The sequence below is a fragment of the Manis pentadactyla genome, chromosome 4 (genome assembly GCF_030020395.1).
Source record: "Manis pentadactyla isolate mManPen7 chromosome 4, mManPen7.hap1, whole genome shotgun sequence".
Taxonomy (NCBI): Eukaryota; Metazoa; Chordata; class Mammalia; order Pholidota; family Manidae; genus Manis; species Manis pentadactyla.
In genome coordinates, this window is record NC_080022.1 from 185,558,659 (window position 1) to 185,678,627 (window position 119,969).

At 54.7% G+C, this 119,969-nt stretch overlaps 1 protein-coding gene across 2 annotated transcripts; it reads left to right on the forward strand.

The window, feature by feature from the left end:
- Positions 1-5,789: 5,789 nt before the first annotated feature.
- Positions 5,790-72,906, forward strand: MGAT5B (alpha-1,6-mannosylglycoprotein 6-beta-N-acetylglucosaminyltransferase B). 2 transcript variants are annotated; one of them, XM_036900164.2, is made up of 17 exons: positions 5,790-5,983; positions 9,620-9,732; positions 18,391-18,538; positions 35,323-35,438; positions 35,946-36,019; positions 36,953-37,123; positions 37,885-38,049; positions 38,736-38,905; positions 53,253-53,384; positions 54,586-54,719; positions 58,734-58,864; positions 62,568-62,723; positions 63,788-63,934; positions 64,119-64,235; positions 68,700-68,774; positions 70,049-70,305; positions 70,833-72,906. In XM_036900164.2, the coding sequence occupies exons 1-17, from the start codon at positions 5,916-5,918 to the stop codon at positions 71,029-71,031; spliced, it is 2,373 nt and encodes a 790-aa protein (XP_036756059.2). In that variant the 5' UTR covers positions 5,790-5,915; the 3' UTR covers positions 71,032-72,906. The 2 variants fall into 2 exon arrangements, with proteins under 2 accessions (XP_036756059.2, XP_057357716.1); XM_057501733.1 differs by lacking the exon at positions 9,620-9,732 and having other exon boundaries at positions 5,913-5,983.
- Positions 72,907-119,969: the final 47,063 nt, after the last annotated feature.

Consider the following 119,969-nt stretch of genomic DNA (forward strand, 5'->3'; position numbering starts at 1 on the left):
GCACCCCAGGCCCCTTCTGTGAGTTCCAGAAGCCACCTTGAAGCCTTGAGCAGGTGGGGGTATCAGTCAAGTCTCTGGTGCCCAGGGAGGCTTCAGGGGGGCCGACAAGGGGGCAAAGAGGACCCTAGGGAGCCCCCAGAGTGTCCCTAGGAGTATTAACCTTCCTCCGGGCCAGTGGGGGGCCTGCAGGGGGTGATGGTCTCAAGGAAGCTGGACTTGCTGGGTGCTTGCGGCTCTGCCCTTTGATGACACCCACAGGGGACCCAGACCTCCAGTGGATTTTATTGGTCTTGCACAATGTTCTAAACATTCTGAGTCCACATTTTTAAATTATGTGACTTCACACGAGAAGCCCAGATTTCTGACTCCTTTGAAATCACCGAGCAGTGGTGGCATGTCCCCATCAGGGACCTCCAGACCTTACAGCTCTAACCACTTCAGCCCCGGGGGACAAACACTGGGGGCTCATAAGCTTTTGTCCCAGAATAACCATGTGCCCACACGGCCCCCTCCTTTGGGCAGTATGCTAAGTATACAGCACGTGGGTGGCCTGGGGCTGGCCACATCTTTATCTATGGAAAGATCTGGTTAGGAGGCAAACCCCTCTGACTGAAGTTTTGTCCCTTGGAGCAGTGGTCACACAAGAAAAATCCCCTGTCTGTGTCCCCTCACCCCAGAGACACTCCCTCCGTGCCCCGGTAGTGGTGCTCAGCCTCCGCCAGCAACCGCTCCAGGTCTCGCTGTACTAAGTCCCAGTAAAGCCCTCACATCTCATATGGCAACTTGGGCTTTCCTTCTGTCTCTCAGATGTTTTCCATGGCCACTCACCCCCTTGGGCACACAGGCCCCTTCCTACCAGGTCCCCCTAGTAGTCTGAACAGTGTCCCCCCGGCACCCTGCAAATTCATGTCCATCTGGAACCTCAAAATGCAACCTTATTTGGAAACAGTGTCTGCGTAGATGTAATGAGTTAAGATGAGGTCATTCTGGATTGGTGTGGGCCCTAATCCAGCGACTGGTGTCCTTATAAGAAGAGAGGACACAGAGAGACACGCAGAGAAGGCCACGTGAAGACAGGGGCAGAGCCTGGGCTGAGGCGGCTACAGGCCGAGGACGCCCGCAGGCCAAGGATTTCTGGCCTTTCCAGACCAGCAGGGGGTGGATTCTCCCTCGGGGCCTCTAGAAGGAACCCACTCTGTGGACACCTCAATCTAGGTCTTCTAGCTTCCAAAACTGTAAGAAAACATATTTCTGTTGTTTTAAGCTTCCCAGCCTACGGGGATTTGTGACAGCAGCCTTAGGAGACCACTAGGGCCCCGTCCCTGCTTTGGCTCACCCTCTAGGTATTTTGAGTATGACACTCCTGAATAGTCACACAGAACCCGCTTCCCCTGAGTCCCTTCCCCAGAGCCCTGCTTCCCTCTGGGCAGAGGCCCTCCAGTGCTCTGGGCTCCTCCCGAGCCCTCTGGCCAGGCCATCGGGTCCATGCGGAGGGCCGCGGGAGAGAGCAGGAAGTGCCTGATTTAGTGCGCCTCCCGTGGGGCTCGCCTGCAGTTCTGTTTATAGCCTCAAAAGAGAAAGACAGTGGAAAGGGGAGGGCTGGGAATCAGGAATGACCTGACACCCTGGTGCTGGGGGCCTGGGGCGCGCTCTTCGGCAGCAGTGCCCCCGGTTCCCGCTCCCCTGCCCTCTAGCTTGCTTAGCGTGACTCTGCTTCCTCATTAGGAGGTCATGGACATTTGTCTAGAGCAGCGGCTCTCCACCCCAGCCAGTTATGTTGACATAAAAGTGAGTGTGCCCAGTAGTTTGTTAAAACCTATACTTGCTTATGTTACTCTACAAGAAGTTATGTCAAAGAAATAATCAATCTTCCCATGTTTTCTTCCGTCTGCTACTTCTAAAGCTTTTCTTCTTCCTTCCTAATTACAACCCTTTAGTAGAATTTGTGCCTCATATAGAAAATTACCGAGTATCATAATCGTTCCAAGTGGTAAAGATACCTCAAGACAAATGCTGGGCATAGAAGCCACAGGGCATAAATCTGCAAAGAAGTAAAAACCTAACCTTTTCAAACAATATGGCTTCTCTCTCACTTACCAACTTTACATTTCCCTGTATGGCCCCCGAAGATGACTGGTTAGCCAGAGACGGGTAAGATTCCTCAAGGGAGGAACAACCTAAGACAGGCACAGTCGCAGGGGGGCCATCAGGTGAGAAATTGGGGATCAACAGAGGTGAGGCTTAGAACCTCACCCCCCCTGTTTTGAGAGAAATCTTCTGCATCCGTGGATGTTTTGTTGCCCTTGTCTAGCTTGGATTAATACTTAGTCTATAGGCACACACCTGATCATCTACACTTGCCCTCTTACAGCACTAAACTATGTTTTCTACCTTTATCTTGCATCTACCTACCACTTCAGCATTTTATTAAAAAAAAATAAGGGAGAAATGTGGGATTCACATATAAATCAAGTATAAAAATCAAATGAATAATCATATCTGACTTGATTGTTTATAGTTCATGATGTGTGATCAAAACCGAAAGTTTCTGTGATATGACTGCCCTTGCACTGTTCACCATGTCAGAACTTATTCACCATGTAAGAACTTGTTCGTTATGCTTCAGAAGATTGGAGACTGTTGAGAATTAGGCTTGGGGTTGATTAATGAATGTGCATTGAGTCCCCTATACAGAATTTTATTGTTGTTAACAACCATTTGATCAATAAATATGAGAGATGCCCTCTCAAAAAAAAAGAAAAAAAAAAGCGAGTATGCCCAGGCCTTATACCTTAGGAACCAAATCAAGACAAGAGCTCTGGTACATTCTGCAGGTGAAGCTGCCGAGTCAGGGCTGAGAACCACTGGCCTACAGGGCAAGGTCTTGCTTGGGTTCCCCAGAGATGGATTCTGAGACAAAGATTCAAATGCCAGTAGTTTGTTTGAGGGGTGACCCCAGGAACATGACCGAGGTGTGGGGAATGCAGCAGGGAAGGGAAGGAAGCCAACACCGGGAGCATTACAGACCCGGCTGCCACCACTGTGGGCAGCTGGAGGTCATTCTCTCTGGGGGGCTCTGGGAGCCAGTGCGGAACATGCGGGGCTTCCACCTGGGGGAGAGGGAAATGGGTATCTGTTCATTCCTTGAGGGCTGCTTCCAGGGCACTAATTCACTGGCACTCCTGTCTTGCTCCTGCATGTTCAAGCCAGAAAAAAGCCTGAGGTGGTGTCACATGTATTCTCAGTAATGCCTTTTGGCATGTGGAGGTGAGTGCCCAGGGACTGGGTGGGGTACCAATAGCATCTGCGACAGGTGGACAGTAAGTAAGATCATGAACACCGTGCTGTGAGGGCTCATAGGTGCCAGGCATGGGCTGTTCCATTGCGGGTACAGGGGCAATTCTCACACCGGCTCTATGGGACAGGCTATAAAGAGCCTGATTTACAGACATGGAAACTGAGGCATGGACTTAGGACTGGGGAGTCACAAGTTTCCCCCTAATGTTTGCTCAACAACAGGAGTAAGCAGGACCTTTCACAGTGATTTTACTGCAGACAGCGGCTGACAAAAGGGAAACAGACTGAGAGGCAGAGGCGGCTGGGTGGTCTGGCTCAGAGAGTACCTTTCTCTGTCCCATGCCTCCCTGTCTGGCTCTAGCCTGCTGCCACATGGCAGGGGGTACTCTCTTGCCCACCTGAAAGCCACACTGAAGGGCCCAAGGCCCAGAGGGAGTGGGGAGTACCTCTCCCTTCTGAATTCTGATTTCTGCCTGAGGGGAGGTCCTACCAGATGCGCAAGCGCCTTGGGGAGATCCCGTCTTCTCCCGTCCCCTTTGGCCTAAAATACCAACCAGGTATAGATGTGAGCCCCTGAGCTTACATGAGACACACACAATCGGAAGGGCCATTTCACTCCTGGGCATACATATGACTTTGCCTTGACATCCAGGGCTTAAATTATTGCCTGAGAGTGGTAGCTGGAGGCACCCGGGCACAAGGTGTGATTTAGAGGCCCAGCAGAGACCCCTGCCCCCAGATACCTCCTTGGCCAGCCTGTGGTGATGCCCAAATTTCCTGCCACAATTCATCCCTCTTCTGCAGGAAGGCACAGTCAGCATGTCCTTGTTCAACGCAAGTTTGTTACCTTGCTGGAGTAACACAGTAATCCACCGACACCAATTCATCGTTGGTTTTCACATTAGCGAGGAGCAAGGTGATGACATGATGGGACACGGGACAGGTGGATTCTGATGAAGAAGGATCAGGAAAAGCAGGAGCATCACTGCGGGTGAGAAATGGCTCAGAAAGGGGGCCGGGAGGTGGTCTATGCAGGCAGGCGGCCGAGGGGTTGGAGTGGGGGAACTAGCTGGTCGGGACCCTGGCAGGGGATACAGACTTCCTCCTTTTCTAAGCTGGGCTGCAGAATCCCTGGGATGGATAGACCTTCAGGGTCATCCATGCCCTTTGACACATGGCCTGAGGCCGTGGGCCCTTTGCACTGAGCGCCTCCCTTGTCTGTGCCTGGCCGAGGTCTGGTCTGGCGCGTGCTCCTCCTGCCTAGGCGCTGCCTCAAATCCAGGCCCGACTCGGGGGCTGGGCTGGCCGCTGGGCTCGCAGGGGCCGCTGAGCCATCTCTGTCCGCCAAGGCGAACACATATCCAGAGTCAGGAAGTGGAGGGAGGGCGGTGTGGGGGGCGGGCGCGGAAATGTGTGTGGAGCCTTAGCGAACTCTGGTCTCTGTCATGGTGGAGAAACCGAGGCCGGGGGGCTCTCCTAACTTGCACGCAGCACCTGCTGGTCAGTGGAGGACCTGAGCTCCCGGGCCCACACAGCGCCCCTGCTGCTGGGCTCAGTGGAAGATCCTGAGCGCCACAGGCCGAGTTCGGACTCAGAAAAGGGAGCAAAGGGGACCCGCGGCAGTTTCTGACCAGAGAGAGCGAGAGGATGGGTGAGGGTTGCAAAGCAGTATCAGAGCGGGTGTGACGGGGAGGGTGCAGAGACCGCGGCGGTGACAGAGGCTGCGGCCGGATGCAGGGCCTAGCCCCGGGCAGAAGGCACCGATCTCTGCTTTACAGGAGCCGAAGCCGCCCTCGGGACCTCCCTCAGGACCTCCCTCGGGGCTGATGGCGCCAGGGATGCTGTCCCAGCCGGATGGGAAGGTTGCAGGGCTGGAGTGAGGCGTGGGTGGAGGCGGAGAGGAGTGAGCCCCGCTCCGGCCGAGTGGGCGCGCTGCCGGGCCGCGGCCACCGGGTGGCGCCAGCGCGCCGAGGAAGCGCGGCGGCCGCTAGTGGGCCTCCCAGCCGGGCGGGACTCGGCCGCCGCCTCCGAGAAAACAATGCGGCGCCTCCACGCGTAGCGCGCCGCGGGATCGAACGGCCGACACCCGAGCGCGGGCAGCCGGGCGAGCGCGCAGGCGGGCGGCAAGGCGGGCGCGCTCGCCGAGAGCCATGGGCGCGGCGCGGCGCGGGGCCGGGGAGCGGCGCGGCCCGGAGGCGCGGGCGGTGGGGACGCGGGCCCGGGGCCGCCTCTAGCCCGCACCGAGGGCGCGGGCCCGGGGATGAGGGCGCCCGCGGCGGGGAGCTAGCCCGAGCAGGCAGACGCGCGGCCGGCGGTCGGGGGGCGCGCCGCCTCCCGGCCCCCAAAATGTGAAGCGGGGAAGCGGAGACGCAGGACCGCCCAGCCGGGCGCCCTCGCAGCCCTCCGGCAGCCGCGCCGCGCCCCTTCCCCTGCTCGCCGAGGCCGCGCCGACCCCGCTGGCCGCGGCCCCGCAGCCGAGCCGCCGAGCCTCCGCGGCCCCGCCTCGCTCGGACGCGGCTACGGCCCGCAGCGGTTCGCCGCCGGGACGCGGGGGGCGCAGGGCCCCGGACGGTGCGTCCGGCCTCGCCCGCGACTCCTCGCCCGGACAAGTTTGAACAATGATCACAGTCAACCCTGATGGGAAGATAATGGTCAGAAGATGCCTGGTCACCCTGAGACCCTTTCGGTAAAGTTCTCTCCGGGTTGGCGCGGGGAGGTCTTTTTCCCAAGGGGGGTGGCCAAGGTCGGACCCCGCGACGGGGGCGTCCCAGGGGCAGAGGGGGCTGTCCTGTTTCAACCCTTGGTGATGGCTCGTGGGGCTGGGAAAAGGATGGAGCTGGGGTTCGGGGTATGGGGAGGGGTGTGTGATTCTGGGACGTGCCCCGAGTTGGTGTAGGCTGGAGAGAACTCGGTGTGCAAAGGCGGCCGTGGAGACAGACAGCACCCAGGTTGTGGTCCTGGTCCGGGAAGTTGCCCCAGCCAAGGTGCCCTGCCCCTCGGGTCCTTCCCCACCTCGCCAGCTGCCCCACCCCGGCTGGGAAGTTAGAGCGCTGTGCGTGGCGGGACCCCCACCCGGTGGGCCCGTCCAGCCCTGGGTTGGCTCGCCCACCCCCTGCACCTGTGCCAGCCCCTTAACGCCCACCGTCTGCGTGCACTCCCCATGTCGCGGCGGGGTGCGGGTCTGTCCAGTGGGAGGGTCCCGGAGATTAGAGCAAGGACCCCCTCTGCCGGGAATTCGACCCCAGTCCTGAGCCTTGGACAGGAGTGGGCAGGGCCGCAGGAGCTGGGACCTCCCGGAGCGTGGAGGCAGGATGGAGACCAAGACCCGTCCCTGACACTCCGATCTCAGGCAGCCATAACCAGCAGGGCTGGGGCCGTGTGGGGCCGTCCCGGCTCTGTTGAAACTACCCCGTGGGCCTCCAGAGCCGGACGGTGCCGGGGCAGCTCCCTCCCCTCCCTAGAGCCCGAGGAACCCAGCCTGCAGCCCTGTTTGGGAGGGGGCGCCCAGCTGGGTGGGAGTGCCATCTCACCCAGGGACTGGGTGGCAGAGGGCGCCAAGGGAAGGTTGGGGGGTGGAATTCCTGCCGCAGCCACAGGTGGAGCTTGGGCTGAGGGAGGGGCTGGGTTTGTGACCCTCCCCTCCAGGCCCAGGGCCAGAGCTCCCACCTTTCCCAGGCGCCCCTGCCTGCTGGTCTCCCTCCGGGTTTAGGGGGCTCCAGCCTCTCCAGCACGTCCAGCACGTCCAGCCAGGGGCATGGGCCAGGCCTGTTGAGTGGGGTTGAGGAGACAGCCTCTGGTTCCACTGTCTGGAGGATGCGGGAAAACCGTAGAGCTGGGGGTCCCCAGGATTCGGCCTTGGGCGGGTGACTGGGAGGTGGCAGGGGCCCCACCTAAGGCTCCCATGGGAAGCAGGGTGGCAAGCAGGCATATCTGGAAAGGGCTTTGCCCCTCCAGGGAAATCCTTGACTCCCTGGCTGACTGTCACCATTCAGAAGGTCCTCGCCCCGTCTCTCCCCACCCGCGCCAGCCCTGCCCTCCAGGTCACGGGAAGTCCAGCCACTGACCCGACTTTGGCTGTACATTTATGGGCACATGTGAGGCAGCGGCTGGGAGCCAGCACCACGGACAGCGCCGTTCCCATTCCCTCCGGGGTCTTAGCCCAGTTCTCTCAGGCTGGTATCTGAAGGCAGAATCGGGGGTTGCAGAGGTTCGCCGCCCCTCAAGCCGTATAACCTCACCTTGCATCTCCCCAGGCTGCCTGGAGGCTGAGCGCCACCCGGGAGTGTTTGTGTCCACCTTCAGATGGGGGTGGGCTGGCCCCCTGTCACATCACTCCTTGTTAATCCTTAAGGGTGGGCTAGGGGCCCTGTTCCCTGTGGTTTTCCCAGATCCTCTGGCAGGGCTGTTATTCTGCAGTTGCTCCCAGAATGTTGCTCGAATGGATACATGGGTGGACAAAACCATTTTAACATGCATCTACTATAAATGGCCTCAGGATTGGGGTCTGGCAGAGAGAGATGCAGATACAGAGTGTTAGGGGCTTCAAGTTCTGTGCTGAGTTTAAAGATGCCTTTCTCATAGCAGGTTTTTAGACCTGGGCCCAGCTCTAAATACGATCCCATAGCTGAGGGATGGGGGTAGGGGAGTGAGGAACGAGATACTTGAGGGGCCTGTCCTTTCCTCAGGCTGGGAGGACAAGCAGTGACTCCCCCAGGATTTCCTGGGTGTGTGACCCCCCTCTCCTCCACTGTCCCTCTGGCTTCTGCCCTGAGACCAACTTAACTTATCTTGGGGATACCCTGGCCTTGCCCCCTCCCCAGGCCACGAGGAGCCCCTCACAGGTGAGGGGGCAGTGTCCCCTGTGCTGTCCCATCTGTCCTCCCTGTCATCTCCTGGAGGAAGCTCCCAGCGCGGTTCCGTCTCCTCTCTGATTTAATCTCTAACAGCTTCCTTTAAATATGTGTTGGGAATTTTGTTGTGCTTTTATTTTCTTTTGCAATTATGTGTTTCTTTAATGGACCAAATTTTAATTAAATACTGCTCTGCCAGTTTCAAATAATGAAGATTAAAATGCATAAAGCAAGTCTTGCATAGAGACACAAATGTGGGGTTTGAAGCTAGGGGGTGGAGGGCTGGAGGTCTCTGGCATGTCTTGGGGGGCTCCCTGTGGTGAGCCTGGCCCCATATGCTGTGGGCTTCCTCCCCTGGCTGGTGGGGGTGGGGCTCGCCTTTAGCTTGGCCAGCTCATCGAGTCATCTGATAGATTCAAGGTCCCAGAACAGCTGACACCTCTGGCCACTCCAGCGCTGGGCTGGTGAGCTCAGTTCTCCTGTTTGGGGCCTGGGATCTACAACGGAAACAGCAGGGGCCTGGGGTTCCCTGCTGTACCTCTGGGGTTACCCTAATGCTTGGAACCTGGTAGATAATCAGTAACTCCGTGTTGATGGAATGAACAAGGGTCATGTTTTGGCCAGCTCTCCTGACCGGTGCAAAAACACACACACTGTATGAAACCCCATGCATGTGCCCGCTCACTCGGACCGGTCCATGGTGCAGGCTGCTGACCTCTAGTGTGCCTGCCTGGTGAAGATATGGGTTAGGGAGAGTCTGGACACAGGAGACAGCCTCATATCCTGCCCTTCCAAATCTTACCATCTGGTAGGGACAGGGGGCACATGCCACCCCCTTGAACCTGATAAGGAAGTATTCAAGCAGGCTCCCGACTGATTACTGCAGCAAGGTTTGCATACACAGCGCTGAGCAGGGCCCAGGTGCTCAATGGGGTCCAGGTGGCTTTCATCTGTGCCAGTTACTTGCCCTCTGGCTGGCATCAATCAGGCCCTGCTGTTTCCATGTATGCCAACAGTTCTCAGGTTCTCGAACATCAGCGTGTATCAGGGTTACCTGGAGAGCCTGTTAATAACACACACTGTACCACCCCCAAGTGTCTGATTCGGTAAGCTTGGGACTGGGGCCCAGGAATTTGCATTTTTAATAATTCCAACGTGGTGTTAATACTGCTGGCTGGGGACAATGCTTTGGAGACCTCTACTAGTGAGCCAGGCTCTGTCTGGAGGCTAGAAATTGCCCGACCTTGTACCTACATGGGTATCATCGTCCCTCATGGTTTTGCGTGAGGCTCATGGCCAGCTCCTTGTGGCTGAGCTCTTTATCCTGTGGCGATGGGAGACCCCCAGCCCTAGAGCTCAGCCCCTGATTTTTCATGCTTTTGTCTCTCCATCCATTCATCCACATGGAGCTGTTGCCGGACAGGGATGCGTGCCACTGAGCTGCCCCTGACCTGCTGTGTTGCTCTCTGCAGGCTTTTCATCCTGGGCATCGGCTTCTTCTCACTCTGCTTCCTGATGACGTCTCTGGGAGGCCAGTTCTCTGCCCGGCGCCCCGGGGACTCCCCCTTCACCATCCGCACAGAAGGTATCTTGGTGGGGAGTGGGGTCAGAAAGGGGTGCAGGTGTTTGTGGGTTGAGGACAGAGAGGCCTTTGGGCCTAGCACCCCACCGGGTGCTTTCCCAGACTCTGTCCGAAGGAAACTGGCTGTGTCATTGGTGGATGTGTGAGTACAGAGGGGCTTTGGCTTGGACTTGGCGACCTTGCCCACTGTTTTAGCTTTGGTCCTGGCTGTGGTCAGCAGGCTCCTTCTGGCCTGGCCTCAGCCAGGGAAGAGCCTTTGGGTCCGGGTCTGCCAGGCAGCAGGAGAGGCTGCCTGATTTGCTCCTTTGACGTGTGTGGGCAGGTCTCTGACACCTGTCTCTTTAAGACACATGTTCTTTGTCTTTTCACGGCGGGGAGCAGAGTGCAGGCCTGGCCGCGGGCTGTCGGGTCCTGCCTGTGAACTCTCGGGACACAGTCTGGACCTTCGTGGCTCCTCGCCCGCGTGAAACTTGTGAGGCAGTGGAATGGAGGTTCAGCACCTGGGCCTTGGAGACCAGATGGCCTGGTCTGTACCCTGGTTCATCATCCACCAGCTGTGCGCCATTGGCCAAGTCACTTAAGTCACCTGCAGAGAAGGAAAGCAGTGGCTCTATTCAGGGACTGGACTGATGAGCTCCCATGCATGGGGTCTGATGATGGTGACCCGGGGGGCCTCCTCCTGAAGGTGGGCCCTGCTTCCCTCGAATCCTGCTCAAGGAGGGCTGTGCAGTGTGTCAGTGGGAAGGGGGAACATAGTGGGGAAATTGAGGCAAATGGAATTTCTGGAACTGTTCAGGGGCTGGCTCTGTGGGCTTCCCCTTGCCCCCTGGGGAAGTCCCTATTTGAAGTCCACCTTCTCAAACCTCAGGCCAGCTGCCTGGCTCCACTGTTGCCAAGGACAAATCGATCCTCAAGCAGGTTGTTACCTAGGTGGGTGCTCTGAGGGGTACTTGTTATACCATCTGGAGTCTGATCATTAGATTCATGCCTTCGGTTTCACATGCACGTCTTTAAACTTGCAACAGCTCCCGGCAGGCATTTCACATTTATTAGTCATTCAAGCCTGAATGTAAATTAATTTATCCCATCTCTGACTTGCAGAGAGTCCTCCATCTCTCTGAGCCTCTGTTCTCTCCTCTGACAAACGGCGACAATAACACCTACTTTCCTGACTGGTCATGAGGTGGTAGTAAGGTGACATGTATGAAGGGTCTTGAGCAGCCATCTGCGAACGGTGCAAGCTCCATGTATACTCGAGGGCTGTGCTGAGTTCTGAGTTGGGGGCATGGCGGTACAGGATCTTTAGGGAAAGGGACCAGGAGGTGCCAGGAGAGGCCTCAGGGTTGAGGTTGGGAGAGGGCCGGGACCTGGGGGGAGGCCTGGGAGGGGTCCTGCAGGTCATGGGCTGGGATGGAGGGGGGGAGGGGGACTTGGGGCGATGGGGTGTTCGGAGCGATGCTCAAGCTACCCGGGCGCCCCTCCTGGAAAGGGAGCATGTGTGTCAGGGTGAGCTGCTGCAAGGGATTGGAGGAAGCTGGGCCTCCAGGAAGATCAGGGATCCGAGAGATGGGAGTCGGGCGGGGGGAGGAGGGTGAGCTTGGGCTCGGGTCTTCTACTCATTTCCTGGGAGGGTTGGGGCCGCATCCTGGCAGGGGGTGGGCCCAGTGGCCCAGGGTGCAAGGGGCTTGGGGGAGCCCCACCAGGCCCTGCACTGTGCAGTCTTGCCAGGTAGAGAGGGTTGGAGTCCATCTCCAACCAGGTCTTGTGTCTTAGGGGTGGGCAGAGCCGTAGAGGGGAGAGGACTCGCCCAAGTCATGCAGTTGCATGTGTGCGTGCACTGAAACTTTCCGCTGGCGTATAATATCCACAGACAACCCACCCAAGCCACCTGGCAGCTCAGATCAGAAACAGTGTGATTAGCCCCCAGAGGTGCCTTCATGCTCCCCCATTCACTTCTCCAAGCGTGCCAGGACCCTGACTTCTCAGAGCACAGAGGAGTTTTGCCAGGGCTTTGGACTTTATGAGAGTGGAACCACGAAACAGGTTTTTCTTGTGTGCTTTGTCCATAGTATGTCTGAGAGACTTGTCCATCTCTCGTGCGGCCGTAGACATTTGTTTGCACTGCCACTTAGCGTCCCGTGGTGTGCAGATGCTGTGTTACATTTATCCACTCTGCTGTTGGTAGGCACTCGGTTGTTTCCAGTTTGGGGCTTTTGTAAATAGTGCTGCCTTGAACGTCCTAGTGTGTGTCTTCTGGGACAAGGCAGGCGTTGCTGTGGGCCCCCCCTGGGAGCGGAGGTGCTGGGTCTCCTGCTTGTTCTTACATTAGTTCTCAGACCAGGTTTAGCCAGGTCAAAGCCTTTGTCCACTTCCCGGTCCCTGGGCTGGAAGCTAAGCGCTAGAATATGGAACTGAAGGCCGGGAGGAGGATGAGGGAGGCCTCTGAGGACCCCAGAGAACTGACCCTGCTTCAGTTCTTAGCTGGATTCTATTGTTGTCCCTCAATTTCTTTCATGCCCTTGGATTAAACTGATTTGTTTGGAAAGACGCAAAGCAGGGACTCGGAAGAGCCCCAAAGTCGTGTTGTGGGTTTAAAATCCTGACCCTGCAAGAGACACCCCTCAAATGACACCCCTACACTGTGCCTGGGGCAGCCCTGAAGGAGGGGCAAGCATTTCTTCCGGGAGTGCCCAGGGGAGGGTTTGGGATTTCCAGGGGGCAGCTGCCGAGGGGTCTGGGGAGGGATACTGGAGGTCATGGGCAGGGCTGGGTTGTTGGATAGCGTCTACTGGGGTCCTGCCATTTAGAAATAAAATTCTTGCGTTGGTCAGCACACCTGTGTGAGCCCCCGCTGATTACGACCTCTCCTCTCCTCTTCTGTTGAGCCTGTGGGGGCGGTGGGCTCCCGCAGGAGACGTGGCTAGAGGGGCGGGAGGGGCAGGGCTCCCTCTGCAAGGAGAGCTGCCACTGCCTCTTAGGGACTGTGGTCTCCCTGGGAGGCTCTGGGTCCCCCTCTGGGCCAGTTTACGTTTTGTGACAACGTTCTCTAGGGATACAACTGTGGCAGACATCTCATTCTTTGCTCACTCGTCTTAAGATTCAGGGGAGAAGGAGGCTGAGTGGAGAAGCCCAATTCGGAGGAGGTTGAACTAACTCCCTCTGCTGCGGTGGGTCTGGACTGGCCTTGGGGAGGAATCTTTGGCCTGCTCCCTTGCCAGCAGCTCGCCCTCCCCTCCCACCCGAGTCCCTCCTCTCCTCCCTGCCTCCGCGGACCTCCTCCTGCTCTAGGGAGAACTGGCTTCCCTCCTAGCAATGGGGACGTGCAGTTGCATCTGAGGCTTCCTTCCCAGTGTTGCCTAGATTCCCCAGAGCACGAGTGGCAGCTCCTTCTATTTAAGAAGTGCAGGGCAGAGGCTCTCTGGAGGAGGTCTGCAGGCTGGAAGTCCTCGGCTCAGCTGCCTCTGCCTGCCCGGAGGTCCCCCTGTGGTCTGGCCCTGCCAGGCCTCCTGTCTCCCACCCCCACCCCCACTTGAACCTGGGGAATATCGGAATAGTTCCTTGCTCTGGGGCTGCTCTGGCCCTGGACCGCAGTGCTGAGGAGCTCTGGGCTCTTCCTCGCCGAGGCTGGCGATGGGCGGGTGGGCCAGCGTCCAGGGCCTGCCTTGTCCCACTGCTGTCCAGACCTCTGACAGCCTCAGCTGGTTCCTGCGGTGGCCGTGGGCAGAGGGATGAAAGCGCTCATTTCTCCAGCTGCCCAAACGCCAAGTCACAGCCCCCATCTCAGGGCACAGCCAGGGAGGTCCCTTCTCACTGGCCAGGTGGCGGCTCCTTCAGTTTCCAGGAACTGGTGGAAAGTGTGGGAGTGGGGACAAGGAAGGGGCGAAGGGGGACAAAGGAGGAGAGGAGAGACAGAGAGAAACAGGAGCGCATCTGAAGGGGGGGTGGGCCTTGGGTGATCAAGCACCCCTGTCTGTAAAGGTGAGGACCCATGTGTATCTCTCAGCATCCCAGCTTTCCTTATTTATGTGGAAATATGGAGGGAACATGTGTGAGTTCTGAGATATGTTGCTGGGGCTTCACATTAAATACGTTTCCACTTAGCTGGTGCCAAGTGCAGCGAGGTGACCCAGGTCGAGCCACGTCAGGAGCTTGGCTCTTTGACAGCTCAGGGTTGTTGACATCCAGGGAGCTTGTTGCGTGGGGAGGGCCAGCCGGACCGGCTGTGCAGGGCCTGCTCCCTCCTGGAGACCCATCTCCTGCCTCATCCGGGGCAGAACCTGTGCTTGGCGCCCCAGGAGCTCCTCGGGAATGGTGGGGGGTGCCCCTGAGGTCTCAGGAGCCCCCACAGTCCTGCGGTGCGTGTGGACTATGGGAGCCGCCCCTGAGCCCAGGTGCTGGAGCGGGACTTGTGGTCTTGGTCCTTCCCGATGGAGGCAGCCACGCAGACCCATCCTGGAGGGGGGATCTGTCTCCTTATCCACATCCGTAAGCCCTGCAGTCTTTTGGGGTCACTCTCGATGTTGAAGAATTGGCTTAATCCTTCCTGTGGAAGGCAATCCAGAACCCCTGAACGTCTCCAGGACTCTTGGCACCTCTTGCTCTGATCTCTCGGTTCTGTCAGATTATCCTACCTGGCGTCTCCCCTTCTGCTTCCTCTGTGTCCTCCATGTCTCCCCATTGGGGAGAGCACCCCTTCCCCCTGAGCCCCCTGCACAGACATGGGGGTAATGGGGTCAGGGCAAGCCGATGACAGTGTCCTCTTGCATCCCTGCCTTTCAGAGCCCCGGGCCATCCCTGCAGCGGGACCTTCCCCCATCCTGCTCAGAGCCACTTGCACCCCTGCCCCCCCACCCCATGTCCCTGTGCCCAGGTCTCTCCTTGTCTCCAGGCTGATCTGGGACCATCTCCAGTCTTTCTACTTGAATATGCAGAGTCATTTAGTTCTCTTTGTCTCACTGCCCATCCCGACTCTGCTCTGGGCCTGCCCAGGGGTTTAGCAAAACCAAACAGAGCTTTCTCCCTAAGTGGGTTCTGCCAGCTTTTATGGGAACAGTTCTCTCCTGCCGCGTTACCCTAGTCTCTAGAGGCAATTAGGGGAAGAGCCGAAACAGGGGTCCCAGCCTATAGAGCCTCAGAGCTCAGTAACTCCAACCCCTTCGTTTTACAGGATGGGAAACTGAGGCCCAGAGAAGGAAAGGGGCAGGCCGCCCACCCAGTCGTTTCCCTCTGGGGAAGGGGCCACCCCAGCCTCAGCTGTGAGCAGGGGCTCATCAGGGCTCCCCATGAGGCCAGGCAGGCCGTGCACACCACACTCCAGGACGCCCATCAGGTGGCAGCACAAGTTGTATAAGGCCCACCCCCCCATCATCTGATGTCCTGCTGTTTTCTAGCTGAAGTGACCGTGTTGCTGGGCAGCTGCGTCTCAGCTGCATCTCAGGCTCTCCCTGTGCACCAGGTGAAACTGTTAGGGAGGTGGAGTTTATTTTCCTCGGTTCTTGTCCAGCTGCAACAGAGAATTGAAGGGCAGAAACGCAGAAGTGAAGCAGAGCAAAAGTTTTATTTAAAGTTACGCACTTAAAGAGAGAAAAAGTGCAGGCGTCCTTGGAGGGTGCTTGTCTCCGGTGCCTGCCCTCCATCAGCGGGAAGCCCCCTCGTTTGATGCCCTCCGCCTGCTGGTTGAAAGTTAGGTGTTGCATTTGGATGATGGGGGGTCTCAGGCAGGAGAGCAGTTTGAAAGAGACTGTTGTCTGCAGCTCTGTGGAGCGGAAGGAGACAGGGAGTATTTAAATCATGTTTGATTGATGGCTGACTGAGCAGTGAATGGGGCGCGGGGGCGGGAGGAACCTGTTTGCTCCCTTCAACCCTCGGGGCACCGGCCTGATCCCAGCTGATTTCTTAAAGCCCCACCCGTTTCCCCAGAGGGGAGGTGGGAAGACCTCTAGTGGGATGGGGAGGGGCGCAGACAGCGGTGCTCTCCATCTTTCCTTGGGAACAGCCCGGAGGGGCCTGGGCAACTCTGCGCTTGGGCGTGCGCGCGTCCTCCCCCCTCCTCCCCCGTGGCCCCTCTCTTCCCTGCCCATTCATGCCCATTCTTCTCTTTGGAGCCAGGGAGCCTGGCTTTTTAAGAAAACTGCGGCTCCTCCCTGCTCCGAAGTTGATGCCCAGCTGGCACTTGCAAGGCGTGTGAGTGAACCTTCCCCTGCTCCCGGTGGCCTCCCTTCTGACTTCAGGCAGGCTTAGCTGGCACGGGAACCCAGCCAGGAGGTGACTTAGAGTGAGAAAGCGGTGGCAGCCACCGGTCAGGCCTGGAGCCGGGGAGATGGGGACAAGCGAAGTAGAACCGTCACAAGCAGCCCGTCTGGCCAATGGGTTTCAGCCCAGGCAAGTTCACTATGACCAAAGAAAATGACAGCAAAACGTTCTCGGGGTGAAAGGGTTATACCCAACTTTATTTCCAGGTGGCAGGTCGGTCACTAGAATCCCATTCACTCAGAGCGAGTCTGCAGGCAGCAACCGGTCTCTGCCTCTGGGCCCCTCTGTTCGCACAGCCGTCCTCGGGGCCTCTCTGCACAGTCGTCCTGCACAGCTGTCCTCTGGGCCCCTCTGTCCGCACAGCCGTCCTCTGGGCGTCTGTCCTCGGTGCTGCCACCGCTTCAGCCTCTGCTCTGCTCTCCTGCAGCCATGCAGCCCTGCCACCGTGTGGTGCCCAGAGCACTGGGCAGAGCTCTTTATATAGAGTCAACAGCCATGTAGTGCCCACAGGTGTGCAGTGAGCTAGTCAGCCAGGGCCAGGTGAGAAGCCTGGCCGCAGGAACCCTCATCTTATCCACAGGGCCCCAGAACATGGAGCTTCTCTGGGCACCCCCTCCTCAGCTCAGTCCCAGGCCCGGAGCAGAGACCAGCCCCTCCTGCCTGCCGCTCTCTCCCGGCCTCTGCCTCTCATTCCCAGTGGCCTGCATGCTCTCCTGCCCCCTTCCTGGCGCAGATGCTGGGCTGCAGACAGGGCCTGAGGGTGTTGGCCTGAGTTGGGGACGCTGAGGCTGAGAGTATCGCCATGGCTCTCTGTCGCCCACGTGGCGGTTGGTGGCAGAGGCGGGCAAGAGCCCAAGGGGTCCCTCTCCCGTCCCTTCTGACCTGCTGGGCCCGCCTTCCTTTCCTGGGAAGCAGACCGTTGGGCTCACAGCCCTGGCCCTCCCGGTCCCACGTGCAGGGCAGCCTTGCGGCTGCTGGTGCCTGCAGGCCTTTGCCAGGCCTTCCTGGAGCCGCTGGAGCTGGCTGGCCCTGCCACCCCCTGGCTGGCGGAAGTACCAGAACATGGCCGTCCCTGGGAGCAGCCCTCCCGCAGCGGCTGGTGGGAGACGGTGTGCACAGGCCCTGGGTCCCTCACCCCTGGGGTTCAGCACTGCTGGCTTCTGCAGTGTGGTGGTGTGCCTCTCTGGGCTGCCTCTCCTTCTCTGTGTCACCTCCCACTGCCCAACTGGGGACCTCCCAAGTGAATGAGCTGCCCTTAACCCTTGTCTTGGGGTCTGCTTCAGGGGAGCCCAGTCTAAGGTGTCCCCCACCACTGGCAGATTGGGAACCCCCAGAAGCATTTGGGACTCCGTGTCTCAGCTCATTTGTTATGAGAGATTTGGAGTGTGGCTCTGGGGTTACAGTGCTTGGAACTGAGTACCTGTGGACTGTTGGGGGGTGGGTGCTGTTTAAACCTTCCTAAGATTTACTTGGAAAGGAAGGCAAGGGTGCTCTCCCACGCTGGCTCGCACGGGCTAATGACTGGGAATGATTAGAAAGGAAATCCTGGAGAATCTCGGGCTGGTTAATGGGATCTGGGCTGAAGTACCTTGTTTCCATTTAACTTTATTCCTCACAAGGTCTCCCCTGCCCCTCAGCCCTGGGGTTGATCTTTGGGCACCAGAAAAACAAATTCATGATGGTCTTGAGGGTCAGGACAAACTCATAATGATTTTCTACAGTGGGATCTGGGGGAGTGAAGAGGAGAGGGGATGTGGTCAGTGCCCAAAGGCTGGCAGAGAACAGCAGGGCCCCGAGCCCCTCAAACACGGGCCTGTAGCCTCCCCCGTGCGCCTGCACCACTTGGGGAGCCCGCAAAGTGCAGGTTCGTGGGGCCCAGCCTGGAGATCTGAATCAGCAGGTCCAGACTCCGGCCCAGGATCCTGGATTTTGACAGCCTGGTGAGGAGATTCAGGTGCAGGGTGGGTGGCTGACCCCACTTACAGAAATGCTCATCAGAAGTTCTGCCTGGACCTCAGTGCTGGGGTTTTGGGTTACTGTCCTGCCGGGTCTTCCCTGCCATCTCCCAGACCTGAGATTAATGTCTAAAGCCAGTGACAAAGCTGAGGCCCAAAGAGGTTAGAAGATTGTCTGAGTGTCACACAGAAAGTAGGGAGCATGGTTGGCCCAGGGCTCTGTACCCCACCATTATGAAGCAGGGGATTCCTATCCTGTGTGTGTGTGTGTGTGTGTGTGTGTGTGTGTGTGTGTGTGTGTGTGTGTGAAGGGGGTGCTCACACTCTTGGCCCCTTTTCTGGGAAAATGGGAGTGGGGCGGGGGTCTGGGCCACCCCTGCCGAAGACCAGGTAGCCTCAGGTGACTGCCTGACTGGCAGGTGCCTGGCCGCACTGACGCCCTGCTTTGCCGCAGTGACAGGTGGCCTGGAGTCCCGCGGCATCCTCCGTAAGATGAGTGACCTGCTGGAGCTGATGGTGAAGCGCATGGACACACTGGCCAGACTGGAGAACAGCAGCGAGCCACACCGGGCTGCTGGCGACCGGCACTTTGCTGTGGACAGGTGAGGGACACCCAGAATGGCGGAGGAGTGCTGGGGGCTGGGGTGCCGCAGTGGCTCAGTGACTGTGAGGGGTGCTGTTGGTCATCTCTCTTTTGTTAATCTGGAGAAAACTTCTAAGAACAGAAAGCCACACAGCATGGCAACCCAGAGGGCAGTTCCCGTGCAGCCACTGTTAACCTTGTGTCACAGTGCTGGCCTGTCTGCCTTTTTCCCTTTTTAATAAAACATCACAGATGAAGGCTGAAGGGCCTTTAACTGCTTCTCCAGAGACGAGTGCCTTCCTGGATGTGGTCTGAGTTCTTTCCATCCATTTAAATACTTCCTCACAAACACTTTGTACACACACACACACACACACACACACACACACACACGCACGGTGTGTAGTGGTTACAAAGCTCACGTAAGTGGCAGCCCACAGGACACGTTGTCCTCTTGCTCTTTTCACCCCACATGACGATTTTGAGCTCCGTCCATGTTGGCAGATGTGTGTGGATGTGCACGTGTTCAGGCCACAGTGGTCATATGCCTTTTACTGCTGGGCCTGGGCCATCCTTGCCAAGAAGAATTTCCTGGTTTTATTCTAACTATTCTCCTGAGGCCAGAACGTCCAAAGTCCCCAGGAGTTTGTGCTGCAGACCCCGTGCCTCTTCAGCATCCCTGGGAGCCCGTGGTGTGAAACCAAACCCTCTGTCTTAGGATGTAAGGATCTCCGGGACCCCAGAGAGGGAGGGCCGTCCTGATGGGGAGTGGTGGCCCTCAGACTCGGCTGTGGAGGGGGTCTTGGACCCCACCCACTGGGGAGACCAGCTCTACCTGGCCTCTGTTAGGAATTGGGGTTCTTCATGAGATGGATTTGCTCAATGTGCTGTAACTGCTAAAAAGTAAGTTTGAAACCCACACTTTTTCACAATTTGGGAAAAGCAATACCTCAGCCAGTGTGATGTGCTAAAAGTGTTCTGCTAAAAAATATGTTTGAAATCCAGGCTTCTCGACAAATTTCAGGAAAGCCATACCTCAGCCAGTGTGTGTGTCATAAAAGCCAAGATTCCAGGCATTTCTGAAGTTTGGAGTCAGGCAGAATCAAAGAAAGTGATGGTCCCGGTCATTGTGCGGCCCGGGCTGGCCTGAGGAGGTGGGGGGGGTGTTTGAGGGCCCCCCACTGGGCGGGGCTTAAAGCATGGCCTGCCCCTTGGGGCCGGTGTGGGATCCCTGTAGGCTGCCTGGGCTGGCCTACCAGCTGCAAGGCCCAGCTCAAACTGGCCTTGCTGACTGAACGTCCTGGACACCCCGTCGGGTCATCCAGTGTTGACGTCGTCATCCTTGTGGTAAGTGATTACCGGAAACTTGCCGAGTGCCTGGCACCATCCGTACTGCACTACCTCAGTGATGTCATCGATCCTACAGCCACTCTGTGGGGGGCTCTAAGCTCTGCTGCACAGAGGGGACACTGAATCACAGAGTGTAGTTCACTCAGAGTTGCACAGCTGGAAGGGGCCGGCCCAGCCCAGGCCAACTGGTGGAAGCCCACCTGTCTACCTATTGTGCTCTTGACGGCTGTTCATTAGACACGTGGCTGCATGTGGGTTAGTCTTCATCCCTTTGCAAGACTTTTCATATCAGTTAATTTATAATTTAGGGAAAAACATCCTTTGTTAGACCTTTGCTCTGATGTTTTGGTTTGGGAAACATAGGCACTAAAGTTGCAGTTCTGGGACCTGGAATTAAATGTGATGCACTTGGCTCGTGGGGGGAGCTCTTCACCCCTGGGAAGTTGGGCCCCCGGGGGCGGCTGTGTGGCCGTGTGCTGGGAGCCTGGCTGCAGGTTATCGCGCCCTTCAGGGACTGAGGGTCTGATAGAATAAATTAAAGAGACCCACTCGTGGATACGTATTGGGCCTCCTGAGTGCCAGGCATTGCTGCAGGTGCTACCCTGGTCCTCGTTCCTGAGGGGGAGACAGGCAGCATTGGAGAAAAATAAATAAATGAGATACTGTCAGAGATGATATGTGCTCTGAAGGATTAGGGAGTGGGTGGCTGGGAAGGGGCGGTTCGAACAGGGTGGTCTGGGAAGGCCTTCTGAGTTGGTGACAGCGAAGCCCAATTCTGAATAACGGGAAGGAGCGGGCCAGCTGAAGAGCGGAGAGTAGAGAATTTGGGGTAGAGCGGCAAGCGCAAAGGCCCCGGGGTAGGAACAGGCTTGGTGCTTGGGAGAAGAAGCACCAAGGTGAAGCCAGCATGGGGTAGCACGGTGAGGGAAGGCGGTGAGCAGGGCACGTGGCACGGGGCTTTTCAGCTGTGGTGAGCATGTGGGACACTCTTCTAAGAGCTGTGTGAGGTTGATAGGATCTGAGTGCTATTTTTAAAAGATCATTCTGACTGCTGTGTGAAGAATGGGTGAGCAGGGGGCTAGAAGGCAGCAGAGGGAGAGGAGCAGAGGTGTTGGGCTCCCCTGGGGTTCCCTCGGGGGCATGAGGCCATGTCTGCTCCCTGGGCACAGGCGGATCCACTGCAAGGCTGCCTGGTCCCCTTTTATCCAGCCCCGCATCCCTGTGCCCATCCTTCCTGCTCTCCTGTCTGCCTCAGCTGCGCTGCTGCCTGACCCAGCCCCTGGGCACAGGTCTGCTCACCAGGCGGGCAGAGGCCCTGGCCGGCTCTGCACCAAGCTCCTGCTGCCGTCAGAGCTGAGGGTCAGGTGCATGTGGGCTCCCGGCCTGCCTTCTTGGCCTGGGGATGCTGTTGCAGCACACCCAGTGTCTCCCGTTCCTTCCGGTCCTGATCCCTCCCTCCCTCCCCTGCCCTTCATCTCTGGGGAGTGGGGAGCTTGCACCGCCTCCCAGCTCCGTCAGGGAAATAGCGACAATCCATCATGACCAGCAGAGCCCATCAAAACCCACAGGCGGAGCCATAAATTTCAGGGACATGGTTGCTTCTGGGAGAGAAATAGTGGATGTGCCAGGGTCTGCAGGAGGCTGCTTGCTCGCGCCTCTCCTGTGCACGAGCGCTCCAGCCCCTCCCCACCCTGAACTCCACCGGGCCGACCAACCTGGGGCTAGACAGGCAGGAATCTTGCAGGTGCACCGGCTGCTGTTGCCAGCGAGGTCTCAGTTAACCTGCACTTAGACTCCTCACTTGGGAATGATCTGCGGCCTAGAAAGATCGACCTCACGGCATCCTCTTCGTGCCCTTCTGAAAGCTTCTGGGCTGTCACCTCCTACCCATGGCTGGTATGTCCTCTGGGAAAACAAATTGGCTTTTTTAGCCTAGGAAAACATAATTAGGGATTATTTGCAGGTTTGCGGCAAATGACATCATATTACACATCCTAAAGCCAAATAGTAGCGATCTCGGACTTTTCCATACGGCTTCTCTGCAGTAGCAAAGATGACTAAAATTTGAGGCTGCCTGCCTTAAGTCAGTCCCTGTCTGTTGAGTGCCTACTGTGTGCAGAGTCTGGGCTGGAGTTTCAGGAAGGGTTAGAGAGAATACAGAGGCAGAGGTCGGAGCCCTGTCCTTGAAGAGTGCTTGACCTTCTTGGGGAGAGGGAGCCGGCACCCCATCGCTGTGCATAGATGGCTAGGGAGTCATCAGGACAGGCCGTGTGAGAAGCCTGTGGGTGACAGGCAGGCCTGCTCTGAATCCTGGCTGCTGACCGGCTGGGTGACCGAGAGCATGTTGCCTCACGTGAGCTGCAGTTTCCTCCTCCTGTCAGAGATACTGCTGAGGGGAGGGGCCACCCAGCCCCGCCTGGTGCTAGGAAGGGCTCTTCATCTCCCCAACTCCTTGAGCAGAGAGAGAAGGGGCCAGCTGGGCTGGCTGGGCCAGAGGAGGGGAGTTTGGGGTGAGCCCGGAAGGAAGGGATGTTTGGACAAGGTAGACAGAGCCTGGCTTCCGGGCGGCAGTGGGTGGGGTGGGGGGTGATGAGCAGAACTGCCTGCAGCCCCCAGCTGTGGGCTGAGGGAGGGTGTCTGGGGGCCCAGACCAGTCCTGCTCTGTGGCTGGAGGACCTGTTGGTGGCGGGGAGCAAACCCCGAGCTTGATGACCCTAAAACCCACCTGCAGACCCTAGACTTCTCCATCTGTGTCTCCTGCTGGGGCCACAGTCCTGAACTCATCTCGAACTGGAGGTCCTGGAAATGACTCAAAGGCAGCATCTCCTGGGCAGACCCAAGACCCCCTTCTCCCCAGCCCTCCTCACCCTAGGCCATGTCTGGGCCAGCATTTCTACTGCTCGGATCCCCAACCTCAGAGTCGACCTGGATTTCTCTCTCTCACCTGCATCCGGGCCATCAACAAATTCTCTAGCTTCAGAATTCACCCAGATCCTCACCCCTTCTCACACCTGCTGCCACCCCTGCCCGCTCCTGTCAATTCCCAACTCAGCAGCTAGAGGGACTGTTTAAAATATCAGTTAGGTGCCTCCTGTGCCCCGCACCCCCCATGGCTCCCCATCTCACTTGGGTAAGAGTCCTTCCGGGGGCCTGTGGCCCTACCGTCTCTGGCTCCTCCCCTGCTGTCTTCCCAATTGCTCCAGCTGGTTTCAGCCCATAGGCCTCCTCACTGTTCTTGCAGCACAGGGGTCTCCTGCTGGCCACAGGGCCTTTGCACTGGCTGGACCCTCATCTGGAATGCTCTTTCCTCAGATCTGGCTGGGCGGAAGAGCCAGTTTCACGATCCCTCCTTCTAGGTTTTCCCCCTCCCCTCCTTCACTTAAAAGTCACCAGTCAGGCCCTCCCTGATGACCTATTTCAAACTGCACCCCACTCTCCCATCCTTCTTTATCACCCGCTCACACCCTGTGCATTTTCATTATGTGATTGCTCATTGTCTGTCTGCTGTGCTGGGCTGTGTGCTGTGTGAGGACAGCAGTTTTGCTGTTTCAGGTCTGGGCAAGTTTAATAAGTTCTTATGGAAGGAAGACAGGAAGGAAGGGGGGAGGCGGGAAGGAAAGAAGGTTAGTTGGGGGCCCCAGGTGCTCTGTTAAATGTGAATCTGAGGACTTGTTAATGGGCCATGGTGCAGGGTGAGGCAGGGAGATAGATGCCACGTGTGGATCTGGCCAGCCCCACCCCTGTGAAGCTGGGCCTCAGGTCCCGTTCTGTATGCTGGGAAAGTTGAACCTGTGGGGATCTCGAGTTCTCAGCTGCTGCCTCTGGGGGTGTAAGTGGGCTGAACCCCACCGACCGGCCGTTAGGAGGGCGGGGAATCATAAACATGGTCATACCTTTGGACTTGATATTTCATTCTGGGATCCATCTTAAGAAAAAAACCTTAACTTAGAAACAGTTTTCTGAATATTTTGGTCATTGTGGCCTTTTTATAGTTTCAAAAAGTTTGAGCAACGATTTAAATGCCAGCTGGTAAGGAACCAGTAGGCCATGAAGGCCCCTTGCTTGGTGGGGCCTATGCAGATGTTGGAGATACGTTCATAGGGAAATGCTGGGATATTAATGCTAAGTGAAAAAATGAAAAAGCAGGGTATGCAATTATAAATAGAGTCAGATTCTAACTGTGTAGAATTCAACAAAAATAAAACAGTGCAGAAGAGATGGCAGAAAAGAGAAACATCAAAATTCTTGTCTGTGGGTACTAAGATGAGGTTTTCATTCCATTTTTTTTAAAGCTTCATTTAAAAACTAAAAAATGCTTCTAGACCTTCCTGGCTGTCTCTATGCTATCAGGGCTGTGTGGCCAGGGAGAGGTACCTTCCTGGGGGTCTGTGTCTGAGTGTAGGGGGTGGGCAGGGTCAACTTTGGGTTCAGTTTTAAAAGACATGCCTCATTTCTCCTAGACCTTGTGCTGGGCTCAGCTCTTGGGCTTGTCCCTTCCTACCAGGATAGCCTCACAGTGGACAGTGTGCGAGTTTGTCTGCCTCCAGGGCTGAAGAGGCCAGACTAGTGGGGAGGGATTGGTGGCTGGGTGAGGTCAGTCAGCCCTCCAGGGTGGAATCTCATCAAATACTACAATAAATGTGAATGGGTTAAACATCCCTAACAAGACAAAAGATTCTCATCATCCAAGTATATGCCATTTGTAAGACAGGCCTAAAACCAAATGTCTCAGAAATTAAAAAATAAAAGAAAGGGCAAAATGTGTCTAGAAAACACTAATGACAAGAAGGTTTGGATGTGCAGTTAAATCTTTTGGCCCAACACCAAAAGTAATGGTGTATTTTTTCACTACGTATATGTACAACAATAACATTATACGCAGCAGTAATAGAACTTTTAACTCCATTTGGGTACCCGGACCTGATTCCAGTGTATGTAAGTATGTGGGAGAGGGTCTTCTGACACATATTTACACCCAGTGATTCTCAAACACCAGCAGGGTATCTGAGAACTCAACTCAGTTCTGATGCTATCTGCCCAGGGACAGCACCAGATTCCCAGGTTAAGGGCTCCGTCCTACGAGACTGCCCTCCAGGCCCACTAGCGAACACTGGCCACAAGCCCCAGACAGTTCCCTGTGCTTCTGACCTACTGGTTACAGATTGAAGGTCCCCACGCCTCACCCTTAGGTTCCATTAATTTGCTAGAGTGGCTCACAGAACTCAGGAAAACACTTAGGGTTACCAGTTTAATAAAGGGATGCCATAAAGGATACAAGTTAAGAGCCAGATGAGGAGAGACGGAGGGCAAGGTCCTGAATAAAGGAGCTCCTATCCTCGTGGAGCTTGGGGCCCTGCTTGGTGGCCCCTGGAGGCGTCTGGTTCCCCAAGCTTAGACGCTCTCTCCGACCAAGAAGCAGGATCCAACCAAGCCCAGCAGGGAGGGAGAGTAAGCTCCTCTCAGGGGTTTTGTGGGGGCTTCATTGCATAGTCATGATTGACTAAACTATTGGCCCCTGGCTGATGCAGCCCCCAGCCCCTGCCCTCAGGTGGGGGTCCAAAAGTCTCTCAGTAACATGGCAAAACACCCGTTGCACCTTTAAACTGAAGTGTTTGCAGGAACTGTGGGTGGAGACCAGTATACTTGAGAAATACATATTTGGTCATCTGAATGACCAAATATGTATTTCTTTTAACTCATTATATCACAGGATGGCAATATTTACATCCAATAAAGCAGAATCTGAGGAGAATATATTCTACAGGAAAAAGGCTATGTGCAAAATTTCAACCTTCATACTAATAAAAATTCTACTTTAAAGAAATAGTTTAACTTACTAAACTGGCAAATATGTTTAATTATAAGACTTTCATCATTGAGAGTACAGCCACATGGACACATTTGTACACTACTCTTAAGAAGACAATAGGAAAATGGTCCATACAGTATGCATACATATCTTAGGATAAAATACAACTAAAAATCATATTTTACAAAATATTTGAGTGACAATGCATTCATGCAATCTAAGTAAAAGAGGCAAGACACGAGGCATATACAGTATGATCTCAATGTGTCTTAAATCAAATATACATATGAGATATTAAGAAAAGATTTTCCAGGAGAAGCCCAGACCCTGGGGTGGCACGGGGGCTAGTCTCACTCTCGCTGTATCCCCCCAGCACAGATTCAACGCCCCAGCTTTGCTCCATTCGTGGGGCATGAATCCCTTCCAGAGGGATGGAACCACATACAGCCTCACTCCAGCTCTGCTCCCGTCAATAGTGGGGAGGTTAGCTATGTGTCTATCTACATCATCATCATCATTTATCTATCTGATATAAATATGCATGTATATGTATGTATGCATGTATGTATGTATGTATGTATATCTTGATGCAGGATAGGAGTCCTCTGTCCCTGCTTGGCAGATCCTTGGTCCTGTCTGGAGCCCCACCCACCCACTCAACCAGCATCAGGGGCTCTGGGTGGAGGTGTGGGGGTGCTGAAGCTTGGGAGGAAAGCAGTAAAAATGCAGGGAAGGTTGGACACTGGGGTGGTTTCTTATGTCCTGTGATCTGTGTGTGGGAGGGAGACAGACAGACACAGAGAGCACATCTCCCCGTCCATGACCCTCGAGAAGTCCCGGTTTGTACCTGGTAACGTAGGTCTCCCTGTATGCGTTTGTGTCTGCAGGCACCTGCGTACCAGTCTCCTGTTTTAAAAGGAGAGCAATCAGTTTCATAATAAAATAACAACTCCCAGCAAGCACGCTGGCCAGCTGCTTGGAAATCGATACCCATTAATTGAATGCAACCCTCATAAATCATTGGAGGGGCCTGAAATTAAACCTTCCAGAGACATCCTGGAGAGCTCTTTTAAAGAGGCCAGGGGAGTGAGGGCTGGAAGGGTGATTGCCTTCAGGGACTGCAGGAGGAGTCGGAGCCTCAGGGGGCCTCTTGGCCACCTGGCCTGCAGCGAGCTGAGCACCGGAGCCGGTGTCCTAAGAGAAGTAGTCACTGGCTGCCACCGGTGGGAGCCAGCGTTCCAGGCTCAGCCCTGGCCGGTGGCCCCTGGCCCTGGGTGGTGGAGGGAGCAGAGTGCCCTGTGGCTGGTGGGTGGCCTGTGGAGTTGGCAGTGTCTTTGGGGGGCCCCGTAGCAGTGCACAGAGACTGGCTACACCAGGGACAGGCTTGGGGACCAGTCAGCTCCAGAGGCCACTTGTGCCCTAGCAGGAGGGGCCAGCGGTCCTCTGGGTGGGTACAGGTGAGGGATGTTGGAGCAGAAGCATCCTTAAATACCATGGGATACCGTGGGTGCTTGGGACACTCTCAGGTGGCCCCCTGGAGGTGGGTGGGGGCAACCAGAGGCCTGACCCACCTCCCTTTACCTTCTAAGTAAGAACTGGTTGTTTTGGTGGAATGCCTGGTGCTTGGTGGGTGTGCAGAGAATTCTGGTTTGTACCTGGCTATCTGGGTCTCATGCCCGGAGTGCATTTAACTATTTTACAAATGCAGCGGGAGCAAGGATCGGGCTGGCACAGAGGTGCCCGCAGGTCCCAGGGCATTGCTTTCCCCCTGCCAACCCCTGCCCAGGGCTCTTTGCCGACTTTGTCTCAGGCTCGCCTGGGCCTCTGTGGGCACCTTTACTTGGGGAGAGAGAGCAGGGGCCTCTTCCAGCCAGTGCCACGTCTGGGGTAGCCCTCAGCCCCCAGGGGTGTGTTCTGGATGCCAATGGACTTTGTTGCAGAGCTTGCTAGGTACTAATTAATGAGACAGTGAATAATATTGCAGCCACCCTCGACTGGGTACTTAGGACTTTTGATCTTGACCATTGGCTCAATGAGGAAGAGCTTACCTAAGCAGGTGATTCGCAGATAAAAGAACTGGGCTCTGCAGGCAAAGGCCTGGCCCAGGTTGCAGAGCCCCAGGGGGCATGCCTGCCACGTTGGTGGGGGGTGGGAGGGATAATGGGACCCTGTGGGCTGGTGTGTCAGCCCTGCTGGCCCTCAGAGTTTCCTGATAATGCAGAAAGTCCATCTCTTCTGCCCCACTTGGCACCCCCAGCCTACAGGTTGGGGCCCAAGAACCTCACTGTCCTCTTGTTGGCTGTGCCCACGGCCTGGCTCAGAAATGACCTCCACCCACAGGATTAAGTGGGGAGGCCTTGGTCAGAGCCACCTCAGCCAGAAGCCGAGGCCCATAGGGCACCCCAGGCCTGGAGGGGGCAGCGCAAGGCTGATCTCCCCATCAGCCTCCCATGGGGCAGATTGCTCTCAGCCTCCCAGACCCACCTGAAGCTTTGGGTAAGGGAGACTCCCCAGTTTCAGATGTCCATTCTGCCCCTCCTGCTGGGGGCTGCAGCCTGCCCAAAGGGGTGGCACCTAACCAACTTTAAGGGCCCACCACACTAATAATAGGTGCCGTACCAGTGATGATTAAAACCCAGTAGTGGGCGCTGCTGGCGAGGCCAAGGGCCTCGTACCGTTTACGCCTCAGAGCAGTGGCGGGAGAGCTGCCTCCCGCGCGGGGCCTGCCTCTGAATCTCCCGTGTACCCTCCGTGCCCAGAGTAGAGCCTGGCGCTGAGCAGGCCGCGGTGAGGAGTCCCGGAAGGCACCCAGTCAGGGGGCCCTCCTCCCTCTGAGCTCCCCAGCCCCCTCTCCTGCGGCCCTGGGTCTTCACTTTCATGTTCACATGCACATCCCCCCGCCAGAATGCCACAGGCTCATGGGGTTAACCACCCGCTGCTTTTTAGATGCATGCACCAAAGATTAAAAAGGAAAGAAATTAAATATGCTACAAGTGGGAGTGTTAGAGCCTCTGTCACTGTGCTGGGGGGAGGAAGGGGTGTGTGTGCAATGGGCAGGGCTCCTGTCCGGGCACAGAATCCCCGTTTGTACCTGGTAACAGGCCCTATAGGGTAAGGATGGATGTTGCCAGGGAAAGTCCTTCTGCCGGGACTCTAGGGGGGTGTTGGCAGTTATCCTGGTAGAAACAGTATTGACGGTCTCAGCCCCATGATGTCACTCCTTAGACCAGAGAGGGCCTGGCCTTTAGCTCAGGCACGGCCTCGGTCCTGCCCCCATGCCCACCCCCTTGCCCAGACCCCTTCCAGGTGAACGGGTGCATTCCTGCCAGCCTCACAGCCCACTTATTGGCACCGCCTGCCCAGCATGTAGGAGAAATGCAACCCAGTTGTGTCTCAGGGCAGCCTTTTCTCATTTATTGAGTCCATGTTCCATCTGTGGTCCAGGCTGCTTCCCATACTGAGGACAAGGGACCACGGCCTTTGTACTGGCCTGTAAATACTCGTCCAAACTAGGAGCCCCTTCCCCACAGCTGACCATTCCGGCCTGAGCCAGGCTGCCTGGCTGGAACGTGATTTTCCCACATAACAGCTGTGTGGCCCTGAGCGAGTAACTCAGCTTTGCTCTGTCTAGGTTTCCTATCTGTACAATGGGGCCATTAAAAAGAAACATGATGTTTTCAAGCGAATTAAATAAGACAGTGTACCTAATGAGCTTGGCAAGTGAGCGTTCACCCTTTGGCTGTTTTATTATCATTATAATCCACAGAATGTTTTTCTCTTGTCCTCCTAACATCTAGGAAAAGCCCTGACTCCCTGGGCTACCTCCTAACTTCACCCGCCCTGCCTCTAGTAAAAATACTAAAAATTGTGTTCGTTCCCTAGGGCTGTTGTAACAAAGCACCACAACCTTCATAGCTTAAACAGAAGAAACTTAGTGTCTCACAGTTCTAGAGGTTAAGGTCTGAGATCGGGCCTCAGCAGGCTGTCAGCAGGGCGGGGTTCCCTTTGGAGGCTCTCAGGGAGGTTCTGTTCTCAGGAAGACCCTCCTCCTGGCTTCTCGTAGTTTCTTGGCATGTGACAACTTAACTCCAATCTTCTCACAGCATTCTGTGTTTATGTGTCTGTGTCCAAATTTCCCCTTTTTATAAGGACCCCAGTCATACTGGAATTGGGGTCCACCCTACTCCAGTATGACCTCATACTAACTTCACTAATTACATCTGAAACAGCCCTACTTTCAAATAGTCACATTTGGGGTTAGGACTGCAAAATACGATTTTTTTGGGGGGGGGCACACGATTTCACAATAGCAATATCATATTTTATGACCTCATTGGTATGAAGATGAATGTATTAATATTAAAACATTTTCTTTCACCTACAGTGTTTTCCTGATCTTTAAAGAAATTAAAACATTTTTGTGGGTTCTCGAAAGCACTGTGGGCCCCGGCACTGTACCCTTTGGACTTGGTGGAGAAGTCAACCCTGCCCCTGCGCCGCTGCCACTGTGACCACCACGACCCTGGCTTCCCCTGGGCTCCGATGGCTGCAGGCAGCCGCACACCGTTTCCCCAGTCCCTCCCCCTTCTTCTTTTTCCAACGTGGGCGTGTCCCCGGTCATAGGCACTGTGGTTTGAGGCCCCATGGCAGCTACTTTTATTGTCATTTTTTAAAAAGCTTCTCAGGGAAAGGAGCCTAATCATATATTATTTGAAAATAAAAAGTGCTGTGCAAATGTTAAGTCCAGTATAATAATAGCGACGCCAAGTAATTCTGTTTTGAACAAGTTGAACTTGTTAAATCAGACAGATGCCATCTGCACTATTTAAAGCCCTTGCTAGTGATACGCTTTATGCAGAAATGTTTATAATATGAACATTGCTGAGTCCTCCAGAAAGTAAAATGCTTTGCTCTCTAGTTAGACTGAATGACGCTTCCAGCCAGGGATGGGGTGACTGCTGTAGGTCGGGAGTGAAAGCGTTTAAAACATTTATTGAGCACCTACTATATGCCGAACTTAACATTCAGCCTTATGTCTGATTCTGGCAATCACTCTGTAGAGTTGGGATTACTCAGATTTTATAGGCGCTGACTCCTGAGTTCAGGGAGGTTAAGTAACTTGCCCAAGGTCACATAGCTGTCCAGTAGAGTCAGGAATTGAATCCAGGGCCTCTCCTTGGCCCTCACCCTTTCTGGTAAACCTCTGAGTAACGTGGAGCATCGCTGAGCCAGGGCCTGAGACTCAAGAGCGCACCCCCATCTCCCTCATCTGCCCTGAAGGTAGCAGCAGGATTAATCTTGGGCTTTAGAAAAGGAGTGTGGTTTGGAGAGAAGTTCCGGACAGCAGGGGGGTGGGAGACGGGGACTGTCTTTGTGATGGATTAGAAACCCGTTCTCTCAGTCCTGTAGGTGGTGGTTGTGTTAGTGACCTGGGACTACCGGAAGAAAAGACCTCAAACCAGGTGGCTTAAAACAACAGAAATCCATTCTTTTTCAGCTCTGGAGGCTGGAATTCAGAAATCTAGGTATCAGCAGACCTTGTTCCTTCCGAAACTTCCAGGGCAGCCTCCTTCAGCGCCTCCTCCAGCTCTGCTGGCTTCCCTGGTGGGGGACGCACCTGCTCCCACCGTCACGTGGCCTCTACCCCTGTGTGTCTCACGTGGCCTTCTTACAAGGTCACTGGTAATTTAATTTAGGGCCAACTAATCCAGATGAGGTCATGTTAACTAATCCATCTAATTAGCTAAGATGACCTCATCTTAACTAATTACATCTGCAGAGACCCTACTTCCAAATGAGGTCACATCCTGAGGTTTCAGATGGATGTGGATTTTGGGGGGACACTACTCCACCCAACACAGTGATGGAGCCCTGGGCACGCGGCCCATGCTGGGCAGTGCCAGGCTCTCCATCTGGAAGCATGTCCCTGTCCTCGAGGACTCAGGTCTCCTTTGGGGGTTTCAATCTCTCACACCACACCCCAAGGTGTGCCCAGGGTGGATGGGGCGGAGCCTGAGGGAGGGACACCTTCGAGAAGGCTTGAAGTGGGGTAGGTCCCTTCCAAAGTCTTGGGGAGCCTGGTAGGATCCCTGGCTGGTGCCTGACAGGTGGTTTGTGCCCTGGGGTCTTTGGTTAGAAGTGGGGAGGGACACCCTGCCCTTCCCCTGCAAGGAGCATCCTGTGCGCCTCGGCTGCCCGAAGTCGGCGCCAGCCCTGCCCTGGCAGCCTGCATTCTGCCATCAGGTTGTGGCCTTTGGTTTCTAAATAGTTCCCCCGGCCAGGGCATTGTCCGAGGTGGCCACGCGTGTGTGTGGGGAAAGCAGGTCCACAGCTCCTATTTGGAACTCATTTCAGAACCCGACAGCCATCAGGGTCAACACATTCCTTCTCTGGCCTCACCCAGGCATTCTCAGTGGGCTCACAGCACCCCCAGTGGGGTGGAAACGGCTTCTGGGTGAGCAGTCTTAGATATTCCAGTGATTTGTGGCTCTCCACGGGCATTGTGGGTAAGCAGACCAGCAGGATATCCATGATTTTAACATTTCAAGGTGGGAGGCTGTGTGTGTGGGGGGGAAATGTCTCAAAAGTCTCCCAGCAGGGGCGATAGTGAACAGGGTAGAGAAACCCTGGTCCAGCCCAAGTCCCTTCTGCTGCAGCTTTAGCCGTGGCCACCTCAATAGCGGTAATGATCGCTGACACCTAGGGCGCACTTCATGCAGGCGCTGCTGTTCTGCGTGCTCACACCTCTCCTCGCTCGGTCAGGCCTCACAATGGCTGTGAGGGAGGAGCCGCTGTCGTCTCCATTTTAAAGGATGAGAACGCTGAGGCACAGAGAGGCTGAGTGACTTGCTCAGGGTCACACAGCGCATCTCCTCATGCATTCTTGTCAAGTGGGACGAGCTGACTTCTCTTCCTGACAGCACTCCTTGACAGTCTGAAGGTCAAGGAGAAATATTCCTACCTCCTCCTGCCTGAGGCCTTTTTGAGCCAAAGAAGCATGGGCCGTTAAGCCCGTTCTCACTGCTGCTTGTAATCCTGTCAGAAGCTGCTGTGGGCCAGATGGTGTTCTCCAAAAAGATACGTTGATATCCTAACCCTGTGCTGGTGAATGTGACCTTATTTGGAAACAGGGTCTTGGCAGACGTAATCAAATTAAGATGAGGTCATACTGGTTCAGAGGGGGTCCTCATCCAAAGACTGGTGACTCATAGGAAGCGGAAATTTGGACACACAGAAAGCCCAGTGAAGACCAAGACAGAGATTCATGTGTCTACACACCAAGGAAGCCAAGGATGGCTGCCCTCTCCCCAACAGATCCCGTGTGCACATGTGTGTGCGTGTGTGCCCATGTGTCTATGTGTTGAGGGCTCCTCTCCCCTTTCCTGTCACCTTCTTCCTTCTGTCACCGCCCCTGCCTCCATGTCTGCCCTGCCCCTCGCGCCTCCTGCGCTCGCCGCCCTTCTCTGTGGCTGGGGCCGCAGCCCTTCCTTTCCTTGCGGAAGGCGGAGGGAAGGCTGGCCTGAGGGGACAGGCCGCTGCCGAGGGTCGGTGCTGTGCCTTCTCTGGTGGGCAGGTCTCGGGGTGTGCAGACCCGAGAGGAATCCTCCTCCATATAATTCCCATTCTGTGCGGCAACGAAGGCCCAATCCGTGTAAAGGTATAAACGAGCTTAAAATAGGCCTTCAAAGCCAGGGCAAGGTGGGGATCAGAGGGAACAGAATTAATGGGTTCAAAAAGCAACTTCCTGGAGAAAGGCCCTCAGCACCTTCCTTGCCCTGAGACTCATAAGCCAGCAGAGTAGGATCTATCTCAGTAGTTCTTTTTTTTTTGAAGCTAATGTGGGACTTTTAAATGGCAAAATATTTTTTTTCATCTTTTTTACTTTACTTTTAATAATTTATCTTCTAGATTCATAAATATCCAAAGATATATATAAGGCTGTTCACTAAAGATTATTATTATTTTTTTTTTCCCTTTTCCCCGCCCTTATCCCTCCCTTCCCACCCACCCTCCCCAGTCCCTTTCCCTTTGGTAACTGTTAGTCCATTCTTGGGTTCTGTGATTCTGCTGCTGTTTTGTTCCTTCAGTTTTTCTTTGCTCTTATACTCCACATATGAGTGAAATCATTCGGTACTTGTCTTTCCCCACCTGGCTTATTTCACTGAGCATAATACCCTCTAGCTCCATCCATGTTGTTGCAAATGGTAGGATCTGTTTTCTTCTTATAGCTGAATAATATTCCATTGTGTATATGTACCACATCTTCTTTATCCATTCATCTACTGATGGACACTTAGGTTGCTTCCATTTCTTGGCTATTGTAAATAGTGATGTGATAAACATAGGGGTGCATCTGTCTTTTTCAAACTGGGCTGCTGCATTCTTAGGGTAAATTCCTAGGAGTGGAATTCCTGGGTCAAATGGTATTTCTATTTTGAGCATTTTGAGGAACCTCCATACTGCTTTCCACAATGGCTGAACTAATTTACATTCCCACCAGCAGTGTAGGAGGGTTACCCTTTCTCCACAACCTCGCCAACATTTGTTGTTGTTTGTCTTTTGGATGGTGGCCATCCTTACTGGTGTGAGGTGATATCTCATTGTGGTTTTAATTTGCATTTCTCTGATAATTAGAGATGTGGAGCATCTTTTCATGTGTCTGTTGGCCGTCTGAATTTCTTCTTCAGAGAACTGTCTTTTCAGCTCCTCTGCCCATTTTTTAATTGGATTATTTGCTTTTTATTTGTTGAGGTGTGTGAGCTCTTTATATATTTTGGATGTTAGCCCTTTATTGGATCTGTCATTTATGAATATATTTTCCCTTACTCTAGGGTACCTTTTTGTTCTATTGATGGTGTCCTTTGCTGTACAGAATCTTTTTAGCTTGATATAGTCCCACTCGTTCATTTTTGCTTTTGTTTTATCTCAGTAGTTTTTGCAAATGAGATAAATACTGTGTATGATGTCTAATAAACTTCTCTGAGAGTTGAGTAGTAATCAACACCAGAAAATAAATTTCCTGGAAATAAAGGCAACGTGAGTATTGGTGGAGTAGAGCTCTGTGAATGTCTGTGGCAGTAAACTCATTTAAGAACCTGGGAAGAATTCATTCTCAGAAACCCAACAATAATTTACTAGAGGTTTAATAGTTCTCAAGTCCCCAGGCTGCTTTGAGTGGAATTTATTTTGGCACCATACAGCCCCTCTGGGAGGAAGTAGGGAAACAGACTCGTGGCAGCCAGCTGTGCCTGGTGAAAGGGCTCTGTCACCCCGGTGACTGTGGACAGATCCTGTCCAGGCTCTGCAGTGGCATCCCTCTGCCTGCGTCAGCCTCAGGCCCTGCCCTTCTGCCCGCCTGGCACCTGCACACGTGGATACAAACCCAGATGTGCCTGGTACAGGCAGATGCATACTTCCCACCTGCTTTTACCGTGTGCACCGGACTGTTAGAGAACCAGGCCGGGGGGCCAGGCAGCTCCATTTCCTGGCCCAGCTTTATCCGTCGCTCCCTTCCAGCTCACTGCAGGGTGGTGTGCGGGTGCTGGGAGCAGGGTGGGCCTGCTGCGGTTGTTCGTGGGCTGAGGCCCTCCTGGGAAGGCCACCAGGCAGGCCCTGCCGGCTCACCCCAGGCTTCTTGCACTTAGGTTTCCGCCTGGGGCCGGCCTCATGGAGCGGATCCAGGCCATCGCCCAGAACGTCTCGGACATCGCCGTGAAGGTGGACCAGATTCTGCGCCACAGCCTGCTCCTGCACAGCAAGGGTGGGCTGGGTGCTGGGGCGTCTGGGTGGGGTCCCGACTTCTCCACACAGGCCCCCTGGTTCCTCGGAGCCTGGCCCCGGGCGCTCAGTGGGATGACTTGGGGCTCACCCCCCACCCTGTCCTGGAGGGAGCACAGAAGCCCCTGGAGTCCCCAGCCGGCCCTCTGTTTTTCTTGACGTGGGGAATAGCAGGCTGGGACTACCTATGCCCCCTCAGCAAGTTGGGGCACATGGGGGCTGGGGGCATGAGGTCTGCCCAGCTGGGCAGCTGGCCCACAGCCATTCAGGCCAGCTCCTCACCAGTTCCGGAGTGCTAAGGAAGGTGGGGTGGCGGGGGGTGGAGGGGGCCCGGGCCTGCAGACTCCCAGGCAGGTAGCCTTTCGGGTCAAGAAATTCAGGCGAGGGCAGTGTGTGCCCCCACACGACCCCTCCCACCCACTCTCATACCCCCAACCCTGCTCCTCCCTGGACCCGCATCCTCACAGGTTGGCCTTTTCTCTCCACACAGTGTCTGAAGGCCGGCGGGACCAGTGTGAGGCACCCAGTGACCCCAAGTTCCCTGACTGCTCAGGGAAGGTGGAGGTGAGGCATGGGGCTGAGGGGTGGGCGAGGGGGAGGGCCAGGCCCCAGGCGCGCTGGGATTCTGCTTCCGGCGGGGATGGCCCCGAGCCAGGGCCTCTGTGCCAGTCCCCAGACCCTCACCTCAGGGAAGCAGCTTCTCTGCTTGGGCCGTCTCCTGGCCCACCGACCCACATTCCCCAGGATGAGTTGTATTTCAAGGGTTTTAGTACTTTCTTACAGCCCATAAACTATTAAATTTATGTGTGCCACCACCATCAGCAGCCTGAGTCCCAACAAATTCAGATGAGGAGTGGACCTCTTGAGTGGGTCTGTCTCTGCCCATCCCTCCGCATCCCTCCCACCAGCCGGACGGGAGAGCCCCTCCGGCCCCACCTCTGGGGGCCCACCTCCTGCAGGAAGGCTGTCTTCCTGAGGGCACAGTTGTGAGAGCCAGCTCCTCGCTGGTCCTGAACTCCCAGCAGGGCTGGGTGCTGGCACTGTGGGCTCTGGCCTCGGTTCCCGCACGGAGACCACTGTGGTGGGTGGGTCCTGGCCTGGCCTCAGCCCCTTGCCTCCTCACAGCTGCTCCTGACCTTGGCCTCAGCCAAATCCTGCTCCCAGCAGAGACCAGCCAGGCCCCGAGCTGCTCCCCACCAGCCCCATTTGTCCTCAAGCTTTGCCCTCGTGCATCCTGACCAGACTTGATTCTCCCAGAGTCCCCCTCTTCCTGGGGTGGAGGGCAGCCGGCCTGGCCTTGTCTGAGGTTCTCAGCTGCCGGGACACAGGGCTGGGTCTTGGGGCCCTGCTTGTGTCTCTTCTCTGATTCTGGCCCTTGCTGTGTGTTCTGTCCCGAGTGACCTCGGGGTCCCCAGGGACCTGCGCACGGGGTGGGAGGGCCTGCCGAGGGTGTGGGGGGCGGACTGGTGCCCTGGTCCAGGCCGGCCCTCTCTGCAGTGGATGCGAGCCCGCTGGACCTCTGACCCCTGCTACGCCTTCTTTGGGGTGGACGGCACCGAGTGTTCCTTCCTCGTCTACCTCAGTGAGGTCGAGTGGTTCTGCCCCCCGCTGCCCTGGAGGAACCAGACAGCCCGTCAGACGGCCCCCAAGCCCCTCCCCAAAGTCCAGGTAGGCCTGGCAGGTGGGTGGGCCGGCAAGGGCTGGTGGACAGGTCAGCTGGCCTCCCCAGGCAGGCGTCCTTGGGAGCCAGTGGCAGGGAACCCTTCGCCCCTGGGAAAATGAGGCCTGCCTGGTGGGTGGGCAGGTCCCGGACACCAGCCTGACGCTGCCCATCCCACTTTCTGGGGATGCTGCAGAGCTGGGCCTACTTAAAGGGCCAGCTCAGGCACTGGAGGCACCCCCTTAATGGGCTGGAATAATAGTAATAATAATAGTCACTCACTGAGGGCTCCTGCGTGCTGGACACGTTATTTGTACTTGAACCTCCCCGCGGATGATGAGTCTGAGACCAGAGAGCTGAGGTAACTTGTTCAAGGCAGATGGTTACGCTGGCTGCGTGCGGCCTGAGCCGGGCTCTGACAACACCCTCACGGCCTCCTCGCAGCAGCTGGGGTCCCTGGGAGCTGTCATAGCTGACCACTCCCACTGATGGCTGGGGAACCGGGGGCTGATCAGGGGTGGGCCGGGTTGGAACAGCCTGGCGGGGGGGTGAGTGTTGGGGGTGAGGGCAGGGCTGCCCAGTGGTGGGGGCTGGTGGGCATCCTAGAAAGAGCAGGAGCAGGTAGAACAGGCCACAGCCTCCCTCGTGAGGCAGGGGGCGGGGGGCGGGTGCCGGCCCCTGGCCCCGGGGCAGTGGGTGATGGTGGGTGATGGTGGTGGCGTGGCTGCAGACCTGAGGGTGGGGATAACCGGGGCCTCCTCTTCTCCAGGCGGTTTTCCGGAGCAACCTGTCCCACCTCCTGGAGCTGATGGGCAGTGGGAAGGAATCCCTAATCTTCATGAAGAGACGGACCAAGCGGCTCACAGCACAGTGGGTGCTGGCTGCCCAGCACCTGGCACGGAAGCTGGGCGGCATCCAGAGGGACCAGAAGCAGGTACCTTATCCTCCTGTGCATTCGGGGAGCTAAGCTCCAGGAGCTGAGGAAAGGGGCCCCAGGCCTCTAAGTGCACTGCCCTCAAAAAAGTTTTACTGAATTTATTTGAATTTCATCTGGGGCAGGAGGAGGCAGAGTCAGGATAGATGCATGGGGTGGCCCCTGAGCCTTTCAGGTTTGGAATGGAATGAGAAGCCCCTCCACGTGGGGGGCCTGCATTCTGTAGACATCTTTGGCAGAAAAGTCAGGACGTTTGCCTGGAATGTTGAGAATAACATAGCCTGTTTCAGGGAGGTTTGTCGATTCATCTGCCCATCCCTCCATTCACCCATCCATCCGCCCATCTACCCATCCATCCATCCAGTAAACATGTACCTGACTCTCCTATCACCCGGTTTGTTTCCTTCAGAGTCCTTGTCATTTCATGAACTTATCTCTGGTCTGTGTTGCTTACCTCTTCCATCTGGAACGTAAGCACTTTGAGGGCAGGATGTGGCCACCTTGTTCGCCTGCATCCCCAGTGGCCAGCATGGTCACTCTGCCTCTTGGTCCCCCGCTGTGCTCAGTGCCAGAAAGGGCCCTCCCGGGCACAGCCTGGAGGCAGTGTCTGCCGCTGGCCGGGTCTCCCTGGGGGTGGCCGGGCTACGTGCCAGTGCTCCTCCACGCTGACCCTCTGTTCCCCCCAGATCCTCGTCCACATTGGCTTCCTGACGGAGGAGTCTGGGGACGTGTTCAGCCCGAGGGTGCTGAAGGGTGGGCCTCTAGGGGAGATGGTGCAGTGGGCAGACATCCTGGCCACCCTCTACGTCCTGGGCCACAGCCTGCGGATCACAGTGTCCCTGAAGGAGCTGCAGAGGTGAGTGCCAGGGGAGGGGAGGGGAGATAGGGGCACCTGCTTAGTGACATTCCTAATTTCCTCCTCCACCTGCTCAGCCTGCTTCCCACCCGCTCCTCCTCCATGCGGATGGCTGGCGTGTTCGGGATGCACCAAGGAAACCTATTTGCATAGTGCTGTTCACACAGGGTTCTGGTCTCCATCTCCATCTGATGGGGCCTTGATATTCGCATTCAGGGGCTGACAAATACTGGCTTATGGAATTGATCCGTCATAAAGGTGGGATCCCCTCTGCCTGTCATCCTGATGGCTTGGTACAGCCTTGGGGTTTCTCTTCCTGAGCCTCTTCTGGCAGCTGGGGCCAGTAAGGCCTGGAGGGTGAGGAGGTGGGCCAGTGATGCCCGCCCCTTCCCAGCGCTTGCCTTTCCAGGGTCCCTCTGCTGCTGTGGGAGGTGGGAGACTGGTGATGAGACATGGGTAGGAATGCGTGTGTGTGTGCATGTATGCGCGCATTTGCACGCAAGTATGATCAGCTTTATTTTAACCATCTAGATGTGGAAATTCATATGATTTTTCTTCTTTTGGTTATTCACATTTATTGTATGATATTCAGTACATAAAAATATACGTAATCTGTTATGAAGCACAAAAATAGAATGGTTTCTCATGGCTCCACCATCCAACGTAAGAATGAGAATATTCTCAGGACTTGGGTGCCCAGCTGGGTGCCCTTTTCTCTCATCCATCCCTCTGCACCCCCCTGGCAGGAAACCAGAAACTTGGATTTTGTGTTTATCACTCCTGTACTTTTTTTAAAAAAATAATTTTTTTTAACATATTCATATATTCATAAGCAATATATGGTTTGGTTTGATTTTGAGCTTTGTAAAAAATAGCACCTACTGTACGTAGTATTCGAGACCTGCTTTCTTCAGCCACTATTAGGATTCAGACTCATGCCTGTTGTTGCATGTGGTTCTAGTTCATTTGTTGCCACTGCTGTATATTGCATTGTATACATGTACCATAATTATTTATCAATCTTTCCTGATATTTTTCCCATTTTTACAAGTTATTTTGATTGATGCTATGGTGGACATTCTTGTACATGTCACCTGGTGTACCTGCATCAGAATTTCTCTTGGGTGCAAACAGAGTTTTTCTTGGGTATAGACTGAGGTGCACAATCGCTGGGACTTAGAGTGTGCGGAAACTCAACTTTACAAGGTAATCCCAGTTGTTGTCCTAGGTGGTTTCACCAGTGCAGAGGCTCCCCTCGTGGGTAGGACCCAGTGGGTCACATCTTTTACGCTCTTGTCATCAGAGTTTCTGATCACAGATGTGAGGTGGTATCTTGTTATGGTTTAACTTGAATTTGCCTGACAACTAATGAGGCCAAACCTCCTGTCGTACGTTTGTCTTTCTTTCCTCCTGATGAAAAACCCCTTCATGTCATTTACCCACTTTTCTGTTGGGTTATTTATCTTTCCCTATTGAGTTGTAAGAGTTTTTATTGTTTTATGGGCAAAAACAACCCTGTGTGAGTTATATGTGTTTAAAAATCTTCTAATGTGTGGCTTGTCTTTGTAATTTTTAAATTTTTTATTATGATTTTTTTTTGAGAGACAGAGGTTTAATTTTAATATAATCGAAGTTATCAGCCTTTTCCTTTGTAGTTAGGGATTTGGGGCTTGGTGGATTTCCCATCCTCCTTTTCACTGGCATTTGGATGAGCTGTTCTAACTTTGCCCCAGGGCATAACTAAAGAAAGCCCCCGTGTTGTTTGCCTGTGAATCACTTTTCTTCATCAGCCTGTTAACTCACTTCAGGTGGTTTTCAAGCTGTCCAGAGCCCACCCCTTGTCTTGATGGTCTGTTGGTTCTAGATGTATCTGTCTTTCTGATTGGCATGTTGTCCTAGCAGGAGTGTTGGAGAGAGGAGGATGCTGATGGGGACAGAGCCTTGGACAGTTTTAGGTCAGTGGGGCCCAGGGACACCCGCCTCTGGAGTTTTGCCTCTGACTTAGAGTCTGCCAATAATTTGGGTAGAACTTCTGTGTCCTCCATCAGAGAGAGGCACCAGGCTAAGACTGGGTGGTCCTGGGAGGTCACTGAATGACTTAGTGGTTTGAAGGTTTTCATCCCCATGGCTTGAAATTCACACTGCTGAAGTCACTCTTTTTAGGTTGATGCAACTGATGCACTTGTCTCCAGTAGGCCTAGTAAACATAAAAAGCGTTGTCAGAGAGGAACACTCTTTGTACGTGTAGGCAAGGATGTGGACCTGGCCCACTTTGAAGGGGGAGAAGGTGACAGGAATTAATGAGGGGCCTGCCTGGGTGTGGCAGTCTTGGGAAGCACAATCCCAGGTCGGGGCAATGGTTCAGAGGGCAGAGGAGCCACCTCGAAATAGCACCTCCACCCTATCGGCAGGAGGGCACTGGCTGGGGAACTGTCCCTGGGTGCTGGTGCTGAACCTGCTGGGAGAGGGGGCCAGCACGGCCCTCACTCGGGCTCTCACCCGGCGGCATTTTGTTAGTTGGCCAAGCTGTTCACACTGTGTGGGCCATTTCAGAGCTGGGTGTGCTTGCCCGCTGCCCGCCAGCACGCACTGCCGCTCACCGCACTGTGCCCACCCCCAGATCTCTCTGAACAGAGCTCGGGAGATGCAGCAGCTCTGTCTGTGGAACAGAACACTGCAGAGGCAGCTAATGTTTGCAAATAATGAAAAGAGGCATCTTTGCCTGGCCTCAGAGCTTCCTACAGGAAAGTCAGATGGGGGCATGGTGCAGAGTGGGGAGGCGACGAAGGACCTGGTGTGTGGGAAGCCAAAGGAGTCTTGGAACTTGTGGACGCATGGCCTGGGCTGCAGGTGCCGTGCGCCAGACCTGCCTCAGGCAGAGCAGCAAGCAAGGGTCTGGGGGCCCTTGTCCCTGGCCCACCAAAGACCCCAAGATGCACTGGGAAGAACCCTGAAGGTGGGGGCTGTCCAGAGCCCTCAACCCAGGCACTGTGAGTGTGGCACACCTCTGTCAGCATCACCAACACCTCGCCCACCTCAAGGTTGAAAGAATTCACATTATGGCACAGTGTTCAGCTTGATTCCTCCCCTCTGACCGTATGTCTTCTGGGGCTAGAGAGGTGAGAACTGCTCCCTCAGGGAAAGGGAAGTTTTCCCCACGCGTGTGCAGGAGCCCAAATATCACACTGAGAGACTCACCCTTCATGCAAGAGCGGATACTCAACAAGTCCTTTTAAGATGTGGGAATTTAACTCGGTTCTGCTGCCTTAGCCCATGCCGGGTGTCTCCTCCCTCAGCCTGCACCCTGAGTCCTTACCTGCCCCATGTACTTCCTCCTCCTCTGGCCACTCCTTGGGCCTGGCGCTGAGCCTGTGGTAGACAAGGCTGCCACAGCTCATGACAGGGCCGGAGTAGTGAGGGCGTGGTCGCTGCATCTGGGAGGCCCTGAGAACAAGGCCTTGGTGCAGAGTCCTAAGATCTGAACTACCCCCAGCTGCTGTCTCACACATACCAACAAACATGCACACTTCCAGGCATGCATGCCCCATGCACAACCACACACACCCATGTATGTGCACCCACATGTCAGTACATGTACACCGTGTGTATACCCACCCACCCACATGCAACCTTGTACATAGGCCCATGCCACCACACACATGCACACACCCCTCTGCATACATGCAGCACATTGCACATGTGTGCACATGTGCACACACACTCACAAGCCTGCGTTCACACATCCCACTTCCTGCCAACTTGTTACTTCCTGCCAGGCTTGTGCAGATCTGAAATTCCCAGAGGTAGAGCCTCTGGGGAGAGGTGGCCCCATCTCCGGTCTGTTAAATGGGCAGGCCCAGGGCTGCACCCAGACTTCTTTGCCTTTGGTCCCCTGCGGGGTGTAGGTGTGAGTGGATACTCTTGCTCAGACAGGGCAGAGTCATGTAAACAGCCCAGACCTCAGGGAACAGCCTGAGAAGGTGCTTGCTAAATCTGTTACCAGATGCAATTTCAAAACAACTAAAAGAAGAAAAATAAAAAAAAAGAAAACCACCTTCCCCAGGAGACATAATACAGTTATGTCTACAAAATTAACAGCAACTGTAGTTGGAATGTTTCACGTGGGAATTCTTAGCCTCTGACGGCAGCAGAACTGCCTTAGAAACATACTGCTGTCCAGGCCCCGTTCCTGGCATCTCTGATTAGGTGGTCTGGAGTTGGCACTTAAGTACCAAGTTTTCAAAGTTCCCCAGGTGGTCTAATGGGCAGTGACACTTGAGAAATGGAAAAGCTGAGGTTGTGGCTTTTCTAAAGAGCACCTCCCACTGGGTCTGGGTGGGGTATGGCTTTGGGGTAGGACATTGCAGTGTGTGGACCTGCCTGCCTTTGTGGCTTGTCAAAAGAGCTGTTTTCTGTGTCCCCCAGCACCAGTTCTGAGGGGCAGGATTGGGGCCTGGGATGGGGGCTCAGGGCCCTAGAAGAGTGTGTGGATTCCTCCCAGATGTGCATTTGCATATTGAAGAACCCCAACCATACCCTGGGCTGCAGGGTTGGGGGCCAAGTGGAGGAGGTGGGCCAGGGAGGCACCCCTGGGAGGTAGCCCAGATAATGGCTGCACCCAGGGCGTCAGGTGGAAACCTGCTGACCTGGAGTGTACTTTGTGCCATGCCCTTTGGGGGATGTACTTTTTTCCCATGACAGCTGTGGGCCAGGGTTGCGAGCTCCTTGAGCTCATTCTCTGCTGGGACCACCTGATGCTACAAAATGCAGGCCTTTCCCTTCAGTGGAAACTGAGATACAGTGCATTAATTTGCTAGAGTTGTCACAAAGCACCGCAGACTGGGGCCTGAGGACATACATTTATTCTCACCGTCTGGAGGCTGGAAGCCCAAGATCGAAGTGTCGGCAGAGTGGGCCCTGCCGAGGTGGTGAGGGAGCATCAGTCTCAGTCCTCCCCCCCGCTTCTGGTGGCCTGCTGTTGATCTTTGGTGTTCGTCGGCTCGTAAAGCATCATCTGATCGCTGCCTTCACCTCCACATGGCCTTCCCTGTGTGCATGTGTCTGTGTCCAGCTTTCTCCTTCTCAAAGGACACCAGTCATATTGGATCAGAGCCCATCCGAAAGACTTCATTTTTCAACTTGACTGCCTCTGTAGAGACCCCCTCTCCAAATGAGGTCACATTCCCAGGTACTGGGGGTAGGACTCCAACACATGAATCTTGGGGGGACACAGTGCAACCCATACTGAGACAGTGACCCTTTAGGCCTGGAAAGGAGTTGTGGGCAGAAATACATTGAAGACACCCAAGGTGTTGCCATGGGTTCTGCAGGAGTGGTCAGGGTCACCCGGGCCTCCCCACTAGCCCTGGCTCCGCACAGGCTGCACCGGCTTAATTTGCAACTGGGTCACTGGGATGTGAAGGATCCACATTCTCAGACTCACAGTCTCGGTGACAGAAACACCTCCCTGGTCGGCAAAGTGACCTGTGTGGGGAAGGTGGCGGGACGGAGATGCTGCTTGTGCATCTGTTGCAGTTTATTCCCAGACGGTCACGCAGATGTCTCGGCCGCTGACCGAGCAACGAGGCTGGACGGATGAGCCACTCTCCTGTGCTCCTCGTGTTTCCGTGTTTTAATCAACCAGCTCACTGGAGTGATGTTTGGGGCAGTGCGCAGAATCCGCATCTGCCTTTGCTGCTGTGAGACATTTCTGGGGTGAGGGGGTGGCGTGTGGGGACCGTGCACCCTGAGATGAGACGCAGGTGATGTCAGACAGCCCCTCTGCGCCCACCACCCCAGCGGGGAGTGGAGGGGAGCCAGAGCCCCCGCCGGCTGCACCCGCACTGTCCTCACCATGCCTGGTCCACAGTGGGCATTTTAAAGTCAGTGCCTGCCTGGAAACAGCTGTGCTCATCGATTTCATTTACATGATTTCAAGCATCATTAACAGCACACGGCATGAGGAAAGGCTACTGAGCCCTTCCTCTATCCATGAGCAAATTGGGTTTAGCAGAAAATTAGTTGACTAAACTGGCAAACGATAAAAGAGGACCGTGTTTAAATAAGGAAGCCGAGGAAGGAAACGGCTGTGGACCCCGCAGTCCCAGTGGAAGCTGGTCCTTTTCGTTTGTTCAACATTTGTTCAGGAAACACCGGGGAGGATCCTCCAAGGATAACCACGGCAGGGGCCACACTGTTCCTGGGGCTCAGCCTGGCTGGACTAAGCTGCCCCTGGCTGAGCTCCCTGAGGGGCCAGTGAGGCAGCCCCCAGGCTCCGAACCCGCCCAGATCTGCCCACTCCTGCCCCGCACGGCCGCCCGGGCTGGGCTCGCTGGCTCCGAGCAGCTGCTGGCAGGTGGCGCTGCCGTCTGACGGGGCGGAAGAGAAAAGCACTGGGTGTGGGGGGCTTAGGGGAAGGGATTTGGACTTCGGGTTCAGACGCGTTGAATTCAATGTGCCCACGTAGGGGCAGCTGAGGGGTGGGGCTGTTGGCAGTGGACAGAAATTCAAGAACACTGTTGTGAATGAAATTGCTGCATGTTGGCTGAAGAAATGGCAACTTATAAGGGGCTCTTGGAGGAATAGGTGCTGGCAGAGGAGGTGGAAGAGTGACCCAGAGGGTGTGGAGTGTGGGCACCAGTGGAGAAGATGCTTCTAGAAGGAGGGAGTGGCCAGTGATGTCAAAAGCTCACCGAAAGCAAGGAGACTGAAAAATGCCAGATGGATTTGGCCACATGAATGTCAGTGTTACCCCAGAAAAGCCATTTGGCTTGAGTTGTGGGGACAAAAGCCAGAACTTCGAGGTTGTAGACTGAGGGGCTGGTGAGGAGACACTGGCAATGAGGGGCGTCTGCCAGGAGCTTGGCTGTGAGGAGGAGAGAGGACGAGGCCGGGGGTGGGCAGTGGAGTCATAGGAAGATGTGGGGGTTTCCCAGGGCTGTTGGAACAAAGCACCACAAACCCAGTGGTTTCTTGTGTCACAGTCGTGGAGGCCAGAAGTCCAAGACTGAGGTATGGGCAGACGGGTCCCTTCTGTGGCCGAGAGGGAGAACCTGCCCCGAGCTCTCTCCCTGCTTCTGGCCTCCCTTGGCTCGTGCATGGCCGTCTCCTCCTGGTATCTGCACCTCGTCTTCCCTCTATGTGTGTCTGTCTCTGTCCAAGTCTCCACTTCTTACAAGGACACCGTCATATGGGGTTGTGACCCACCCTAATGACCTCGCCTTAACTTGATCGTCGGAAATAAGGGCACCTTCACAGGCCCTGGGGCTCAGCACTTCAACATCTTTTGGAGGAACACAATGCATCCCATAAGCGAAGGTGTGCTTGTTTACTTTTGATGATGAGACAGTTGTGAGCATGCGTACATGCTGGTGTGAAGGATCCAGAAAAGGGAGCAGCTGAAGGTACAGGAGGGAGGTTGCACTGTGCAAGGTGGCCCGGGGAAGGCGAGGCTGCAGGCGGGGTGGGGGTGGGGCGACTGGGACATTCACAGCGGTGTTTTATTTTGTCTTTGACGGAGGAGGGACGAGCATCTTTGGCGGGGTGAGGTGGGTGGGCAGAACAAGACTGAATCACACCCCTAAGGCTCCACCAGATTTGTAATGTGTTGTCCTGCCCCACCCCCTCAAAGAGATTTGAACCAAATATGGTCAAATGTTAAGATTCTGCAAGGCCAGGGGGTGGGAATACAGGTATTCATTACAGTGCTGTTATTTTCTATGATTTTCTGGATGCTTGAAATACTATATAGTATATGAAGTATATAGATTAGGAAGAGGGAAGGGAGCCACATTTAGCACCTGCTCAGCGCTGGCACTCTGTTACAGAGACTGGTTCTTTCCCTCCCATTCTGGAGAGACATGAGAGAGGCAAGAGATTAATTTACACTAAAATACTTTGTCCCCTCAAGGCGGCGTTTTAATCTGCACAGAGGGTTCATGTTCAGCATGGCCGAACACCATGGAAGGTGGGGACCTCTGCTGCTGGGGGCTCTGGCCTGCCCTGGTCCCTGCCCTTCATCCGTCCTCAGGATCCAGGAGCGGTGACCTCTTGCCAAGGCCGCCCCTCACCCTGCACTCCAGGCCACACAGCACCATAGGGAGAGGGAGGCTGTTTCCTGCGAATCAAGGCCCCCAAGCAACTCTTGATGAAGGCAGTGGCCGAGTCACCTTTCCCAGTTGTGGCCTGGTCCAAGTCAGGGCTGGAGGGCTGCAAAGAAAGAGACATTTAAAGGAAATTGCAGGCTCTCCTGAAATGTCCATGGAACCCAAGCGTAGCAGGGAGGACTTGGGGGGAGTGAGATAGAGGAGGGCTGGCTTCTGAAGGCTCTTGAAAGAAGGGTGAGGAGGGGGGATTTGTTCCCAGGAGGAAGCATCATATGTCTTCAAATCCCAAGGGCCATTGGTCCTCATAAAGGGACATGGGGTCCAGTGGTCTCTCTGCTCCCAAGTTTTCTTGAACTCATAACGGGCTTTGGTGAAAGGGAGGCCTTTTCCTGGAACCAGACTGGTCTCTCCGAAGCCGGCCCTGAGCCCCCGACCTCTCTGGGCCCGCACCCAGGGCTGTGACACTCCTTTAGCCCACAGCCCCGCTGGGAGGTTGCTCTAATGGTGTCGAGAGTGGAGTCTAACTCTCCTCCTGCCTTTAAGGCCCCTGTGCAGCTTGGTTCTCAACAAAGATTTGCGGAGCAGGACAGAATAGCGATGGCCCTGATGCCTGGGGCTCACCTGAGAGATGGAGACCACCATCCTGATGCCCAGGCCCCACCCCAGAGCAACCAGGTGGCACCTCTGGGGCCGGCCTGGACATCAGGCCATAACAGAAGCCTGATGGTACCAATGGCACCTGGGCCTGAGCCGCAGTCCTTGAATGTTTACAGCATAGCTTAGATAAGAGAAGCCTGATTGACCTCGGCATTCAGACATGCGCTACATAAATCAGCTTGTCTGCAGGAAGGGGGGAGGAAATGCCAAGGGACGTGTTCCTCTTCCTCCAACCACAGCCACCCGCAGACCCGGGAGTGGGAGGCATGAGTCTGTGGTTCCCCAGCTCCGCTGGGAATGGCAGCGGGGTTCTTAGCCCTGAGTTGGCTTCCTGGGAGGGACACTGAGGAAGCCAGGCTCAGCTCTGACAGTGGCCCTAATGCAGGCCACCCGCCGGGGCTGGGGCTCCCGGCATCTCCCTTTTGGAACTGTCCAGCCTGTGTTCCTGGCACATTCCCAGGGTGAGTGGGCTCATCCTGGGCAGGAGAAGAAAATGGCACAAGGGGATGTAATTCCTTCCTTGTTAGTGATCCCAGCCTCCCTTCAAGAGCAGCTCGTGAGATGCCCGGGTCCCTTACTGGGTTCCCCGCCCTATGCTCTCCAGAAGAGGCAGTTTCCCGTTGTAGTAATAGGCCATGGGAGAGAACTGGGGACACTGCCATCATGCCCAGGAGAATGGGCCTGGACAGAGTCAGAGGGCCGGCAGGCCCCTGGGGGGACAGAAACACCTGGGGCTGCCCCATCCAGTGCGCCCCTGGTAACGAGCTGGATCTAGGGAGGCTGAAGTTCCCTGCGTGCACTTGGTGCCTGGGGCCAAAGATCTTTGAGCACTTTGTAAGAATTCTTCTTGATTAGGTCCTTCCCACAGAGAGGAAAGAGAGAGGGAGAGAAAATAGTTCGTTCCAGAATTTGAGCACTACCTGGAGAGATTATTTCCAGCCACAGACCAAAGGCACAGGGAGGAATAAAACCAGAGGATTTTTAGCCTGGGAAGGGACCGTGGAGGTAGGTCCGTGTGAGCATCATGTTAGAGGCGGGGAGGGTCCGCCAGAGCAGTCCCGCGTCTGTGCCGGGCCCCGCGGCGTGTGGTGCTGGAGCTCACACCCAGGACAGCTGTTACTGGGCCAGAATGCAGCATTTTGATTCCCAGTCCAGGGTTTTTCCTACTGGGCGTGGATTTTTCCCCCCTTCCCCTTGCCCGATCTCCCCACACTGCCTTCTGACCTTCCAGTGAAGAGTGACCGTGTCCGTCCTTGCACTTCCATGTTGACACCTGCTGGGAGTCTGTGGCAGGTGGGCCCTGAGGAAGACGGGACCCAGCACCTCTGGGAAGCAGAGCGCTGGGTGTGTCCCTGTCAGGGTGGCCATGGGTCCCATGAGTGTCTATAGTCTGGCATTTTAAAAAAATGGTAGTAAAATGCACAGAACAAAATTTGGCATCTTAACCATTTATAAGTGCGCAGCTTGGAGGCATTAGGCACGTTCGCCTTGTTGGGCAGCCCCACCCCCACCCACCTCCAGAATGTTTGCATCTTCCCAAACCAAAACCCTGTCCCCACCAAGCGCTAAGTCCCCGCTCTCCCCTGGACAGGTGGGTTTCCAAGGGTGGACGGACGCATTTGGGCTGGGTGTTGGGGCCGACAGTAACCAGGTGGCCTGTAGAAAACCTCTGTTCCCTCCCCACCGCTTCACCTCCTGTGTAGGCTCCCAGTTGGGTGGCCTGGGGACATTTAGAAAGAGATGCCAACCCCCACATTTGGCGATTCCACGTAAACACCCACATCCTTGCTGAGCGCTGAGCGTGGTGGTGGGCGGCCAGGGCTGCCAAGGGGACGCAGCTGAGGTCCCTGCACGCCGAGATGCCGCCTCTCCCCGACTCCCTGCGCACACTGCGCTTAAACGCCCCCCAACACGGCCCTGGGCTAAGAGTCTGAAGAGAAATGAGGAACTTGGCATTGGAAATACGAAAATGTCCGGACAGGGGCCTTTTGAGGAGTCTGCCCGGAAGGCGGACTTGTACAGCCGGACTTCCCAGGGCACCTTTGTCTGAGGGCTGTCAGGAGGCAGCGTTTTTCGATTCATGTCACTGTTCCAACCAACCACCTAGTGTAAAATTGCCCCCATAAAAGTGAACTTAAATTACAAGTGATAATACCACAGCCCCCTCCCCCGACAGCTGACCCTCTCTCTTGGGTCAGCTCAGATTCCTTGTGACAAGAGTAATAAGGCAGCTGCAGACATTACCTCCCAAGAAGTCACCTTAAATTGAAAATCCGTGTTTTCCGGTGCGGGGCAGGCTGTGTGGCTCTTCAGTCGCTCCTCCTGGGAAGGGGGCCTGCAGTCTCAGCCAATCTGTCCCTCTTTCCTGCGTGTGTCCTTTGGCATTTGCACTGTACACTGGGCCTCTGGTGTCCCCCCCTACTGCCCTGTAGGCTCCGCACCCTTTGGAGAGCTGGGACCATCATGACCCTCGGAGACACTGTCATTCTCGGGTTCCTCTCACTTGCCCACCTTCTCCTCCTGGTCTGCTTATTCTTGACCAAATTTCAGCCTTCAAACCAGTTCTTCCTCAAGGTGTCCACCTGATGCGTCGGTGCACATACTCATTCATGAACCCAACAGACCCTCACCGGCCAGGCGCTGTCCTGGCTCTGGGCTGTCCGCGATGACTAGCCCCCCCCTCAGCGCCCTAGTTGTGAGGCCGTGACTGGACATTGCGGAGGGAGGGGTGAAGAGAAGGGTGGGGGTGCAGGGGCAGGGCATCCCACTCTGCCCAGGGGCCCAAGAAAGGCTTCCTGAAGGAGGAGGTGAGGTTTGAGGTAGGATCAGGAGGTGAGAAGTCTTCTGGAAAGGATTGGAACAACCTGGGGCAACTTGACCGGGTTTACACTGTGGAAAGTTCTGTCTAGAAAAGAGGATGGCTAGATGGGAGGGAGGTGAAAGAGACGAATGTATCTCAAGATTCTAGGTGAGAGATGACAGCCTTAATCGAGGGGGGTGTGTGCAGGGGGCTGGGGGTTTGGAAAGGAGTTGCCACATGACTAAAGTAGTAATAATTAAAGGAACTCCCAGTCCCTGGGCCTCAGTTGATCCAGGAACCTGTGAGGTAGGCATTTTTATTTGTCTTTTGCTGATGAGAAAAATGAAATTCCTAGGGGCTCCTGACTGCTGCTAGATTAGCAGCAAAACGGGGACTGGAGCCGAATCTCTGCTGGCAGCCCGGGGCTCCCATTTCGGGGATGCCGCTCTGGCCTGACCCGCCACCACTGCTCTGTGTGATGCCCAGTGACACCCAGCCTGCAGAGGCAGGAGAGCTTAGCAGGTGGCAGTGTGGACTCTGGAGCCCGATTGCCTGGCTTCCAATTCCAGCTGCCCCGCTTCTCTGCTGTGTGATCCTGAGTGAATTACTGAACCTCTCGTTTCCAAAGCTGTAAGGAGGAAAGCAGGCTAAGAATGGGTCTGACCTCATAGCGTAGCTGCCCAGATTAAAGGAGCTGATGAATTAATAAATCGAAATCATGTCGCCTGCTGCCTACATCCGAATGTCAGTGACAAAGGTGAGAGGGTGGTGGGCGGCTCATGTCCTGGAGCCCCACCCCGGGAGGGAGCGGCGACGGGCCCCTCTGGCTTCCCGTGGCCCTGGTGTCTGGGCCTGGGACCCGGAGTATGGCTGTGTTGGGGCAACCAAAGGAAGCCCCGTGACTCTGCTGGCCTCACTGTCGCCCACAGAGGGACAGCATGTTGCCGGGAAACCAGCCAGAAGGCAAGGAGGAGTTCTGGGGGTAAGAGAAAGCCCGCTCTCGAAAGGAGCAACAGGGGTGTCCTCCAGGGTGGAATGAGAAATCTGCTGTGTATTTAGAAATACCACCATGTATTTCCTGAAGTCTCCAGGTTGCGAGAGCCGTTCCCTGGGATGGCTGCGCACCCCTGTGGTCTGGATGCAGTCCCCTTTGCTTTCTGGGGATTTCGACAAAAAAAGCTTAAGCAGCATGCCCTGCCTTAGAAGCCCTGATTTTGAGAATCCTGTGTGGTGGTCTGGTCAGAAAGAAGGGAATAATGGGAGAGTTGGACAGATCAGGGAGGAGCCCATGGCCATTTTTAAGTTTATTAATAAGAAATGAGGAGACAAGGGCTATTCGATCTTTGCATTCCCCTGTCCGCACTTAGCAGCAAAAGTCCTAAAGCTGGGGGAGGCAGGGTGGGCTGCCGGAGGGGCAGGCGCGGAGGAGGCCCCTCGGCTCTTGCTGCCTTTCCTGATGTCTCCATCCCTGCTGCTCTCTGCTTCCCTCGACGTCTTGCCGCCATGGCTTTGTTATGAGGTTACCATAAACCTCACTGCAAAGGCACCACTTTGGACGGTGTGCTCAGGAGACAGTGTGCACTGTGCCCACCCCACCACCCATTCTGCCCGTGGCATGCTGAGTGTGAGCAAAGGCAGTGTGCAAGGACTTCCAGGCCGGTACTTTTCCACCTGGCTTGAACTGCCTCGAGGAGCTTGAGATGCGACCCAGGGAGCTGACTAATCATGGCCCTTTACCACGAGTGAGCCAGGGACCTTGTCAGAGCCCCTCGCCTTCCCTTCCTGAGTTTGTTTATCACGTGGAGCATCGGAGGGACTAACTAGGAGGTGTCTTGGACCCCTTCCAGCGCAGGCATTTGGACCATGAATCCAGGGCAGATAGATGGGAAGCTGGGGGAGGTGGGTAGCTGCTGTGGGGCCTCCAGAGAAAGGGGGGCTTTTTGGGGAGACCAACACCATTCCCCACCTGGCTCAGGAGCTCGGTAGTGAGCAGTCTAAATGCCCGTCATTCCCTGGGGGGATGGACGGGAGTCGTCAGGCTTAGCAGGGCTCCTGGTTCGTGGGCAGGGGGTCCTGGGCAAAGGCGTTTACCCTGGCAGCTGTGGCTCTGTGTGCTGCCATGTCCTTCAGGCTCCAGTGAGATGACCCAAGAAGGTTTTGGTGCTGGGTCACCAAAGCAGCCCGTCTCAGATAAAAACCGTCGTGTAAATGATCTGGCAGGCAGGGTGCACCTGCAGGGCACAGCTGGGCATCTCTGGGAGCCAGGAGCTGGCCAGCACAGTGGAACTATATCTTTTGAGGCAGGGGGTTTGGGACCCTCCAACTCCAAACACTGAAGCTGCCCTGAGGACCACGTGGCCATTTATGTCACCATGTGAATGTAGAAGGTACCCACTCCAGGCAGACACAGCCCTGCAGGGAGCACGTTTATGCAAATGAGTGAAAGGTGCCCCTTCCACCTGGCAAGTAGCCCAGGCCGGGTGCGCAGCTTGGCAAGCTGGCCCAGGCTGGATCCCAGTCCCCCTTGTCCGTTGTTGGAATCTCCTGTGCAGTGAAAAACCAGCACAACTGTACATGGCCACTGGGTTCACTGCCTTTCTGAGTCTTGCCAGTCCTCCTACACCAACCTCCTTTCCTTTATAGCACCCCCACCCCTTGTTTATCCTGGGCTATAGGAACCGAGGTGGGTTGCAGGCCCCCCAAACACAGGGCTGATTGGGAAGGTGGATTTCTGCTGTCTGTGGGTCCCTCTTGGGGCTCAGACTCTGAAGGGCTCTTATCTCAGTAACTTAGGGGTGCCGCCAGGCCGGGGGAACTGCCCGCTCACCATGCCCCTGCCGTTCGACCTCATCTACACCGACTACCACGGCCTGCAGCAGATGAAGCAGCATATGGGGCTCTCCTTCAAGAAGTACCGGTGAGAGGGGAAGTGCACGTCCCGGGCTCTGCAGTAGAGGGAAGCCCTCCCCACCAACCTTTTCCCCTCCCCCTCCCCCTGCCTTCTCCAAGGAGCTCTGCCTCGGGCTAATTCGGATGACAATTAATAAACCACAGCAAGCGCCCCAGTGCCCCTCTGCTGTGCAGGCTGCAGGCCCAGAGACTACCTGGCGGTGAGGGGAATTGCGGGAAAAGGAAGGCATGGGGCTGTCCCCTCTGCCATGGGGCGCTCAGCACCCCCTCCCTTTGGGTCTGGAGGAAGGCCAGTGTGAGCACTGCCACCGCTAGTGGGATATGGGGTTTAATTTAGCACAGAAAGCCCTGCTATTTATTACTTTTGCTCCAGTCCCATTGACTATCCCACATGATTTTATTAGGAAAAAAGTGACAGGCAGCATTATTGCTTTTATTATTAATGCGTGTTCTCCATGCGCTCGGTGCCCCTCCTCCCACCCTGCTCCTTCTCTGGGGGGACAGTGCTGACCTCTGTAGGCTGGACAGTTCTGGGTCACCAGGGAGGATGTGGGGTGAGGGAGCTCCTCCTGCAGAATGTGAGTCTTAGTGGTTTTCCTGGGGTGTCCACTACCAGGGGCGGGAGGGATGGAGGGAGAGGTGCTGGGGCCGAGTCCACTGAGGGCAGCCTCAGGGTGCGGCCGGGCCTCCCCCCAGCTGGGAGGTCCACCTGAAGCAGCCAGACTTGCAGAGGAGACTTTGAAGCACTGCTTTCCCAAAGATGGGTGCATGGCTGTGGCGGGTTCCCAGGGCCCTGCCCTTCTGCACCGTAGCCCAGGAACTGCTGCTTCCTGTCCAGGAAGGTGCAGATCATACAGGTGACCCCTGGGGTGGTGGGTAGGCCCCCCTCCTGGCAATGCCTCCCCTCCTAGGCTCCCTTGGGGCAGCCCTAATAACAAACAGCTTCTGAATTAGTGGTCCAAGGCCCAGGTGTACCCACACAGCACTGACATGGTGGAGGTTCTGTCATCCCCATTTGACAGATGGGGAAGCTGACCCAAACAGGTTTGGTGTTTGCCTGTGGTCACTCTGCTAAGTCGTGTCTGACCACACATGGCACTGTCCCGACCCAGCCACCGGCTGGTTTTAGCTCCCACAGCTGTCAACCCCGGCCCCGGGAGACACGCGAGGTTGCCGACCCTGGTTCTTGGCCCTGGTGGGGGGAGCAGGTGCCGAATCCGGGTCATTGACACCTTCGGGACAGAACCTGCATACAACCACGAGGAGTACGCCACACTGCACGGCTACCGGACCAACTGGGGCTACTGGAACCTCAACCCCAAGCAGTTCATGACCATGTTCCGTGAGTGTCCTGGCCCAGGGCATGGGTGGGGGACAGGCACAGATGGGGCCTCCCTGTGCTTCTCAGGGGTGCATAGGAGGAGTCAGGATCCCATCCCACACTCTTTCCTTCCCAGGCCCCCAAGCATCTGACTTCCCCAGGAAAGCCTTGCTCCCCTTCAGCAAATGCTGAGCCAGAAAGGAATTCTCTTGTGGTGCTTGGGGGCAGGAAGCCGGAATGGAGCAGTCTTGGGTGGGTGGGGGGCTTCCAGCCTGGCTTTGGAGAAACCGCTGACCCTTCCAACATGAGGAGGACTTGGCCTTTGCCCTCCAGAAGCAGGAGCTGCTCTGGGGAGGGCCGCTGAGCACACAGCTCCGGAACAAAGAAGAGGCCAAAAGGGGACTGGAGAGCTTCAGTGGGTGGCAAAGGGACAGGACAGGCAGGTTCTTCTAAACAGAGGGAACAGTTGTAATGTTGGATGTAAGGTGGATGTAGAAAGCCCTGGAAGGTTCTGGAAATGCTAGAGCTCCAGTAGGCTCCAGTGCTGGGGATAAGGGGAAGTAAGGCCGAGGGCTGGGGCCCCTGTGAAACCCTTGGATGATGAGCTTGAGGCAAGGAACGTGGTTAGGGCTGAGATTCAGCTGCTTTTAATGAGACACATGCGCCGACCTACCCTCGTACATTCAGCATGCTGAAAATAATTTAACCTTCTCTTGACAACTCAAGGTCAGTTCTCTATCTAGTGCGTGAGCCTGCCCTTCCAGGGCCGCAGAGGTGTGTGAAGCTGCATCCCCTTGCTAAGTGGCCCCTTCTCCTGTCACTGTTTGATGTGGCTCTTTTTGTCCTTGTTGGGAGGCCATCAGCTGTCAGTTCTAATGGTTGTCAGTAGACCCACCTCCAACACCATCTTGAACATCTAATTTGTGGCTCTTGTAAGGCTCTGGGTCAGAAAGCCAGATAAGCACCCTTGTTAGGACTGTATGTAAATTAAGAGCAAACTGGGTTCCGAGCAGGGTCCTGTTGAACTCGATGGTAACAAGCGATCTTTATTCGGCCTGTCAAATGAGCAAATCTCTTCCGCGTGCCCAGGGTCTTCTTTTATCTTACTCTCTAGGTTCTGGGCTGCACCAAGGGCAGATGCCATTTCTGATTCACAAGTAATGGCTTGATTGGACCTCTGAAGGGTGGGAAGGTGGGATGTTCCACGGAAGCCCAGAGAGTGGGAGTGACCTGTCTGAGGTCACAGGGCTCCGTGAGGCCCAGACTCCCTCCCCAGGCCCATTGAAAGGTTTCGTGAGGCTTCCTGAGAAGAGTGGCTGTCCCCACAGGCCATCTGCTGACATTGTGATCTCTGGAGAGTGACCGGGGTGGGATGGGTCCATTTCTGGAAGGAAAGGAAGTAGAGGATGGTGGTCATGAGGCTCCAGCCTGTGCAAACAGCGTGTGTGACAACAGAGAGGAAGCTCTGTGGTTTTGAGAGCCTTGGGTAGTTAGCCCACTTAGAAGGGAAGCATCAAGATATGAGGCTGGTAAGAGGGACATGGAAGATCCAGGAGGGAGCAGGTGGGTTCTTTCAGCAAAGGTTCCTGAGTTTACATTGGACACCATAATTCAAGGTTCACTGTAGATTCTCGAGCCTGGGAGTGTCATGGAGTTCAAGTTTTCTGAGGCACATTATTCTGGCAGATTGCATATGGCCAAAGCGGCAGTGGTAGAAGGGAAAGCAGGAGATGTGTTGAGAGGCTTCTGCACTAATGTACACTGAGAAAATGAGGACTTGCCACTGGGTGGAGCCCACTGGATGTGGAGTTCCAAACCTGGCAAACTCCTACTCACCCTCCAAAACCCCACATCAGAGGTCTCTTCTTTTTACTATCACTGTCACTGACTCCCTCATCTCCTCTGCCAGGTAGAATATATTGCTCCTTTACTTCTATTTTTATTATTTCTAAATCCAATTCTATAAAAGCACATATTGAAGCATATTAGAGTTATCTGCTTATACATTTATTTCCCCCTGGTAGATTACAAACCACTCAAAAGGGGTCACTGACTGATTTATCATTATATCCCTGGAGCCTATCAAAGTCCTCAGAAAATGTTAATTGATTGAATAAATTAAAGAAAGAGAACCAAAAAGATAGAGGCTTGCTATATGATGTACCAGGCCCAGGAAGGAATTCGCAAGCATGCCTCTTTCCCCATCCAGTCGGTTGATTTTTCCAGCAAGCTAACTGGGAGGCTGACTGAAGAGGGAGGCTCCCCAGCTTTGTCCTCACCCTGCCTCCAGCAGCTCTTTGCTTAATGGTCCCAGATACTTTCCTGTCCCATGCCTTCTAGTTTAGCTAATTGTGTTCCCAGCCTGTCCTTCTGTTAGAGTTGGTGGCATGGGGGACACTTCAGCCCTGAGGATAGGGAGGAAATGGCAACTGGGGAGAAGTTTGGGTGGCTGACTGAGCTGGAGACAGAGGGGAGGGACAGAGGACGGGTGCTGGGCTGGCCGACAGGGTGAGCGAGGGTCTGCCCTCCTGCCCCACGCACCCCCTCCCCCTGGCAGTGCCTCCTGAGACAGAGCTGCCCATGCCCTGACCATTTCAGAAATGACTCCAGGCCTCCGGGTGCCCTCCTATGCTCCTGAAGCTCCGGAGGAGAGATTCTTTGTTCTGCACCCAGCGGAGTCCTGTCCTTACAGTGGAAAGAGTTTCAGACCCAAGAATCCATGAGCTTTCTGGGGCCCTTAGACAGGAAACCATCCCCTCTTCTAAGATGATCCAGATACTGATTTAGATGTCCTGAGAGTGTCGTGGGGCAGTGTTTCTACTACATTAAATCTACGCACTTGATGGAAACACATCCTCATTTCAGACATGCTAAAATGTGAAGTGAGGAGATGGGTATTTGGAATCAGGGCTGTTCTGGGAAATGAAGGATACATGGCAGCTGCCATCATACCATAGCCTCTTCCACCTGGGAAGATAGAGTAGCTTGAACTGGGTTCAGTAAACCTTCTATTCAAGGTCCTGTGCAGGAACAGGCCTTGTGTCCACGCCTCCACCCTGGCCGTGGCAGACAGAGCCGATCGGTGGCCTGGTCTAGCCAGCGGAGTCCCAGCTGAAACGAACTCCAGCAGCGGGCAGCGCTGTGAAGGGAGGACAGGAGGTGGCCTGAGAGTGGGGCCCTGAAGGCTGAGTGGGCTGACCTCACCAGGCAGAGGGAATAGCAGGGGTAAAAGCCCGAGAGGCCTGAAAGTGAAGAGGTGCCCACAGCGTCACTGCCTCATGGGGTTTATATTCTGACAACAATAAAGGAACAAATAAGTCTACACTATCACCTCTCAGTGAGCACTGTGACAAAAAATCAGGATATGGGGACAGAGTGACGGGATGCAGAGAGACCTCCCAGCAGGACCACATGAGCAAAGCCCGTGCGGAGGGAGGGAGCATGCCCGCCCGCTGGGTGCTTGGGGCTGAGCCTGTAGCTGGTCTAGAGAGCCTGGCTTATGCGGCCCATGCAGGGTTTTGTGCAGAGGAGGGACCTGATGGGCCCTAAGTTTGAAAGGATTGCCCAGAAGAAAAGCCGAGGGAACCACAGGAAAGGGAGGTGGGCAGCAGTCCCCCTGGCCCGGGACAGAGACAATGGCACTGAGATTGGGCCGCAGTGCTGGACCCCCCACCTGGGTGACAGGCTTTGCCGCTGGGTGCCGTGGGGCAATAGGAAAGGTAGGGGCCGTGGCTGTGGGCTGAGCCGACTGGGCAGGAGACGGGCAGGGCCCTGGCAGGGCCTGTCGCGGCCTCAGCCTCATCTGAGAACAGAGGGGCCTACATGGCCTGGCAGGTTTCCTCCGGGTCCAGGGCGGTTTGTGCCAGTCTCTGGGGAAGGGAGGGGCCCGGGGCAGGTGCCCTGCATGCTCTCCCCCCTCTCTTCACCGGCCCCTCCCTGCCCATGGGCACCCCTGCGAGGGGCCGGTCCAGGGAGTCCCAGGCTGCATCCTTGGCTGCATGGTAACCCCTTCCTGACCCTGCGGCCTGGCTGCAGCTCACACCCCGGACAACTCCTTCATGGGCTTCGTGTCGGAGGAGCTGAACGAGACGGAGAGGCAGCTCATCAAAGGTGGCAAGGCCGGCAACATGGCTGTGGTGTATGGCAAGGAGGCGAGCATCTGGAAGGTGAGCACCCTCCATCCACCTCCACCTCCCCACCCCATGGGTAACAGGCCAGGAAGACAGCCAGCCTGGGGGCCGGGGCCCTGCCGCCCTCCCCGCCGCCACTCCTGCAACCAACTCAAACCTTCTTTGTCAAGGACTGTGACCTAACCCTCCTCCCTCCCCAGGAGTGGATCTTTTAAACACCGTAAGCCTGCAAGGGGGTTCAATGTGCGTTCTCGGGGGTCCTGTGGGGCGGGAGGCCATGCAGAAGGCAGGAGAGGGCTGGGTGTTAGAACGCCATCTCCAGGCCGGGTCGGTGGAGAAGGGCTGCCTGCTCACCTGGCCACCTGGTCACTGACCTGTTCTCTCTCCTCTCCTCTCTGCATCCCCCTGGCCACGAATGAGGCAGCTTCAGGTATGGTGACTGCTGCATGCTGCCCCTGCCTCAGCTCCCCTCCCCTCTCAGTAGGTTTTCCCCTGGAGGTATCCCAAGACAGGCTTTCTGGGGTTCCTGGATCCTGTGGGTGGACCGAGGTGGGAAGGAGGGTGATGGGGACACAGGGTCTTCGGAGGGCTCCTCCCTGGGCCCTCTGTGATGGGAGGGGCAAGGCCGCGGAGGTCCTGCTTGGCATGGAGCAGTGCAGCCCCTAGGCTGGGTTACTGGCCTCAGGTGAAGGTTAATAATAAGGATGCTGATGGGCAACACCAAGCAGCAGCTGTACCTATGCCAAGGCTGTCACACGATCATCTTATTTAATAATTTGCACACTGTATTGGTTAGGATTCGGTCCAGCTCATCAAAGTGACTTAAACAAGATGGAAGTATGTTTTCTTTCCTGCTCACAAACTCCGGAGGACCACTTCAGGGCTGGTGTGACCCTCCTTGGAGTCTTCCTGTCCTGCTTAATTTCCCCAGTCTTGTGTCATGGTTCAAGATGGCCACAGACATCGCAGCCAGTACACCTGCACTCCGGCCAGTGCGAAGGAGGAAGGGGCAAAGCAGGGCCGCGTCCAGGGCATTTCCTGAATGGTACATGTGTCTCTGCCCGTGCTGCCCCCTGGCTAGATCCCGGTCCCGTGGCCATGCCGCTTCAGGGGCACTGGATGCGGCTGTGCTCCAGGCAGCCATGTGCCCCGCTCAGTCCCAGCATTCTGTGACTGAGGAAGAAGGAGAAAAGAGATCCTATGGGGACATCTCGTGGCCCGTGCCACCAGCCCCCTGGGAGGAAATAAGGATAGCCAGGATTTGTGCACTGAGAGCTCACTAGTCCGAGGGGCCCACATGTGTTTCCTCACTTACCTGTTGCACTAAGGGCAGGTACTCCAGTTAGTACGCCCACTTTACAAACGAGCAGGCCCAGGCACAGATGGATTGACAAGCTAGTAAGTGGCAGAGCTGGGATTCAAATGCACATCTAACTCCAGAGCCACGACACTTGCCTCCGACTCTACATAGCCTCCCCCCTCAGGAAGCCTTGGCCAGTGGCAGAGAGGAGCGCCGGGGCAAGACAGGGATCCAAGGCCGGGCTGAGATGTCAGCACCCGCCGTGGGGTGAGGGCAGAGGGTGAGAGGTCACCTCGTGTGATGCCAAACCAGCCGGCTGCTCCGGTCGCCTGGGCGCTGGGCCGCGGAGTAGCACAGACCGTATCTGCTTTTGCCAGAGAACACTGCTAGGAAGCTGCCCCGAGAGAATGAGAGGCCCTGAGGTCTGAGGAGAAAGGTTTTATCTCCAGCTCCGGAGCTTGGTGGTAGCCAGGGGCAGCACCGGTCAGCAAGAGACCTCAGAGAAGCTGCTTCCAAAAGATGACATCTCTGCTGTGGTCTTTGTGCCCAAAGGAAGTCGGCGGCGGCTGGGGGAGGGGCAGCATCCTGGGACAAGTGCCGCCCAGAGCTCAGGGGACCAGGTGGCAGAGAGGTAGAGGAGGATCAGGTGGTTTCGTGCCAGGAAGGCCTGTCTTCTGGGTCCCCAGAGAGCAGGGCCCGAGGCCCAGGCCCGGATGCCGTTTTACTGAGCAGGAAGTACCAGGGGGTGGTGGGGCCGGGGGTGGGCGGGGAGCAGGAGGCAGGTGGCACGTTGGGCGAGAATCAATGGACTGTCCCTGTGGGGGTCTGATTCTGGACTTTGCCGTATCCCATTGATCTGTCTGCCTTGATTACTGTGGTTTCATAATAAGTCTTGAAGTCAAGTAATACACACCTGCCCATTTCTTTTTCAAAGCTGTTTGGTCGGCTCTGGGTCCCTGTATTTCCAGTGTGTTTTAGAATCAGCTTGTTGGTTTTTTACAACAAAGCCTGCTAGGTTTTGATTTTTGATTGAGATTTTATTGCTTCCCCCTTTTTGTTGAGTTTTGGAAAATGAATATGAAAAGTGGCATAATTGGAGGTCAAGGGTAATGCTCTCCTCTTCCAGGGAGGATTTACTGCCCTGGGGGGAAAGCTGGCCCCCGGGCTGGCCTCCACGGTCTCCTTCCCTTCTTGTCCCTGTCTCGGCCTTGTAATTCTTCGTGCTTGTAATTCTTCATGCTTTGGTAGATTTTCAGCGCCTTCACAGCATTTTTTACATTTCCCCTCTTTCCTGGTTGTTCTGTGTCATTAGTGTGCCATTACCCAAAGTGCAAGGCCTCCTTATGGAAAAGTTACACAGTTTGAGTTTCAAAATGGGACTTGTTACTTATTTTGATGTCCATTGAAAACGTTCTTTAGGATCTGTGGTTTGCTGGGACTCCCTTCTGCCTGATCTGTGGTTTGCTGGGGCTCCCTTCTGCCTGACCTCATGCTGGCGAGTAGGACCCATTCTTCCTCCCTGCCCCCTTAGCCTGCTGGGACCTAGCCCTCCCAGAACAGATCGCCTCCCCTGCCCCAGCCTTCTCCATGATCTTGACCTACTTTCCTTGTGGCGTGGCCCTTCCTCTCTCCCCTGAACCTCAAAAACCCCAAGAAGTGGAACCCAGCAGCAGGTCCCCTGCTTATCCCCATTAGGGTCCTGCGCTGGCTGCAGCTCAACAGCTCAGAGCCCTGGCCGTGGGGTCAGGTGGGCACCAGGCTGAGGCACTGTCTGCTCACCTAGGCTCTGCCGCCCTTTGTCCCCTTCCCCTGCAGGCTGGTGTGTTTCCAGCAACCTTGGGCCGGAGGGGAAGCAAGCCTGGATTTGGGACTGTTGGGTCTGGAGGGGCTGAGCCTTTGTTAGCATGGGGGGCTGTCACTCAGGGTGTCCTCCATGAGGACAAGTGCTCCATCTGGTCCCTGCTGAGCCCCCAGCAGTGAGCTTAGTACCAACACGCAGCAGGTGCTCAGTAAATATGTGCTGCCTGGATGGAGGATGGGGGGGCAGGCGGGTGGATGGATGGACGGACTGGTGGATGGGCGGATACATGATCTGGGCTCCAGAGAGCGTCACAGCTTTTCAGAGGTCCTCTGAGGTGATCAGAGGTTCAGGGGAGGCCAAACAGCTCCACTTGGATGCATTTAAATGTGGCTCCCCATAGGGTTCCTTTGGAAAGAAAACAGCTCCATGGCTGAAAATAGTCCTGACGCCTCTGGCCTAGTCCAACCTCTGAAACTCACAGATGAAGAAATTGAGGACCAGACGGAGAGCGGCCTCATCCAGGGTCACACAGCCGCATGGTGGCTGACTGAAGACTGGTCTGCATTTTCTGACTTTCAGACCAGAGATGCCTACCACATTTGGGGTGAGGTTCCTGTCTCCTCCTTTTCCTCTTCCAGGGAAAGGAGAAATTCCTGGGCATTCTGAACAAGTACATGGAGATCCACGGCACCGTGTACTACGAGAGCCGGCGGCCCCCCGAGGTCCCGGCCTTCGTGAAGAACCATGGCCTCTTGCCACAGCCCGAGTTCCAGCAGCTGCTGCGCAAGGCCAAAGTGAGCCCCGCCCCGCCCCATCCTCCCCTGGCCTGGTCACAGACACAAGGAGGTCGCCCCTGCCACCATCGCTAGTGGCCCCTTGCTCATGTGGATGTGCCCCAGCATGCTTTGCTGCCCTGAGGTTCATGTCCAGGCCTCCTGGGGAGCTGGTCAGAGCCGGGACAGAGATGGGGGTGTCCACCAGGCAGGGGAGGCCCCACAGTAAAAGGACCTGGGTGAGGCCTGCAGAGCAGGGAAGAGGAATCGGGCTGCCCACCTGCTCCTCGGTGCCCGTCCAGCCCAGCACATTCCTGAGCCAGGCCTAGCTTCTGGAGCCACGAAAGGCATGGGAGGGTAGGCGGAGGGGGTGTCCTGGCTGGAGCTCCTTCAGGCCGCTAGTCCTGACTTACGGCTTCTGGAAGTCCCTGAGCTGTATCCTTGGAGGAGCGGCTGGCACAGTGGGCATGATTCTGCTTCTGTGTCCTAAAGTGTCAGCTGAGGCTGGGGGGTCTCCAGCCAGCTTTCAGGTCTGTTCCTGTCCTATAGCACCATAGTTTCTTTCCTCAGGGTTCTTGGATATGCGTGTCTGTGTATTGGTGTTGTGTTTGTTGGGAGTGGGATTTGGTAGTGTACCTTTGTACAGTGAGCAACATGAACAACCATACATGGCAGCCCTGGATTCAAAATAATTCCTTGGTTACCTTCCAGGGGCCAGCGCTGGGAGCCCTCCTAGCACAGGTTAGGTGCTGAGTAAATGTTTTCAGGCTGAGTCAAAGCCCTGTGGGTCTGTGGGTCTGAAGCCTTCTAAGCTTGAGACCCTCACTCTTCCCTTTTCCTCTCCAGAATCATAACCTTTTAGAGCAGGAAGAGGCCACTGATGTTACCTGATCTTCCCTCCTCATTTCACAAGTGGGGAAACTGAGGCCTAGAGAGGAGACATGCTTGCCGTGGCACCCAGCCAGTCTGCACTGTCTTTACTGCCCCTGCTGCCTCTAGGGGTCCCAACCTCTCTCCCAGCGTCCCGGGGTCCTAGGCTGCGGTGCCCAGCCTTCCCTGACCATTGTTCCACCTTGTTTCTTCAGCTCTTCATCGGGTTTGGCTTCCCCTACGAGGGCCCGGCCCCACTGGAGGCCATCGCCAACGGCTGTGTCTTCCTGCAGTCCCGCTTCAGCCCGCCCCACAGCTCCCTCAACCACGAGTTCTTCCGAGGCAAGCCCACCTCCCGAGAGGTGAGTGGCAAGGGCCCAGGGCCCAGGCCCCACCTCAGCAGGCTCCAAGAGGGGACCCCTGCAGTTCCTGGGAGAGGGAGAGGGAGTGAAGGGGGAGAGGGGACAGATGCAGGCAGGTGCCTCCCCTTTGCCCAGCCAGGCTGGCAGGGACAGGAGAAGCCCTCTGTCTCTGTGCCTTGGCCAGGTGTTCTCCCAGCACCCCTATGCAGAGAGCTTCATCGGCAAGCCCCATGTGTGGACTGTCGACTACAACAACTCAGAGGAGTTTGAAGCAGCCATCAAAGCTATCCTGAGAACCCAGGTGAGATTCCGATTCAGTTTACACACCACTTGCATAAACTGCGAGTCCTAACTGCAATTAGGAAAAGAAGCCTGTCTTGGTGAATTCAGACTCTCCGGCCCTGGGTTGGCAAATTTAACTCACCAACTTGAATGAGTATGTGCCTCTGTTTTGCAGGGGAGATGGTGGGCGGGCCTTTGTGCAGTGAGCAACCTATACAACCTGACCTGGCAGCTCTGCAACCAGAATCATTTATCGAGTGCCTTCAGAGGCTAAGCCCTGTGAGCACTCCCAGCACAAGCTAGGCACTGAGTAACTGTTTCCAAGATGAATGGAGGGTCTTTGAATCCTGTCGACAGTGTGCGTCTATGGCCTTTTGACAGCACAGCTCAGACTATGACATGTATGCAGATCACCTGGGGATCTTGTTCAGATGCAGGCTTGGATCCAGCAGGTCTGGGGTGGGGCTGGAATCCAGCATTTCCAACAAGATCTGGGGTGGTGCTGGCCCAGCGGCCACCCTTTGTGTAGCAAAGGAACAGAACTGTCAGCTTCTGTCAGCAGGTGTGTGAATGTTGGTGTGTGTAGGTGCACACATGTGGGTGGGGACGCGAGTGCGGAGGGGCTCGTGCAGCTTAGCCCCTCAGTGGGCCCCTTTGGGGCTTCTGATTGCCCCCTGTGGGGTCTGGCTCCTTCACTTTGGGAAGGGGTCAGACCACATGAGCGGTACTCTGCTTGCTGTGACCTCCTGGCCCCGCTTCTTGCTGTAGTTCAGACGCCAAGCTGAGCAAAAGTAACTACCCCTGCCTGGTGTCCCCTGCCTGGTATCCCCAGCCTTTGCCCCTCCTCAGCAAATGCCCTCCAAAATCCCTACCCACCCTGCCCTCCCATTCCTCTGCGGGTCCCAGCCTCACCCCTCCCTCCTCTGTCTGGGTGTGACTGTGGCTCCAGGGAAGGGGCTGGGAACCTTGCCGTGCGGTAGCCTGCTCCCACCTCTAGGTGTGGCACATGTGGCCAGGTTGACCTGTGAGTGGCAGAAGCCCTGGACCCTCCGTCAGCAGTGGACGTGGGTCTCTGCTCCCGTGTCACGCATCAGCTTGAGCAAATGTCCATCTACTGTGAGTTCTTCCGGGTCACAGAGTGCCTTAGCTTGGGTTCCTCCAGGAGGTGACCCCTAGGCAGGGATTTACGCACAAGGAGTTTATTTGGGAGGTGTCCTGGAGTGACAAAGTCAGTGGGACAGGGTATGTTACTGAGCAGACCCCTGTGTCACCCGGCACTCAATGCCAGTGGGGCCTCTGAGAAAAGGGGTAGGTCACATCTCAGATTGTCAGGAGGGGGTAGGTCACGTCCCAGATGGTCCTACCTGAGACATGGGGGAACCGGGTATTTATCCGAAGTCCGTCCATCTCTGGGACTGGGCCCGGGGATGCCAGCTCTCAGTGCTCTAGCCTGCCTGCTGCAGGGGCTGAGCGAGCCAGAGACAACCCTTAGGTGGGGACTCTCCAGGGGCCTCAGGGCAGAAGAAAGAAGTCACTGCTGAAAATTGACTAACCCCTGCCCGGAGCACTGGGCCAGCCCTCTGCACCCCAGGTGTGTGCTGCATCCCAGAGGCCCCCTGACAAGGCAGGTGGTGTCGGGGAGGGTACCACGGAAGCTGCCCTGGAGTGGACCCTTACCCCCCACTCTCCTGCTCCTCCCCACCCCTTGCAAAAGCCATCTTCCAAGGCTCCTGTCCCAGGGGGGAGGAGCAGGGTGGGTGGGGTATTTTGCCCACCCCTTGGTCTCAGATCTGGCCTGGCCTCCAAGATATATTGGTTAGCTAAGTGAGTAGGACACCCAGCCCACGGAGAGCGCGGTCCCAGCCGCAGAGCAAACTGGGATGGGGGTGGGGGCTGTGCGGGGACCTGCCCGTCCTTTTCCGGTACTCCGGGTTCGATGCACGCGGCTACCCAGGGGAAGGGGCTGGTGTCTGAGCTGGGAGGAAATCCTACTTTCTTTGTTTTTCCTTTTGATTTTTTAAATTTGAGCACCTGTTTAATTCTGCTCATTAGTTAATTTTAAAATTACAATAACAAAAGTGTCAGGGAACCAAGGTATTGCAAATCAGTGGAGCTGAGACTTGCAGCAGGGCCCCAAACCAGCCCCAGCTGTGTGCCTGCAGCCCAGCCTCTGAGACAGTTCCGTCCCTTACCCAGGAATCACCCGGGAGGTGTTTAAGAGGCAGATTCCTGAGCCCACCCACCTCTTCTGATTTTAAAGGACTGGGTGTGGCCTTGGAATCTGCCTTTTTAAACAAGAACTCTGGGTAATTCTCATAATCCTATTTTAGAAAACTGTTTTAGGGACAGCTGGCAGGAGCTGAGAGTTATGAGGGCCACCGTCAGGGGACTCAGTGTTCTGCAGGTCACGGCCTTCCCCAGGGAGAGAAGGAAAGGCGAGGGGAGAGGGGCGGAAGAGAGACCTAAGACGCTCAGCTGTCTCCCTGCCGAGGGTGGGGCCCTTTCCGTGGCCTCTGGGCCTCAGTGGGTCACCCCTGCCGGCATCTCCACCTGCCCACCCCACCCTCCTGCTCTACTTACGGAGGCCCCGCCCTGCAGGACCAGCACCTGCCGCTCTGTGCACCTATAATTAGACCTAATGGGGGTAATTTCCAGGCTGGATGGCTCCTCTGGCAGAAAATTCATGGCAGGAGGGATGCGGCTGGCTGAGAGTGCCGGCCTCCCACAGTGGCCTTTGAATCACCATGTGACATGGGCTCCAAGCACCAGGGGGAGTAGGTGGGGGGGGGTGCTACCATAGAGCAGGCTAGTGACATTCAGAGGGGAATCTCTTCTCTGAGGGGGTTTATTATAACCAGGTTGTGAAGCCTTGCACCCCAGAGACCCCTCTCTCCCAGAGGTGTCTAGTGGGGCCTGCTAGGCAGCAGGCAGCTCCAAGGGCCTTCGTGGGCCCTCAGCTGGGGACCGAGAGCTGGTGGGACCCAGCGCGTGGGGCTGGAAAGGCCGCCCCAGTTGATGGGCTGTGAAGTGGTGGCTGGATGTGGGACCTGGAGGTTATCTGCGAGTCTGGAAGTGTCCAGAATAGAATCCCTGTTCACAGTAGGTCAGAACTGGGAACAAGTCCAGATGGGTGGGGGCTTGTCTGAGAATGGGTCCTGGTGGCCAGAACTCACTTCCAGGGGAGCAGCGGCTGCTCCTTCCTTGACACCTCATTAACCTGAGTGTCGGGGTGTCCCCTTGGCCAGAGGGTCCCTGATGGGCCTCCAGCCGAGGTGGGGTCTTCAGGAAGCAGGACCCACCCAGTGTGGCTCAGGTAGACCTTGGACACCATCTGCCTCTGAGGAGGAGGAGAGAGTTGGTATAGACTTGGGCCGAACTGTTGGATTTCAGTTTAACTACCCAGTTTCTGGAGCCACTGGGAGGGAAACAGCACACACAGGCTATGGGCTGTGCAAGGGTGCTGCCAGCACCCACAGTGGGGAGCAGGAAGGCCAAGGCTCTGACAGAGCCTTCTCTGAGTCTGGGATAGGTCCTCCCACATCCACATCTGCCAGGGGTTACCTCCGAGGCAGCCGTGTGCTGGGCCCAAAGGGTAATCGCAAACAGGTAAGAAGAGAGGAGGTGGGGGCCCCCCTATCACCTTCCCTCTCCTTGCTCCTTGCACCCCAGCTACTCAATGCATCGCTTACATTCGCCCCAACGTTGGCTGTTTGGAAACTGTCTGATATTTAGTTCAGACACGTGATCTGGGGCCTCCGTCTGAGGCCCCGTGTCTCAGGCACCTGGGCTGGGCAGGCAGCTTTCCAGCCGTCTCGTTCCGTCCGACCAGGAGATGCCCCTTTTGGTGAATATTCCACCTCTTGTTCAGGATGCAGGCAGCACTGGGGACACTGTTTCCTGAGCACCTACTGTATGCCAGGCACTGTGCTAGGCACCAAGGATTCAGTGGTGAACAAGTCATAGACCCAACACTCAACAGTCCTAACCTGTGAGACATGAAAGATGATTGGAAACGATGACATGGGCACCAGTTCTACGCCGGGGGAAGTCTGGTGTGCCCCAAAGCAAAGTGGCCCTGTAACAGGAGTGGGGGTGGGGCTCAGGAGCCATTTCCTGGAGGGGCTGGCCCTAAGAGGGCAGGATGAGGCCCTAAGAGGGCAGGATGAGGCCGTCTGGGCGGCTGTGGGGAGAGCAGCCTCCTAGCCCAGAGGGATGGGGCACCGAGCTTTACAGCCTCCGTGCAGCTGGGGTGGGGCGGGTGCAGGGAGGGATGAGCCAGCCTCTGGGTCCTGAGCCCCAAGGGTTGTACCAGGGACCAGGGAATTTGAACAGAGGCAGGAAGGTGGGGGTGGGCTCCCTGGGCACAGGGTATGAGATCCCACCAAGTCTCTGCCCCAAGTGCCGAGTGTTGCCAGACCCCTGCATGCTGATTTCCGGGCTCAGGGCTCCTGCTGTCCCATATGTCTGCCCGTCTCTCCCACAGGTGGACCCCTACCTGCCCTACGAATACACCTGTGAGGGGATGCTGGAGAGAATCCACGCCTACATCCAGCACCAGGTAGGCGGGCCCTCGGCTCTCTGCCCCGGGGATGGGGGCCCGCCCCAAACCCCATCACACCCCAACCCCATCAGACCAGAGGAGGGCGAGCCAGCCCCCCTGTCCGAGCTGCCTCTGCCCAGGGGCTGGGTCCGTAAAACTGCCCCCCTTTCTCCTGGCCGTCCTTTCCTTTCCTCAGCGTGCTTGGAGCTGGGCTGGGAAAGCAGTCCTGCTGTGCTTGGAGACCAGGCCCGAGGGGGCCCTGCTCTGGGTCCCCAGCTCTAGAGCCCCAGCCCCACGTCACAAAATGGAAACACAAAGACTGTTATTTTGCATTTTTATAAATAAGTTATTTAGAAGTTTTGTAACTGAGTGAAGTACAGAAGAGACCCCCACCCCATCCCCAAGGATGGGCTGTTGAGACTGGGGTGGGGGATTAAGACCTCTACCCCAAGAACCTGGGGGAAGTGCCCCCTGCTGCAGAAGCAGAAGCCCTGCCCCATCGCCCCCAGGCGCCTGAGCCGCCCACAGTGGCCCAGGCAGAGCAGGGCTCTGTCGGGCTGCAGGCCTCCAGCGTGGTGCCTGGAGGTGAGCGGCTGGGCTATGGGACCAGGTGTGGGTTGCTTGTAATTACTGGATATTCAGGCAGATACTCTGTGGCTCTGTCTGCACATCTTCCATCTTCTCCGTGGCCCCACAAACATTAGGGGCTGGAAAGGTTACGGACCATTGTTTTATAGATGGAAACGCTGAGGCCCCCAGCAAGGAGAGCTTGTTGGGGTCTGGGCCAGGGCCAGAGCTTGGGACTCCCAGCCATCCATAGGGATGTTGTCACGAAGCTCACAGAAAAGCATTTGCTGGGTCCTGCTGGCCCCTGGAGCTGACCCCTACTGGGAAAGTCACAGGGACTAGCGCTGGTCCCTGTCTCCACTGGGGGTGGGGAGCATGGGGCTCAGGGTTTAAACCCTGAACCTAACCCGAGTGTGAACAGCACAGGCTGGAGAGCGTGCAGACAGGTCTGAGTTCAAATCCTGTCTCCGCCATCCAGCTGCAAGGCGCCAGGGATGTTCCTGACCCTTCTGAGCCTCTGTTCCTCCTCCGTATGGCAGCTGGAGACGTGTTAGTGCCAGGTTGGTGGGGAGAATAAATGGAATAAGGCACGGAAGGCTGCCTGACATTCAGGAAGCCCCCAGTACTGAGGGGTTACGGTCACTAGAGTTGCGGGGTCACTTCCCCCAAGCACCAGCCGGTGGCGTGTGTGTCCTCCCTCCCTAATGCCGCTTTCCTCCTGGCAGGACTTCTGTGCAGCCGCAGGCCCTGCCCCGCCTGGGGCCCGAGCCCCACAGAGCCCCTTCATCCTGGCCCCCAACGCCACCCACCTGGAGTGGGCCCGCAACACCAGCCTGGCCCCCGGCGCCTGGCCCCCGGCACGCTCCCTCCGGGCCTGGCTGGCCGCTACTGGGAGGGCCTGCACCGATGCCTGCCTGGACCACGGGCTGATTTGTGAGCCCTCCTTCTTCCCCATCCTCAACAGCCAGGACGCCTTTCAGAAGTGAGTGAGCCCCCCTTCCTGGCTGGCCCAGCCCAGCTTACCTGCAGCTCCCCCCATGACCACCTTGCCTCCGGCCCTGCCGTGAGTGAGAGGACTACATGCTTTCCAGTGAGTCAGGAAGGATCCAGAAGGGGCCCTCCAGGCAGGTGTCCCTGTCACGGCTGCCAGACTCTTGGCAAAGCCTCAGCCCCCGGCCAGCTCAGGAAGCGCCCTGCCCTGCGCCTGCCCTCCTCCGTCCCTCCCTCAGTCCCCTGCCCAGCCAGTCTAGGCCGCAGTCTAGGTCTAGACCATGAAAGCTGCCCAGGGCTCTGCTTGAGGGTCAGCCTGCAGCCCCTGCCCTCCTGGCCGCTCTCCTGTCCTCAGTCACAGCAGATGGGAGGAGCTGCAGCCCAGGCGTGTCCTGGTGTCTCTTAGCGACATCTTCCTGGTTCTGGGATGGGATGGCCAGGGATGTGGAGGGGGGCCAGGCTGGGCAGCCCCCGTCCTGCCCCACCCGGTGAGTGACCTCTGCCTGTGGCACCTGTCAGGCTGCAGGTGCCCTGTGACAGCACCGAGTCGGAGATGAACCACCTGTACCCCGCCTTCGCGCAGCCGGGCCAGGAGTGCTTCCTGCAGAAGGAGCCTCTGCTCTTCAGCTGCGCCGGCTCCAGCACCAAGTACCGCCGGCTCTGCCCCTGCCGGGACTTCCGCAAGGGCCAGGTGGCCCTGTGCCAGGACTGTCTGTGAGGGCGCCCACCTGGCTGGCCCTCCCTGCTGTGGGAGAAGGCACCAGCAGATTCCAAGCTCCAGCGGCCTGCCCTCTCCCCGATGCCACCGAACCGGAGCGTCCTTCCTTGGCCAGGAAGTGGGTAGAGCAGACTTGTGCACAGGTCGGAGGAGGAAGGTGCTTCATCCAAGTGCCGGATGCCCACCCCAGGCAGCCTCCTCGTTCTTATCCCTGGGGCTCAGGGCAGCACCATGGCCAGCCAGCTGCGGGCTGGTCAGAGGGCCCCAGTGGCCCAGGAGCAGGTGGTCTGCAGCCCCCTTGCTGTGTGCCAGGCCAGTTCTGGACCAGATCGAGAGAGGACCCTGCCTTCTGCAGCCCTGGGGCCTCTGGACGCAAGAGAGGGAGTGGAGCGATGCTTCGCCAATGGCCTGCTGAAGGGTCCAGGGAGTGGGCAGTGATGCACGAGGGGGCGTGGTGGGCCCTGTCCCTCGGGAGTTGTTTGGAGTAGAGACAGAAGGGGTAGGGGGCCCTGCTCATAGCTCCCCTCAGCCCCACCGCTCCTGCTTTCCCCAGCTCCCCCTCCCTTCTGCACTCGGGACCACAGGCAGGCGCAGGAACCACCTAGACTCTGGGTTCACCTGTTTTCCTCTCCTGCTTGATCCAACTCTCTTCACTTTGGGCTTCTCCTGAAACCCACCTGGCATGACTGCAATTCCAGACCATGGATTTGTTTCCAAAGTCCCCAGCCCCAGCCCCAGCCTCTGAGGACAGGCTCTGGAACCCCCCCCCCCTCCCCCAGCATCTCTGTAGACAAAGGCCTGGGAAGGCACTTCAGCCCCACCGGCCCAACTCCTGGCTGCCCAGACCGCCAGCCCCAGGCAGCCCCCACCCCGCCGATGCTGTGTCTGCCTCCTTCCTCTAGCTTCAAACCACCCATCTCTGTGCGGCATGCCTGCCCCAGCCCAGGACACCCCTTCCCCTGACCCTGTGCTCAGCGCCTGCCTGTTACGCAGGCCAGGCCTTCAGAAACACTGCCACCCACCCCCGTTTTATAATCCCGCTCCTTCACTGGGAAACCCACCCCCACACCGAGGCCTGCCCATCCACCTTCCCGGGAGGCAGGGCAGGGCCCTGAGGGCTGGGGAGGCGAACCAGCCTGCCAAGGGACAGGCACGATGCCTCCCGTTGGGAGCCCTCTCCTGCCTGGGTGGCTGTGCAGCCACAGAAACTCAGTGGTCCCCAAGGACTGGACCTGTTGGGGAAAGCAATAGAGACACTTTTCTCTCTTTTTTTAAAGATTTATTTCTTGAAATAAATATTTTATTGGGATGTGAGGTGCAGAGGAGGGCCTGGGCTGCTTCTCATCTTTTCCTGGGACACCCAGGGCCAGAGGCGTGAGGCGGTATGAATGCCCGGGACAGGCATGCGTGCTTGGGGCCCTAGGCCTCCGCTCCATGCTGTCCCTGGAGCACGTGGGGTGTGTGTGTGGTGGTGGGTGCTCTGCAGAGCTGGCGCGTGCTGTGCCAGGCTGCCCAGAGCGCATCCCTGCACATGCCAGAGAGCCGTGGGCCCCACCCAGCTGCCCCAGTGCTGTGGCTCCAGGGACCCTGCTTGACAGCTCTGTTCGCCTCAGGCTGGCCTCTGATGGCTGTGGTGCTGGGAGATCAGAGAACACAAAGAATCTGATGCAAACCTGAGCCAGACTGTGATAAGACTAAATAAATTTTCCTGGGCGTTTTCTGTGCTGCAGACCCTGAGCTGAGAGTTTGACCCATGACTTGCCACTTTATGGGCTAGGCCACCCACCAGGTAGGTACTACCACATGCCCATTCTGTAGGTGAGAAAACGGGGGCACAGAGAGTTAAGTAACTTGCCCAGGGCCACACAGCTTGAGAGCAGTTAGGTGGGGGGAAAGGGACGATTTCAAAGTTGCTGTGAGGATAAATGACCTGACAGAGTGCCAGCACGGTGCCCAGTGCACAGGGTGTGCTCACGGCTTACATGATCCTCCAGTTAAGGTGCTATACAGTCAGAGGCTCCCTTCCAGCCAGGGGTCCTCAGCCGGGGCAGTGTACTTCTCAGAGGACCGTCGGTGCTGTCTGGAAATCATTCTGATTGTCATGACTGGGGGCACTGGGACATGCTACTGGCATCTAGTGGGTGGAGGCCATGGGTACTGGTCAACATCTGCAACATGTGGGACAGCCCCTAACACGAATGATCTGGCCCAGGAAGCCAACAGCGCCAAGGTGGAGAAGTCCTGTTCCCGGCCTGTGGTTCTCAAACTGTGGTGCACATCAGACGCCCCCGATTCTGAGCTTACTGACACACAGGTTACTGGGTCCCACCCACCTGGAGTTCCTGATTCAGCAGGTCTGGGTGGGCCTGAGGATTTGAGTCTTTAATAAGAGGATATTGCTTCTGCAGGCCTGAGGTCCACACTTTACAAACCTCTAGTCAAGACCAAGAGGATACTAGTAGGCATTTCCTGTTTTAATAGTTTCAGTTTGCAATTCCCTGGTGGCAGGATGTGGAGCACCTTTCCAGGTGCTTCCCTGTCATCTATGTGTCTTCCTTGTAAGGTGTCTGTTCAGATCTTTGGCCCATTTTTAAATGGGTTGGTTGTTCCCTTACTGTTGAGTTTTAAGAGTTGTCTGCATGGGAGCTTTTGAATTAGTCTTTTTTTTTTTTTTTTTTTTAATTATTATTTTTTATTGAAGGGTAGTTGACGCACAGTATTACATTACATTAGTTTCAAGTGTACAACACAGTGGTACAACATTTATATACATAATTCTAGGTTCCAGCTATCACCCTACCAAGCTGTTACAATATCTTGACTATATTGAATTAGTCTTAAGCAGTTAAGGAGGTGGTGGGGGCGCCTAGCAGCAGGAGAAAGACAAGCAGGCCACGGGACCAGCCTGTGGCCCAGATACAAGCCCAGGGGCACACTAGGTTCTCCAGCCCTCCCACCCTAGACTGAGGCCAGCCACCCCCTCTTTGGTTCCCTCACCCCCACCCGCGACTGAGCAGGGAGGAAATAACAGGCTCACCACCCGGCAAAGGAGCTTCATGCGCCACACTCACAGGCGAGGATACAGGCCGGAGGAAGCCCCTTGCCAGCCTTTGGAATCACCTGGGGCTCATTAGCCAACCCCCCACCAGGCTGCCATCAACAAAACGAGGGGCCTGGTCCTCAGTTTTGAAGAGCTCTCCTCCAGCACTTCTGTGCATGCAGCGTGAGCCTCTGAGCTTCCCCGGGACCCAGACAGCTTCCCCTCTGCTCCCAGAGGACCAGATGGTTGGGGCCCAGCTGCGGCCTCAGGAACCTGGCTCCTCCCTGTAGCCGGGGGCCTTTGAGGCTCGGGCCTGGGATGCAGGAGGAGGAGGCTGGGTCCAGCCTGAGCCTGGGGCAAAGAAGGCTCACAGGCCCCAGCTGGCTCCAAGATGGAATCCCAGTTCAAGGGCAGGAGAGGCGGCGTGGGGATGCTGTTGACCAGTTCCCTTCCCCAGAACCAGGGAGGCTGGAAGGCAGCCGAGGGGCAGCGTCTGCTCGGCTTGCCGACGCCTGGGAGGCATTTCCAGCTGTGGTTTCCTCTCTTGGTCACCGGGCACCGTCTTTAACTGGGGCAGGAGGCCAGCAGCCAGAACCTGGGGCTTTGCCTTCCTCGAGTTCTGGCACCGCAGCTGCGCCCCTGCCCTTTGGCCCTTCCGAGGTCCCTCAAAACCCCTGCCTGCTTCTGCGGGACTTACCTTGCTTTGCACTTCCGTTTCCTCCTGTGTGAAATGAAATACGGAGAGGAACCCTTGGACACTTGGGGGTTGAGGATGAAATGAGGTCAGGCTGCTACAGCTCAGGGTACAAGGTGTGAGATGGAGCAGGTGTGGAGTGTCTGGGAGGTACTGGGCAGTGAGGCTCAGGGCTGCCTCCCGGGGCTCCAGCCCAAGGAGCTCACCGCCCCTTCCCAGCAGGTCACAGCAGTGAGGCGCCCGGCACACCGCTGCCCAGATCAGAAACCAGGTGTTCCGACCCCAAGCCCAGAGAGCCAGCGCCTGGCCACAGCTGCTGGGAGGTGGCTGTCCTTGGGTGGAACAAGATGGACTGTGTTGTGGGTTGGACTGTGTCCAAAGGATGGGTCGCTGTCCTAACCCCCAGTACCTGTGCCTGTGACCCTATTTGGAAAGACAGTCTTTGCAGACGTAATTAGTTAAGATGAGGTCCTAATGGATTAGGGTGGCCCTACATCCAGTGACCGGGGTCCTTACAAGCAGAGACAGATTTGGACCCAGACACACACAGGGGAGAAGGCAGAGGAGGAGAGAGTCCACCGGAGCCCCGAAGCTGGAAGAGACATGAAGGATCCTTCCCTCAAGCCTTTGGGGGGAGCACAGCCTGCCCACTTGATTCTGACTTCTGGCTTCCAGAACTTTGAGAGGATCCATTTCTGTTGTTTTAAGCCACCCAGCTGGTGATAATTTGTTACAGCAACCCTGGGAAATAACACAGACACGGTCAGATTTCTGCTGCCTTTAAATACAATGACCAAAGAGGGAGGTAACCACCAGGCCTGAGCTGGGGACGTCCGGGTCATGAGCCAACGGCCCCCCGGCCAGGCCGTTGGCCCAGCACACAGCCCGGCCCATTTTTTTCCCAGAGGTCATGGTTTTGGTTGCTCAGTAAAAGTCCCAAAGGAAAGAGCATGCTGGCCTCCTGGATGTGGGCAGATTGGGGATCATGCCAGTCCCCCCGCTAAATAAACAGCCTAACACAGGCTCCCAGGCTTAAAGCAGGAGGGCGGTGGCCCCAGGAGCCTGACTTTCCCGGTGACTCTGTCACCCTCCTGCTCAATCAGCCTTAGATCACCTCCCTCTGATTCTGCTAAAAATAGCCCAGCCCCAGCCTTTGCCTATATTTGAATATTGGGCTCCAGGGCCTCGTGCTTCTGGAGACAGAAACTGCAGCTGATTCCGGGGAGCGGGTGTGAGGTGAACAGAGGCCGTGTGCTTCCCCAGTTCAACTTCCAGCACCCCAGCCGGCCCTGGCTGCCCAGGCCTGACCCTTTGTGGGGGTCTTCTCCAGCAGGGACCCCAGGGCTGGGAAGGGATTGAGCTCTTGGCTTTTGGAGTTTCAGGCTGGAGGTAGGCTGTGTGAGGGTTCCTTGGGGCCACACAGGTCCTGGGTGCCTGATAGCCATTTGTAGACCCCACTCGGTCCCTCGGAATCCTCACCAGTGCCCCCCGCCCCATTCTGGGGCCCTCAGAAGGTGGGAGTGGAGGTGTGGGTAGGGCCTGGGGATTCTCAGCCGTGCCTAAGGCTGGATTCAGGCCTCCGTTTCCCGCCTTGTTTGCTGGACCCTCATCCAGAAAAAGGGCTTGGTGTGGCTCTTGGCCTCGGGGACACAAGGGCTCCCGTCTAGTGCCTGTGTCTAGGGCACCGGCATCCGGGGGCTGGAACGCTGGGCTCCCTGAATCTGACATTTGTTTTTTAATTCTGGTTGGATGAGGCCCACCCACATCATGGAGAGTAATCTGCTTTATTCAGAGTCCCCCCTTTTAAATGTTAATCTCACCCAAAACCATCCTCATGGAAACATCCAGAATAACATTTGACCACATATCTGGGCACCGTGGCCCAGCAAAACTGACACACAAAATTAACCATCAGGTTCCAGAGTTTAGGCCATGGACATCTTTGGGGAGCCATTATTCTCGTGACCACAACTACCTTTGTACTAGTTTAGTTTCTCCAGAGAACCAATGGAATGGAGATAAAATTCATATATATGTAATTATATCTAATTATTTACAGTTTATGATAAGAATGGGCTCATGTGTTTAGGGGGGCTGCCAGGAGTCTGCATCCAAAGGCCTGGGAACCAGGTGGGCTGATAGTGTAAGTTCTAGTCCCCAAACCAGCAGGCTCGAGACCCGGGAACAGCCATGTTTCAGTGCAGGTCTGAAGACAGGTAAAGATGGAGCTCAAGGAAGGCGGGGGGTCGGGGGGCTCCCCCCTTACAGAAGGGTCAGCCTTTTTGTTCTATTCAGGTCTTAACTGATTGGACAAGGCCCACCTGCACTGTGGAGGGCCGTCTGCTGTACTTATTTTAGCGATTTAAATGCTACCCTCATCCAAAAACCCTCCCAGACAGACCCAGAATGTTTGGCTGAACATCTGGGCAGCTCATGCCCTAATCAAGTTGACACATAAAATTAACTGTCACATCCCTTTGCAGAAAGTTTTGAATCCCATCACACACCAGGATGCTGGGGCTAGCTCCCATCCGCTCACAGAGATGGTTGTTTAGTTTGCAGGAATTTTACAAGCCAATTGCTAAATTGTTGGTTTCTTGAAACTGGCTGTGGTGGGAGTATTTAGGCTGTGGAAATTGGCATGTGCTACAAATCAGGGCTTTTGTATCTTATTTGCATTTTGTTTTCCTTTATCCCGCGTGCTATCCCCACGCATAAGGTGCCCCAGCCGCTGCTCAGCTAGTGGTGATTCTCCTTTTTCCTTTGCTCAGGCCCAGACTCCTCACTACCCTGTGAGGGGGTCTTGCAGGGGAAGTCCCACCCTGGCAGAGGGCGTGTTTTTGCTGTCTTGGCTCCCACCACACCCCACCCCAAGCCCTGTTTTTTCTTCCCCTGCAGTTTGGAGGGCCTGGCTGCCCTCAGGCTGCTCTCTCTCTCACCCTAGGCCCCGGGGAGCCTAATCGGGACGACACAGGCAGCTCCGCAGAGCCCCACGCATCCGAGGGTTTGACAGCTGACGTATGACTGGGGGATGAGCAGGGCCCTGCCTCCCCCTAGCCACTGCTCAAGAAAGTACTTAATAATAACTAATGAATAAGCTATTTATTGAGAGCCATTTATCACAAAAAGCCTCAGGGCACATTGCACGTGAACATAATTAAAGTGGCATCTTTTTTAAACTTTGATTTGAAACGGAAAGCTGGCTCTGTGGCCCAGTGTGGGCATCACCACCCCTTCCTCTGATCCCAGCTTGGCAAGGTGGGCCTGGGGTGGTGGGAGTGAGAGGCCTCGTCATGGGAGTATGGATGCCGCTGGAAAGTGTGCGAAGGGTCCTGGGGAGTGGGCCACAGAGATCAGGGTAAGCCTTCAAGTACGTGGGGGCAGCTGCAGCTGTGGCCACCCGTCAGGAGGGAACCAGAGGCCTAGAAGTAGGTGGCCAGCCAGGACAGAGCCACTGGTGCCAAGCTCAGACTACTTGGCCCCTGCGTGTCAGTTGAGTCCAAAGGGAGGTTTGCCTTTCTTAGACCCAATACCCTGTTCTTCCCTAACCAGTGATGGTGATTCATTCATTCATTCATCCATTCAGCCAGTGTTTATTGAAAACTTACTATGTGCCAAGCACTGTTCTGGAGATACAGCTGTGCCCAAAAGAAGGTGCCTGCTCTCACGGAGCTTCGATTGCAGCTGGCAGAAGACAGTAAATATTTAATACCTGCTTTGGAGAAAATCTCCAGCAAGGAGGAAAGGGAGTGTGGAAGGCTGAAAGGTAGTTATTGGTTTACAGGAAGACCTTGCTGAGATGACTTTTGAGCAGTAAGCTGGAGGAAGTGAACCAAAGGGAACGGGACCCCAGGCAGAGGAAACAGCCTGTGCAAAGGCCCTGGGGCAGATATAAGATGGAAGAAAGAGGGTAGTGTGGGTGGAGCAAAGTCAGGGATGATGAGAGTAGTGATCAGATGCCATTGTCTCTACAGAACATCCTAAACCCTAGCCCTGCACCTGGCCCTGGGCTAGACCCAAATGGAGAGGCATTTAGACAGCAAGGAGAAATGCAGCAATAGAACCCTGACCTGCCAGGGTTTCTGATGATCAACCAGGTGGGAGACCCTGCCCCTAAGAGCCTGGGCATCTCAAGCTGGAACAAGGATGGGGAACCTGAAGAATCCATCTCCCACATCTACAGGGTCCCCCAAATTCGGCCTGGCCGGTAGATTCCCCTAGGGACTGCCTCCCACTCAGCTTTGCATCTCTTTCTACCTTCAGCCTCCCCTCACTTCCCTGGCTGCAACAGCCGCATTCTTTTCCCATTGAGAGCCCTCTGGGAAACGCACTGCACGAAACTGTGAGTGCATCCTTCCCCTTCTCCTGGGGGAAAGGATGGAATTAATAGGACACATCAGGGTGCTGGGGCCAGGGTGCCCCTCCCAGAGATCAGCCGCAAGAACATGCACCATCTGCAGTTGCCCTGCTCACTTGCTCTTTGTTTCCCTAAAATCAGGAGACACTTATCCCTCTGGGTTCCAAATAAGGCTAATGTAAGTTGCATTGAGGTGACACGGAGGAGCCCTAATTCCTGCGAGGAGTGGGAGAAATAGTAAAAGGGATTAGAAAATAGTAAAAGGGTATTTGCTCCTGCTAGAGTGGCCACCTGGCTGTGCCCAAAGCAGGCCTCACTGAGGGCTGCAGACCAAGCCTCTCTGCTTCCCCCTCACCGATAAGCACGCTTCCAGGGCCCAGGATGGTGCCCGTGATTTCAGAATCCTGCCTTTGCGAGGAGGCTGGACACAGGGCCGGCAACATTTAAATAGGAGGAGGTCTGGCACTGGGTAGGAAATAGAAGAAAAGCAAAACCTTTTTGGCCAGGTTCTCAGCCTCTTGGTGTCTTGCAATTTCCACTTCATTTTGATGAAAGAAACAATGTTGGTTCCAGCCCAAAAAGTAGCAGGAGTCATCCCTAATTTTGGAAGATTCCAAAGAGCCAGCTTGACCTCTGGGGTTCTTGTTTCCATCCACCCACCCATCCCTCCATTAATTAAAAAGCAATGACCCAGTGCTGGAACCAGAGCACTGTGTTTTAAGCCCTCAAGACATAGCTTTGTCCCTTCTGTCCCTGGAGGAGGGCTTACTCAAATGTTTAATGCTCCAGATAAATTACAATTATGAAAAGCACACACTGCAATTCACGTTTAGGTTGTAAGTATTAATTTCCTGGCTTTAATTATTCAATAGAAATTAATGAAAATGTGAGAGGAATTTCAAAGGAGTTGCTAACCAACAGGAGTGGGTGTGGCAGAGGAAAGTTGCATAAAATGAAGTCCAAGAAAGTGGGGTGAACCCAAAGGCCAAGTGCCCCAGTACCCATCCCCAGGTGAGCCAGGTTATGAGCTTCCCGAGGGCAGGGACCCTACTGCACCAACCCAAGATTTGGAGTTTGCTCATTCATTTGGGGGTGGGTGGGAATGGGGCATGCTGGCCGACTCCTGGCAAAATTCCAGGCTTTCTCCCTCCCGGGTGAACCCAGAAAAGCCCCTTTTGAGCAAAAACACCATTCTTAGGTCCAGATTGAGACGTGTCATTTTCCTTCCTGGAAAAGAATCAGAATTCAAAGACGTTTTTTTTTTTTTTTCGTCCAACCCCAAAGGACAAGAGGGGTGTTCTTCGAATCCAGATGACTGATTTACTGGGGAGAGGGCAGCTCGGGGGCTTGGAGAAAGGGGGGAGTAGCTGCTGTGGGCAGTGGCTTTCCCGGGAAGGAACTGGATCAGAGCTTTGGGAATGGATGATTCTGAGGGCGGAGATGCCGTGTCCCGGGCATACGCGGATGCCAGCAAGGCGACAGGCCCTCGGAGGGGATGACACACGGATGCAGGAATGGATCCCAAGGGCTCTGGCTTTGGGAGCCCTAGCAAAGGGGTCCCCATGGGCCAGGACCATGGGCTCAGTTAGAGTAGGGTGAGGGCCTCTGGAAAAAACAAAGCAAGACAATCCCACAGTGGGATTTGCTTGGGCCTGCTGGGGGGGCCCATCTTATTTTTCTGACTTTTCCCAGGTGCTGCTTTTCTTCCTCCAGCCCTAGTCAAGTGATTTGCCACCTGAGCAATTTAACAAGTAAGCCCAAAACAACATAGTGAAAACAGGAAGGATTACCTCTTGAAAATAAGATTGCATCTTAAAACCCAATTTGTTAAAAAGTAACTTTCTTAGCATACTCTTTAACAGACAATAACTCAGCCCACCTTGGGAGCAAAGCAGGCAGTCTTAAGTGATTTGCTCCCAAACCAGGAAGCTGCTATCCTGGGAGGAAATCAGAGCAGTAAATTTCTTGTAAGTAACCAGGAAGACTAATAAGAAACTAGTCTCTTCAAAGATAAACATTTTGGGACCACTTTAGCAGGTCTGCATCCCTAGCCCTTTGTCTCTCAAGCGCCTATAAAACCCCTAGACAAGGCACCACCCCGGGACTCTGTTGCCCCTCCTGGCGTGAGCCGGGAGCTCTGTCCTCTCGCTTTCTCTCTAAACAAAAGCCTCTGCCTTGCTCTCCTACCTTGAGTGTTTGCGAAGTTCATTCTTAAACTCCGCCAACAGGAATCCCGGCCTCACCGACATCCAAGCTTAGCTCCAGGGATGGAGCTGCCTATCTTTGAAAGGACCATGGGAATCTTGGATAATGAACATCCCCATGGGGACCACACAGGGGGCTTCCCCGTTCTTATGTGACTTTTGAGAGGGGTGGGGGCACAAAATGTGACTGACTACAAACTTCTTGTCATTCTCAGGTTTTGAGGTAATATTCTTGATTTAGCAAAGTGTTATTTCAAGAGAATGAATACTAGCCATAGACTTGGAAAAGTAGCCCTGCTCTGATTGGTGGAGCTGTCTCGGAGCCTGAGTTCCTGATGCAAGGCAGTCTGGGAGATCAACCTGGGCATTGCCTGCTTCTGTCGAGAGTGTGGTGTTCCCAGACTAAGGTCAGTTGCTTGGCAGCCAAAAACAAGACATGTCCACAATGACAACGCTTAACACAGAAACTTAGGAAAATTTAGACAAACACAGACGAACAAGTAAAAACCACCCGCATTTCCTCTACTGTTCGTTTTAGCGTATTTCCTCCCATAGATGCTGTGCTTACGTGCATATGTTTTCATAGCTAACATCTCAGCTCTGTCGTTTGGGTCTGCCCTTTTTCTGGAAGGGTGGCGAAGTACGCCAACCTAAAACAGGCCGTTTAGGCCTGAGGATTATTTTGAAAGGAAGGCAATTGAGTAGAAGCACACACGAGAAAAATTCTCTGCCCTCTTTTTTTTTTTTTCCTAAAAGCAGGACATAAACTTGTACGGGTGTCCCCCTGTCCCTCTGCTGGGAAGGACAGATGAACCTGGGTGCGTGTGTGGAGGGAAGCAGATTTCCCTCTCTGCACTCCTTACAGCCTATCACAAGTATTTTGCTTTGTCCTTAGACAGTCTTGGTAGCTGTTATTTTAAGTAGCTGCATACTGTTCCACCCTTTAGTTAGGATAAAATTCTAAATACGGAGCACACACTGCATCTCCTGTAAGGGTTCTCAAGCACCAGCCTGCAGCAGGAGGGGAGGGTCTAAAGCTAACACTTCAATTCCTTATTCTAATCACCTTTGGGGAGGTTTACAGACAGTTGACCTCCAAGAGCTTGTCCCCACTGGAGAAGGAGGCTATGCACAAGGCAATAAGTGATGTGGATGGGCTGAAAGGTGGTGAAGCCCTTACTAAGTTCAGAAGCTGGGATAAGTTACTGAACCTCTCTGTGCTTCCCTGTCTCATCTGTAAACACTGTACCTATTTTGTAGGGTTAAATAATAGATAACAGAGCTCGAGTGCTCTTACACATACACAGACTCTAGAGCCAGATTCCTGTATCTAAATTCTGGCCCCACCTAGCTGTGTGACCTTTGGCAAACTACTTAACCTTTCTGTGCCTCCTCACATTCTTCCTCTTTAACATGAGGGGTTATAATAGGACTATGGGACATTGCTAAAGGGTAATTTTTTTAGGGGTGAAATCATGGCTCAGTCATATATAAAATGAATATGTGTCAAAGATTTTCTTGAACTAATTAATTCACAAAGGAACCAAGATGTCACCACCAGTTCAGAGGAGTCAAAGAACATAGAGGTAGGAGGCAGGCAGGAATACTGGAATGAATGTGCAAACAGATGCAGAACTGGCTACAGGCAACAATTGCATTCCACCAGATTCAGTTCCTATGCATGTCTATGGTTAGAAATTATTTGCATTATTGTCAGTTTTCTACAATTTACAGAGTTGTAGAATAGCTCAGGCAACAAAAACAGAGATAACCCCAAATGTGTTTTTGCCCCATTTCAAGGTCTTTCTCAGCATGCTTGAGTTCATCTACACAGAGTGACTGGTATATAGCAAGTGCTATGTTAGTTTTTGTAAAAAAAATAATATGGAAATAAAGACCAACCAAATGAGGATAGGCAGACTACTTACTCAAGCTGGCTAGAGTCCCTTCCCTCCCACCGCCAGGCCAGGCAGGGGAGTGGAAAGCCCTCTAGGGGAACAGAGGGAAGGCATCAGGTGCACCCCTGGGAGGCAGGTGTTCAGGGGAAGCTGGTGGTGGGCTCCCAAGAAGCAGGAGCATCCTATGGGATTGGTTAGAGGTGCGTATTTGGCTTTCTCTGGTTGGTCCTAAGTTGGACATGGGGACCAAAATTAGGGAAGCTGGTGTTATTAATGAAGTGCTGGCTGTTCGGGGCTGACTGTGACAGGGGTGGTTGTCAGAGCGGTCTGACTTCCTCCCAGCTAGCAGGCTGGCTTCCTGGGCTGTCCTGCAGATCACGGGATGGTTTCCTGGGCTCATTGCTGCAGGTTGTGGGGCAGAGTTTTTTTTTAATAAATAGTTGGCCACCATCGTCCGTGTGCATATTCAGACTCTCACTAACCGCAGGGCCTGACATATTGGAACCTGCACCGGACGATAATTACTATCAGCTGATACTCGTTGATCACGCACGATAACCACATGTGACTAGTTTAAGCCGAATGAGAAACTTACTGCACCGGGAGCCCAGAGCCTGTGCAGAGGCTGGAGAGGCCGGCTGGGGAGAGGGAAGGGAAGCAGGGGGCTCCAGCCCACCTGTCGCTCTTGGACAGAGTACTAGGGGGTGGTAACGCCAAGAGCTGTCACGTGGCGTGGTGCGGCGCTGGGGGAAGCGCCGGTAGACCGTCACTACAGATCACGGCCGACAGGGTGCGCTCTCCGAGTGCCGGCTACTCCGTCAAGAGCTCCACCCAGATCGCAGGGTTTACTCCTCACAAGGGCTCTACAAGGCAGAAACTTTTATTCTCCCATTTAATAGATGGGGAGACTCGGAGGCACTCAGAGTGAGTAAACTGAGTCTCCATTTCTCGGTTTATTTGGAGCTGAGCTCGGCAAGGTGAGGTGCTTCCAGCTGACCCCACCGGGGTCTTTCTTAAGAGCTGGTGTACGTGCTCCTGGGCTCCCCACGCCCCCCTCAAGCCCCCCACCGGGCGTCCCCACCACACTTCCGAGAGGCTGGTGACAGTCTTAGCCTGACCTGATCTCTCCAGCTGGGCTGGGCTCTGGGGCGCCCGCCTTGAAAATGTGCCAATTATCGCTGGGGGTGGGAGCCCCAGTCCCCTGGGCCTGGGTGAGGGCAGGGGGGCGGTCAGGGGCCATAGAAGCCCCTGGCGGGCCTCATCTGTGTCCCGGACAGTCAAGCTAATTGAAATGCTCCAAATAGCTGCCTGTGAGGCGGCGAGCTGATCCGCGGAGCTCTGGGTGAACTGCTGTGTTGATTAAAGAAGGAAAAAAATGCTGCAGCAACGGCTTAGTTTGCAAGGGAAATGACTTGGCAGGGGCCCGTCAGGTTTTGATTAGCTGTGGAGGACAAGGTCTCTCCTGGTTTATGAGCGAGGAGCTGCACCAGGGGACACCTGGGGACCCTACTGGCTGCAGGCCCACTCCCATCCTTCCCCTCTCCTCCCCAGGTGGGGAAGGCGGAGAGGCGTCACGGAAGGGGTTCCCAAAGAGCAGGATGACCATCAGAGCCCAAGGCTACTCCCTAGATGGTGAAAATGGAGATTTCTGGAAGCAAGGCGCCCCCTCGTCTATAAAGTGGAGAGTGCAAGACCTCCATCCTGGGGCTTAGGGGGACCTTAATGAACTCAGTGTGTGGGTGCCTGACCAGAGCCTGGCACGGAGCAGGGGCCACCCCGCCCAACGGCTCTGTGCAAGCCCCGCCACTTCCTCCGGCCCCTGCTTGTGCCCACTCTGAGCCAGACCCACCCTGCTGGGCTCGGCAGCAGACACTCTGGGAAAGCCAGGGGGCAGGGAGCATCGAGCTAGGTGCTTTCCAAAAGTTTCCTGACTACCGATTTAGGGACAATTCCCCTTTAAAAGTTAGACAGTACTTCCTCTTCCCTCCTTCCCATCAGACTCCCTTCCCCCTTCTTTGGGTTTTTTCCATCTTCTGTAAGGGCTGCACTTGCGAGACCTCCTGCCCAGCGAATGTGATTACACGCTGAATTAGGCCCTGCTCGCTGCCAGCCATTGCCGCACTCTGGGGCCACCCAGCCAGGTGAAGGGGGACAGCAGAACCTTGACCGGCAACGTGGCTGCTTCTCCGGGACAGTGGGGATGAGGACGGGGCTGTGCCCAGGGTTCACCCTCCTCCTGAGGGTCACGCCCCTGTGTTCTTGGGAATGGCCAGGCAGGGGGCCTCGTGAGCTCAGCCTCTGGGGCATGGCTGCCCCTCAGAGCCATGCCAGATGACGGTGGGGGTGAGAATCCCGTCACTGTGTAAGGGGCACACCGCCTGAGCACCTTTCAGACCCAGGTCAAGTTCAGCTCTGCCACTGCCCAGCTGGTGGTCTTGGATAGGCTCCTTATCTATGAGCCTTTGTTTCCTCATCAGGAGAATGGGGATGATCATCCCAACCTGAAAGATTTGCCAGAAAATGAGATGATGCACGTGACTGCTGTGGGCCTTTGTACACAGTAGCTCTCGCTCTAAAACTCATCACCTGGTGTTACCGGTGGACCAGGTGGTTACCTGCAGGCCAGGTGGAGGGTGATGGGGAACAGCTCTGCCTTCAGCTCAGGTGTCCTGGCCTCAATAGGCACCCAGAAGCAGGAGAGATCTCATGTCCTTCCCCCTACAGCCAGAAGAGGAGGTGCTGGCGAGCCTCTAGTTGCGGTTTATTAATAACAAAGAAGGGAGGAAGGAGCCTGGTGCCACCCAGCAGCTGCCCAGGGCTGCTCGGATGGCTCCCGGGGGGCCCCCTCGAGGGCAGGGAGGCCTCTGGAGACAGCTGGTGTTTGCAGTGTTCTTGGAACACAGATGCGGGTGGGGCCTGGGTGTCTGGGAACATCTCCCCTGCTGCCGGGCGTGGACTCGGCTGATTTCCGAAGGCTGGGGCTGTGTAGACAAGGTGGTCCTGCAGGGCTGTAGGGAGGCTGCAGAGACATTAGCATCTGGACTTTTGAATCAGACTGGCTGGGGTTGGAATTTCAGCTCCACTTTTCCTAGCCACGTGAATTGGAGCAAGTGTCCTAGTTTTTCTGTCTGTTTTGAACTTTAAAGTGGGGATAAGAATAACAACAAGAAATAAATGAGATAAAGCATGTGAAGCCCTGTGCCTAGCAAGTTATAAGCATCAATAAATGTCCAATTTCATTCATGTTACGAGACCCTCTGTTTCCCGCCAAACCCCAGTTCAGTCTTGGGGTGAGGCTTCCATTTTGAGGGCAGTGCACATGAGCATTTTCCAAGTCCCCACTGAAATGCAAACATGCAAGCATAAATAAAATGCACCCACAACAGCAAAGACAGTCCTGGGGTGGGTGGCCCCAGGTCTCCCGGAGAGATGGTGTAATTGGGCTGCACAGGAGAGCCACCTGCAGAATGGGCTATGACAGCACAGCAGATAGGGCGACAGCGACTGGCTGTGGGGAAGTTGGGGTTCCTATGGCCAGGACCCTCACTGAACTTAAACCACCTGATGATGCAGCTGGCCTGTGGCTAGGCTACCGCTTCCACACCTTTAGGCAATAAGCTATTACTGCGCTGTACAGAGAGCTCGGCCCAGTGCTCTGGGCGGAGGCAGAGACGCTAGTGCTCGACCTGTCGCCAGGAGAACAAGCCGGGTAATAAGCCCTGTCCCCCCAAAGAACGTTTTGCTGTCAATTTCTTTGGTCACTTGATTCCATAGCAAACTTGCCCGGGGCTGAAACCCATTAGCAAGACACTGGCACAGACAGAAATGTGGTTGTCAGAGGAGGGGAGAGAAGGTGGGAGAAAGGCTGCTGTGCATATGCCCTGTGACAAAGTTGACAATCTGGAGAGACTGTCAAATGTAGATGCAGCACCACATAGAGTGTCGTGTGCTAGAGCTAAAAGTACTCAGCAGAGCCAAAATCACAAGAACTTTCCAGCTTTGGGAGGCTGAGGACAACGAGAAGGAAGTGGCTCAATCCTCATGGTCATAGCAGGAAGCCAAAAGTCTTTAAAAAGTCACGGTGCAGACTTGGAGAAAGTATTTATGAAATACATATTTGATAAATAACTTCTCTCCAGAACATATATAAAGAACTCTCATAACTCAATAATAAGAAAACAAGTAGTTGGGCAGTAAAAAAACAGGCCAAAGAATCAAACAGACACTTCACCAAAGGGGTGCACATGCCCAATAAGCACATGAAAAGATACTTGGCCTTGTAAGTCATCACAGAAATTCAAATAAAACCCATAAGATACGATTACACAGCTATCAGAATGGCTAACATTAAAAAACCCTGGTGAGGATACAGAGCAACAGGAACATGGATATGCTGCTGGTGGGAATGCAAAGTGGTGCAGTTGCTCTGGAAAACAGTCTGGCAGTTTCTTATGGAGTTAAGCATACGTTTAACATAAGCTCAGCATCCCAATCCTAGGTGTTTATCCAAGAGAAATGAAAACCTGTGTTCAAATGGAGACTTGTATGAGAATGTTTATAGCAGCAGCTTTTGTTCATACTCATCAAAAACTAGAAACCACTCAAACACTCATCAAGTGGTGAATGAATCAACAACCTGTGGTCTATTCATACAATGGAGCACTACTCAGCAGTCAAAAAGAGTGGGCTGCTATTACAGGCGGTAACGTGGATGGACCTCAGGAGCCTTCTGCTCTCCATCCTGGAGGTGGTCCGGGTTACATGACTGCAGACCCTGGCCAAAATTCATAGAACATTACATGTAAAAAGTGAATTTTACCATATGTAATTATACTTTAATAAACCTGTCTTAGAAAAAAAGCCACTATAGATTTAGTCCACATTAGAGAAATCTAGATCTCAGGGAATATGGTCTCAAGTCCTTTACACTTATTATAGCATCTAGAATGTTGTGGTCTGTTCTTGGCACCCTTTTCCTGTAATTGTCTACTTAAATGTTTGTTAATTTGTTGAAATAAGTAATCCATGCCAATGATAGAAAATTCCAAAGGTACAAAGATTATGCAGCAAAAAGCACCTTCCTCCTGTGCCTTTCCCAGTCACCTTTCCTCCTCTCCAGAGGTAAATACCATTACCGGTGTCTTATGGAGACGGTGAGAGGTGCACTTAGAAAAACATTTGTGTCTGTGTGTATGTGCATGTGTGTGGATAGAGATATATAGAGAATCCATATGTTTACAAATAACTATCTATATCTATCTCTCTTTTAACTATCTGGAAACAGAAGGGGAGGGTGTTTACTTTTTTTACCCAAATGAGCCCATATCATATTCATTGTCCTGCACCACGCTCTTTCTTAATTTAGCATTAAATCTCAGAGATTGTTCCGTATGAATACATCTGCAGTTGCCTCATCCTTTGCAAAAGCTGCACAGTGGGCCATGGTGTCTGTGCACCGTCATTAATTTAACCAGTTCCTTACTGGCTGACATTAATTTCTAATACTTTTCTCTTAATAGCAACAATGCTGCAAATGCCCTTGTGTATAATTGTGCTAGATGTCAAAGTTTAATTTTCCAAAAGTGAAAAGCATGATTTTTATACCAATATAAAGTGATTATGTAGCCAAGATTTATTGAACTCATTAATGAAGGAATCAGCAGGATAATAAAGTTAGTTCAAAGAGAATTCAAGAAACTGGACACATATAGGCACTGAAAGAAATCTGGACTAAGACAGCTGTGTTGGATACAAAGCTGGTCAAATCCTCCAGGGCAATGGAGCTGTAACCTTTGGGATTAGCTCTGGTAAGGACAGAAATCATTTGCATCTCTCCCAGACAAAATTCATTTGAATTGTTATAAGCCAAGAATCATTTGCATAGCTAGCAGTTTTCTGCAAGTTGACACCTGCCCGTCAGAGTTGTAAAATACCCTAATCAATAGTAAAAAGTAGGTCAGGTTGAGGAGCCAAGGTCTTCATAATTTGATGATCCTTGTGTGGGGTTAGTAGGACACTTAAGGGCAAGCAGCCATCACCTTATCTATTTCCCAGTTTGGATTCCTTTTCTTAAAGTAGGATAGCTGTGAGATACATTCCCAGGAGACTCGCTGGGTCCAAGAGTGTGTGCATCTGTGATTTCCACAGAGATGGCCAAGGAGTCCCCCTTGGAGCCAGTACCAGTGGCTGCCTCTGCTGTCTTGCTGCTCAGCGTGGTCAGTGCAGTGGGGGGTGCTGCCCTCTCCCGCTGCTGTCAGCTCCTCTGCTGCCCCCATCAGCCCTGGCTTGCCGAAGAGGCGCCAGAGCATCATCTAGGGACGCCAGCGCCTGCTCACTGCTCGCTGCAGGTTCCTTGCACGTTGGTGCACTAAGAAGTATGGCTGCCTTGGGGCTTTCTGACCTTCGAGGTGCATCTCCTCCAACACGCCCACTTCTACGGCCTTTTGACCCTGCCCTTCCTGTCCACCAAGGAACTCTGGCATTTCTGCCCCACTGGGGTGGCCATCACCTTCCTGTACTCCCAGGATTGTCCTAAGGGCATGCTTGCATCATCTCCAGGGTCCTGGCCGGCAGGGTGATTCCTGGGTCCTGGAAGAGTCCCCCTCCCCAGCCTTGTGTCCCACCCACTTGCCCAAGCACCCCATTCCGTGTGCCCTTATGTGGTGCCTGCTGGGATGGGCTGGCTGGCTCCCTCAGTTCCTCTGGGGTGGGGTCCTTTTCCTCTTCCATCCGGCTCAGCTGTCCTCAACCGAGTTTTGTTGCAACTTCACCCCTCTTGTTGGTGGCCAGGAGGGGATGTGGGGGTGGTTTCTGAGAGGGAGGGGTGTTGTTTTGCAGGCAGAGGCCTCTACCTTGTCTTCAAACAGAGGATGGAGTGTGGGGTGGTGCTGGCCCTTACCAGAGAAGCATTCAGGATTTGGGGGACATCAACTCAGATGTCCCTGTCCCACATATCAGGGCCCCATTCCTCCCCTCCAGGGCCCTGACCTTGGCATGGTGGATCTTTCAGGACTCGGAGTTTAACCTGTGGAGTTCTGCTACTCTTAGAGCCAAGTCTCGGGCCCTGACCTCAGTTATCTGAGGTCTTATTCCAAGAGATGAGAGCCCCTTGATGTTTTACCAAGAAGGCCCTCCATTTTTCACACTGAGCTTTGAATTACCAGATAATCACTCTCAGCTTTTCATTATCTTTTTCCAAAGCATTGCTGTCCTTGTTGGAAGAGTGTTTCCTCTATATTTATCAAATGCCGAACATATCACACCTATGCCAGTCACCACAGGAAAAATTTTTACTAGTTTCACTCCTGGCGCCAGGATCTATCTGTGCTCTACCCGCCACCACTGTTGGGGTCCTCATTCCAGCCCAGATGGTGGATGACCCAGCTCCAAAGTCCATTGGGAGGTTTGGGACCAATTCTGGCACCCACTGTCACGGGAAGGGTTCCCGGGAGGGCGCCCCTCAGTCAGAGACCAGCATCGCAAGGTTGATGGGGGTGCTCCCGGAATCACCTGCATGTGATTTCACCCCATGCATTTGGACGTGAGGCCTTTGGGAGGTGAGGGGGTCTTGAGGGGGGAGCCCTTGTGATGGGATTAGAGCCATAATAAGAGGCCAAAGAGCTCACTGTCTGCCCTGTGAAGACAGAAGAAAGTGGCTGTTTGCAGTCTGGAGGAATTCCCTCACCAGGACCCCACCCGGCAGGCGCCCTGATCTCTGACGTCCAGCCTCCAGAACTGTGAGAGATTGAGTGTGTTGTTGATAAGCCACCCAGTCTGCGGTGCTTTGTTACAGAGGCCCACGGGGACTAACTGGGTCAGCCTGGGAGGAGTCAGTGTGGGGCCCTCTCAGGCTGAAGGTCAATGGGAGCGAACAAGGCTCTGGGGAGGAGGGTTTGGCCCCCATCCTCTGCAAAGAACCCCAGTTGATGGCACATAAGGGCTGCCTGAGAGTGCACAGCAGGTGGGAGCCCCCAAACAGTCTGATCTTGTCCCCAGAACGCTTGTCACATGGTGTACACGGGTGTGTGTTCCACAGCAGGGCTGTGTGTGAGCTGGGGAAGTGTGTGGACAAACCTCCCTCCCCATACCCACTCAAGAGACCCCCCAGCCCAAATTCAGAGAAAAATTGCTGCCCTGCGCTCAGCACTTCAAGGTCAGAAGGACAGCTGGAGACCCCACCCGCTTCAGAGACAGATTCTCAACTTTCATCTTGGGAAGGGGGAGGGACCACCTCCTGCATGTGTAAAACTTTGATATGTGCTCACCACCAAGTAGTCAGGAAAGGTTTTTTCTTAAACAGTTTATGTTAAAGAAGCACCAGGCAGGCTTTTGCAAAGAGCCAAGCCCTTCCTGAGGAGGCAGGGGAAAAGGCCACTGGCCACATTGCTGTGCAGCGACAGCAGGGCGCTGCAGGGACCCGTGACTAAGGGAGGGTCGGAGCCCTCTGGGGCAATAGTGAGTCAGGCCCTCCATGTACCAGGCCCGTTTGCTCCCTGCTGGGGCAGCTGGAGAGAGAAGTTAAGACAAGTCCACCCTGGGAAAGGCGGAGAACAGGCCTGAAAAGAAACCCCCAAACCGGGTATTTTTCTGGACCAAAAATTATCACCCTGGCTTCTTCCCTTCAACTTGAGAATGCATTTCAATGAAAACAACGATGGGAGCCAGGCCTGTACCACATGGCCCGCCCCTTGCCGTCCCCCAGCCTCGGGGTCAGCTCTCCGTGCTTCCTCTGCACGCCTCGCCTTCTCGCCACCACAGCCCCGTGACTCCGCAGGCCCGCAGGGCACCTCGGGAGCTGAAACGGCTCTAAATGTTAAGTCACATTTTGTTATGCACTCCACAATTCTTCTTTATTGAAAAGAATAAAATCTCATGAGCAGAAATAGAAAATGCTACAAAAATGTATATCCATTAATATAATAGGAAATGGCAAAGGTTTCAGAAAACCTGGGAAGGATGATCTGTCGTCTTGGGGACCCTGCCTTAGGTTGCCATCTGAGGGGCAAGATGCAAATGGCTTCCACCTGCACCCCCATCCCATCCTCAAAATCATTCTGCAGTCTGAGTGGACTTCCCCGGTACAGTGGGGAGTCCCTGAAACCTGGGAGTGTGTGTGATTTTGTGAATTCAATTCTACTTAAGTATTTAAAAGGGAAAGTTTTACATGCATGGTAAAAAAGAAATTATTATAATGCAGATATGTCCATTCCGTTCTATCCTTTTTTTGATAAATCTGATTTTCGTCTTCTGTGTCTAGAGCTGGGAAGAGTGCTGGTGAGGGGGAGCCCTGGATGGCTACAGGGAGCTGGGTGGCTCAGTAACTGGGAATGGTCCCTCTGAATGCACTAGGCAACAGGCAGCTCTCTGGGGTGCACTGTGTGTACTTCTGCAGGAGCTGAGGGGCTTTGAGGTCCCAGAAGGCCCCAGAGCCAGGGAACCAACTAGCTCCTCTGGGGAAGCGGCCTTTGTCCTGCGACCCCAGCATAGCCTGCATGGTGGTTTGGCAGAGCCCTGGCAACCCCTGTGCGCCTCTCATGTGTCTTCTCACTGTCCTTGTCTGGTTTCCTACTGGCCACCTGGACCGGCTTGCTCCCAACCAGTCCTATGCGTGCACTGTCCCAGAGTGAGGTACCCCAACTAAGCCATCCCTTACAACTCAGGACCACCGTTAGACCCAGGCAAGAGGCACCTCGGCCCCCGGGGTCCTCTGGGAACACCCTCCCTCAGAGCGAGAGGGCCGCCTGGGGTCATGCCACACTCTCAGGCTAAAGGTGCCGTCCTCCACAAGACTGCCCTCACTTTGGATACCAGCGTACGTTTGGGGGTCCCCAGGCCACCCTCACTTCTGACTAGCTGGTTACATATTCAGGGGTTCCAGTACCCACTATTTGCTATTGCCCCAGAGAGCTCTCAGAACTCAGGAAAGCACTGAACTAATGACCGTGGGTCATTACAGCCAAAGGATACAGATTAGAACCAGCCACAAGAGACACAGGCCAGGTCTACAAGGGTCCCAAATGGCATTATGGAGGTAGAGCTCCAGCCCCCTCCTCTTCCCAGAAGTTGGGCCCAAACCCCCATTGTCTAATCTCATGGTTAGTCTTCTAGCAGCAAAGGGGAAAATTCCAGGGGTTGAGAGGCAACTTCCCAGGAACTGGGCACAAAGGCCAGACAAATCTTTACTACATAGTCCATGGAGCCGAGGTGACATGCCCCCTTCCAGAGCATGCTCTGGGACTTGGGACTCCAGAGCTGCTGCCCACCCCCAGGCCTGTCCTTCTGCAGGGGCCAGCACCACGGTGGCAGAGCCCTTTCGGCAAGGCACAGGGACACGGCTGGGACGGGGGGCTGGGGTGGAGAGAAGGGGAAGGTGCCAGCTGCTTCTCCTGGCGCCGCCGTGTCCCAGCAGAGAGCTCTGGCCGTCTGAAAGTCGGAGCTTGATCCTGGCCTTCGAGATACTATAAAGACCCATCACCCAAGGTAGGAAAATGGAAAGACTAGCCCTTGTTTTATTGAAGGATTTGTTAGCTTGACTTAGAACGCATGGACAGGCCCACCTAACGTTAGTCTGTACCCCACACAGCATCCATCTGCACCCTTTTCCCGGCCCGAGGGAAAGGCCGGGCCTGCTGAAAGCCGTCTGTGTTCCCTTGTCCTCAGGGTTAAGTCTCAGTCTGAGTGACACAGCAGGCCCCTGGTTTGATTTCCTGCCTGTCTCCAGCCCCTCCCCTAGCTGCAGCCACACGGCACGCCTGGCAGCTTCCCCGGAGCACCAGGAGCAGAGGCTCCAGCTTGCTTACACGGGCCCCTGACCAGGAGGCCCTGGCTGCCCTGGGCCTCCCAGAGAAGCAGCTGCCCCTCCGGTGGCCCCACGAGGCACTGGTAGCCCTCTGTTGATGCTCCGCCTACAGGTCTGACCAGCTCCCAGATGGGGGTAGGGGACTGGCCTCCTTCAGCCGGGTGCTGTCCGGTGGGGCTCGGCGCCCGTTTGCCTCATGGAGGGCAGAAGGAAGAAGCTGGTAGACGTGAGGTGGACATTTCTGGGGGCCATTATTCTGTGGCGACACCCCGCGACTGGCTCCTAGGCCTTTCCTGAATCAAGAGGGGCTTTGGTTCAAGCGCCGTGCGCTGAGCGCCCGGGCAGGCCGGAAGACAGACCCAAGGCTGGGGGAGCTGGCGACGGCGGAGGGGAGTTAGGGCCCTGTGGGCTCAGCAGAGGCGGGCTCCTTCCAGCCTTACTTTTGCTGGTTTTCCTTTTTTCTTGGCTTCATCCTCTGATGAAAGGAAGGTCACCGAAAGCTTTGCATGGCTGTGAAGGTGGCTGCATGACACCAGGAATTACCTCTGGGGCCTCCCATCCCACGTCCTCCAGACTTAGGGAGCTGCCTCCTCCCAATTAGTTCTTTGGGATTGGCGGGTGTTTATTTGTTTAAATGCACAGTCCGCACACGTGTGCCTTCTCCCAGGAGAGCTGGGAACGGGATGCATCAGGCAGAACGCATCTGGGAAGAACCGGGAGCAGGGAGCATGGCCCAACCAGGGCCCCGGGAGGTCTTGGGCAGTTTTCCCCTGCTGCGCTCGCACCACCATTTCTCCCTCACCAGAGACGATGCGGGGAGAGTGCGAGAGACAACAGTCATCTCGACCTCGGGCTTCTTGCTGAGGGTCTGCGACATCCATCATTGTTCCTCTGCAAATTAATGGAGTGGCCCATCCCTGGTCGCTATAGCAACCCCCCCACCCCGGGTTTTTGTGATCATGAAATGGAATTCACTGGACTTGCTGTTCAGTGAACTCTTCTCCAAAGAAATAGATCGAGGAAAGAAATTACTGGAAGCCTGGCACCTCTGAACGGGTCTTTGTTTCCAGGAGAACAGTTCAATTGGCTGATGAGAGAGACCCAGAAACCACTGCAGAAAAGGACAGATATTAATTAAGGAGTGTTCCAGAAGTTGCCCTGGCCGCGGCGGAGGAACGGGCTTTGTAGATCCCACACACAGTTCCCAGCACTGCAATTAACCCAGAGCCCTCCGGAAATTTCAGACACAATGAGGCTTTTTCTCCTACTCTCCCACTCTCCTGGGCTGGCTTCAACATTTCCCACCTCAAATCACCTTTACTGGTTCTAGTCCTGTGAAGGATGCCATGCACAGGAGAACAAATGTAGCTCAAAAGCAGAAACTCCAGGAGCCCCAAACTGGAGGCTGCTTGAGGGGTTCACAGGGGCTCCTGCAAGCAGGCAGGATGGTAAACAAGCTGTGTTCGTTTTATAACTACTCTCTCAGACCAGGCTGCAAAGCTCTCTATTCCACCAGCTTCCTTTTTCATACCAAAGAAAACAGGAGAGAGAGAGACAAAAAAAGAAGTATTTTTTCCAATTACATAAGTAATTCAGATCCCCAGTACAAAAATTAGAAAGTAGAGAAAAACACAAAGATAAAGCATGCCTCTTAGAAGCTCCCTGCCCAGGTAATCAGAGCGAGCGCTTGGTGAGAGTCCCCGAGTCCTGCTCTAGGTGCGGTGGCCTCGGAGACCCGTGGTGTCAGTGGAGCACCACCTTATCTCAGTCTCCTCGGCCCTTTAATCTGTAGGCGGAAGAAGTTCATCTTCTCCCACTCCTGGATGAAAGTGCTGGCAAACGCAGTGGCTTCTTGGCAGCTTCTCCTAGATGGTAGCTCCGTGGCCCTTTAGGTGGCAGACACAGTCTTAATTTAGTCCTCAGGCTATGCAGTGAGTGATATTAATCCCATCTCCCGCCCGGGCCTTCCCTGGCTCCCTTCTCCCTCCCCCAGCCCAGCCTGCGGCTGTCCAGAGGCCTGCAGTGGGAAGGAGGCTGGGGGGGACAGCAGGTGATGATGGAAGGTCCCCTCTCCTGGCCTCCTCGGGTTCCTTAAGGGTTCCCTGCTGGACTCCGGGGTTCTTGTGACCCCAGGAGTGCTCTTCAAATTCTGGGTGGTCCCCTGTGCCGGCCTCGTCAGGTCGGACATCCGTCAGGAGTCCCTCCAGCACCCGCTGGCACAGGTCCCCCCTCCCTCCGGACGGTCCCGTCAGACAGGTCTCTGGCGGCCCCTTGCTGCTTCTCTCCCCAGGCCACAAGGAATGTCCCAGCACCTGCTCAGACCATTAAACCTGGGCCCCGGGCCGCCCTCCCATCTCCCAAGCTCTCTTGAAGCCAGTTTCACCGTCCGAGCAGCCGAAGCCCATTTTCCCCCACCGTGGAGATGTCTCTTGGGGGGAGAGACCCCAGTCCCCAACAGCTCAAGCTTTTTCAGGCTGGACCAGGCATCTTCAGGGGGGCATGTGTCAAGGGTCTCTAGGGGTCCCGTGAGTTCTCGTGATGCCTCTGTTGGGAGGACTCACCTTGCCCTCTTGCCAGCAGAGGGGTGGGCAGGACCCACACCGACTGGCAGCTCCCGCCGAAGCCAGCTGCTTCCTGTCTCTTCCGCTCACCTCATGCTCTCGTTTGCTCTCCCTTCTAATATTCCGGAGAGAGTGAGTGGGGTCAAGAGACATGCCCTCTCTCTCCATTGGCCTCTGGGGCCTGGGAGCTGCCATGCTGCAGAAGCCAGGTGGAGAGACATGTGAAGGTGAGGAAGCCTGGGCCTCGGCCTCCAGCCCCTAGCCGTTGGGTGTTGGCACCCCAGGCTCCAGACATGTAAGCATGAGTGAGCCTGCAGATGCTCCCAGTTCCAGCCACTGTCTGGCAGCAACCGCATGAAAGGCCCCAGTTAGAGCCACTTAGCTGGGCCGTCAAGTACTGTGAGACAACGTTAAGTATGGTTGTCACTTTAAGTCACCAAGATTTTGGGGGATTTGCCGTGCAGCAGTAGGTAACCAGAGGATGGGGTAAGAAGCAGAAACATATGCTAGACTGTCCCACTGCCCACCAATACCCACTGCCCCTTCCTTCAGCTGAATAGGGCCCACAGGCCACAGCAGCCCACTTCCTAGGTTTATAAATAAAGTTTTATTGGGGTACATATTTATTTACATTTGCATATACCTGCTTTCTCATTAAAACGACAGAGTTGAGTAGCTGTAGCAGAGACCATGCAGCTCACAGTCTAAAATAGTTACTATGTGGCCCTTCACAGAGGAAGCTGGCCAACCCTTGCAGTGTACAGCGTTAGAGTCCTTGCTTTCCGAGCCCAGGTGTGTCCGGGTGATCGGCTCCAGCTAATGAGACGTGAACAGATGACTGGGTCACCGTTGGGCAGAAGCTTGAGAACCAGCACATACTGTGTGTCTCGCTTTCTTTTCCTTCAAGGAAAACCCCCAGTGGTCTAGGTAGAGGCCACTCTGTCAGCCTGGGTCCCAGAGTGAAGCCAAAAATTTGTATTGATTTCCTGTGGCTGCTCTAACAAAGTACCAGAAACCTGAAACACCCGAAATTTATTCTCTCCCAGTTCTGAAGGCCAGAAATCAGAAATCAAGGTGTCACAGGGCTGTGCTCCCTCCAAAGGCTTTAGGAAGAATCCTTTCTTGTTACCTCCAGCTTCTGGTGCTTCTTGACTTGTGGCTGCATCCCTCTAATCTCTGCCTCCCAGGCAGCGTGGGCAGGGCTGCAGTTGACCCAGATGGATACTCAGCATGAGCGAAAAACAAACATTGTTCACAGCCAGCAGCTGAGACTCGGGGTCGTTTGCACCGCAGCCCAACACAGCCTCGCTGAGCAATGCTAAGTGCAAAACGCCGCATGCCTTGAGGTGTGTGAGGCGGTGCGGCCCGGGATCAGGTGGACCTCAGTAGTGGCAGGGGACTGGCGGTCACCGCTGAGGAACGGCCCTGGCTGTAGAAAGCTTTGCTTTATAAAATCTGAAGCAATTTGATTTTCTTCCACTAGCGCTCTTTGATTTTATTTTTTTCAAAGGTCAATTACAGTTTTAAGAATTGAAAAGTGAGCTGCGGGTTGGAGCTCTCTGGGACAAAGCGGAGACCATCCTCCACGGCTTTGAGGAGCAAGCTGGACCTCCCTGGCCCCGCCCATGCATGCGGACAGCTCCTGCTCTGAACCAGCCTCTGCTGCCAGCCTGTGTGGGACCTGGCTGAGGACCAAAAAGGACGCCCTGGGCAGACTGCAAATCTGTCCGAGTTTACACACAGATTTCCCAGGGCAGGTAGGTGCCCAGCTTTTTCCTGATGAGGCAAATTCGTTCTTGGTTTTCTGATTACCCAGAGGTCGGGTGGGTTGTGCGGGTTCTGGCAGAGAAGCTTTCTGGGCTTGGGGGTGACACGACATGGGAATTTAACAATGGAAGTTGGTGATCTTGGGGAGAGGGGCTGGTTGGATGCCCTGATGGGGATTTCCTTTTGGAAAACAGTCCTTGGAAGGAGCAGGGAAGAAAATGAACCTCCCATTCCTTCCTTCCATGTTCCAGAACCACCACCTGGAAGACAGACTTCCTCTGACCCCTCCCGTCCTCTGGCGAGTTTTGCATCCCCCTCTGAGGCTGGGCCGGGCAGCTTGATGGACCTCACTGATTGGCCGCCAGATGAATGGTGTTCCATTACTACCTGTTTAACAAGCATATTTCCTCCTCCCTATGAGGGCTCAATATCTCTCCCACGATATATTGCTTGAGGAGCCCCATCTCAGGCTTGAAGTACCGAGCAATTCCTCAGCAGTGATTCTGGAGTTGCGGCACTCGGCGACGGCCACCTCTTCGTCTCCTCTGCTCGACTGGAGATGGGCAGCAGGCAGGCTTCCATTTCAGAGACATTGATGCCCTTTCCCCAGCAGGTTCTTGGCTCTCTGGAGAGCCCTCCTTCCAGCTGGGATCCTGGAGCTGGGGGTCTCCGAGTGCTCCCCAGGGGCCAGGACGGGCTGTAGGCTGGACCGCCGCGGGGGGAGGTGGCTCGCTGTGGTGCTGACCTAAGGCAACCTGTGTTTTGATTCTTAGGAGGTTGAGGTCATGCTGCCATTGAAAAGAAATAATAAGGCCGGCCACAGGTGTCTACTCTTTGGATGGATCTCTCAAAGCACCCCACCTGAGCCGCCTGTTTGAGTAGGCCCATCCTCAGCTCCAAGCCAGGTCTCCCCAGATCCATCCCTTCAAGACTGCCTGTGTGGTCACTCAGCCCACGCCCCCCTCCGTCATCATTACCCTCCCTCCCCCTTGCCGGTCCTCGCCCCTCCCTCTGACCTCCTCAGTCTGAGGGCCCTTTGAAATATGTCTGTGTCTGTGTTAAAACCAGGTGGAGGGCAGGTGAGTGGAAGGAGGGAGGGGCAGGGAAACAGGCCAACCGACACCCGGACACGACTCAGGTTTGGTGATGGGGACTGAGGTTCTAGCCTGGGGACAGGAGGCGACATCTGCAGCTCACTCAAGGTGATGTGTCTGGAATGCTTGATGTAGACATACATGGGAACTAAAGATTATTTTCAAACACACATCTGACACTTAGCAAAATGAATCAGGTATTAGCTTACCAAGGAAGTTTTAATTGGTATCATACGAATCACCTCCTGACATTAAATAATAAAATGAGAAATCCCAAATATTTAGAAGTGAAAAAGCATACTTCTAAATAATCCAAAAGATAAAGCATAAATCAAACTGTCAAGTATTTGGAGCTGAACAGTGAAAGGACTGCATTTCCAAACACAGGAGACAGATAAAGCAGGCGGAAGAGTCACTGAAGCCGGTCATTAACAAGTAACAGTGACAATTAATGGAGCAAGCATGCAACACAAGAAATCAGAAAAAAATACCAGAATGATTTTAAGAAGAATGGGAAGAAGAAAATAGTAAAGAAAAGTGTAGAGATAAGTAAAGATCAGTGGAACAGAAAATGGACGAAAGAAAGAACTAACAAATGCAAAGCTGATTTGCCAAGAAGAGAGCATGGATAAACTTTTGGAAATGAAGATCACTGGGAAAAAGGGAAATCACAAATAAGTATTATCAGGAATGCAAAGGAAGGCATTTAAACATAGTAGAGTTCTTTAGAAAAATAAAAAGAGCACTACAAACAACTTCATGTCAAAAAGTTTTAAGAGACAATACTAGATGCGAAATAGACACATGCATAGGAAAAATAAAAACGATCAAAACTATTTAGAAAAGTAATAGAAACCCTGCAAGCATTAAGGACTTGAAATCAGGAGTCACAAACCTTGCAAAAGAAGCACCTAACCAGACAGTATTAGAGGCAAGTTTTACAAAATCCTCAAGGAGCACATAACCCCTATTAGAGACAATTTTTCCATAGAAATGTCCTGGGATGGAGGTGGGGGTGGGGGCTGGGGTGGGGGCTGGGGTGGGGGCTTCCCAGCACCTTTTGTCAGGGCAGCGGAACTCTGATGCAAAGGCAGGTGCGAGCAGTGCCTGCGAGGAAAAGAGGAGCACAGGTGCATAAATCCTGCCTCAAAATTAGCAAACCAAACCCAGCGGTCCATGTATAAATTCTTTATCATGAGCACAGAGTCTTAAACTTAGAAATATAAAGACAGTTTAACACTAAAATATCTACTAAAGTAATTCACTACATTAAAAGATTAAAGGAGAAAGTCCATATATACAACCATCTTATTAAATGCAGGGAAGAATTCAATAAAATGTAATATCCACTCATGATTTTTTAGAGACTTCTCAGCAAACTGAAAACAGACAGATTTTCTAAAAACCAATACAAGACACCTACTAAAAGGCATCATACTTAACTGGTAAAAACCTTAGAATTATTTTCCTTAAAGCCAAGAACAAGATAAGGATGCCTGCTCCATCATTTTGACTCAGTATTTTGCCAGAACCTGCAGCTAAGTTAATAAATAGGAAAAAAAGATGACTGGATGAATATTTGGCTGCATTTAATTAATATCAATGTAACTTGGTAGTGACTTAAACAAAATGGGAATTTCTTTCTCACGTGAGTACCCCAGGGTGGTGTGGGCCCCGTACTTGCTGTCCATGAGATTGTCCAGGCACCCAGACTCCATCTGTTCCCATCCTCTGGTCCACCATGCCTCTCACCGTGTTGCATGTAAAAATCCAAGAGCTTCAAGACAGTTTGAAGAAGGTGGATGAGAGACACGTCCTTCCAGATGTCAATATAAAGGGACATGCAGTAGCAGGACAGTGCCGTGTGGACCTGAGATAAGTAGACAGGTAGGACACAATAGGACGACCAGAGCAGATGTTCAGTTTGTGGAAACCTGAAAACGACAGAGGCATCAGCAGTGGGGAGAGAGAGCCATACAGGAAGCGGTGTTTGGATGCCTGGCTATCCATAAAGGGAAACATAAAATTAGTATTTACCTTATGCTGTATGTGAAAATAAGTTCCAGATGCATTAAAGGCCTAAATGTGAAAAGGGAAACCTTTAAATCTTTTAGGAGAAAATACAGCACATCTTTATGACATTAAGATAGAGAAGGACTTCTTAAGATCTCCAAAGCATAAATTATACAGAATTAGGTAACTCTATTTGACTGCAGTAAAATTTAAAGCTCCTAAACTAAAAAGACTGTAACAAAGTAAAAAGACAAACTTCACTCTGGGAAACGTTTTAGAAGCACCATGTTGTTAAGTAAATATGGGATGGATGGATGGATGAAAAGAAGCATTTGTTTAACTCTGCCTGTCCTAGGACAGGCGGGAAGGCTGAGTGTAGCTGCTTTAACACAGGGCGCCAGTTTGCTAAATGAAAAATTTGAGGTGTGATAAGGACAACAGTTTGGGAGCCGACTGCCATTGAAAAGATAAGCAATAACTCACAGTTTCTAAGAAAGGAGGTACACACCATGCCGTGGGGTGGGGGCACATGGGGAAGCCCCTGGATGGGGCAGGAGGCACCCGGGGAGGAGGGAACGTGGGCAGGAGCCGTTAGTGTGGGTGAGGCAGGGTAAGCAGGCTGAGGCCTGGGCCACAGGGGACGACCTCAGTGGTCCAAGTCCTGGCCCTGGGGTGATCAGGGCAGGTGGTAGTGCCCTCAGGTGTGAGAACCCACAGAGGTGGCAGTTGGGCTGTGGGCTGTGCCCAGGCTGGTTTGTATTTGCAAAGCATGTCTGGGGAGGAGGACTCCCCTCGAGCAAAGGCGGGGAGGATGGAGGAGGACAGAAGCCGGTGGGGACCAAGTAGGCAACTCAGGCGTATTATCAGCTTGTGCAAAACAAGACAGTACGTGTGGGGGGCAGATGTGACGACATCAAGTTTACAGAAACCAGAAACATGCCTGAAACAGCCCCGCACCGGGCACTGCTCCCGCCCCCCACCTGTGTCCCTGCCCGGCTCTGAATTTCCTCTCCTGGTAAACAGCTGCTCAGTCTGGAGCTTCAGGAGGAAAGGATGAAATTAAAGTGCCAAAACCACGAATTTGTTCTTGTTTGTACCTTATTTTTGGCACCTGGCACACAAGCCTAGCAGAGCATTCCGGAGCACTGGCTCATTACCCTCCCCAGCTTCGCCTCACCGGCAGAAAAGGGCCCTCCACGGCTGCTGAGAGGGGGGACACACAGCTGCCTTTTTCTGGGGTCAGGCCTTCCCGTTTGGATCCCCCACCTCTTGCTCGCACTCCTCCCACCCCCAACTCACTTTGTTCCCCCTGTTTTTCTGCCAAGCTGTCTATATGAGCAAAGTAACACTTCATTTGCATGCCCTAGACTAATCTCCTAGCAGCGATTTTAGGAAATGTAAATGCCAACCCAGCTGTTAAACTGTCCCCCAGATACTCTGTCTAGCTGCCCACGAAGTGCAGTGCCCCAGACCAGCTGGCAGGTTATGTGTCCTGCAGCCTCTGAGAGGGACTCTGACCTGAGTCGGGATCTGGAGGATGGGGGCCCTCCTCTCAGGCCCTGAGTGGGGGGAGGACATTGGCTTTGAACCACCTGGCCCGTCACTGTCGCTTGGAAGCTTTATTCACTTGGCCACACTTATAGGTCCCTGTCACACTTTTTTGCACTTTTTGAGAACTCCAAAATATAAATAAAACAGAGACTCAGACAGTCATGTGTCTGCAGCCCAGAAGGAGAGACAGACAAGAAAGCAGAAAATTCTGAAATGGAAGGAACAGGACCAACTACATAATTTGCAGAATGCTGTGCAAAATGCAAGTGCAGGGACGCTTGTTCAAACATTATTAAGGATTTTAAGTCAACAACAGTTGAACATTTAACTACCTGCAGGGACCTCCCGTGAAGCTGGCCCTGGGATGGGGGAAGAGGGCCCGGGAGGCCAGGGGTGTGAGGGGTCCCCTCTCTCGTACCAGGAACGGAAGAACAACCTTTACTAGGGGAGATGGAGACGCTGCCTGGGTGGGTCTGCACGAACAAAACCTAACTGAGTAGCCCTCATTGCCCATTCTTCCCCTTATATATTTACTTTCCCCAGATTTACCATCCCCAGAGCCTACAGCCCTTTCCCTTTGTCTCACCACTTCTCCGCAATGTTTGTTAAAATGGCATACACATCCCCTGAGCTTAACTGCCTCTTTGGGTCTTCATTTCTTGGCATGATGTCCTCTGTGCATGCAGCAATTCAAATATTACATCAAATGAAGTGCAAATGGCTTTTCCCTCATTAGTATGCCTCTTGCCAGTCAAGCCCATAGGCCCTAGCTGTAGAAACTAAGTGGGTAGAGGAAAGTTTTTCCTCCCCTGCAATCCTTAAAAGTGGAACCCTTTGCTGCCCATCCTCCAGGAGATGTGTCAGGAAGGAGGGTCAGAGTGACGTGACACTGCTGGCTTTGAAGATGGGGAAGGGCCAGGAGCCAAGGGATGGAGTGGCCTCCAGTTGACAGCCAGCAAGAAAAGAGGACCCTCAGTTCTACAGCAGCAAGGGACTGAATTCCGCCAGCCACCCTAATGAGCAAGGGAATGGGTCCCCCATCGAGCCTCCAAAAAGGAGCCCACCTTGGTTTTAGCCCAGTGAGACCCGTATCTGACTTGTGACCTGTACAACTATAAGACAATACATTTGGGATGTTAAAGTCACTAAGTTCACAGTCATTTCTTACAGCAGCCACAGAAAGAAAAATACAGGAACATTACCGTCTAGTAAAGAAGTGTCCCCCCTCCCCCAGTGGACAGAGACCGGGTTTTGACACCCAGTGGGTAGAATTTGGGAGCTCAGGTGGTGGGGGTGAAGGGGACAAGGTCAAACGGAGTGTGTGAATGGGAATGGAGCCGTGGCCTGCCCAGAGGGGCACCATCGTTGCAGACATGGCCCTCAGTACCAGCGAGCATCGGCCTCACCCTGGGAGGTGAATTTTAAATATAGATTCCTGGGAGATACAGGCTGGAGTGGGAGCTGGGGATCTGCATGTTTAACATGCTCCCACTGACCGAGATGCATGTTTACATCGGGGGGTTCACGTCATCAGATAAACCAGCCCTTGGGCTCCTCCAGTAACTGGGCTGTAGTTTGCACAGAGAAGCCCCGGGACCTTTTCCCTGACCTTCCCATGGGCCACTCCTTGCCCAGACTCCCTCCCAGGGGCCACATGTACCTACCCAACCAAGAGTGCCATTTGGGTCCTTTACCAGGACCAGTCCCATGTGCTAGCCTGATGAGGGGAGGGGTGCCCTCTGGTGCTCTGAGGGCAGAGGCCCCAGCCAGCTGCTCAGCCCCTGCTAACCACGTGCTGCCCACACTCACTGCGGTCTTCAAGCTCCCAGGAGCAATGTGATGGTTGGGGCAGGCTAAGTCCAAAGAAGCGGAAATGTCTGACATGCCGAAGTAGTTATAAAACGTGTGCTAATTAATTCACAAAGTCCTTCATGATTGTGAAGCTGTTGTATACCAATATTGGTCTGGGAAACCCAGTTTGCCATTTCTCATTGGAACTGCTTTTTGGGTGCTAACTGGTTAACACAGTTCCAGGCCAGTCTCAGCCTGGGGCACTGCCTGACCTACTGTCATTGTGCATTTTCTTCCAGAATTCATGTTCCTGGCAATGCCTAGGAAAAAAGCATTAGCCCAAACTTGGGCCACAGCTAAGCAAATTCTAGTATTTTAGCATGCTGGAGGGAGGCACCGAGATAAAAAATCAAAGAATGCACACAGGAATATTAGATAAAAGAATGTGTAATCTGCTCTTATTTATATGCCAGGAACATGCATCTACTAATCTCACTTATTTTTGAAGTGCACAAATGCACATGAGCAAAAATTGCAAGAATCTGGAGGGCTTTTAACCATGTAGAAATCAGCGCTGATTAAGTACTTACATTTGTTCAGGGGTTAATGAAAATAAATATCAAATTTACAGAAAGATGTGCCCAGGAGCAGGAGAGACACTGGCCAAAACAAATACCAGACTCTCTCATCTTTGCTGGATCAGAACAGAAATCCTTTCCCCAGAAAGCAAGGTCCTCTGGGTGGTCAGAAGCCTTATCCTACCCGGATGTGGGCGGCTCCAGCTCTGACCCCTCTTCTGCAATCAACAGCCTCGTGGTCAACAGCTCCCATGACTGGTACCCACGCTGAGACCCAGTGACATCCGGGGGCCATAGGTGCTGTCAGTGCCAGAGGGAACCAGCCATCTCCGCCGGCGCCCAGGGGGTTGCCTCCTGCCCTCTCCCCATCCAAAATATTCCCCGTGCTCAGAGCTGGAAGTCAGGTCTGCCCTGGATGGGCTCATTCATCAGAGCAGCGTGTGCAGCCCTGCTGCTTGCCAGGGTCATCTTAGGGTGGTTACTTACCTTTCTAAGCCTCATTTTCCTTGTCTGCAAAATGGGATTGTAAGATTGTCTGCCTTCCCAGGTCAGGATGCAGAGAAGTAAGGTAATGCTGAAAGCCCTGCCATTCCCTGGGACCAGGAGGCCGGCACCCCCAGGTCCTGGGACTCAGCCCAGACTCAGAGCCTCCCACACTAAGGAGAGTCCAGGGCCAGCAGCCCTGAGAACCAGACCCACTGCCCTGGGATCTCCACACTGACCCTTCCACCTTCTTCTACAGAGCCCCAGGCCCCGGGGGCTCTCCCCTCCCTGCCCTCAAACCCGGCTCCAGGAGGGGCCGGAACACACTCCCCACTCAGATGATGCAGAATTTGAGCAGCTTTGTCCCCCAGGAGCACCCCCACCCACTCAGGACAGGAGTCTGCAGGGAGCTGAGATCCAGTCGGCACGATGTGGAAGGGACTTGAGGGGAAGGGACCCCCACGGGACAGTCACTTGCTGACTGTTGGGGCTTCCGACGGACTTTGGTTCCCCTGCTCTCCACGGAGGCAAGAATCTACAAAGTAATTACGGTGTGGAATGCCAAAGGGAGGGCGCCTGGTCTGCCCCACACTGCCAAGTGTTCTCACCATGAATGCCCAGGAGGGCCTCTCCAGAAGTGCGCCCTGTGGGTGGCTCTCCCAGATGCTCCTCTGGAAGCAGGAGCTAGGCCGGCCCAGCCCGCCTGTGACCCCCGCTCCTTCCTCAGTTTCCCTGTGCCCCAGGCAGCCCGGGTGGAGCAGGACGATTCTGGCCCTGCCGGTGGGCACGTGGTGGTCCTTGGGCAGGTGCCGGGCTGAGCGCCACCTGTTGGGTGGCTCCCTCTGGCTGCCACCTGACGGGAACATGTCCGAATCACTCAGAGGCCTCCTGCCAACACAGGGTTGGAGAGGGGCACCAGGGACCTGGGGGACTAACGGGGGGGGACTGCACCAAGGAGCCGACCCTCCTCTGCCACCTGCCAGCTGTGAAATCTGGGCCTGTCGCTTAGCTTTGACGAGGCCCAGGGTTCCCAAGTGTGAAACGTGGGAGTGATTCTTCCTGAAAGATGGGGCAGATGGAGAGTGTGTGGAGTGGCCCTGGACCAGCTCCGGGCAGGAGCCACATCCCTCTTGTTCATCTTGTGACCCATTACTGAGCTCAGGGCCTGGTCTCAGCAGGCACGTGGTGCCAGGGGAGAAATGAAGAAGAAGAACTGAATGAGTAATAAGAGAACCATTACCGGCAGTGAAAGGAGGGGCTCATAACAGGTAAAGAACGAGAGAATGGGTTGAACACAATTCAACAAACATTTAGGTAGAGCTTCCTCTGGATGGCGCACTATTCTAAGGACGTTTCAATTATTCATTCATCAACTGCTTAAAACCATCTTGTAAAGCTGCCGCTGTTATTAGCTCCATTTTATGGATGGGGAAACTGAGGCATGGGGCTTAAGTGCCTTGTTCAAAGTCCCACAGCCGAAAGGGGACAGAGGCCAAGACTTGCTGCTGATGCAACCACCCACTGTCCAGTGAGCTTTGGGATTGCTGAGGCCTCCCACCTGCCGGAGCAGGGAGGAGATGGAGGCCGAGGCTGCGGGCAGGGACAGGCCAGGAGGAGACGGACAGGAGCACTGAGGACTGAGTCCAGGCACCAGCCACCTGCCCAGGAGGTGGACCAAACCATCAACACCTGTGTATCCCTTGTACCTGGCATCATGGATCACAGAAGTTTGTAAAAGGAATAACAACAAATCATTAAGCCTTAGGAATAGCCGTGTGTCTGCTTTTCATGGAGTCCTAGCGTCCACACCTGGAGAGAGGCTGACATCACCCCGCGTGCTCCCCAGAAGGTCTCCAGTCCAGAACAAGAAGAGCAGGTGGTCCCCACAGGTGGCTGTCAGCTTCCATCTTCCCAAACTGGCTCTCATTTAGACTACTGGGGTTGAGTTCTGTCTTACTAAGGAAAAAGACTGAATTATAGACTATTGGATGATTTTTAAAAGAACTTTTTAAATGCACGGAGCAACATAGCTAACAAAATAGAATTTGCCTAGTTAAATTCTTTGCTGGCTTCTGGAGTGATTGGAAAGACAATTTGCAATCAGCATTTCCATCATGCATGAATGGAATGCCCGAGGATGATGGAAAAGTTACTGTTCATCCGCTTGGCAGTGCCAGACGCACCAGGCTGTCACCAGAAACGGCTGTTTCCATCAGGCACCTCCAAGGGCCTATATCCAATGCCTATTCCCACATCTGCCCATCCCCAGCGGACGCAATTTCTCCCTCCTCTGAACTCTCACAGGACTCCTTTATGTCACCTTCCTGCCAGTGAGTTCCTGCTGTTGCACAGGATTAATAATAACAGCTTTTTGCTGAGCACCTACTATGTACCAGGCACCCTGTACCCTTATCTCATTTAACCCTCACACCATCTCTGTGCAGGTTATAACTCCAATTTTACAGCTGGAGATTAAGTTAAATCATTTATTATGGACAGTGCTGAAGTAATCACCTGTCTAGTGTTCTATGTCCCCCAAATTCCAAATGAGGGCTGAGTGAATCAAAGAGGGTGCTTGATTCGGGACAGGGGGAGAGCAGACAGCTGTTTTGTGTTAATTTATTAGTCAAACAACTCCACACACTTATAACATTTGTTCTGTAGGTGTCAGATGGCATGCCAGGAATTGGAATTTCAAAAATTCATAAACTGAGACACCTGGGGAGCTCCCAGCTTCCTGAGGGAGATGCACAGCTGTGAAATAACCATCACAAAGTGCCCGTGGAGGAGAGAGTCATGGGGGTGTCAGCAGTAACAAGTGAGATGAGTTTTGAAGGATGGCTAGGAGTTTCCTGGTGGGCAAGGGGAAAAGGTCACTGCTGGGAAAGGGAGACTGGAGTGAGTGAGTCAAGGGGTGGGGGTGGGGGAAGGTGAGCTGAGTTTTCACCAGCATCAGCCCACAGAGGGAGAGGGAGTGGTGGTGGGTGAATGGATGCCAGGACCCCATACTGTTAACAAAATAGTTAACAGCAGCAGTAGGAACAAACTCTTTACTACCTGTTTTCCATGAAGCCAGCAACTTCCAACTATATTTAAATACAGTTATCAGAATATTTTTTTAAAAGAATGGAAAAGCTATGTACTTTCATCCTAGTACACTAAATAGCACAATCCAGTGGACAGCCTGCTAACCACTGTAATTGTGTGGGATTGTAAATGTTTGTGATTGTTTTGGTAACCAAGTCAAAGGCATGTCTAATACTACATGTCTGTTGACTGCACTTGTAAAGGGAGGAAATGTTAAATTTCAGGTAGAGTTTTGTGAACATCAAGAAGTAATTTTTCCCCCATTCAAGTTCATAGGCTCCCTAAATTCTGTCCACAAACCCCCTGGGGGGGTCCCTGCATACCAGGTTCAAGACCCCCAGCCCCACATATGAACCCTCCCCCACCCTTCCCGTGACTCAGCAGACCGCCCTCAGAGGAAGAGCTGGGACAGGAGGGATGGTCTCCAGCTGTCGGCCATGGACCTCTACTTCCTCTTCCAAAACACAGAAGAAGAGAGGACAGTGTGTTGCGATGGAGGGAGATTTATTTGCCAACCACCCCTGATTCTAGACAACTGAGCTGATGGTCTTACCCATCCTGGAGTCTGAGGTCTGGACCTATAATCCTCACCAGACCCTGGTCACCACCTTGGTGCACAACTGAACTCTGGACACCTGGCCAAAGAGACCCAGGACTCAGAGCAGGACCAAGAGACAGAGAAGCAAGGTCATTAAAAATACACCCTCAAACCCTTTGATACCCCTCCCTTCCAAAGGTGGAGCTCTCTTTTCCCTGAGCAGGGGCTGCATGTAGAGGCCCACTTCTAACAAATAAAATATGGCCGAAGTGATGTTGTTCACCTCCCAGATTAGTTGTGAAAGGCAGTGCGGCTTCCTTCTCCTCGCTGGACCACTCACTCTGGGGGAGCAGCAGCCAGGTGGTGAGGGCGCTCAACCCCACAGAGAGCGCCACGTGGCTGGGCCACAACCTCATGAGAGAACGGGAGCCAGAACCTTCCCCAGGCAAGCCCCCTCCTGACCTGACCTCCACAGACTGAGAGATACGCTTGCTGTTTTAAGCTGCCAAGTGTTGGAGGATTTTGTTAACCAGCATTAGATTATGAATAAGAGATATACGGAAAGAAGAGATCCTATTCCTCTCTAGGCAGCTGGTGGGTGAGATGTTGGGGAAGGAGGAGACAGGAGTGAGTTCCCTGAGGCAGCCTTTTGGAGGGTGAGGTGGCATGCTCAGTGCATGTATTACACAGTCCTGCTGAAGGATCCTGCACCTGCTGGGCACCCCCATTTAAGGGCATGTCACATGACACCTCTGGTGTCAGTTTCCTAAACTACAAAGGAGAATAAATCATCAGCTTATAACTGCTGCGAGTGTCCAAGGATGTAATGCACGCAGTGCCTAGGTGAGTGCCAGACACACAGTAAATGCTCCATGAATGGTGGCTTGCGGCAGTGAAGGCACTAGGCCCACCCTCCACCACCAGGCCAGATGCCCAGACGTGGCCATGTCCAAGGGAAGCCCACGCCCCTCTAACACCAGAAAGCCCTGAGGCCACAAGGGAGCGCCACGATGGGGACCAGAGGCTTCCACGCAGCTCTAATTCAATCTGTTAGCTTCATCCTGTCCCCAGTACATCCCACCCCTGGCTTGGAAGGTGTCCTAAAGAGCATCTAACATGTGAGGAGAAACAACCTCACCCGTAATTGGGGAAATGCAAGTTGAGACTATCTGAGGTGGAAACAACCCGAATGTCCATCTGCAGATGAAGGCATAAACTCAATGTGGTCCATCCACTTAACAACAACCAGCAAGAATGCACTAGTACTCAGCCACAGGAAGGGAGGACGTCCTGATGCACGCTACAACGTGGAGGAACCTTGAAAACTCTATGCTAAGTGGAAAAAATCATTTTAGAAGGGTCATATATTATGTGATTCCACTTATGTGAAATGCCCAGAATAGGCAAATCCATAAAAAGAAATGGTTGCCAGGGGCTGGGAGTTGGAGGTATGGTGGGTGGGGGTGGGGGGGTTGCTTAATGGAGTTTTATTTGGCAGGGGATTAAAACATTTTGGGACTAGATAGAGGTGGTGGTTGTACAACATTGGGAAGGTGCTAAATGCCACAGAATTGTTCACTTTAAAATGGTTAATTCTGGCAAAACTATGGAGACAGTAAAAAGATCAGTGGTTGCCAGGGGATGGAGGGAGGGGGGGATGAACAGGCAGCACAGAGGATTTTTAAGGCAGTGAACTACTCTGGGAGACTCTCTGTCGTGGTGGGTCCACGTCCTCACGCGTTTGTCCAAACCCATAGGCTGTGCAGCACCCCGAGGGGACCGGCTGGAAACTACTGACTCTGGGTGATGATGACGTGCCCACGTATGTGCCACCCTGGTGGGGGCAATGGGAGGCTGTGCCTGAGAGGGGGCGAGGATATATGGGAACTCTCTGCAGCTTCTGTTCAGTTTTGCTGTGAACCTAAAACTGCTCTAAAAAATAAAGGCTTTTTAAAAAACAGCTAATTTTACGTCATGTGCATTTTATCTCAATTAAAAAAAAACTACACCAAGAGATACCATTTTACCCATCAGACAGGTAAGAGTCACTGGGCTGACCACAGCTGGGTTAGTGAGCAAGGCTGGGGGGCAGTGGGCCTCTCGTACATTGTTCACAGGAGTGTGAACAGGAAAACCTCCAGGAGGACAACTCAGTGACCAGACATCTACCCCAGGTTCGTAGCCTCTGATGCAGCAATTTGGCAGCAAGCAGTTACCCCGCAGACGGCTGAGCACACGGAGGAAGGGCACAAGTTCAGCAGTATGGGAAATAATGGCAAATACTGGAAACACCGAAGCCCAAAGGATGGGTTACATAAATGACCTATGGTGGGATTCACACAGCTGGGCCCACAGAATAAGGTGGCTTTTCCTGGACCAGCCAAGTGGGGAAGTTGAGATCAGAAAACGGGTTGTGCACTGCATCTGCGCATAGATAGATGCAAAAGAGCTCACACGTGGCTGTGCATACACAGAGCGTCCCTTGAAACACACACAAGGACTGGTAAGAATTCCCCTTGGGGCTGAGGGAGGGGCCCCAAGATGGCCCTCAGTGTGCCCTAGTCTCTGGCGTTGATGCCCTGTCCAGTTCCCTCCTGCTCTGGAGCAGGACCAATCTGTGTGACCAAGAGACCCCAGAGGATGTGCATCACCTCCAAGGCAACGTTGTGGGTGGAACTGGGTCCCCCTCAAGTTCATCTCTTGAAATCCAAACCCTGAGGACCTGTGAATATGACGGTATTTGGAGACGGAGCCTCTAAAGAGGTGATTAAGGCCACGTGAGTGGCCCTAGTCCATGGGACTGGCGTCCTTACAAGAAGAAGGAACCACCACAGTTGCACGCAGGGAGACGTGGCCCCCTGCAGCCACGGAGAGAGGCCTCAGAAGAAACCCACTTGCTGACACCTTGATCTTAGCCTTCCAGCCTCCGGAACTGTGAAAAAAGACATTCCTTCCATGTAAGCCACCCAGTCTGTGGCGCTCTGTGGTGGCAGCCCTGGCAACTGATACAGGCCAGGTCACAAAAGGCGCTGTGGCTTCCAGCCTGCCCTTGGCATGCTCAGTCTGGGGAGGCCCTGGTGTAAGAACACATAGGCTCCCTGTGGAGCAGCCTGCGTGGTGAGGACCTGGGCCTCCTGCCAACAGCCCTGGGAGTGAGCTGCCTCGCAGCGGCCCCTCCAGCCCGGTCAGGCCTTGAGGTGACCGCAGCCCAGCCCACAGCTTGACCGCTGCCTCTGGAGAGACCCTGAGCCAGAACCACCCGACTGGCTTGCTCCAAAATATCTGACTCACAGAAATTGTGTGAGAGCATAAATGTTCCTTGTTTCTAGCTGCTGAATTTGGGGATCATTTATTACCCAGCAATAGGTAACAATTACATTCTCCTGCCTGAGGAAGGCTGAATATCGTCCCCCAAGGATATCTGGCTCCTGATATCCTGATCCTGAGAAGGCGACCTTACATGGCAAAGGGGATTTGGCTGCTGTGATCAGGATAAGGACCCTGAGATGGGAGATGATCCTGGATTTTCTAGATGGGCTCTGAATACAATCCTAGGAATCCTTATAAGAAGAAAGCAGAGGGAGATTTGACCCTAAGAAAGGAGAAGGTGGTGTGAGGGCCTCAGCGGAGGCCAAGATTGGAAGGTGCTGCCCTGCTGGCTTTGAAGATGGGGACCTGGGGTCACGAGGAATGCAGCTCTAGAAGCCAGAAAAGTCAAGGAAACCAATTCTCCCCTCAAATTTCCGGAGGGATTGCAGCCCCGCTGACTCCGTGATTCCCGCCCAGCGATGCTGACCTCCCGGGCTGTAGTAGGAGGCGTGTGTCACTTGAAGCCCCAGGCGGTGCTACAGCGGCCACGGGAAAGGATCCCAGTACCTGCTGAGCTGTGCCCTAAGTGTATATGCATGACTGTGTCAGGGTTGGGCCTGTTTGTCCCCAGATCCATTCCTCGTTTTCTGTTGGCTGGGCTCCAGGGTCTGAGCCAGTCCCACTGCTTCCTGGACTTCCAGACCAGTGGGCTTCTGACCGGTTTCAGGCCATGGGGGACGCTGGTGGGAAGCAGGTCAAGAGAGCTTTCTCTTCCTCTGCCTTGGGGCTGCGTCGCCTCCATGTAGCCCCATGAGCACCCCAGTCCTGAGGTCCTGGTAGCTCCACGCCTGCCCTTGGTCCCCTAGCCCTGAGGATGGGACAGCTTCCTGTTGCTACTGTCCCTTAGACCCTCAGCTCTTCCACCATGTGTGCAGCCATTACCTCTGAGCAGGGGACGCCTGTTACCCAGCCCCAGGGAGGGGCCCCGAGCTGGAGGATCCACCACGAAGAGCAGCTGTCGCAGGGTCCCAGCCCCCCTCAGGGTTTGCAGGTGTTGTCGTCACCAAGAGTGCGGGCTCCGGGTGGGGCAGCACTTCTCTCACGCAGGGAAGAGTCAGAGCCAGACCAGCTTCCAGAGCAAGCATCACCCCCATGGTCGCACACACCCCAGCCGGGTGCTGCATGAGTGACACGCTTCAGCAGAACAAATAGGTTCAATCAAGCCCAGAACAGAGAAAGATATCGCCAAAGAGAGATGCCTACACAGGCCGGGGGCCGCTCTCCATCTCTGTGAGGACACAGGCCCGGCCCAAGGCCCGTGCTTCGCATGCGGTGACTGCCTCTTCTAACATTCCCTGTGTTCAATTCCCTCCAGTTTTAATACCTGGGAAGTTTTCTCTTTTCCTGTTTGGGTCCTCATTGATATTCAACTAATATAATAAGCAAAAGAAAAAGGTCATAGAGTCGAAAAACCATCATCATTAGAGCATTCAGCCCTGCCCGCGCTCAGTCCCTGAGTCTCCGCAGCAGTCCCAGGAAGGGGCCGCTGTCCTGGGCTTTTGTGCCTCCATTCTTGGGACATGCCTCCTCCCCTCCCCACCCACCCCGTCTCCCCCAGGCCCCTCAGTAGCTTGCGGGACTGAGGGGCCTCCATCTTCAGAGGCTGCCCAGCGGCTGTGCCTGATTTCTGAAGGCCGGGAGGGTCCGGGAGGTGGGGGGGCCCCGAAGGCCGGCCCCCCACAGTGAGAGCCACAGAGATGTGGAAAATGTAAAACAGCACAGCACCGATAAAACTGTGTCTGCACATGTTAGTGTGGACAGCTGTGGACAGACAGGCGGAGGCCCCAGTGACAGACGTGCGGCTGCTGCCCTCCCCTCCCCCAGCTGGCCTCCCACCCCAGGCAGCCCCAGGCCCAGCGGGCTGTGGCCAGGAAGACGCTCTCCGCGATTCCAGAGGCCTCCGCGGACCATCGGCTTTCTGAGCATGAGTGATGTTTGCTTGCCTGCCCCGTTTTCCGTTTTTACAGTCTGACACAAGAACATTGCCAGGTGACCATATTTTTCAAAGCTCAAATTGAGACAGATGGTCTGCCCAAAGATGTTTTCCTGATTTAGCCATTTACTTATATAAAAAGCCTTACAAAAAGTGGGTACGCCAACTGGCGTTTGATTGTCCATTTAATGAATCGCCTTTAATGAGCAGGACTAAGCCTCAGCCATGGGGGGGACACTCTCTGGCCTGGAGAGGGGAGTGGGGGACAGGGGTGCTTCTGAAAGGGACAGTTCCTGGGCGCGCCCCCTCCAGGCGCTCCCCCAGCCCTGGGTCAGGAAGGGCAGGGCTGCAATTTGCAAACCCACTGCAGAGCCGCTGCGAAGAATGAATCACTCTGGGCTCCGAGGTGATAAATAACCGCCAAAGCCTCGGGGGAACCGCCGGCTCGGCAGCTGGTCTTCACCCCGAGCCATTACCCCTAACGGCGTGGGGTGCTCTGGGAGAGCCATGGGGGCCCCCTCACGAGGCCTCGCCTGGGACCCGCGCTGGGCCGCCTGCTCCCCTTGCTGGAGGTGGCGCCCTGCTGGGACCCCAGAGCCCAGATCGCAGCGTCATCTTTGTCCCGCATTCCAGAAGATCCGTCTTGAACATTTACCAGGTGCCCCTTCTGACACTGGTCTCTCCCGGCTCCTTTCTCCCCTCTCATGCCTCATCCAGTCCCTGCGAAACCCCGTCGCTCCACCTTCCAAGCACACCCAGAGGGGGACCCCCGCTCCACCCCCCACCCCTATGCTACTGTCCCCAGATCCACGGCTGTGACCCCCACCAACCACTGTCCTGGGTCACTGATGTCGCTCTTAACACTGCTGTTTCGTTCATTACCACCGCCAGCCCCCGGTCCTCGGGTTACTCTGCAGCCCCCCTTTCACCCAGTAAAGGGCCTCACTGGGGCTCGCAGGCTTCTCACAACCTAGGCCCGCCCCGCCCCATGCCCTCACCCTCTCACTCTGCTCCAGCCACACCGGCCTCCTTATTGTTCTTCAAACCCACCAGCTACGTTTCTGCCCAGGGTCTTTGCACAGCTGGTCCCACTGCCCGGAATGCTCTTTCCCTAGACAGCCACAGGGCTGTCTTCCTCATCATCTTGCCACCTGGGGTCAAACGTCACCTCAGGGAAGCCGACTCTGATGCCCTATTTCAGACCGTGTCCTTCCCCTGACACCTCAGGCCTGCCCCGCCCCCCACCCCTGCCTCGCGTCCCCACAGTGCTCTGCACCTTGTAACGCCCCTTGTAATGTCCTTGCCATGCTTCTTGTTTCTGGGTCTGTCTGCAGCGTGGTGTGAGCACACGCGGGCAGGCATCTCCTTCATTCTCAGACGGAGCCCAGTACCTAGAGAATGCCGGGCACATAGTACACACTCCCTAGGCACTGGTTAAATGACTGCATTGTCCCTCATCCATACAATGGGTTTAATTTCCTTCCGATGAAGCTGAGCCTCAGAGCTCAGTACCCGGCCAGGGACACACAGCTCAGAGGAGCAGAGCAGAGACTGGACTTGGTTCTTTCCCCACAAGAAGCTGCCTCACACTTAGGTGGGTGGACTGATGGTAAATGTGGCCCCAATCCTCTGCCCTCCCCTCTACCCACACCCTTTGTGTCAATGCCGAGTGTATTCCCACTCCTTGAATCTGGGCTGGCCATGTGACCTGCTTTGGCCACAAGGATGGGGCAGAAGTGGTGGCCTGCCAGCTCCAAGCCTGGGCCTCCACTTTCTCCTGGGACCCGGCCACCACCACGAGCACAAATCCAGGCTGGCCATGATGTGGAGTCAGCCCCCTGCCAACCTGCCAGCTGACAGTGGACGCATGCACGGGCCCAGCCACAGTCAGCCAGGTCCGGCCCGGAACAGCAGAGCCATCCTGTCAACTCGCAGATTCCTCGAGAACGCAAGTCGTTGTTCTGTGTTGAGAGCCACCGAGGGCTGAGTCGTTACGCAGTGTATATGTGGCAATAAGTAACTGATACACTCAGATGCCAACCAGACTCTGCATGGGGAGAGTCTGCCAGGCCAGCCGTGGGCAGCTCTGACAAGGGGAGTTTCTGGTGGGCTTGGAACTGAGGCAGGGCCCTGGGCACCAAGGATCAGCAGCTTTCTCATCCCCCCTGGTGCTGAGGCCAGTGGTGAGACAGAGGGTGGGTCATGCTACTGGGGAGAGGCCCCAGTTACTCCTGCCAGGCAGCTCCAAGCCCCCTGCAGGCTTCTCTTCCGGTGGGAGTGGAAGGGCAGCCGGACTTGCCCCAGTGGCCCCCTGAGACTCAGCTTTCTGCACACCGGGCCACCCACTGTGGGTGTCACAGGGAGTGCCTTATGCCAGAATTTCTCAAAATTCAGCCAGGGGAAGAGTGGACCCTGTGGGGGAAGGGTAATGAAGAATGTGTTCCTGCCCCTCAGTTGGGGTCCCTGAAAGCAGAGCGAGAGGCAGGGGTGGGGTGTGGGTAGTTTATGTGAGACTGAGCCCAGGGAGCAGGAGTGAGGCTGAACCGGTGAGTGGTGTTGGGTGCCCAGGCTCAAGCCTGCCCGGGGCTCTGGGAGCCACCCGGACTGTGCCCCAGACTCGCCCCCCAGGGCAGGAGGCCAACTCCAGCCCCTGGGGTGGAAGGTTGTCTCCAGGCATTGGCACCTCTGCATTTCGGGGCTGCTCTGAGTGTGAGGTGCTGGAGGAGATGGGCTGGGCTCGGCCCTTGCAGTGCGTGAGGACTGGCCCCAGAGCCCGCTCTCCCCCACAAAACTGAACTCCCGGTCACCTCCGTGAAGCTGCCCTGCCCTTCCAGGTGGTGGCCGCTCCTTCCCCTGTGCCCTGTGGCCCGGAGCACAGGACTCTGTTACGATGATGAGGTCCATTTAGCACTTGTAGTGTAAATGTACACATTGTAGTGTACAGTGTAGATAGTCTGCTTACGTGGCCCATTTAATGCCATGCTGCACAGTGTAGATAGTCTGCTTACGTGGCCCATTTAATGCCATGCTGCCCTGAAGAGGGTACAGAGTATCAATCACCACTTTATAGACAAGGCCTGAGGTTCAAGGTCTTGTGGCGGGAAGTGGAGGAGGCCAGATTGACCGACTCCAAGCCTGGCTCCAGAGCTGTGCCCAAAGCCCTACCAGGCAGCACAGAAATGATAGTGGGGGGTCTGTCTCCCACCCTGGACCACAGCTTCCACAGGGTCCTGCAGCTTCCCAGTCACATGCCCTGCACCCAGCGCCTGTGGTATACACGCCAACGGGAAGGTGTGCACACGAGCCAGCAGATGGAGTTGCTTTTTGCATTCCAAACTCACACTCCCACGGGCAGCTACCAGCAAAAATAGCCACCTCATTTGAATGGAGTTACAGGAGGAAGACATGAGAACCCAACTTCACACAACTGGACATTTTCAAAAAAGGAAGGTAGCAGCCGGCCTGCAGCCTAGCAATTTAGCACAATTAACTGAAGCCACAGCCCCAGTCAATATAATAGCAGGCCCATTATCAGTTTTGCCACAAGCCATTATTCATGATCTCTGAGTCTCACTGGCTCACCCGGGGCGGCTGCAGCGCCCCTGCTTCTCCTGCAGTCAGCTATATTTTAATCAGCTACATTACGGGAAAATGTCTCCAGAGAAAATCATGGCATCGCTCGGCATGTCAGCCACTCACAGATTGGAACAGGAATATTCCAAGGTGCTGTAATGTGGTGTGACACTGTGCAAGTTAATTTATAGAAAAATTAGACATCATTTGGAGCTGAGCAAGGGAGCTGAGCGGGGGGCTGGCTTGGTTTCAGACAACATTTAAATGGCCTGGGGGTTATTGATTCAGGAGGAAATCTTTGCAAGGACTCACAGTGGTCTATAAATGTCTGCCTGGAATTTCCAAACTCAGCCTAGGTGTGGACAGAGAAGACTTAGAAAGCAAGATACAGCCCCAGATTAAAAGCATTCATTTGGTACCATGAGTCTTGGAGAGATGGGAAGTTGGAGGATGGGGAGCTAAGGGTGGGGGTACGCAGAAGGGTGAAGGAACCTTCTAGCCCACACACATTTCCTGAGCCGATTGCACGGACCGAGGAAGGTTCTGGGGCCACCAGGATGAAACCACACTGTCTCTGACCTTGAGGGAGAGAAGGACAGAAGCACAGATGGCCTAACAAACCCAAGGGTGGACAAGAGCAGGGGCAGAGGGGACTTCCCATCACTTCCTGGTCACCCCATTGGTGAGGGAGGGAACCCCACCCTAAACAGTGCGAGAGGGCAGAGCACACCACACCCGACACCACACAGGTGAGCTGGTCAGCAGTTCATTAGGAATAGGTACACACAGCCTAAGGGAAGAGGGCACTGCAGGGCATGTAGGGCCCCACAGGGTGTTCTCTTGGGAGCAGAGAGAGGAAGTGGGGGCTGCAGGGGGCAGGGTTTGTAGTATGAGGGCGAGGTGCCGCCTGGTTCCTAAGGAAGGATGCCATTGAATTATATTCTGCAGGTGGCAGGAAGGGGGAGCCCAAGAGGTTGGGGACCAGGTGGGGTGCACCTGGTCCAGCTGGCAGAGGACTAGTCGGCTGGGGAACCTTCCCCACTGGGTAGGGAGATGCCTGGTGAGAGTAGCCAAACTCATTATTCTTTGGGGGTCTTGTGAGGCTCACAGGTGTGAAGGCAGCATTCACTGTTGCATCTTCATTTCAGGCCCTACAGGCAGGAGGGGCAGGGGAGGTGGGGGGCCTCCTTCTGAGTGGGGAGGGGGGAGGTGCTGAAGGCTTCCCAGGGCAGGTGGCATTTAAGGTTAGCTTTGAATGATAAGCAGCATCTCAGGACATGAAAAATGAGAGAAAAGGCGGGCAAAGCTCTGAGAACTACAGGAGGAAAGGTGAGGAGGAGGCTGGAGACTTGGGCTTGATGAGGGATGAGGAGCCCACGGGGGGCCAGGGCACCAGGTGCGGGGGACGGGAGCTGGGGCTGGAGGGTGGGTGGGAGGAAGGGCAGGGGGCTGGGGTGCCGTGCACAGGGGGCCCCAACGCGGAGAGGAAAAGACGTACAGCAACAACCCCCAGTAGCAGTGGCCACAATCACCAGCCAGACCACAGAGGACTAATGCAGAGAAGCCAGGCAGTGACCACCTGCATCTGCATGACCCCCTAGACTTGCTC

Coding starts and splice junctions, on each gene's coding strand:
- MGAT5B (XM_036900164.2), top strand. CDS start 5,916: ATGATCACAGTCAACCCTGATGGGAAGATAATGGTCAGAAGATGCCTG. Junction 62,724..63,787: donor AGCTGCTGCGCAAGGCCAAA/GTGAGCCCCGCC, acceptor TTGTTTCTTCAG/CTCTTCATCGGGTTTGGCTT. Junction 64,236..68,699: donor AAGCTATCCTGAGAACCCAG/GTGAGATTCCGA, acceptor TCTCTCCCACAG/GTGGACCCCTACCTGCCCTA.